We start from the raw sequence: 144,179 nt of genomic DNA, 5'->3' as shown, positions 1-144,179 counted from the left end.
GGATGTCAATTGGCATCTTTATCCAGACATTTCTCAATGGACTCATCCATCAAGTAAAAATAATGGCAGGAATGGAAGTTAAGCACTGATATGATGGTGCCTAGTTTCATCTGGCAAATACCGTTGATGGTTGTCCAAACTTTCAACCACAGAAACCAGCTGCTAACATCACACCTCTGAGAGAGAAGCCAGCCACCTGGTAGAGTGGAGGAACTAGACATTTATCCTGGGTATGGATCTGCCTTCCCTGGTAGCTAGCCATGCTTATGCCAATATCACCACTCTCGTGCTCTCCATTAAATTAGATCACAAATTTTTGCTTCTGACAAATGAATTCAATTTTTTAGCAAAAGAGCTAAAGCAATGGATAGCACTTCCAGGAATCACTGATCTTATGATGTTCCCCTTCATTCAAAAGCAATTGGCTTTATTGAATAGTGAAGTTGCCAACTAAAGAGTCATAACAGTAACTGGGAGTTTGGGTTGCTCTTCTACAATTTGTTCCGAACAAGTAAATAATATATGGTGCTCTTTTTCCCATATCCAAAATATGTGTCTAAGATTGTGTTTGCTTGTTTGTTTGTTTGGGCTATCATTGTAAAGTACCACAGACCAAGTGGCCTAAAACCCAGAAATTTTCCCACAGGTTTGGAGGCTAGAAGTCTCACCTCAAAGTGTCAGCAGGGTTGGTTCCTTCTGAGGCCCATGAGGACAGGATCTGCTCCAGATCTCTCTCACTGGCTTGTAGATAGCCATCTTCTCCCTGTGTCTTCACATCATCTTTTTTCCAAATTTCCTCTTCTTATAAGGACACCAGTTATAGTGGACTAGAAAACACCTTAATGACTTTCTTTCAACTTAATTTCCTCTATAAAGATCCAATTTCCAAATATGGTCACATTCTGAGGTACTAGGTTTAAGACTTCAACATACAAACCTTTGAGGGGGATGTAAATTGGCCCATAACAAGGACCAAAGGGGTAGAAGGTGGAGTGGTATTCCTCAGTGTTTCCTCTAACAAAATTTCTACAAAATTTTTGTTTTCCATTTTTGCATTTTTGTACTCAACATTTTTATAGATGTTAGTGTAAGGCAGGAAGACATTTTCATAATGGATCCATTGATCTAGAAAGTAAGAATGCCATCTGATCATTTTGAGCTCTTCGACCCCTGAATGTGTTGGTGAAAGTACTGGGGGAATAATACTTTGTTGGTTGAGATGACAAATCCTAATAATCAAAAGGAAAGACGGTTGCTGCTCCACAAAGTAAGCAGAGAAGCACACGTCAAGAAGCTCCTCTGGATCCTCTCCTAGTATTGTCATGTTCAATGGTAATAGTCAATGAGCAACAAATAGCAACCACACAAAGACAGGACAACTGAGGCTCAGACCCATAGAAATAAAAGTATAGGCTATTCCGCCACAGGTATTATATCTTCACTGAGGGTAAAAGAAATATAGAATGGAGAGTGAGGAAAAGACATTGTTAATGTGTTATGGCAATGATGATCATAGTATATACTCATATTTCCTTCATTGCTTGAATATATTGACTAATCTTTTCCCTTAAAATTTTTCTCTTTTCCCTTTTATATATATATATATATATATATATATATATATATATATATATAATATATTTATGGTCATTAACAACTTAGAGGATATCAAGACAGAATTACAACTAGCTAGAATAAGGGTCGGCAAACTTTTTCTGTAAAAAATCTAATAATGAATATTTTAGGCTTAGCGAGTCATACTGTATCTGCAGATATTACTCAACTCTGTGCCATTGGGGCCCAAAAGCAGCCATAGACAACATGTACACAAATGAGCATCGCTGCGTTCCAATAAAAATTTATTTATAAAAAAAAAAAAAATGACTGGTGGACTGGATTTAACCTAGAAGCTATAGTTTGCAAAAACTGAACTAAAGGATAAACATGCCATCAAGATATTAGCAGTAACTAGTGAGACTTTGATTCTCCCTTTCCAGAAGAGTAGGTAAGGAATAGTTGCACTTTGTTATCATTGTTGTTTTGATGTTTAATTACAGGTCTTTGCAGATGTAGCTAAAGAGGTAGACTGTGGAAGGTATTATAAACTTGCTTACACAATTTCTAATCCCAACCCCTTTTACCATGCTTTTCTGTACAGTAAAGGGGGATAGGCTAACAGTTTATTTCTAAGAATCCCTTTTAGCAGGGTCTTTACATGTGACCTAAGTTTCACCAATAAAAGACATTCATTCAAGACCTGAGAGCAGAAATAAAGAGAAGTACAATAACATTCAAGGAGATTAGATATTTAGACAAGCACAGTGGCAGGAATGCCTGGTTCTCTTAGGGCTAAAGTGATGAAGATTTTGCTGTGTGGTCCCTAAAATCACTGGACAGAAAGTAGCGTTGGAGGGAAATTGCACTAGAACAGTTTTTGGCAAGGTTGGAGGTTTCTTCAGGCTGCATTGTATCCAACTGTTAGCATCCAAGTTTGGTTTACTGCCTTCCAAAAAAGTAGAACACTAAAAAAAAATGCCAGTTATTATATGACTCTCTCTTCTGAATAAAGTACTCCTTTTTAATAATTTTTTATTACCCAACAGCTAGTATAATGGCTAACACAGAGCTGGCATACATTCAATAGCAGAGAACTGAAATTAGTGCCTCATTAGTGTCTTAAATGGAAGAGCTCGCCTGAAGTGTGTGAGGGTGAAGAACACTGTGGTGGTTGTGCCAGTTTTCTCTTTCCGTATCAGCCAACTGCAGGGACTTTGGCCAGGGAAACTATTCACATACAAAGTTTTGAAATAAGGCTCAAAAATGAAAGGCACAAATTTCACTGGGTTAAAACTTCACCTTTCACAAACAAACCAGATCTCCAGAGGTAGCACTGTGTGTTGTGTGCATAAAATAATTTGAATTTATAACTAATAGATAATTAATTTACATTAAACATCTCAGTGGCCCAGCCTAGATATTGGAGAGGAAAACAGTTATATATCTATTATGGTATATATATTATGTATTACATCTATTATGTATTATATATTACTATATAGCTTTAAATACATTTTCTTATATAATCAATACAACACTACACTACAAAGTGAATATTTTATCTTCTCAGACCCATAAAATAGGTATCATTAGAAAAGTCGAAGTGGTTAAGTAACTAGTAATAGACATTTATTGAAATGCCATCCCTGGAACGGATCATTGCTCCCAATGCCTCAAGCTTTACACACGATTTCCCTCTGCCTAGAATGTTCTGCATGCTTGGTTTCAACTAATTATTATTTATTCATCCTTCATATCTCAGTCTCACCATTGCTTACTCAGAAAAATGTTCCCTGACTCACCACGTAACATAATGTCATTCCTCCCTATATCTTTTTTTCTCAGCATGTATCACAGTTTTCAACTACTCATTGTGTGGCCATTAGATTTGTCTGTTTCCTCCACTAACAAGGAGGCTCTTTGAAGCTACTTAGATCTATCTCTTCGCATTCCCATTGCCCAACACAGAGCATGGCACATGGTGGGCACTCAGTAAATATTTCTTGGATGGATGGATGGATGGGTAAATATCGATGCCAGGAATATCGCTAAACACTTTACCATAATTATCGCATTAAATCCTCACAACAAACCTATGAGTTATGTCCTATTTTTATCCCCATTTTGTAAATGAAGAAGCTGATAAGCAGAAGTATAATAACTTGCCAAGGCTCACTGCATAGTGAGTGGCACAGCTGAGGTTTAAAACTAGTATCTTTCTACTACATCGTATTGTTATTATATGTTTCAGTTTGCATCTTTAGATAGACTTTTATTGCTCTTCACATGAAAAGTGAAGAAAAAGTCACTACAAGACAAGCGAAAAACTACAAGCTTAGTTTGATCACATGTGAAGGCTGCTACAAATGGAAGAAAACTATATATCAGGGTCAGACTTGAGATTCTTTTTACATTTTTCTGGTAGGAAGTAAAAGCTGGTGATCTCAGAAAAATTTGTCCTGTACGAACTTTAGAAATAGCTCAACAGTTATGATACACTGAATTTTTATAACACTATAATTGAAGAGTGGCCATTTTAGGTTTTAAAAAAAGTCAGAAAATAAAAAATTAGAAGTAGATGAATAAACTATCTTTCATATACTTTGCTTTTCTGGGAAACTTTTTCATAAATTTATCATCTGGATTTTTCACTTGTAAATGAACTTTTATTTATGTACATATATATTCAGATATAATTTCATATAAATGCATAAATGTAGAGCTTTTTGTTTGTGTGCTTGCTTGTTTGGCTTTTGCAAACTGTTATCTTCCCTTTACATACATCATCTCTTACCCTTGCCTCTAGGGAATCCATTTTTACAACCTAGTCTGTATCTTTTTATGTGGTATTTATGCTCACATAATTCTATTTAATCATACACACACATCTATACATTATAGAGACAATTTTTTGGTCATTGCTTTACAAGAGAGGGTTCACATTATTTATGATTTTCTGTATCCTGCTTTTCTCCCTCAATCCCTCATGGAAATTCTTCCAAATTGAGTGGGATTGCTCTAATTTATCATTTTTAAATGGCTGCATAGTATTCCATGATCTGCATATGTTGTGTAATTTATTCAGTCCTGCTCCTATTGATAGAAAATATTCTTTTCCTATGGACCACTAGAGAGCACCATTGGAGCAGAGTCAGGTTCAGCAAAGTCTGATTTGGGGTAAAGATTTAGAGACATATTTGTTATTTAGAGACATACTTAGAGACTGTCCTGATCAGGGTTATTGTTGAGTCTCGGCTCAGGGAAAATCCAGAATTCTCTAACTTTCTCACACAATAACTTACCATTCCTGATGATAACAGACTTGCCACAGTTGTTCACATGCCCAGAAGGAGAAGACTCTACAGAAATATTATAATTGGCATAACCAACAAGAATAGCCACTATCACTGCTGTCATTGTGATTACTATAATTTATGGACAATGAAAAATTATCCGTAATCAGGCTTGACACATGTTATCCTACTTTATATTTACCACAATCTTGTAAAGTAAGCATAACTGTTATCACATTTACAGATGAAGTGCAGGGTATAGAGATCACACACGCACACACAGATTCAGGCCCTTCAGAGATCCTAGGAATTTTGGTCATGCCTGTGTATTAAGTCAGTCACTGTGTGGCCCATCTTGGATCTCTGTCTTCAACTCCTAGCACCACCCACCTCAGATTCAATACAATCCAAACTCCAAAGACTAGAGTTGCTTTGCCTTTGCATTTTCTATTGGTGCTGTCCCCATTGCCTTCCACAGCTTCCCAGGAGCAACCCCTCCCCCACGACCCCAATCAGTCTGTGAGACGACTAACTCCTCCTCCTTCGAGGGGTCAGATTACTTTTAGCCCTGTCCGTAGAGCTTCCCCAGGTAGACTTAAATACTCCTTCTATCTCAAGACAACAGAAAAAGCTGCTTAATTATCTAATCTTCCTGTTAGAAAGAAAGTTCTAAAACCAAGTCTTACTGTTCTTAGTCTCCCTCTGTCTGCAACAGTGGTTGGTGCATAGCAGATGTTCAATATATGTTTATAAATGAATAAATGACTGAGTAGAGGAGCTGTTAAGGGCTCTCTCAAAAAATTAGTCAACTCTAATTGTTAGGATGAGATAGATAGATAGATAGATAGATAGATAGATAGATAGATAGATAATAAGTAAAAGCCAGCTGACTTGGGTCACTTCTTTTCAGAGAGAATTTTTGTGACAAAGCTATTTACCAAGCCAATCAGTAGCAAATAAAGAGCCATTGGCTTTTGTTCAACATCTGAGCCTGCAAATGTTAACTTTGCCTATGGATTTAGACAATTAAAACTGAAGAAAAAGAGAGTGTGTCTAGCTATTCACATATATCTAGGGTCTGCTAGTTGCTGCTGAGAGATAAGGTGCAATTTTTGATTAGAGCAAAAGTACTTCAGGCTCCAGAAGTGCACAGCAACTGGTGAAACAGAAAGAAAATTCACCTTTCATTAGAAAAATTTATGGTAAAAGTGGATATAATTTTTCTCTGTAAAAATGCATGTAGAAGCTGTTTGGCTTGCTTGGTCTTATTATTTCCTCTTGCAAAAGGCTTATCAGTCCTACTGGGAAAAGAAATGAAGACTTCGCTATGTGAAAGGCACTGGTGCCACAATTTGAAATGTTCTCTTTCACGTGGTGTTGTATTTTCTGTAAATCCTAGATGCCACTAATGAGAATGATCAATTAATACATCTATGGACCAGGAGAAGTGCTCTTTGCTGCCCAATAATACATTTCCTAGCAGTTAATTCTAATAAGAAACTGTGCTATTGTGGGATTCTTCACCCAGGAATACCATGGAGAAGTTATAGTCTAAGCCGATGAATGTGCAGAGCCACAAATGCACATATTCAGAGCCATTGTGAGGAGAGCTTTCTGTTTCTCTGACAGTTGACTTTCTACTTTTTTGTATTTTCAAGTTTCAAGTCAAATAGAAATACATAGAAAGAATTTTTCATCTTCATGCCCCCGAAGTTTAGATGCATTTTTAATATCACAAAATCAGAGATTTGGATGGGATCTAAACATTACCTGCCCCAGACAGGCACGACTCTGCCTAACTAACCCTGAAAACAAAACACCCACCTTTTTCTCAGAAATATCTCAAAGGAACATCATACACTGGTGCATCCTGCTATCTCTTGGCACAATTTGCTTCCTTGAGGCTTGAATATCATTGTCTTCATTTCCTGTACTGCTCAAGTAGGAGTTTAGCTTTTCCATTGCTTTTATTTCCTCTGCTACCCACGTAGCAGCTTACTTTTTTCCATTGTCTCTAGAGTCACTGTGGGATTTTAGACTGGAGAGAAGAAATCTGTCTATAGACAGCTCCCTGTATGTTTTGTGCTGTTTTGTGCCTCTGTGTCTTGGCATATCCTGTGCCATCTGCTTTAACCTATGATTCACCCTCTCCTACATTAAGAATTCCTATTGAATCTCTAACACCCAGGTCCTTTGTGAAAAGCCTTATCCCCACATTCTGTCACCCCCCAAGCTAAGATATTAATTACTAGTTCCTGCACGCTACCAATAGCTCTTCTGAAACTGTGCCACTCAGAACTAGTCTTAGAGCAGCAGCAGCATCATTTGGGAGATTATTAAAACTGAGCATTTATATACCTGGGGGTGGGGCCTGGGAATTTGGGTGTTAACAAGCTTGCTTAAATTTAAGAAGTACTATTCTACAATAGCTTAATTTCAGATAACTTTTGGCAATTGTGGTTTTAATACTCTCGATAGACCACAAGGCTTATGACATGGAGTTATCATTTCACTGGACAAAATTGGAACAGAATCCTGTGGAGGTCATTTAGTAAAAAAGAGTCTATAATAGCCCAGACTCTACATCTCACTGAAACTGTTGCTCTTCATCCTTGATTACAGATATATTTGGGGGAAGGAATTAATTGCAAATGTGGAAAGCTTCAAATACCACCCTTGAGAATGCCAAGGGTCAACAGGTTGCCCTCTTAACATTACACTGGAATTTTTTCTTTGCACATTTGTCTCATGTTTGTCATTAAGTAGAGATTCATTCATTTCAGAAAGGATGATGAGCACATGCCCTGACACACAGCGAGCATTAAAGATGTTAACTGAAATAATGAATCAATGAATTGTCCATACAGAGATTTTCTTTCTGAAAGCTCACTGCCTATTTTAGATTACACACTAACCAAATTTAGTTTTGGTTTGGTCTCTGCAAATAGTTTTGGCTTATGCTACTATTTTTCAAACTGAGGTTTCTGGAACGACCAGCTGTATCAGCATTATCTGGGATGTATATCCTGTGCAGATTCTTAGATCCACCATATGATATTGTATCTAAATCTCCAGTTTGTAGGATGCAAAATCCCAGGTGATACTTATGTAAACAAAGTTAGAGAACTACTGGATTATGTAGTTACTCCCATTTGCAGCACTTTAAAATTGGTCATTAACCATAGAATAAGGGGGGCAAAAAAATCCCTAACCAGAAGGCTCATTATTTAAATTCAGTATAGGAGAAGTCCTAATGAGATAGGGAGAAAAGAAAGATTTCCTTGGAGAAATTTCATTATGCAAAGATCCAAACAGTCTCATGAGTTCCACTGTGTTTTTGGAATGAAATCTATACCTTGTCAATAGTTGCTTTGGGAAGTGGAGAGAGAGTTTAAGAAGTTTCTTTTGCTAAGCCACCCCTTACATAAGAAACCAGCAAAATATACTCCCAGGAATTCAAATCAACCAAAGGAAAACAAGTAGAGGAAGTAGGGGCTTTCAAAAAAAAAAGAAAGAAAAAGAAAAAGAACCAAACATAATCATATATTCCTTTCATGCCCCCTCTGTCAAAAAAAAGATGCAAGACCCAGCAGACACTGGTTGACCATGGTATGATTCAAAGTGGTTGAAAACTCCCTCTCTATTTCCTGAAAGCTCTTTAAGAAGATGTGTTCTCCTGCTCTACAATTTTAGGTAACACCTAAAACGTAAATTTCCTGAGGGGAAAAAAAATGCATTGGTGTAATTACAAAAATGCAATATTGGAAGATAGTGCTGATGGTGTGTAGTGTTTTAATCTCTTTAAATCACCCCATAAAAAGAGACAGGGTCAAACCAAAAGCCATAGATAATATCTATAACATTAATAAGTAATTCTCATGAACCCAGAATAGGAGCAAGTGGAGACAAATAACTAAGACCCAAGTAGCATCAGCATCTATATAGAAAGAAGCCAAAGGAAGTAAGAAGTCATCCAACAGATCTGAGAACAAGGTAACTCCAAAATTGCCAACATACATTGGCTGGAAAGCGTGGAAAGCCTATATGAGGACTGCGACTGAATTGGAAGAGCTATTTGCAAGGGAGCGCAAACGGACTGACACTAAGGTTTTAAGAGGCTGGCTTAATCTGGGATTTGCATACTGTGGAAACTAATTTACCAAAGTGCTTTTCCAGGGCAAAGGTCCACACCCAGGAAAAACTGCTGGGACTAGAACCCAAATTGACCAAGAGAGGTGGGGGAAAAAGAAAGTCCAAAGAAAGTGGGGATGAAGACCACCACCAGGAGATCTCCAAAAGAATAAAACCGCATTTTTGAATAGGAAGACAAAACTCTATTGAAATGGAGTTACAGCGAGCCTGACCCACCCTTCCTCCTATAAGTTGACAAAAATTAATCTCATGTAAAAATGAGCAATGGAAAAGAATCATCGTTGAATTCTATACAACATTTTTATTTAAATAGAAAACGAGGCACAGGAAAACATTTCTATAGTTAATAAAAGCACTCCAGAAAAATATCCAAAGAACAGATGTAAACTGTAACCAAATATTTTTCAAATGAACTAATGGAAAGAATAACATAAATAAGAATTAGAAAAACTCAGAAATGAGGTGAAAGACTATGGACAAAATAAGTTTTTTTTTCACTTATTTCAATATGTAACCTGATTCACATCACAAAAGAAGATATCCATATGACCAATAATAATGTGAAAAAGATGCTAAATATCACAAGTCATCAGAAATGCACATTTAACTCACAACAAGATATCACTACACACCCATTAGAATGGCTAACATTGAAAAGACTGAAAATACCAAGAACTTGCAAGGATGTGGAACAACCAGAACTCTTACTGCTATGGGAATGTAAAATTGTATAACTGCTTTAGAAACTATTTGGCAGTTTCTAATACAAGTAAAAATGCATCTACCCTATTATCCAACAACTTGGCTATATTTTTCAAGATAAATGAATGCATATACTCACGAAGATTTACACAAGAACTTCAGCACAGCTAAAATTCATAATAGCCAAAACTGGAAATGACACAAATGTCCATCAACAGAAGAAAGAAAAATTATGATATATACATGAACTGTGAATATATACTACAAAAGATAGTATATTGGATATTTTGGATATACTGGATATTGCATTAGGTATTCTGTATGAATCTTAAAAAATGTTACCTTGAGCGAAAGAAATCATATATGAGAGTACAAACTGTAATGACTGCACTGATTTGAAATTCAAGAACAGGCAAAAACAGTCTATGACAATAGAAGTCAGAATAATGATTATCCTTTTTGGAAATAAAGGTTTTTACTGAAAAGAAGTATGAGGGAAATTTCCGAAATGATGGCAAGTGGTCAGCATAAACCGTCCTGTTTGCATGTGACCTGTTCTTATCAGGAAAATAACACAAATCCTCCTGAAATTCAAGTTCCTAGATGTCAGCTGAGGGTCAGTCTTATAAGCAGGCCTTTTTCAAGATAGTAGTTAGGCCTGCTATATTAACTCTTTTCTACACAATATGTTAAAAAAAAAAAAGAAAGAAAGAAAAAGAAAGAAAAAAAGAAAAAAAAAAGAAATACTTCGCCAAGCTGTACATTTAATCTGCTTGATGTTTACATAGGTGTATACACATACGAGTCAGGGGACCACGAGACCACTTCCAAGTTCAATGAGTTATATTAAAGGGTAGAATTTATTACATTAAAAAAAAAAAGATGCAAAGTAAAATCAGCAAAGAAAAAAGGCACATGGGTCAAAGTTTAGGGTATACCAGGAACAAGCTTTCAAGTCCTCTCCCTGTGAAGTCACACAGGAAGTTGTTAATTCCTGCAGCAATGAATCGTGATATGTGTGAAGTACTGTCTCCCAGGGAACCCCTTTGGAGACCCAGTGCCAGAATTTTCATCGAGAGCTAGTCACACAGGGAGCTTCTACTTGGCATGTACCAAAATTTCAGACTCCCAGGAAAGCAAGTGGTCAGCATAAACCGTCCTGTTTGCATGTGACCTGTTCTTATCAGGAAAATAACACAAATCCTCCTGAAATTCAAGTTCCTAAATGTCAGCTGAGGGTCAGTCTTATAAGCAGGCCTTTTTCAAGACAGTAGTTAGGCCTGCTATATTAACTCTTTTCTATACAATATGTTAAAAAAAAAAAGAAAGAAAGAAAAAGAAAGAAAAAAAGAAAAAAAAAAGAAATACTTCGCCAAGTTGTACATTTAAGATTTTGTTGTTTTATTGCATGTGAATTATATATCCATTTTTAAAATTTAATAATGTAAATAATATGAATAACAGGTCCACAGATTCTCTTCTGCAAGCAGGTTGTCATTAGCTGTCAAATAAGGAAACCATAACCATTTTGAAGGCCTATAAACAGGGCAAAGGTAAAGGGCTCTACCTCTCCCAACTTGCTAAGGTGTAACCCTCTCGGGAGCATAATGGCCCCTGTTCGTAGGCAGCATAATCTAATATAAAGAACATGTACTTTAGCATTAGACCAAACTAGTTTTTAAATCTGGTTCCATCATTTGCTGGCCCAGCAATAACAATCAAGATATTTCACTTATCTGAGTTCTAGTCTTTTTATCGGGAAGATAAGGATATAATATCTACCACTGAAATGTATGAATTAAATAAAATAACACATGCAGCCAGCACTTAAAAATTGTAAAGTTCATTGTTATACATACTAAAACTCTAGAAGAAAAGACAACATATAAAACGTTATAAGATAAGAGAGAACCTGATAAGTTCTATGATGGTCGTTCAAAGGTTTAACTTCTAGGAGGCCAGACAGAAGGCTTCCTGGGGGCCTGGAATAGATGTTTCTAAAAGAGATGGCATTTAAGCTGGCGAATGAGTGTTTAGTTGGATTCTTAAAATCAGAGGTGAAGATGGTGGCACTTTAGGACCAGGGAAAGGTACAGGGAAATTAGCGAGATAAATTTGTCTTGGGCTTTTGCTAAGAGTACTAGTACTTATTTACTTACATGATTTACCATGACTGGGCCATTATGGACACCAAGCATAAGGTCATGTGCAATCTTCTTTTTGCTTGTTAGTCTGGTCAGATTCTGTCTTTTTTTTTCATTTATTAAATAGATAATTATTAAGTATGTAGTCTGTGTAAGGCATTGTGCTATACCCTAAGGATAAAATATATGTGTCCTAGCCCTTAAGGAGATGACAGACTCATCAGAAAGGCTACCTATAAATGTATAGATTACATTAAAGAACAGTAGGGCTTTAGGAGAGATGAACAAAGGACTTCAGGATCACACGAGATAGGACTGAGTTCTGTTTTAATACCTCTGGTTTCTACTTTGATGATACTCACTGAAGGCTATTAAACTGAAGGATATAATAAGCTAGCTACTTTCCAAAACTGGTCAAAAAAAAAAACAAAAAAAAAAACACTGGGCTCTAGGTAAGGTCAGAGTGCCCTCTGCTGAAATAGGAAGTTAAAATTAGAAGAAAACTATTCTAAATTTGTGTATATAAAAACATTCTACATGCTTTTATCTGTAGACATGAATAACTATCATCTCCTAACAATAATTCATACTGAGCCTTGTTGGAGTCTTATGTTCATTGGATTAGAAAGCAATAAAGGAGGACTGAAGAACGTCAAACAGATGTAAGTGCCCCAGGGGCAAAAATAGACTTAGGCTAACTAGCATATAAAAAACCTTCCAGGTTGATTGGTGGGCTACCAAAATCTAAGGTGTGTTCGCATAGCAAGCTATCATGTGTGTTTAGTCTCCCCACCACAATGCAGATAAAAAGAAATTTTTACATGGATCATTAGAAATTCAGCCATGAAAAACATAGGGAAAACTTAACTGCATATTACTAAGTAAAAGAAGCCAATCTGAAGAAGCTACATATGGTATGACACAGAGAGAGTAAAAAGATCAGTGGTTGCCAGGGGTTAGGAGGTGGGTAGGGAAGACAGGCAAAGCACTGAGGATTCTTAGGGCAGTGAAACGACTCTGCATGATGCTGTAATAGTGGATACATGTCATTAAACATTTGTCCAAACCCACAGAATGTACAATACCACGATCCAATCCTAATGTACACTACAAACTTTGTGTGCCAAGAGTATACTATACAAATGTAGGTTCATCAACCATAACAAATGTATCAGGGAATGTTTGCAGTCAGGGAGGCAGTTGCATGGTTGAGGGACAGGGGCTGTATATGGGAACTCTGTACTCAATTTTGTTGTGAAGTTATTATTGCTATAAAAAATAAAGCCTATTTAATAAAAAAATAATAATAATTCTGGCTAAATTTATCATAAAGACCAGTCTCAGAAGGCAAAAGATTGTAAAAAGGTAATTTGTCTTGCCATCTAAATGGGGTTGTAGATAGGAAGGGAAGGGAAGTGCATGAGATGGACCACGTAGTTAGTGTGAACTAGTGGGCCAGCTCAGTTCTTTCCTCTTGTCCAACCTCCCTACCAATGACCCAGAGACAATGACCATCATCATTACATGTGACTAAATTCCCATTGGTTTAATAGAAATGAAAACATTCACTCCAAAGTAGTAATGATTGTGATCTTAACTCTTTATTTTCAACATACTTCTCAAACTGTAGAACTCAAACTGACATTCGCACTGAAGTATAAGCACCAAAAGAAGAAGTGACCTGCCGTTGGAGGACCCGCCTCCAACAGCCTGGGAGTGCCTGGCCCTGATGATTAGCGATGTGCTGAGGACATAATGTCCATAAACTCTATGCAATAAAAAAGACAGAGACAATCCTGTGGCTTGTAAAAGTGGAAGTTCTAAAATAAGTTATTCTTTAGCAAATATCAATAGCTTTCTTTCAGGTTGAATTATGTGATCTGAAGTCCTTTTTTTCACTCTGAATTAGCTTCCCAAAATGGATCTCCCATTTTGAAACAGTGAGATTAATAAATCTTCAAAAGATGTCCCAGGAGAAACACTGTAGTCGTTTACTTTACTGGCATTTAGAGAAACATAACTGACAGTTTTAGAAAATTTTCTAGCCTCTTTAATTACAGAATGAGGCTAAATGTTTCATCACTCCTACATGATTAACATGCTAGTATACATGAAAAGGTAAGGGAGAAGTCTCCTTGGACAGGTGTTGAATGCCTTACTTGTAACAAACGTCTCCAGACACCACCAGCTGGGACATCTGGTAGAGATTCTGTAGCAATGAGCATCTGGAATTTAATTTGGTATATGTAGTAGAAACTGCTTCCATTAAAAAATAAAATCTCTTCTTTACTCAAACTAACTTACAGTCTCTTATAATGCATTCACACCCCTAACCCAGCTCCTAGTGGGGGGAAAAAAATCTCCACAATACCTATTATGGAGACCCTCAGAATTCTTGGCTTTGCAAAATGGCAACTTAATGAATTCGAGCAAGTCTGTTTCAGTTTCTTTGTCCTCATTTCAATCCACTGATGAGCTCTAGCTTTATAATTAAAGTGACCTCTTAAGATACTTCAGCTTAATTAGTCAATGCTGTCATCTATTCCATGGCCTGTGGATTTAACAGTACATATGAAGGCATGGTACAAGGTGAAGGGAGGAGAGGCAGCACTCTGCGTACAGTGCTCTTTTCCTGTGTACAGTGCTCTTTTCCTGTGAAAATGGGCTTTCGTGACTGCTCTTTTCAGAGTTCAATAGATTGCTTGCTCTACTCCAAATGGCTACTATCAATAAACACCTTACTCCCCATTTGTGAGATCCAACCACCATTTCCTAGAGATAAAGATGGCTTAGATTTCTGCACAATGTAAAACATATTCCAAGACATTTCTTTAATGGAGTCAGAATATTTACAGAAATCTCAACAGACGTTAGATAAGATGGCTCTTGCTCTTTTATTTCTTGCCATCCTCAAATGTGGGGTTCAATGACCTCTAGAAAGCAAGAAGGAGCCATTAGATAATATCAGTCCCCTTTTCATTCTCAAGGGTGGCAGGTGCCCCACACAATAAAAGGCTAGAAGCTGACATTTAGATTCTGAGTGTGTCTTTCCCAATCCTTTTAAAATCTGGCCTATGGGCAGATTCATGTGCAATATGAGCCAATAAGTACTTCTCGGAATGATTTCCTCCTCCACTGAAATAGATCCCAAAAGGAAACGTTGACTCTGTCTGACTCTTCCCTCGATTACTCATATTCAGCATTTCCTACCATCACTAACACCCATCTCGTTAAATTAAAACTGTCTTCAGACAGTTATGAGCATTACAAAAATTTTGTAATTTTTCATCCACCCATTTCTCTTTACAACAAATTTTCACTTTGGATCAAATACATCAGAGTCAGTCTGCTAGAGTATTTATTTTTTTTCTAATAACTGAAATGTGAATTGATTGTCTGTGGAAAACATATTCAGTCTAGAAAACCGTCTCTTTTGAATAGGAAGTTTACATTTGGGAAATACATAATATGGGAACAGTTTAAGTGGGGTTCTCTAAGTTACAATCTTCCCATAGTCTTTAGCTTTAAGACAAAATGAAACCTAAAGTTGATTCAGTAAAGGAGAGCTTGTGGTGGTCGATTTTGTGTATCTATATTAGATTGGAAACATTTTTTTTTTTTTTTTTTTAAGGAAAGGAAGCTTGACACAGTTAAACTTTTGACATGACAAAGGAAGGAAATTGATCTGAGTGTCTGTCCATAATGTGCCCTTTTCTGTGATCAGTCTCTTATTCAACCCTGATCTCTGGTGTCCCTATTTGTATTGGAGCCATTTCCTGCATGATAGTACGTTCCTGTTTGACACACCATGCCTGGGAAAAGGCAGTATCATTCACCCCCACCCGGGCAGACACAGCTGTCAGACGTCATCGGAACCCTCTCTGTTTCCGTTGCTGGGTGTTGGCCATTCTGCAATGTTTGCATCTTTCTCTATTTACTTCCTGATCGGTTCAGGGAAAACTATAGAAGTGTCCAAAGACTTGGTTTCAAGATGAATTGGCAAAGCTCAGAAAAGATAAAAAGGAGGTGAAAATATATTTCAAGGTCTAAGATTTTATAATCAGAATTTTGAAGCCAAAGAATTTATCTGTTCCCTATTATTAAAAGTGTGATCCATGGACCAGCAGCACTGAAATCACATGGCTGCTTATTTCAAACACAAAACCTCAGATCCAACCCAAGACCTATTAAATCAGAATCTGCATTTTAACAAGATATTGAAGGAATCTAGAGTTTGAAGATACGTTGATCTAGTACAACTCTTTTATTTACAAATAAAGAAACTGAGTTTCAAAGAGCTTGTGCCAAACCGCAAAGCTATATACATCAGAGTGGCTAGGCCTGGAACTTTAATATGAATGCTCTGGCTAATCCACTTTCACTGTGTATGAAAAGAAGACATACTGCTCAAATGCCCAAGAAACATTTCTTCAAACTCAGCATCATCTTTCAACCCACAGATCAAACCAGTTTCTCCTTACCAATGAGAGCCTTCTCATTTCTCTCTTCATCCATCTTGGATCATTACAATCTTCCTCCTGCAAAATCCTTGGATGCTTTTTTCAAAGCACCCATCTTTACTGATCTCAACCACCCACTTTCTCCATACCTGTACCCAAACAGATGAGCAAAGCTGGAGAAATATCACTCGACTGAAATAGATTGCTATCACTTTACATTTATAATCATCCACCTCAAGTGAGGCCTTGACCATGACCATTAATCTTACTATTTTTCTCTAGTATTAGCTTTTCCATCTTATACCTTTTTCAATTTCTTCGAACTTCCCACCCTCATTCCCAAGTAATGACTCGTCTCCAACTTCACTGAGCTAATAAAAGAAATTAGCTATCAAACCCCTCGACTTCTCACCACTGATTCTAAACCATACCTTCCTGTACCTCCCTGTAACTCTCCCTTTCCCCTTCCACAATAGATGAATTGCCCACCTCCCAACAAAGGATAGTTCAGAATGGGCCCTGTGAAATTCATTCACTCTCCTCTTCTCGGGAAGGGACCTTACTGCATAGATTATCTCTCTCCTTAATATGCCACATGCACACATCCTTACTTCTGAACAATTTCATCTATATTCAGATACATTCTAGTATCTCCCTTAAACAAGAAGTAAGATAGAAAAGGTTTAGAGAAAACCTGTCTAGTTTGATACCTATTTCAATCCTATCCTTTACAGCTGGCTTCTTGAAAGAGTGTGTTCTCTACACACATAATCTTTTCATGTCTTATTCACTATTTTTCAGAATGACTTCATTGATGCATATTTTTTTTAATTTAAGTAATAGGGGGAAAAAAACATAAGAAGAAAACAAAAAGAAAAAATCACCAGAACTCTCACAACCCAAAAATAATTATCTCTTTTTCTTTGTAGTATTTCTTTTCTATTAATTTATACATACAAGAGTATGGATAGTTGGGGGTTATGTTAAATGGAATGTTATTCTATGTGCTATCTTTTTAATGTAAAAGTTCATTGTTCTTGAATTTAACAGAAGAAACGTTTAGAATATTAAAAAACTAATTCCTTACTTTAAACAAGAAAATTAGTCTTTTATAATTTCCTCACATTTTTAGTTTTATAAATTATGTGGTTATTTTAACTTTTCAAGCATTTTAATACTTAAAATCTGTTTTATAATTATAGTCCTCCAAGTATTCAGTCCTAGTTCTCTATTTAATGTATCTAATCTTGAACACTGATAATTTCTACCATAGGCATTCCATTCCTGAGTATACTCAATAAATATATTTGGGGCATTTAGACACTGGGAAGATGAGAGTAGAAAATGGGTAAGATCCATATTTTCATCTTTATTAGATGATCAAGGATATCTAACTGATGGGAATTTGCGAAGGTTGAATAAGATAATGATTAGTCCATAAAATCTTCTGAGTTCATTGAGAACATACATTGGGGGGCTATTGTGAGTTGAGCTCTGAACTAAAGATTTTGAGGGCCCTCAAAATAAAATAATTGAAGATAGGTCTCTGTATAACTGTTGTAAGGTTGTATTTCCTTCCTGTAGGGTCTTTCTCACACTCCTACCCATCCAGTTTAAGACACCTGAATGTCCCCTGATGACAGCTCTGCCTGCTGCTTTGGTCCCAACTTCCGTAGAGACTTCTGACAAGTTATTCTGGATCTTGGCCCTACCAGCTCCTCATCTGGAAGAGAAAGTTTGTGATCGGCACTCACACCCACAGACCTCACAGGGAGACTTTCCGTGGTGGGTAGAATTAAGTAAAAATGTTCACCTTCCTCCATAGCCTTGAGACCATTATTATATGTGACTGTGAATCTCTCTCTTCAAAGATTCCCAAACAGGGATGTTTGCAAAAGGCAATGACAAGGACAAGATTGGCTGGCCTCGTGGAGGATACAGTCCTACTTGTGCATTACCTGGAGAGCCAAGCTTTGTCTCTCAAGAAAGATCCTTCTTATTGGAAGGCAGAAAGCACTAGGTTTCAATTCAGCTAACATGACATACAAAAGCTTTGATTTTCTCATCAGTAGCCTGACCATAATAATGATACATACTTCTAGTGAGCATACAAACGTCTTAATTATACATGCTTTTTAATTGAGATCTTGTGTGTAAAATACTCAGTATAGTGCCTAACACAGATAATATACTCATAAATGTAAGGTAAAATTGTTATTAAGCATATCTGATTATTATTAAAGACATTTTTCCAGTCTTTGAGAAGTTTCACCTAAGAATTTCTTAAAACAGGTACCCTTATGCAAACTCCAAACTCACATTTCAGGATTTATTTCAGTGTGTTGCTACTTTTTAATTTATCCAAAAGATCTTCATGATCTTTTTTGCTGTTTTGCCTGACAGGCATTTTTGTGGGTAGTTTTGCTTTATATGTCAAGTTTTTTTTTTATTTGTTTGTTTTAGTTTGGTTTGGTTTGTTTAGTTGTCTTTTAGAGAATTTTTATAAGAGTTTATTTGAGCCAAACTGATGACATATGCTGGGAGCAAGATCTCAAATGTTCTGAAGAATAACAGTTTTGCAGTTTCTTTTATGCATTTGAAGTTAAGGAGAGTATGTAAGGAAAATTGGAGAGAGCAAGACAGGGATTGTTACATGTAAGTTATAACTTTTAAAAAGCTTATTCGAGATTCATTTGTCAATATTTATTTCTAGCTTTTGTAAGAAATCTTTTATTTCTATTAATTCCTTTTTTTCTTTATTTTTATAATGTGGACTGAGTATAAACTAGTGCCAGGTTAATGGCCCTGGGGAAAGATCTTAGGAAAGGCTGGATCCATTTATTCATTCCACGCGCATCTGTTGAATACATGGCTTATGCCTATGTGCCAGGCACTGCTCTAGAAGCTGAGATCACAGAGAACAAAAATATAGTTCCTGGCCTCAAAGGCCCTAAAGAGTAAGAAGATAGAGATGGATCGACTGGTAATAAATGTGTGGCATGACAAATGTTAGATATAAAAATTTCTATGATGTTATGGAGACTGTGTGTCAGAATAAACTAAATTGGGAAAGGAGGGTGTGGAAGAATGTCGTTTAGAAGTGATAGCTGACTGAGGTATAGTCAGTTAATAAAGAAGACAAGGAGGTTCCTGGCACAGGCAATAGCATATGCCTAAGCACAAAAACATGAGGGAGACTGGTCCACTCAGGGAACCATATGTAGTTTGAGTTGTTGGAAATTAGTAATGAAGTGGGGAACTTCCAGAGATAAGGCCTCACAAGGCAAGTCAACCAGTTTACATTACTTCCTGATGTCAATGAGGAGTGATCAAAGGGCCTTATTCAGGGGAGCAAAGAGACCAGATCTGTGCTTCAAGAGCTCATTGTGGTAGTAATATGGAAAAGACTTAAAGGGAAGAAAGCCTGAAGATGGAGAGACCACTTTGTAGCTCAATGTAACAGAGAATGAGGAGGGTCTAAGCTAAGGCAATAGCAGTGGAATTCACAGAAGTAGATATCTATGAGAGATATGAAGTAGCAAAATCAATAACTCTTGGTGACCAAATAGACATGACAGATAAAGGGGAAAGAAGGGCCAAGGATGACTCTTAAATGCTTGGCTCAGTCATATAGACAGATTTTGGTGGCATTCACTGATAGGAAAGATAGGATCTAAGGGGTTAAATAATTATCCAGTTTAGGTGTCTTCAGTTGAATTGCCTATAAAATGTCCAGACCAGACAGAAATAAGTGTTTGAGTGGTACGGTAAACATTTTGCAATATGTACATGTATCAAGTCATCACATAGCACACCTTAAATTTATACAATGTCATATACAGTCAATAACATCTCAGTAAAGCTGGGGGTGAAAAATGCTGCTATTGAGTTTAAGAGACAGATCTAGGCAGGGTACAAACATACATAGAGAGTAGAATGAGAAAAGAACAAAGAGATAAGGAGAGAAGACTGGGAATATGCATACTGAAAAAGAGGATAGGTGAAAAGAAAAAGCTAAAGAGATAGAAAGAAAATAAGAAAAGTTGAAAGCCGCATTAACACTCAAGTTTTAAGTCTCAGTTCAGGTACTACCTTCTCCAGAAAAGCCTGCTCTCCCGACCTCACCACACTAACTGCTTTTCCTTTTGCTCTTAGGCTGAGTTAGAGCCCAGCACTCATGACACTGATGCGGCATTTAGCCACCTTCTCCCCACCCCCAACCTCCAGACTCCAAAGCTCTCAAGCACAAGGTCCAACTCTCTCAGAGCAAGGTCCACATCTTACTCATCTCCACATCTCTAGTATCTAGGATGGTCTCTGGCACGTTGCATCTGGCACACCGATAAATGTTTATTCAATGAAATTGAAATCAAGAGGAAAAAAAGACATTCAAATACAAAGAGATAATCCACTCTAAGAACTACTTCCAAGAAGCCAAGTCAAAGCACTGTACTTACAAACAAGATGGTGAATTGGCAAAGTTATTGGCAAAAGAACTTAGTGAAGTAAGAGAGGCAGAAATCAAACAACCATGCAAGGGAACTGCGACAGAGGGAAAAGTAAAAGTAGATTTCTCTTTCAAAAAGTTTGACTGTGAAGGGCTATGTTACCTCATATAATAGCTGGTTAGGAAAGAGCTAATGGCTCTTTCATTTAGCAACAAAGTTTTCAGAAATGGGTTAACATTGCTAAGGGAAAAATAAACAGGCATAGTGGAAATGGGAAAGTGATAGAGAATCAGCAGGGATTTCTTTTTAAGTTGGAATATACTTAAGCACAGTTTTGTACCAAAGGGAAATGAAAACATGGAGAGAATTAAGACACAGGAGTCAGAGGTATCACTGATAAAGTGATATTCTGAGAAAGTAAATTGAAAGGAGATCCAGAACACAGAGGGATAAATTAATGTAAAATAAAGGCCACTGTTCTCACAAAAAAAATGAGGGGACTGGAGGAGACAAAGGCTTTAGATTCAGATCTACGAGTCAGAAAGAAGGGGAGAAGCTTAGGGAAGAATGCCAGCTGACCTCTATTTCCCTGATTAAATCCTGGATGGCATCACCTTCTGAGAGTTCGCGGGCTTCCAAGGAAGCATTAAAAGGTTGGTGAAGGTTTGTGCTGTTGTTGTGGACAAACAAGAGGTTTCTACCTAGAAGTGTGTGGAAACATTACTGGAGCAATCTTAAAAATACTGCTGGCTTGAAGCTGCTAACAGTTGAATTACTATCTCTGAGGCTCCTGTTGCTAGAGTTATATGTTTGTATAACATCTATATGAATAAAAGACCTGATGGGAAGTGGGGATGGAGAAGGGTCTGCTGTGTGTAACTGGTTTAAAAAAATTATATATGTGAGGGAAAAAACACATATCTCACATATTTTTAATCCATGTTCTATAATCTAAATAAAAATACATGATGGCTTATCCTTTTAAAATCCAAATATCCAAATATTCACATATCCACCACCTATATTCAACAAAATTTATTTTTTTCATGTTTTCATCATTTGTTTTAAGAAATATGACAGTGGTGGTTACCAGGGGCTGAAGGAGTAGGGGAATAAGAAGATATTGGTCAAAGAGTAATTGTGTTATAAGATTTAACAAATTCTAGAGATCCGATGTACAACAAAGTGATTATAGCTAATAATACTGTATTATATATTTGAAAGTTTCTAGAAGAGCAGATCTTCAATGTTCTCACCACACCAAAAAAAAAAAAAAAAAAAAAAAAAGGTAATTAAGTGATTGGATGAAGGTGTTACCTAATGTTACAGTGGTAATCATTTTGCAATATAACTGTTATCAAATCAACATATATATATATATATACCTTAAACTTGCACAATGTTATGTAGGTTATATGTCAATAAAGCTAGAAAAAAAAAAAGAAAAAAAGTAACAGATATTGCTGACGCCTCTTAGTACTTTTCCCTTCCTCACTCCCTGGAAATCACCAGATTCATTAACTACAATCTATATTTCCATAATTTATTACCAAAATATATTATCTATAAGCAATTATGATATTTACCTCACACTGCAGCATATGGCAAAAGAATATTACATGTAGTACATATTTTTTTTAATATCTTACTTAAATAGGTGTCATCTTACTGTATATATTCCAGGATTTGTTTTTTTACTCAACTTTTGGATTTCGAGATTTACATGTAAGTAGAAACTTAGATCTGACATTACATTTTAAAGTTAATGTTAGAAGCACTAATTTATTTTACTTGAAAAAAAATATTTTTTCAGCAAGAAAGGAAGGTTTTAATTACACTCTCCTAGTTTAAATGAACAGTTTTTATATACTGGTGGTATTAATTACAACAAGAACAGAACTATGACTACCATAGTTTACTTAAGTAAAAAAACTACAACTGCAAGTCTTTATTATAACTATTTTAACAAATGTAGTTTCTTAAAACAGACACTGTCTCAAGTTCACAAGTCAACAGTCTTTGGACAATAACTGTTAAATTTCATGTTATGAAAAAGTTTTTTGCTTTTTTAAATAAAGAAGCTTACACAAGAACAATTTTATGATAACAAAATACAAAAGAGGCATAGATTAATTTAACAATTATGGTTACTGGAATGTAAATATTCTCCAAACTTCTGTGTTATCTTTCTAATCTAAACAAAGAATAATGGCTAACCCAATGTTTTGGATTCTCAAAAGCACTTATGCCAATAAGAAACTTCATTATCACTGAAAATGAGTTTGTATTTTCAACTATAATTTTAAATGAGGTTGACTCAAAGTATTTGGGATTAATAATGTCACACAATATGGAACATTAAAGAATCCATAGTAGGATCTAAATCCACATAGCATCAATTTATTTTCATTCTTTGAAGTATACCATTTTATGAAGATTCTACATTTTTATTCACTCTCTAGTGAATTATTTTCAGTTTGTCATTATCCCAAGTAATGCTGCAAGAATATTCATACACACACCTTTGTGCATACATGCAACAGCTTCTCCAGGTTCCTCATAAGCAGAATTGTTGAGTCACAGAGAACGTGCATCTTTACTTTTACGTGATATAAGGATCCTTACTAAATATTGTCAATTTGTCGTCGAAGAATTGTATCAGTGCATCCTCTCACCATCTGTGTATGAGATATCTGTCGTTTTTCCACGTCCCCACCGACAAGTAGAATTATCAGACTTTCAAGTTTTTACTGATCTATTTGGTATGAAACCATGTCTTAATTGGCATTTCCCTGGTTAGTGATGAAACTAAACACTTTTCATATGCTTATTGGTCATTCTGGTCTCCTTTTTTGTTAATTACATGATCACATCCTTTGCAAATTTTCTCAAGGTTTTGTCTTTACCTCAAAGGTTTGAAAGAATTCTTATTAAATTCTTTTCCAATTTTATGTGTTGCAAAAACTTTCAGTCTGTAGATTTAGTTCTAACACCTTAATTTCTGTTTACCATTCATTCTCCTTTAACTCCTCATTCTCTTATGTTTTCTTCTTTGTTGCTTCCTGTTGTACTTATTGTTATATAAATTCTTTTTTTCCTTCTGTGGTTTCAAAGCTATACAGTTTCTATTCTTTTAATGGTCAAACTTAATTTTTGAGAGTTAGCTCCATTTTTCTAATAAAGTCTGGAGGAGTGGTTCTCAAAGTGTGGATCCAGCTCTAGCAGCATCAGTATCACTTGATAATTGTGAGAAATGCAAAATTTCAGGCCCCATCACAGACCTAATGAATCAGAAATTCAGGGGCTGTGGCCCACAACCTGTGTGTTCCAAATTCCTCTGATGTATGCCAAAGTTTGAGAAAAATACTAGCCTAGAATTACTTAACCTCTCTATCTACCTCCTAAACAACCAGGCTTTTCTCACCCAATGAAAAGACCCTGATTCCCACTTCTGTCTCTACCCTCTTGCCATTCCTACCTAGAATTGTGAGTGAGTGAGTGAGTGAGTAAGAGAGAGAGAGAGAGAGAGAGAGTGTGTGGGTGTGTGTGTGTGGGTGTGTGTGTATGGGTGTGGGTGTGGGTGAATAGTGTCAATGGTTAATAAAAAATAACAGCATTTCCAGAATGTTAATTTCTCTTGTCTTTTCTATCTTAATCCTTGGATATCTGTTAATGATTCTTTCCTTGAAGATCTTAAGAGAATCTGAATGCATGTTTGAAACTGCCTTCATATGGTCCTTTTTGGGGGTATTCATTAGCAGGAATTCTCCTTCTCTCACGACTTTTATGACTTTTGTCTTTAAGCTAGTAGTTCTGCAATGCAATTGACCCTTGAATAACACAGGCCTGAACTCTGTGCATTCACTTACATGAAGATTTTTTTCAATAAATACCTGTATTTTTTTTCAATCTGCAGTTGGGAGTCTGCATATATGGAGAGTCAACTGTATGTACTGATCTACATCATTATGTATAGAGAACATGGATTAGGGTATCCACAGAGGGTCCTGGAACCAATCTCATGAGGATACCAAGGAACAACTAAAGTTTTTGAGGAGTCAAAGTTATAGGTGGATTTTCCACTGCATGGAGGGGGTGTGGGGGTCAACTGTATTACCACCTTGTGTCCACATGTGAGGATTTGTGAGTTTCTTTAACTCTGAAAAGTCCTCAGTCACTGTTTGGATATCAGTTTTCACTATACTTTTTCTTCTGAAATACCTGTTGGATATATGCTAAAGCCTCTCGATCTATGTCTGTTTCCTGCTTTTCCATATTTTTTCCCTCTGTTGCAGTCTTAGTGAATTTCTAATACATTTGTCCAGAGCACTGTTTTTTTCTTCAACTGTGTCAGCCTAGAGTTGATCCAATATGTTGTATATCTAATCCTACTGTCTACATTTTTTATGTACAACAGATCTACATAGTTCTATTTCATACATATCTTTTTAATTTCATTTCTTCCTCTATTTGTTTGGTTAATTCTTATTGTTCTTATGAAAGTTTTCCTTTCATTTACCACTTTGAGGATTCTGAACACATGTATTTAAAGTCTTGCCATATTATTCTTTAATTATACCTAAAGTAAATTTGTCTCAAATTGTTGGCTGTCCCTATTAGATTTCTTCATATGTTTTGGAATTTGTATTTCAAGCTCATCTGCAGTGAAATCTCTTTTTGTTCCTTCCTTTCCAGCCAGTTTCCCACTTTCAGTGATGACCTACAACTGTTTCTCTTGCCCCATGCTCTTGATGGTATTGCAGATAATGAAGCTCTGCCTCTCTGTGGGGCTTGCCTCATTTTGGGGTTATAAACTTGCATATTATCTTTCTTTCCTGAGTATAAGGTTTTATATAAGCAACAACCCTAAGGAGCTTTCCACCCTTCTTTCTTAATCAAGGGAGACTTATTTAAGGCCCTAGTTTCAAGAAGCCCCTGCCCGCTTTCAGACACACAGCATAGCTCCTATTATTATGAGACCAACAATTTAAAACAACTATGATTAATATGCTAAGTACTCTTATTTAAAAAAATTAAAATATGCAGAAATAGATGGGTGAAATAAGCAGAGAGATGGAAATTCTAAGAAGGAATCAAAAAGAAATGCTAGTAATCAAAAACACTGTGACAGAAATGAAGAATGCCTGCTATGAGCTCATAGAACCTGAGCTTGAGCATATGTCAATTGGAGCTTTAAAATCTAAAAGCAAAGAGAACAAATTGAAAAAAAAGAAAAGAATTCAAGGACTGTGGAACAACTACAGAAGGTGTAATGTAAGTGTAATGGCAATATCAGAAGAACAATATATAATAAAGTTTGTATCGACATGACTAAGTTTAATCTTCCACGAGTCCTTTTGGAAGATAAAACAAGTACTCTCACTGTCATTCTTTCTGAAGTTTCTATGTAACTAAGTTATAAGCCACACAAGAAAGGCATCTTTGGAGTTACATCTCATATGCATCAGGGACCAATGTAAAGACCATATAGATCATCACTATAAAGTCGTTTGAGTAAGTTCTAACCAGCATTGACAAATGCTCAGCACACATACCACAGTTGATCTAGGTAACATTTCCTAAGGTACCTCTGTGGCAACTTCCTTCTTTAAAACGTTAATTGGGGGTGGGGTGTAGCGAACAAGGTCAAATAGATTTGTAAATACTGAATCAAAATTATACAGGTTTTTCTTAATGCTCAGACTTGACAATATACATTATAAATTTCTATTTTGAGTGTTCCTTGAAACCTACTTCGGGAAATATGATTCTAGATACATGGATATACTATTTAGGGGAAGGTAGAGAAGTTTGGGGATACAGCAGGAGTTGGCAAATTTTCTCTAAAAGGCTAGATAGTAAATATTGGGGGGTTTGCAAATCAGATGGTCTCTGTAATGACTCTCATCTCTGCTGCGGTAGCAAGAAAAAGCAGCTATGTTCAACACTGGGTGTAGCTGTGTTCCACTTAAATTTTACTTAGGAAGCCTATGGGGTATAGTTTGCCAACCTCTATTGTGCAGAATAATGATGATGCTTTGCCACGAAACATTCTTTCATTCAACAAATACTAACTGAGTGCCTACTACATGTGTTCTGGCTCCATAAATATTGTTGGATGCATGAATAGATTACTTAATGGAGGGAGGGGGCAGATGGTAGTGTATAGGGAGCAAACACTCTACAGTCCTGGAACGTTCACGGTTTATATTTACATACAGCTTTTCACTCGATTTTTCTTTTAATTGGTAGTTTTAATACTATCATTGCACAGAGGAGGACATAGACTTGAGCTTCCTTTGGTGGCCTTGCCAGAGATGGCAGCCAGGGAGGTGCATAGGCCCACTGTCAGTATGCATGTCTAAGTCGCTGATACTTCCTGTGTCAACTTGACATTGCCCATAACTTATACTGTGAGTCCTCCAAATATTGAACCACAATAAAAACATCAGAAAAAATTAACTAATTAGCTTTTGCCTTAGGCAAGGGAAATGAATCCAATACTGCAGTGGTTATTATATAACCATTTCTCTGAGTAGAAATAAAACAAAAGGCAAAGCTAGCCATGTGCTCGCTCTGTGACCCATGTCACAGGACACAGAAACCGCATTCTCACCTCATCTTCCATTTCCGGACCCCCCAAAAAAGCCACCCAGGCAGGTGCCTGAGTACCTTCAGGGAGTGGTTGTTATATGTTCAGAATAGGATAGATTCTTGAGTTGTTCAAAGAAACTACATCTTCTCCCACATCCAATTCACTAGTCCTCTCACTGAACTCAAAACCAGGCAAGTAGCAAGGAAAGATAGAGGCACCTTCTGGTTTTTTTCCATGTTTTGTTTTGAAATCCTGATTGAAAAGCTTTATTTAGGTCTGGCTAGCCTGAAAAGCTTTCCAAACAAAGGCTTCACAGCTTGATTCTTTTCCAGGTTCTGTTGATTGCTGTAAATCAAGTTAAGGGCAGGCAGGTTTGGGCTTTGTTCAAACCACCTCCAGCCCCTGCTTCCATGTCTGTTTCTTATGCCAGCTGTTTATGTTAATTACAGCATTCAGATATCTGCTGCCCCCGGCTATACTGTGTCCTTCCCTAGGAAAAGAGAACCCCAAGAAGACTCAAGCATTTAGCATCTGACAGCTACCAAAGCAGGGAAGAGGAAGAGATTTACAATGAAAGGGGAGATTTATGCCCGTGATTACTTTCTCACGCTCTGTTCTACTATCCTTTCTAATTGTAACCTTTTTGAATAAGCACTTGGAGTTCGCCTGTTTTCGACAAAAAACTAATGAAGTCGCCTTAGCACTGTATACCAAGTTGTTGTTGTGAAACAATTAGCATTGTGGCCAGACACAGGGCTCTCATTTTCAAAAATGCTGTGTTCCTTGAAATTCCTTAGGCTTGGCTACCCTGCTGGCCACAGACCAGACGCTGGAATGTTTAAGAGAGCAAATGTTGTTCTCTGCCTAAGCCATTTTTTCTCTTCCTAGAATTTCTGTGGAAATTTCCCTATGAAGCAGATTCAAAAGTCAGGATGAACAAAGAACTTCTTTTGAATAATTGTCTTCCACTCCCCCCACCCCCACACTCAACCACACCAGATGAAAGCAATGTTCTCAGATTGCACAAGCAAATTTTGGGCCTATTAAGGACTTTAAGTGCTTGAAAAGTGGGGATGATTCTTCAATGGGTTCAAATGTCTGATCTGGATGAAAGCAAATTCCTGGGATTTCCCTTCAGCTGGCATCATTCAGTATAGCCAGTTCCCCAACAAAAGCATTGCTACTTACAACCGCCAACAGGGATTGTCACCACTCATAAACAACTGCAGATTTAACTCACCCCAGAGTTTTAAAGAGTGGGAAATCAGACATTTGTTATTTCCACTGAACAAACTGACCTTTTGACCTAACAAGGGACAAAAACGAAGCAAAGCAAAATGAAATGACAAGCGATAGATGTGACTGATAAAGGGCAGAATACAGAAACAAGGAGATAGTTTGTTCTTGAGAATGTGTAATAGACAGCGAAGAACACCTGACCAGCATTTAGAACCATTTCTTCTTAACAAGGAGGCCATTAGACTGATGTAGCTCTCAGGCTGTGGCGGCTTATCTAAGCAAACCAAAACCTAAGCTTACGTGGTACACGCCTCAAAGTTACAAAGATTAAACACTAAGAACAACCAATCATAAACAGCCAACTAGGCTTTAAGCTATAGCCAGCTCATAATTTCCTGACTTTGTTTCTACCTTTTCTCTCTCTATAAAAACCTCTCCCCAGCTTCTGGTGGTGGAGCATTTCTAAGTACTTCCAGTTTGGCGCTGCCCGATTTGAATCCATTTTTGCTCAAATAAACAAAATTTTTACTATGCCTCAGTTTATCTTTCCACAGTTCTGATGTCAGAAAAAACCAAAGGAGACCCCCTCCTCTACTCTCCCCACTGTGCCCCCCTCCCCCCGCCAAGAGCAACCAACAAGGCTTTGGTACCTGTTGAGCACCTTCAGCTCGCTGCTTTCTCGCTGTCTTTGGAGGTGGTGGCAATGCCTTCTCTGATCCTAGCTCCGCGGTTTCTGCATTAATGACTTTTAGACTCAACTTGAACATTTCTTGTTACAGGCTAGGTCTGAAGCCTCCCAGAATAGGACTGGGTCTGGTGTTGGACCGGGTCGACTGAGAAACCGGACTGGATCTGAGATGGGACTGGGTCCGACTTACTTAACAAGGTCCTGTGTGAGAACTCAGGTGAATACAATTTTAAGATTAAACAAGATGGCTAACTTTACCAAAGATAATCTTAAATTATGTTGGCCAAAGTGGAGAAGTTTTAAACTAGACGGGATTATCCATTTACGAGGTGCCTAAATAAATATAATAGATAGATGGATAGATAGGCAGATAGATAGACAGACAGGCAGGCACGGACAGACAAAGGCGTCTCGGCCAAACATTCACTGTCAAGGAGGAAAATTACTTCTCTTCCTCCTCAGTTTCTAATGATTAGCATGGCACCTTCTGCAGACAGGATCCTGGGAAAACTGAAAGAAGCTACAGTCGTTTCTTTACTTTCTTTGTTAGTAGTACCTAGCCTAATGGTGAGTCTTGCAATCAATGGAATCTTAAAGCTGATGAACTATATCTACTTTATCATGCTGAGTATCAAGCAAACCTTGATAAGAGTTTGAAGTAGCATGTGGTAATGTACTTATGACTCCCCTGTAGAAATTCTTCGTTCATATCTCACACACATATACAGTCTTATAATCCATGTAAAAGAACAGTCTGCAAAGCATATATACACCCAGCCAGCTAGCTACATAGGGGTTTGAGTGTTGCCGCAAGCCTAGGGTGCTTACAGAAAACAGACTCAGGTTCACCAACCAGTTTTGCTTTCTTAACAGAAGAGATGAGTAGGAGAACCTATCCACTCCCCACAGGTGCTCTAAAAGATAGCCCAGAAGAGCATCAGCTGCTACGAGTGAATTCTCCGTTCTCACAAATCAGACAAATCACTTATTCCCATGCAGAAGGTGGAGGATAAGATAGAAGACAATGTAACTGAAAATATTACTCTGATACTGTTCCCTCTTGAGAAGAGCTCAAGTCTTGTAATAATTTCCCAGGGCTCCTCTGAAAAACTGCCGCTGACTCAGTGGCTTAAAACAGTAATTCATTCTCTCACAGTTTTAGAGTCCAAAATCAAGGTGTCAGCAGTGTTGGTAACTTCTGGAGACTCAGAGGGAGAATCCATCCTATTTCTTGATGGTTGCTGGCGATCCTCGGCATTCCTTGGCTTGTAATTACATAACTGTAGTCTCTGTCTCCATCTTCACATGGCCTCTCCCTACATCTCCATGCCAACTCTCCCTACCCTTTCTCTTAGAAAGATACTGGTCATTGGATTTAGGGCCCACCCTAAATCCAGTGTAATCTCATCCTGAGATTCTTAATTACATCTGCAAATACCTGTTTCCAAATAAGCTCACATTCACAAGTACCGGGTATTAAGATTCAGGCAGATCTGTTGAGGGAATACTAAGCAATCTTTACGGAAGCATGAGAACAAAGATTCTCCCCATACCTGTCTTTTATTCCAGAAACTGTACCAGGCACCAGAAATCCACAAGTGAGTAAAATCAATGCAGTCCCTGTCCTCATGCTCACAGTCCATTCTTTATCTTTGCTACTGCCAATGCCCTTTTGGAATGGTCTCCTAACTTTCCTCCCAGCCTCAAGTATAACTAGTGTCAGATATGAAAAACAAACAAACAAACAAAAACCTATAATAACTAAAACAGGCAAGGTTATACTACAATAACAAATAACCACTGTATTGCAGTGTCTTAAACAACAAAGGTTTAATTCTTATTCATGTCCATAACAAAATAGCTGAGGATCCCCTCTATGTCATTCTCGCGCATGGACCAGGGCTCATGCTTCTATAATAGCTAAGGTAGGAAAATGGTCAATGGCAAATCAGATAGTGTCCCTTAAAATTTCTGCCCAGAATTGGCACCTATCACTTTTACCTATTAGCATTAGTCGAAGTTATGTGGTCCTGTTTCACTTTAAAGATAGGCAAGTACAATCCTAACATAAGCTTAGAAGTGGGAAGAACTGGAAATAGTCAATGAATAGCTCTAATAACTACCACAGTCATTCTACTTTTTAAATATCTTTAATGGGTATGTCTTGTCTGCAGATTAAAGTTTACGCTTCTTAGTATGGCATTCCAGGCTCCGTATAGTGATCCCGCTGTGCAGATTTTCACTTTGATTTTCACTTTCATTTCTCCTTCCTTCGTTGCCACATAGGCTCCAGCTACACTAAATTTAACTATTCAAAATTGCCTGCCATGCCATGCTCTCTCTCACTGGCCTCACTGTTCCTTCTACCTGGAACAATCATTGCCTTTATTCGTTCTCCAAGTTTTTATCACTTTTTCTTTGAAGCTATCTCCCTAGGTAAAATTAATCCTTCTGTCGATAACCTTATTTAATTTTACACACCTCATTCTTTCATTAATTTATTTACTCAAGAAGCAAATCACGTACCAGGCACTGTGCTACAGTAGAGAAAAGAGGATAGCCCCAGTCCTAGAACGCTTATCCTGTGTGTGTGGCGGAGGGGGGGCGGGGTGAGAAAGAAGTAACAAGCAATTACAGTACTGAATTATATGTGCCACAATGGGAGAAGTATGAGGTGCTGTGAGAGCCCCTGAAACAGCGATAATTTCCCAGAGGATATGACAGTTAAACTAAGGGAGGGTAAAAAAGAGCATACATTAGCCAAGAAAAAGACTGGCGAGGAGAAAGATCCACGTAGAGAGGAAAGCACGTGAGGTGAGTTTGGAGAACTGAAAATATGTTCTTAAGAAATACAGGAGGAAAATGTGACATACATTGTAAAGCAAATGGAAGACCGAAACCTAGATCTTGAGTTGGAGAACTAGAGGGCGACTATTTTCTAATTTTGTAAATCATCAGGGTAACTGGTTCCTTAATCTGGCCTCCTTGATCTATCAGTTTCTGAGAAGGATATTCCTCTTTGTCTCTTAATGCTACCTCTTATCACTATGTGTTGTCCTTTTTTTCCCTGATGCATTTTTTTACTTAATATTCTATTAGTATTCTGTGGATAATATTCTATCAGTAGTCAATATTAATATTGTTATAGCAGCCTTTTTTTGGTTGGTATATAATTTTCTCTCCTTTCCATATCATTTAAATTATTTCATATCATTTTATTTAAGGTGTGTCTATAAATAGCTTATAATTATGACTTTTATTGATATAATTGACATGGAATATATTAGTTTCAGGTGTATAACATAATGATTTGACATATGTATTCCAAAATGATCACAATAAGTCTAGTTAATATCTGTCACCATACATAGTAACAAAAAATGTTTTCTTGTGATGAGAACTTTTAAGATTGACTTTCATATTTTATTTTTTAATTCTAACTGAGAGATTTTTGTATCCAATATTAAAGTGTGTATAACCTGTATCTATTTATTATGATATTGATTTACTTGTATTGATTTCTACCATCTTCGTATTTTATTTTTTTGATATTCATTCTTATAAACTTTCTTTAAATAGATCGATTTTTTTACTTTTACTTTTATTAGAATTTACCGATGCTAAATTTACTCCCAGTCCATAATTTTTGTTTCTTCAGTTTCTCAGTTTCTTCTGGGATATCTTTTCCTCCTGTGGAACCCCGTCCTCTGGTTTAGGAACAAGCTGCTCTTTTTCATCAGGGAGTCATCTCAGTGTGGCAGAGGGAATTCACGTGTGGGTCACTCCGCCCATGAGCTCTGTAAGTTCTGTGCCGCATCTTGGTGGCTTTGTTCACCTGGATGTGCTCACTGACCAGAGAATCTACATCGAAATCCTTATGTTCAGCATTACTCTGCATTTTTAAGCATGTGCAGCAAAAATTGAGCACACACCTACCTACTCCACCGTTGTGATCATGAAATGACACACATTGCTTCTGTAAAGTGACTCAGATACTTGGTGGCTTTTCAGATATAGGTACCCCTTGATGGCCTGGGCAGTTTCTTGAGTGTTCTTAAAATGAACATGAAGATTTGAACCTCTTGATTCGCTTGACATTATGGGGCTTTCTGAATCAATTGAATAGCAAGTCATTTTCAGAGGTCACCAAGCTGCTTACAGGAAAAACAAATAGATGGATTCTTAAGTGTCTTTCTTTTCACCTGCCAGTTTGGAAGTTATGCTTTTTTTTTTCTTTTTTTCTTTTTTTTTTAGCACACAATCTTACATTGGCAAAGTCAAAGCTAATCAGTATCTCTTTTCTCTACCGAAAAAGACAAATAACTATCTCTACTTCATGACTTCCAAGTTATTATGGAGTATTTTATTTCCAATTTGTTTTCAACCTCAAACACAAATACTGTTATACTTGTTATTTTATGGAAAGTACTGTTTTAAAATTTCATTCTTTGTTTTACTGCTAATCTTCTGTTCATCAATACTTTTGATACCCCATAGCTTTACAATCATTTTTTCTTCTTTCTGAAGAACAGTCCCCATGGCTGTTTAGGGTACACCCTCAGATCTCAGGATCTGAGGCCCCGATGTGTATTTTAGAGGGTTCCTCTGCACCTCCATCCACAGTGCACAACTTTAATTGGCAAGGAATCCAGGATCCCAAACAGAAACACTCATCTTGTCCTCTTCTGGACCATGTTCCAGAGATTTCAGATCCTGTAATTTCCTGCTCAGGTGGCAGATGTTAGGGGTGGGCTTTCAGCATATGGCTCTGGTCCCCGTGGAACTTCAGCTCCTGCTCTTTGAACTTTTTTCCTTACAAGTTTCCAACAACTATAAATTTTCCTTTATTCATTTTGAACTGAGTTCTGTGTGTTAATATGAAAAAAATTTATCTAATAATTCTGTTTTGAGTAAAAGGGTTGTTGAGGAGGGGAAGTAGATTTTGTATGTGCTGAAGCAACTGCTTTAATGTAATTTTACATGTAAATTAAATATAAAATTTAAGTGAAATAAAATTTATTGAACCACATTGCTTAATTTTCAAATAAAATTAAATTACTATACATTAAGTAATCTTCTCACTGTGGCCCAAATCACAGTTTGGACTAGGTATGATTAACTCCATGACCTAGGGCAAACTACCTTATCATTCTAAGCTACAATTTCTTTTATTAGTGTGGACTTCACTTAGTGATATCCTTCCAAAGAGTACTACATGGAAAGAGAGGAAAAAATAGTAACTTCACAGGTGAGAAACCTGACAAACATTGCCTCTACCAGGTGATCAAGGTTATTAATATGTACTCTTGATATGATGTGATGAGAATGGTACTTTACTTCTATGGTTTTCTCTCCAAGTCCAGTCTAATCATGATAGAAATATCAGACAGACTCCAATAAAGGAGATTCTACAAAATATCTGACCAATACAACTCGAAACTGTCAGTCATCAAAAAAAAAAAAAAAAAAAAAGGAAAGTCTGGGACATTGCTACAACTTAGAGGAGCCTGAAGAGACTAATAAATGACTAATAAATTTACATAGTATCCTAGTTGGGATTCTAGAACAGATAAAGGACATCAGTTAGAAACTAAGATAATATGGAAAAAATATAAATATTCAACATACAAATATTAGTTCATTAATTGTAACAAAGGTATCGACTAATTTAAGATGTTAATAATAGGAGAAACTAGGTGTGGGGTATATAGGAACTATCTTTACTATCTTCACAATTTTTCTATAAATCTAAAATGAATCTAAAAAGTTTATTTGAAAAAAATTTAAAACAAAATAAAGGAAAAGGTTGAACAACATGATATTTTGGAGAGTTTTTAGCCTTAACATTCAGATGTCTTAACATAAAATAATGATTCTCCAAGGTTAGCAGGATTAGAAAGAAAATCCCTTGTTAGAGATAGAAAATTGGATCATACAACTTTAACAATGTGTTTATATCCATAGATATCATGTTATTTCATGTGTATCCATTGTACTTTGTCTACCCACCATTACCTTTTCTAGATGTATCTATACTGATACACTTAGATAATACTCATTCATTTTAAGTAGTACAGTAGTCCAATGTATGAGGATACTATAATGTATTTATAATGTAGTCCCTCAAAGCTGAACATTCACGTTTCTTCCAATTTTTCACCCATATAAACACAGCAACAAATAAATATCTCTGCACGTTTTCTTGCACACATGAGCAAGAAATTCATAGGAATATATATAATAAGGGTTGCTTATATACAAAGCTATTAGATACTGCCAGGTTGATCTATGAAGTGTTTGTACCCCTTTACTTTCTAGCCAACAATGTACCCAAAAGTTTCATTTCCTCTACATAATCACAAACCCTTTGAATAATATCTAACTTTTAAATTACTTTTCTGCTAAATACTCATATAGTTAAACATCTTTACATATGTATATTTGCCTCTCAGATTTTCTATTCTATGAGTTGGATATGATTTAACTTTTGCCCATTTTTCCCTTGGTTTGCTTTTATTTTCCTTAATGATGTAAAGATCTTTACATATTTTTTATATTCTTTGTTGGCTCTACTTGTTACAAATATCCAAGTTGGTAGTGTGTCTCTTGATTTTGCTTTTGATATCTTTTGTCATACAAAATTATTAAATTGCAATCTAGTAGAAATTTTCTGTTTTTTATGATCTGTTTTTTATGTATTTAAGATATTGCTCTTAATTCAAATGCCAAAATTGTATTCTATATTTTGTCTAAAAGTTTTATAATTCTACTTTTCGCATTTAAGTATTTAACCAAAATGGATTTTTTTTTTTTCATGGTATGAGGTAGGCATCTAACTGCATTTTTTTTCATGTGGAAAACCAATTACTCTTAATTTATTCATTGAATATTTTATCTTTTACCCACTAACTGTAATGCCATCTTTGTAACAGATCTAGTTCTGGGTGCTTTGATTCATTTCACTGTTTTGGTTGCTTTTTTAAATGCAGATTTCTGGGCTTCACCCAGAGATTATAATACAATCCATCTAGAATGGAGCCCACGGATCTGCAGTTTTAACAATAAACCCATGGTTCTGATGGAAATGGCCCATAACCCACATTTTAAGAAGATAATATTGGGTTTGAAAAACAAGAGAATGGCAGAGCCCAGAAGATTATATTCCATAACAGATTCCTCCTTCTTTATTACCTGTTCTTTTCTATGTGGCACCTGAAATCTTAACATCCATTATTAACAGCTCATTTCAATTTAACTCACAGAAGGCTAATCAGAGTAAAAGGCTAAACCCTCTTTGTTTTTAAACTTAGAAATTCATACCAAGCAAGTCAGTACATCTAAATGGTGAACTTCTCCATGGCAATTAACAGTAACTTAACTTCACCCTTGAAGCAAGAAAGACTCTACTTACCACTAACAAAGACTCTCTCCTTGATCAAACAAGAGTCATGCTTCTGAGGGTCCTCTTTTAGAGTAGGCCCCTGACCTTGGGCTCTGTGCCTGGCCCATTAAGTCCAGTTTTATCAAGAATATCATTGGGTTGGTCAGTTTAGGGAAAATCCCCCACCCTTGATGTCTGATCAGATTCCTCCTCCCCACCTTCAGGATTTTATCACCCTGGGCTGCTCTCAGTCATAAATTTTGTCAAGCCAAATCCCCCTACCCCTGATCTTTCCTCTCAGTAATTTGCTATCCACTAATCCTCTTGCTCCTTGGCTATAAATTTCCCTTTTTGTCCTTGTTCTCAGAGTTGAGCTTGATCTCTCTCTCCTAATACAAAACTCCATTGCAATAGCCCCCTTGAATAAAATCTGCCTTACTGTCTTTAACAAATGTCCTAATATTTTAACACCACACACACCAATACAAAATTCTCTATGTAGCCCCCATCAAGATACTTCTTTTTATAGAATTGGAAACAAAATTTGTTTTTAAAATGTGAATTTTTGACATGGGAATTTCATTTAGATAATGAAACTCAATTAAATAATTACCCAAAATACCTATATTTCAGGGAAACATACTTATTCTTAACAAAATTTACACCACTTATCATATAGTCACATTTCTCCAATGTGAAAAAGAGAAACAAAACAGAAGCAGTATTTACAAATTTAGACTAGATGAGACATTATAAAAAATCTTTTGTTAATAAGCAACCCAATATATACTTTTATATACTACATTTCAAAAATGATGCCTTTGTGAACAGTATGATAAAAGTCATAGAGTTGAAGACTGAATTCAAGGTCACCATGTTAAAGACTTTAATTTTAAGGTTGGTAGTGCTGAAGACTAAATTCAAGGTCAAGATCATAGTAAATAAAGACTTTAAATTCAAGGTGGTAGAGATGTAATTGGTTCAACAAATTGGTTATCTTTATGCTTCATATTAATCATCTGTCTTCTATAAGCAGATAAAATAAAGGACAAATAAAATTAAAATAACCTCTCATGTTATTTAAATCAAATATGTAGCAGCAATATAGGGATTTAAGTTTATAATGTAAAAGTCAACTATCCAAACTATCCAACAATTATACTAGTTTTTAAATCAAATTCCTTTAGATATTAAACATTTATAACTGAAATCAACAAATTAATTCAAGGAATTGGAAAAAAGCCAAAAAATATAAATAACCAATATAATAAAATCTCCCCCTTCACCCCCACCCCCCAGAAAAAGCTTGCAATCAACCTTTTTCCTCTGGATAAAATTGCACAGGAAGCCCCTAATCCTTGTGATTCCTAATCTTGTTTATATATCCACTTGGATCCTCACTTAGCCTGGCGGGCATATGTTTTCAATATAAAATTGCAACAAAAGAAAGCTGTAATTACCAAATCCCTTCCTTTCGGCCATTAAAAAAGGTGAGTTACAGAAATTCAAGACACTAAAACAAAAGGGATTTTCCAGGGCTTGCAGAGCACAGCTTCCAGGAAGATGTTGGGATAAAAATGCTTTCTTGTGGCCAAGACCCTGGGCCTGGAATCCAAATGGATTATATGTTTCTGAGTCAGGTAGTGTTGCTTATCCAGTCTTCATGTTCAGGAATAAAATCACAAATTTATAACCTTCCTGAAGATGATTAGGAAGGACTCCATTCAAATACAAGTACTCATACACAGTAGATGTTACTGACTCCATTATCCAGTGAATGCTTATCCATTCTGTGTTCTCCAGATTTGTAACTTCCTCGAGACAGATGGCATCAGCTTTGCACGTAGGTGAAATATGCAGAAGGACAAAATTGCTTTAAAAACCAACCACCCAAATCAAATAAGTAAAACTTCCAGCAAGACATTTACTCTTAATATTATGGACATTGTGAGCAGATATTTAAAAAGCATTGTTGCATGAGAGGGAATTTGTTTCAAACATGAGGACCAATCTGATTTTGAATTAATTTAGCAAGGACTAAGATTTCTGAGGGTTGAACACAGAATATGAGAGCACTGATGGGTAGCGAAAGGTGTAAAGAGATCTGGGAATGTGGTCTTGTCCAGTATAACAAGGCTGCAGCAGTGGACCCTGGGCAGTAAGGTGGAGGTGGAGACGTGACTAGGAAGAAACCGGTACAGGTACATGGGAAGGTTTGTTGCCAAAGGCACTCATCTTCCAAGCCCTCTAGCTCAACTTCAGCTTGTCATACAAACTAGCTTTGAACCATTTCACTGCATATTAGCATGTTTCCTACTTGATAAGAAAAAGTGAGAATGTGGGTGGTTACGGTACTCAGGGATAATTAGAAATGAGTAGTTTTTATTCTGAGTTAGTTTATGGTAAAAGGATTGGAAGAGACGAACTATCTGCTCGTTTTCCCTCACAAGAATGAAGAGTAGAAAACAGCACACGCCAGCTGCAGAACAGGGTGCAGCCACGTTTTCATTTCATAGCTGTCCTTCCACATTTCATAGCTCTAGTCTGTACACAGCTGACTTATTGAGGACATAAATGCAAACCTCAAACCAATGCACTAAGCTGGTATTGCCTGGCCTGAGGTCCCGTTTTCTACATACAAAAAACGGAATATGGAGAGTGTATTAAAAGTAGGGCAAGGACTTTCGTAGGGCATCCGTGGTGGTTCCCAAATCTGGCATTATCTCGGAAATTCATTTTGAAAAATATGAATTCTCTAATTCTTAGCACTTGAAAAACTACTAAATTAGAATTCACAGATGTCTGAAAATCTGAATTTTTTTTTTTTTTTTTTTTGGTAGACAAACCACTCATGTATTGTTGATGACCAGCCATGTCTAGGAACCATGGCTATTCTAATTTCCTTTGTAGTTTACAAAAGTATTAATAGTCCTATTTTATATATAAAGAAAGCTGAGGACCAGAAATAGTAAACTGCTCCAAGTAACACTGCTGGTATAGAACCTTAACTGGCATCAAACCTAGATTCATGACCAACACATCTACCATACCTATAGCAATGAATTTTATCAGGCACTTATTTCACTCTGTCTCACAGCCACTAACTTCTCATTAGATAGCTATTTTCCTTAGAAGATTGTTCACTTACATGCACATTTTAGAAGCAGGAAACAAGTTCTGGGGTGGTCTTTCTTTCCTCTGTCAAAACTCCTCCTCTCGTCCACATTAAGAGCTAATGATGCTCCCAGCCTCCTGAGATTTGTAGTTCCCACATTCTCCCACAACGGAAACCTATCTGACCTAAGCTTTCATCCCTCAGGAACTGGGTGTTTATGATCAAGAGAAGCTAGTGAGAAAAGGTGGAAGAAGATAAACCTGCCAGGGCCTCCTCTTTCCTGGCAAGGACCAATTTCATTGTCCCCTCAAGGTCACCCAACCACCTCCCATCTTTACCCTAAAGTTCATCTTTTAAAAAGGCTTTCATTTACCAAGCAAACTGCTTGTGTGAATAAGTCACTCCACCATAAAAAAAAAAAAAAAAAATCTGCAATTACTACAGTGGATAGAGTTCCATCCAAAAGCAAACAAAAAAAGCCCCCCCAAAACAAAAACAAAACAAAACAAAACAAAACAAAAAACAAAAAACCCATTTTCGTTAGTCCCTAAGAAACACCTAGGGAGCTTGTTATAAAATAATATTCCCAACTTCAACTCTCAGAGATGCAAATTCTCCATTCTGAGCTGAGGCTTGGGATTCTGCATTTTCATGAACCGTGTTGGGTGATTCCAATGCAAGTTTTTCCCTTAACTTTCTATTTTAAAATTTTCTCAAACCTTAGGAAAGTTCCAAGAATGGTACAATAAACATTACTCTACCCTTGATTGAGATTAAGGGTCAGCAAACTTTTTCAGTAAAGGAACACAGTAAATATTTTTGACTTTGCAGGCCACGTAGTTTCTGTGGCAACGATTCAAATCTGCCATTGCAATATGTAAGCCAGTCAACATGTGAGCAAATGAGTGTGGCTCTCTTCCAATGAGACTTTATTTATGGACATAATTTCACATCATAAATTACTCTTCTTTTGACTTTTTTCTGATGTGTCAAAGATATCAAAACCATTCTCAGCTCAAAATTGGTACAAAACCAGTCAGGAGAGGTCTGGCCTATAGTCAATTTGCAACCCCTCATGAATCAATGGTGATTGTAAAGTCTAACCTTTTCTGAGGAAGAGCTTCAAAATTATCACTTTTCATATCCAGACTAGTCATATTGTCCATCGCAGGAAATTTTAAAAAGCAAATCTATGAAGTTTTGACTCACTCTTTGCTGTATTTTCAGATATGCATTTTCACAGCTTGCTGCAGCTGATATTTTGGGATGACCTTTGGGGCACAGTTCTTCATTTAGAAATCTTCAGTTTGGTCATTCTCTAATTTTATCACATAAAAAAGTGTGAGTGTCCTTCTGCACAACCCCAGGGCCTAATTAGCATCCTTCATCCCCTCCCCTGCCCACTTCTCTCTCATATTAAAGTTGGGGCAAAACATTTCTTCCACCGCAATGACTCTAATGATCCAGCAAGATATGAAAAATGTTTTGTTATTTATGAGTGAAGGACTGGGTTTGCCTTTAATTTTCTCCTACCTCCCTTTTGCTGAAAATTAGCTCCAGCCCAGACTGTCTGCTCACATTTTTAGGAGACTGGGTTATTACCAAGTAAGACTAACAGCAATGACACAAATCTGTTACCCAATTACTCCCATCCAGTCCTCACCTCTAGGGGAATTTCTCTTATTAAACAAGGTTTCATAAGTATCTAAAAGCTAAACAAAAATTCTGGAGGATAAACTCTAACTCTGTATCATGAAATCAACAAACACTGTCACAATGGAATCTAAGTACTTAACTACTAGGACCAACTGGAAAAATAGCTCTTTAATTAACTAAGTGCATTCCTGGTTCTTGAAATGCCTTTCGACTAGACTTACCCACACATTACTTCATCACTTAAGGAATGAACACCTAGTTATCTGAAGCATTCAAGCCTCTGCCCATCACCTCCTTGCCCCCCCTTCCTCCAAACAAGGCAATCCATTTAATGGCCTGAGGGTGTTTGCTCTCTTCTGATGAAGCTAGAGAACAGAGGAGTCATAAATACTCTTTCCCCTCTGTGTCTAAACATCAGCTTAGCGGCTGCTTTGGAGTCATCTTCTATGAGACTGCATCTGCCTTTCATCTTCTCACAAGCACTCTCTTCCAACCTCTGAAGATAATATATGGCCTGCTGGCTCAGGTGGAGGGGCAGAAATCTCGCAGCAAAGACTTAAGACTCAAAACTCGAGTCGCTGACACATGAAAAGGCCCTATGTTTATCATCAGCTGACCAATTTGTGGATGGCCACATTTCTGGAGTTCAACCAACTGCCTCACCTGATGGAAAATGCTTACAAACATAGAAATACCCTTTGAATATATTTTCTCAGTAAATAAAACAGATTGCTAGCTCCCAATTGCCTAAATTGTGTGTTAGCTTAGATGATCAATTTAACAATGAGGCAATTAAAGACTAAAAAATGTATTAAAAAGTTCTGTTAAGACAATAGTGAAATGCATTGTTTAGGGCTGGGAGTTCTGTAAATAAATAATAATTTTGTGTTTGTCACAAAAAAATTATAGACTGAAGTTAAACAGTGAGCCTATTTATTATATTAGTGCAGTGGGTTCCTAAACCTGGCTATATGCTAGAATCATCTGGAAAGCTTTAAAAAAATTTCAGTGCCTAGGCTGCACCCACCAACAATTAAACTCAAATGCAGGGGATGAGGGTGGGGCCAAGGCCTCCCTATTTTTTGAAGTACCCAAGTGATCCCAATGTGCAGCCAAGGTTGAGAACCTCTGAGAATAGGATCCCTACCCTTCCAAAGCTTAGTCTCAAAAAACCCACTTTGTGGACAGTTTCCCTTTCTCATTTCTGCCAATAACTTCTTTATAGCTGGAGTGTGGAAATTAAAAATGATAGACTGATTGACTGATTGCTAGATACATAGTCACACACATTTATAAAAACACGGGCACACATATTTTTATTTATTTAACTTAGGCCCTGATAATTAGCATATAAATCAGAAAAACTGAGTGCTTAGAAATGATTACACATCCTCTCCAAATCTTTAAAGAGCCAAACTCTAATAAACACACATAAAAAAATATTTAAGTCATAAACACACACGCAGACTTTAATCACCTTCAGGAACCATGATCCAATAATATATTTAATAGGTAAGATCTCATTCATCAATATACAAAAAATAACAAACAACATCATCATCAACAAAAAACCCTAAACTTTGATTAAGATGTGTGCCCTTAGGAAGAGCACTTACAGTTAGAAAAGTTTATCGGTAGTACTTTTGAGGTAGCATATTTTGTAAAGGAACAGAAGTCACAGAGCTGCTCTGCAGTTTCTCCGGGACACAAGAGATAGGCCATCAGCTGTAGCTCCTGGCAGAGGAAAGTGAATTTGTATTCACTGCCAAAGTCAGCCTGAATGCACTTCCTACTATCTCGCTGTGGCCATCCCTCCACTACACTTCATGAATTGTGGGTTTACGAAAAGGTAAAGAAAGGCATTTGGATGCTTCTTTATTCTTGCTGTGGTGATAACCTGGGCCAGGAGCCAATCTCCTTTTGCCATATGCAGTCCTCACCAGCAGGAGACGCGTGGACCCAGTGAAAGGGAATAGGGTGTCATGGCATCATTTTTTAATTGTCTCTAACAATTTAATTAAGAACGACTCTTCTAAGGCTATAAAGACATTCATTTCTGAATGTTCCTTCTATTATTTGGCCCTTAAAAGACTCCCTTTTTTCTCCCCCTGAATTACATACAATATTTTGGGGTATCATTAAGCTTTCTGCAATTTTCTTGGCAGGACGTTGAGCAGAAAAGGTTTTCTAAAAAATCTATACACAAAAACTCGGGTGCAGGAGCAACTCTAAGAACAGACTTCTTTTGTGCAAGTTGAAATGACTTGAGTTTACAGTTCAGGAAAACGGCCTGCTTCTTTTTCAAAAAAAAAAAGAAAGAAAGAAAAAAAAAAGGTAAATATTCAGCTCAGCTCTGCATGTTAAACACCAATATACAGGTACAGTCACAACAGGTTAAGGATTAAAGCTGCAAAAATGGTCCCAACAACTTCAGACCTTGGTGTAGGTCAAATTTTTGCCCAATGGTTACAGATTAAAGGGATGTCTAATCCCTAAAGCCCTTTTGTCCCAATGTACTTCCTGTTGGAAAGCTGAACCCTTAGAAGAAATCAATATACAAACGAATAAAAATAGCACATGTCCAGGCAAAAAAAAAGGGCATGAGCTGGGCCTGAGTTGCCACTTAAAACCCTATCATTCGGTAGCATTAAAAAACCCTCAAAGGCTGCCCAGAACCAGGGCTCAAGGCATCAATGAACATGTCAGCCACCCAAGGTACTGCTGACCCCAAGTCGGTGACACAAATGAGTATTAGACTTCAAGTATCCAAGATGCTCCAAGAGCTGGTCCTCTCAAGGACTCGGGCTGACTCTCAGAAGCCCCCACCTGACCCCACTGCATGACATCCCATAATATAAAAGGTGAAGCACTGTTTATGGTCACTACAAAACACTGAGGTGGATGGTGAGGAATAAGAGAACTGCTCTCTAAATATACCAGCCTAATACAAATACAAATAAATTCTTTAACATTTTGTACAACTAGAAGGTGCATGAGCTGGTATTCAAGCTATCACTTTAAACTCTTTTCTCCTCTTTCTGTATCAAACAGGAAAATGGTTCCGTTGGGTTAACAGTGTCATTTAAAAATGCCATAAATTAAATAAGTTAGTTCACATTTTTTCCCCCCAGCACTTAAGTTATAGTTAGTCTCTAATGTGCTTTTGAAGTTTGCTTTAACAGCTCTAGGTCTCTTCTACGGACAGTGCCGGCTCTACTATGACAAGCATATTCCTCCAGCTGCAAAGGTATAAACTGTTCCAGCAGCCCAAGGCCCTGTCCAGCAGGACTGGTCAATAGCTTAGTCCATGATGGTTTCGAGTTTCCACTGAATCCCAAAAATATGGTACTCCCTAAAAACAAAACAAAACAAAAAGAAACCAGAAAAGTTCAATTTGTACATCTACCAGTTCCAGGCAAGGTAATGTCAGAGATAAGCGAAACAAAGACAGCAATAAAACAAACAAACAAAAAAAACACAAAAAACTACACTTCCTTACGTTAGCAAATAAACTCTTTACCACCCACCTTGTTCCCTAAATAACAAACCACATCCCAACACACTTCCTCTAACACTGTCTCCTTATTTAGAATTTATCTTCATGATACCTACTCTAGAAAAACAAGCTTATGAAAATGGTCTGGTAGCTACATTCTACCATAAAAATGTGTTGCTGGCCTCATAAGAACTTCATAGAAGAATACAAATACAAACCTTTGTTATAAAGATGAGCTGGTTTGGCTAATCCCAGAGGTACTAATGAATCTGAAATATTCAAATGCTTTATTTCTCCTCTTGTGCTCAACAAAACGACAGATCTGTATGTAAAAATTAGAAAATAAGAGTAAATTTCAATAATTTAGCATGTATTTTTTGGTTTCCTTTCTGAACTGAATACAGTATAGAAATACTCAATAAGAGCAGACCTCAAATAAAACCAAAGAACCCAACCAAGTGCTTTCTAATCCTTGCTGTTAAAAGTTTTCATTTCCCTTCCCCACTTCAAACTTATGTTGCTATTATTACAAGGGGGTCTCTGTAAGTAGGGAAAACAAAAGTCATTTAGGCCAGCTGACCTAGTAGTTGGCTTTGGGACACAGCTCTTTCATGGAATGAACTATTATAACAGGGGAGGTTGGTTTTGTATGTTTCAGATGTTCTATGTTTCTATTTATTAAATAAATAAACATCAATTCTAAAAAGAAAATAAAATCCGTTTCCCCATGGTTTGGTTTAAATTTTCATCTTTATTATGTGGCATGTCAACATATATACTCAGATCTGTTTGTGGATTTTTTCTTCTGCCAGTACTATGCTGGCTTAATAAGTATGACTTCATGGTTTATTTTACTATCTGACAAAATTGGTCCCTTGTATTATTGTGATTTATTTAAAAATTGTATTGTAATATTCTCCCACATTTATTCTTCCAGATGAACTTCAGTGTCATCAGTGAAGTACAAGAGAAAAGTAACCTATTAGGACACTGATGAAAATGTATTAAATTTCTGTTTTAATTTAGGTGAAGTGACATCTTTCCAACATTAATTTTTCCATCCAGAAATAGGAAGAGTCTCTCATTTTATTCAACTCTTCCATATATCCTTTCGTGTTTATTTTCTTAATATAGGTTTTGACATTTCTTATTAAAATTCTTAAGTTTTAGTTGGTCGTGTGTGAATTTTTGTTGAATTCTTTCTAAAGCAGTGATGACTCAATTCAGACCAGAGGTCTGACCATAGCAACCCTGTAGGCCTGACCTTCCTCAGTGGGTCACAACAACACAGGCTCATCCCATAAAATCACTTACAGGTCTCCTTCACCCCCAACATCCTCACACGGCCAGTGTCCCTAGAAATCATCAGCTGCCCCATAACTCCCTAACACTTCATTAAGATATACCATATACAGAATAGTATTCCTAAGTGTACACCACATTAGATTTTTGCAAATTAAACATATTTGTGTAATCAGCACCCATACCAAGAAACAGCACTACAAGTATCTCAAAAGCCTTTTATTACAGCCTCTTCCTAGAAACAACCTAGTGACTTTTTAATGCATTGGTTTTAACTTATAAATCTATAGGGTATCTTGCAGGACTGCCGTGTTGCCCTAAATATTTATGGTGAGCTTTATGCCCTGGACTGTTTTAGGTGGAGTAAGTGTATGTCTTTTCAACACTAGGAAAAATCCTTTAAAAAGACTGAGGCTTTGGAAAGAAATTCCCTACAAGTGTCTAAAACCAGAAAATAGAGCTATCCGTATATTCTGAATATGACATTCAAATAATCCAGTGACTTTATGGGACTTATTGAGATCTGGGTCTGTAATATGTAAAGAACAAAAGTGATCAGATCAACTGATTATGGTTCAAAAGGTATATGGGTCTTTAATCCCTGGGAACCATATGTCCTTCCCTTAGCGACCTCGTTCAATGATGTCTGAAGTCAAAGGAGCAGAAAAGAGTCTGAATTCATCTCCTTGCCTCTAGGCAGGGTCTGACCGACACACAAAAAAGAGATTTCTCTCCCGTGCACCTTTCTTCAGAGAATAACAAAGAAAAACTAATTAGCCTAGGGCTCTTAAAAGAGAGACTACACACTCATCCACTTAAAAAAATCAATTTACTCCTTCCTAGTCACTTCCAAGTGATCCAGGTGATGACTTCATATACCATAGTCATAGCATAAAACTGCCTAAGGGTCGAGCAGTGGGACAGATGGCTACAAAGGTAAAAAAAGTCTGTAAAATTGCTTTAAAATGGTAATGAGCTTTCTGAGAGAGTGAAGTACAATGTAGATCAACTTAATACTAAAAAGTAGGATAGTAATGTTCCAAAATATGGAGCTTTTCTCCTTCTTAGAGCCTTCCCACTATTTGCAAATTCTTCTAGCTTCCAAGTGCTTGCTGTTGGCAAGCAGAGGTTTACAGTGATATGCAGCTTAGAGCACGCAGGCATCAATCTGAGATAGGGAAGAAATGAAAACCATTCAAGAGTCCTAAATGTCCACAGAGTACAAGGGCCAGTAAGCAAACCAAGCTTAGAGTGAATCAGGTGTAACTTTTAATGTGGCTTGTCCCTCTACAGAGCAAGTTTCACCTACCTTGGTGGGATGCCTGTTCTTAAATACTCCTTCATGAGACTGACTTCAGCAAGAGGAAAAAACCTTTTTTCGGTCAACTGGAAGGGAACACTGCAGGCATCCACAACGAGGAGAAGGACTCCTGCACTTCGGAAGGTAAAGACGGTGCCGTTGACCTGAACACATGAAAATGTCTTCAGCTGTCACCGTTTCACTATCTCCAGGATGACTCACCTTTCTAGCCCCTCTCCTCTGCCTTCTAAGCCCACGAATCACATTATACCTAGGATTAAAATTGTATATCCCATTTACTTTCTCTGCCAATATTTGAAACTGTGCTGTGCTCTCACAGACTTTGCTTTGAGTGCACTTTACTGACTGGCTAAGATGCTCTGAGCATGGCATGGCAGCCTGCACTTGGCTGAGTACCGGTGATTCTCTCTGCACCTTCGTTCTTGCACACACTCTCCCATCAGGGTCAAAGCTTTGTAACTTAGCAATCAGGTGGCGGCCTCTTCTCTATATTGCAGCTCAGCGAACTTATTGTCACAATGCTCAAGAAAAAAAATATACTTTAAATACACATTAGAATTTAGGTTTGGAACATCAGAAGAGCCAGATTGCTTCATCTCCTTTGTTCCATGTATAGCTGTTCTTTAAAAGCAAAATGGAAAAGTGGCAATTTTACTAGGATGTAAGCCACACAGTATTACTACCATATTAAGGCACAAGTATGCTACTCTACCATACCTCCCAGTCGGCCTCTTTAAATTAATGGTTTGAGACCTTTTCAAGAAAAAGGAATGCCAGACTAGACGTATCCAAATATCATTAATTCCTCAGCCAAAAAGAAAGAAAGAAAAAAAACTTATTAGACTGACAAATGATTCAACACTAATGTAAGCCACAGGCATTGTTTCTGGTTAAAATGTGTAAAATTATAAACTACACTAAAAGCTAACAAAGGAGAAATACTGTCATGACTATACTGGCCCTCGCTAGAGGAAATTATATTTAAATTTTATTTCTAATCACTACTGATCTCCTAGGAATCAAAATGGCCTTTTAGCTGTGTTTAAATTGCTCTAATCCAGAGGATGATTCTGGAAATGCTTGGAGTACAGTGCCATTTTATATTTGGAAATATTGGACGTAATTCTCTTATTATTAAAAATCCAAATACTTAATATTGAGAAAAAATATAAAATGATCCTCCACACACTCAAACTGTCCTGTTGAAAAGCACCCCTCCCAAAAACCTATGGCTTAAAGGGAACACAAAACTTCTCTTAAAAATGAATAGAATAATGCCATGTCCTAACAAAGACTCTTCAGGTAATGCATGTGAAAAGTGTTGAAGGTAAATATGACAAAACACTGTGTTCCATGACATTTCTAGGATCCCAGGCACTGGTACAGCAATATGGTTAAACAATGTCTTCTGACCCTGGAGCGCAGCCTGCCTGAGATGTTTTGGACAAAACAATGTCTTCCTTAATTATCTAGTGAGCACATAGCACAGGAAATATAGTCAAAAATATCGTAATAACATTGAACAGTGACAGATAGTTATTAGATACGCCATGGTGATCACATTATAAGGTGTATCACTATGTAGAATCATTATTTTGTATACATGAAACAATATAATACTATATGTCAATTATATTTCAATTAAATTTTCTTTTTTACCCAGTGTATGGATTTTAGCAGTGAACAGCCAGCACTTGCTTCTCTTATACAAGTGACTGCCACCAGATACCCAGCTAGCAGGCTGGGGTCAGCTTCTTCATGCAGCTGACTGCCTTAAGATGCTGAGCTAATAAATCTCATACCAATAAAATTACCACATAAACATACTACGAAATGAATGATTGCTAATATAGGGCAACAGGTATAAATATATACTTGAGAAATCTTTGAGTTACATTTAAGTAGGAATAGTCCATTTATTCTTAAGGTTTTTTTTTTTTTTTAAAAAAAATTTGCCAAGAACACTTAATATGAAACATCCTTTTAACAAATTTTGAGTGCACAATAATACATTACTACTGACTACAGGGACCATGTTGTGCAGCGGATATTGAGAGCTTATGCATCTTACTCAACTGACCTTCATGCCTGTTGATTAATAACTCTCCATTTCACAATCCCATCCTTAAGTGGGGATATTCATAATTCAGAGTTGCTAAAAAGTCAGATTTATGTCTTGGAGATGGAGGGTGATGACGGCTGTACAACATGAATGTACTGCATACCACTGAACTGTACACTTAAAAATAGTTGAGATGGTGAATTTTATAACACAAAAAATTGGGAAAGAAAAAATGGGTAAGATTTCATTTTTTTCACATTTATGTGGATTTGTGATTGTGCTGCCCACCACTTTAAAAACCAAAACAAAACAAACCCTGAGCTCCTGGGTCCAGGCCCTAGCTGGAAATAGTTGGGTGGCTAGATACCTGTTACCCAAACAGCTCTTTATAGGGTGACACTCAGTTCAACCTGATTTTGGACAGGCCACATGCTAAGAGCTGGTTACCACTGGCTAGCTTGGCTCTTAGCCTAAATTCTAGGATTGACACTGAGGCTCAGGCTTATATTTCCATTAACCCGCCTAAACTAGCACTTTGCATCTTTTTCTTCATCTGAAAAAATGAGAGCCAGACAATTCCAAAATAAAAAGCCAAGGAAAAATTTTAAACCTTGAATGTTTAAACAAATGACTTGGTGGCTCTTTTAAGTTTCAAAAACCAAAATTAAGCACAGTTTTCTACATTTTGACTACATATGACAATTATTTTTTTAACCAAAGATGCCTTTTATCGAAATAAAATCTGAGTTATCTGGAACACTATTAATAAAGTAAAAGTAATGTGAATACATTTTAACATCTGCAAGTAATCAACAAAGTCTACTGAGGAAAAAAATGTTTTAGTATATTATCTAATTTATATAAATATGCCAATGTTTAGGAGGTATTTATACCTCTATTGCTTGATACCAATAACCAAAATGTGATTACAAACAAGTGACTATTGCCAGAGATGATTCATGTCACCAGAATGAAATGCAAAAGCGAGCAGCTGAGGCAGTACACATGCCAGATGGTACTTACAGAGATGACAGACAGGTCTCCACGCTTAGTCTCTGCTTTATTGGGTGACTGGAATTGCACAGGGAGGTAGCTTTTATGAGGATCACTAGTAAACACCACCTAAAAAGGGAAGAAGTGACATATTTATGTCAACTGCATCTTCCTCCAAAAGGGTGCCTCAAAATAAACTCAATTATATCTAACCCAGTAGGTGTTTTTTTCCTGAATATTTTGCACATTTTTCATGACCTGGAATTCCATTTTTGATATAGGATTAACACAAGAAGTGTATGTTTCTCATTTCTCATGTTCTAGAACAATCCCACTTTCGAATAATTGCAATCTTGTTAAAATTAATTCTACAAAAGACTAAATGGTTAGTCTTTAGATCTTTGTAAATATTTTATGCAAAAACAGTCACAAGTCTTTTTAAAGGTTTTATAGACCAGTTATTGAGTCAGTATTCAGTCACTCCAAGACTGAGAAAACAAATGTAGATGACAAGGAGTACCCTTTTAAAATCTTTTTAGTAGGCTTGTGTTCACCAAGTCTAAATTCCTCTACCTGACCTACCAAGTGTCCCATAAGTCAAGCCATTCTTGATATATAGGCCCCTTTGTCCCATAACATTCAACAGATAGGCCAGCTCCCTCACTTTCCCACAAGTGCTTTACCTCCTTCCTTAACATTCTACCTTTGCAGATGCTGTTCCCTTTCCAAAATGCCCTTCCCTGTTTCCTTCTACTCCTCCGAATCACTCCCAGTCTCCTTATCCCCTCTCCTACCTCCTCCCTACAGGCTCTCTTCTCATTCACAAGAATTTTTCACTCTCAGACAATGTAGCACTTCAAGTGTATGTCCTTACAAATGGATGTCGACAATTTCATTGCAAGAGCAAGTAAATCATGATGTTAAACATTTCAAAGCTGGGTTTTCCTTTTAAGTCTCAGGTTTGGAGTGGGAAAGTCATGTGAATTTTTCTACTAAAATATATGTGTTGGTTTTTGATATTCAAAACTGAATTTCCCCACAAATTTCTAAGTATAAAAGTGATGGTCCCAGATTCTTCAAATTCTTTGCAACTGCACAAAGTAATCAATACAGCTTTAAAAAATAAATTCAAATCAGTGCTTCAAGTGCAAAGAATAAGGAATGCTAAACTTTAATGAACGGACCCATTTAACAAGATAGCCCTACAATATGTCCAGTGATGATTAAATTATTTTTATAAAGTATAATATCTACTCTAATTTTTATTATAAATTATATAAAGTCTTTCTAGTAATAAAGGACTTTCTTAAATTTGGCTTGAGAATTATGCTGGAGTATTTAGTTCCCTACAAAGATTATTTTTAAATGTTGCTTTTAACTGTTAAAACTACATTGAACAGTTAAGGACACATACATACAAACTTCATGTAAATGGTTTTTTGTTTGTTTTTTTGTTTTAGTTGAATTGGAGAATAGAGGTGACACGGGTATATGAGACTGAAACTGTGATAGTGAGTTGCATGATGATGCTTATCATAGATAGATCATATTAGTAAATATAAATCCATCTTCTTCTCCCTGTTCTACTGCCACCAATGGGCAGAAACAAATGAGAAAAGTTAGGAACAAAAAACTTATATAATGGGAGAATTTTTGTTTTCCAAAATCACTTAGAATGAATGATAAGATTTAGAGGTTTCCTCCATATTAATAGGCAGTATGCATTTCTGTGGCTTCTCTTCAAAAAAAATCCCTCTAGCCCAGTGAAACTCAAATGTGGATATTTATCAGAGTCACCTGAAGGGCTTATTAAAGCACAGACCGCTGGGCCTACCCCTAGTATTTGATTCAGTAGGACTGGGGTGGGGCCAAGAACTCCAATTTCTCACAACAGCATCTAGATGATGCTGTTGCTGCTGATCTGGAGACCACATTTCGATAACAGTTTCCCTTAACCCATATTTGTTTGTGTAAAGATTAACTATTAATCAGGGCTGTATAAATTAGCTCTACACTTCTTTTTCACTTAGAATTGATATGACCTCCTTTGGAAACCCAGGCCTAATTTTAGCCCATATTTTGGATTTACTTTCCTTGCCATGTTTTTTCAAGATCTAGAAGACCATCTAATTAAGAGTATGTCAGGAGAATCATTTCGCTTCTAGCCAAAGTCAGTTTGTAGTTTTAATTACAGGTAAATGTAACAGTTCATGCTTTAAAATTAAGAGTGGCTTTCTGACTTAAAAAAAAAAAAGAAACAATTTCCATATAAGTTGCATTTTCAGAAGAGAAATTTCACACTGCCAATAAAACAAAGCATTTTTCTACAGCACTGACATGTAAATTCAGTAGCAATATTGCAACAGAATCACATCTTGAGAAAAAAAAGATGACAATCAATTAATCCAGCCATCCAGGGTAAACTAATGTATCACAGGGAGAAGGTATTTTTATTACACTTTGGACTAGTTTGCTTCTTATAAACATCACATTCTAGAATGGGCCAAAATTCAGGAGAAACTTTGCAATATTTATAAATTGGCAACACAGATATTTCAAAGAAAAACGCATCTACTGCAAAGAAACCTTTTGACTTTTTCTCAGATCACAGCCTACTTTTTCTTTCCCATTTACCTGACGGGTTCCACAGCCTTGACAGTGTCCGGTGAGCATGGCTGGCATACGCTTGAGGGTTGATGGCTTTTTGTAATACTGGGGATATGCTTTGGCCATGCAGTTACTGATGCCTTTAGGGTCTGTTGTTGTCTGAATTTTGACTCGTTCGCATCCCTGAGATGAACAGTAACTGTGGCCATCCCTGTGGCCTTGGGCTTTGAGATACAAAAACAGCAACCTGCACAAAACAGAAACCAATCTATTGGGTGTTTGACTCTCAAAAACTTACGAAAATTCCTCAAACAACTCATGGCCAAAAGGGATAATGCTCCAATCAAGTAACTTTTCCTTAAAATAAAAATAAATTACAAAGCTAATAAAGCTGTTTCCTTTCTATCCTCCTCAGGGTCTTAAGACAAATGCAATACTCCTCTAGAAAATATTTTGATAATCTGATTCAGTCATTCTAGAAGATAACAAAGTTGATTTCTGGTTTGAATTAGTTCAGTAGGTGATTTGGAAGGACAGAATTTGGCTTAGCTCAAATATTCCTTGGAAAACTTTATACTTGTGTTCAGTTTAGTATTTGGTAAATAAATGTGGTTTATTCTTCTTTTTTTTTTTTTTTGGCTTATAAATCATTTTGGTTTAATGCTCAAAAAATAATAACAGCAACTGTGATTTGTTTGGCTAAGACCAAAATATGGTCTCGAATCAATTCCTATGATGTTTACTATGAGCAAATGAGCCTGGGGTCCTTCTGTCTATACTTTGGCCAAAAAATCAAATGAACTGATTAGTCTCACTGATTCTGAATTATCCTCCTACTGCCAAGATGAATGAAAAAAGTAGCTTCCAGGCAGCAGTCCAACGTCTGTCAGCAGACCTAGTCTCTCTAAACCCAAAGAAGTCAAGATTCTAAAGGACTTGATCAAATGTGGTTGATTATTGAAGATGAAGAATTCTCATGTTAACATGAGGTCAATGAACAATACAAAGTAGCAATTACGAGGTAAAAATCAGCCCCTGTCCCAGCACCCAGTAATTTTAACAATACATAAATAAGGACCTGATTAGGCATGGGACTTTGATATAGAATTAAAATCATCAAAGTTAATAGAATTAAAAAGAACTAGAGCCTCGAAGGCCAAGGATTCTAGAAATATCCAAATGATGAAACATTTCCCATCTTTTTACACATTTAATCGTTAATTTGTGAGCACTAGACCGTCCTTACAAATTTGGGTGTTTCATTCATTTTTGTGAAAAATCAACTGGAAATGTGGAATTTTGTCATCTATAGCAGGGATCCCCACCCCTAGGGCCATGGACCTATAGCCTGTTAGGAACTGGGCTGGGCCGCACACCAGGTGAGTGAGCGAAGCTTCATCTGTATTCGCAGCCACTCCCCAGCACTAGCATCACCGCCTCAGCTCCACCTCAGATCATCAGGCATTAGATTATCATAGGAGCAACAGCTCCCAGTGGGAAAAAGTTTGGGGGCTGCTGATCTACAAAGTAAAAATCCAAGGAGGTTGTTTTAAGTCTAATCAGAAATTGAAAATCAAAGAAAACTATAATAAGAAAAGATTTTGGGTGATTAATTATACTAGCTGCTGGAGGGCAAATACATTGCATCTTATTCAAAAGCTAACAAGGCGCTTGACTGAACTCCAATCTTATTTCCCTAATCAAACTTGCCACCCTCTCCCCATTCTGAACATTTGTCTTTCCCCAAACATGCCATGCCATGTTCTTCCATGCCTCCATGCATTTATCCACACTATTCTCGGGACACCTTACCCATCTCTATTTCCATCTTCTCCTACTCATTCCTCAGTGTCACCCTCTTGGGATGTTACTGGTTTCCCTAGGCTGAAATTCTCAGTTACCTAAAAGGCATACTGCATATCTCACTACGGGACTTCAAGCATTTAAACCTTTCACTCTCTAATTACCTGCTTCCCAAGCTCGCATCTTTCAATAGACAGTGAAGTCACAGGAAAAACACATCTTATTTACATTAGTGTCTTACGGTACCTAGAAACTGGCATATGGTAGGAGGATCGGTTTAAGGGATGGCCACTGAGGAAGCATGCTACTCGATGGAAGAGTACAGGAGATCGAGCCTACCATAACACAAGGGCTGAGAGACTGTAACTGGATAAGAGCAGACAAAGCCAACAGGACCCCAGCTGAACAGGATTAGAATTAAAAAGTGGAAAGACGCAGCCTAGAGAAAGTCGAAATCAAATATGTCACGGTTATACAGTGATTTTTAAAAACTCGAGGTCAACTTGAAAAATAGCATTCAAGAGAAAAAAAAGCTTTCCTTGAAATATGGACTATATCATATGTAAATAAGCATCTTATGTGTTGTTATGGGAAAAAAATCAATTTTAATTTTCAATTGGGCCTACTGGTTCTTTATTGACAAGGATAATTTCTCTCTTTAAATTGCCTTAATAGGCATACGGGAAACATCTTCACTCAATTCCTACTGCCAACCATAATTATGAGTCATTCTAGTTCTTCTCTAAGCCTCTAATAGTGATGAGCAGAGAATTACCCACATCAGCTACTTTTCTAAAGGGCTTTCACATCTTAGTCTATGTTAGCCTCAAGAACTAGTAATTTCATCATTAAAGAAAAACAGCAATAATTCTCATTCATTGGTTGCACTGAATTACCCTGTGCCAGAGTCAAAATAGAATTTCCTTTCAGACTGCTTCCTCTGCAACTCTTCCAGTGAATTCACAGGCTCATACTCTTCCATTTTGGATAACGAACCATTATGCCGTTGTAAAAAGCTAAAGGCAATCTGAAAATTTGTGTTTGGTGGATAGCAGAGGCCAACTCGAATCCAGTCATTCCTATAAAGGAGAGAAAATTTAAAAATGAATTCATATTTGAGCCAATATATTTTGAGCATTACAACACATGAAAATTTTAGCCATGACTTTCTCCTCAGATGTCTGCTGTATACTGAACTACCCACCAGTGAAGTCCCGAGCCCTAACATACTAATGAATCACCTACCTTTAAGTGTTATCCACATTTCTCCTATCATATTTTTCACAATAATGTGGCTTACAACAACTTCTTGGTTTCAATCAAATTTCCAGGAATGTGAATAGAGTTGGAAAAAACGCACTTAGACACTACGAGTGGAAGAAACACGAATAGACTGATGGTGAAAGACACTGGTACAGTCTTTCCAAATGATGTTTTTTGTTCATAAACATATTGTTATCTTTTATACTTACCTGAAGTCTTTAGATATAAATTTAATATTTATTTAAAACCATTAAAAATGTTTCCCCTTTTTTTTAATTTGCTTTTGGGGGGCATTTTTTTTTATTGTGGTAAAATATACATAATATAAAATTTATCATTTGAGCTATTTTAACTCTTCATGGGTATTAAGTACATTCACAAGATTATGCAAGCAGCACCACTAATCCATTTCCAGAACTTTTTAATCATTCTAAGGATTTTTTAAAACAATATATAACAAGGCCTTAAAATTATTCACACAGGTTCCACTCAGTAATCCCACTAAAGAATTATTAGAAATACAGGCCAAATATGTTCTGTGCAGTATCATTTACAATAGCAAGGGAAAGTGGGGGAGAAAACCTAAACGCTCATGCGGGAAAGGAATAGTTACATAAATTCTGATGCTTCTCTTTCCTCGGAAAAAGCTTGAGGGTGGAAAGAGAGAACACTAAAATGTTTGTAACGCCTTGCTCTGATTAGGAGAATTATTATTGGTTATTTCAATTTTATGTTTTTCTGTATTTTTCTTATTTTGTTTAATGAATAAGTACAGCTTTGAAAACTTCTAAAGTGTTATTTTTAGAAGTGGCACTATGACCAAATCTATGACCTTTCTGTAATTATATTAAATTTGGAAAATAAGACTGTCCATCTCTTCCTTTTGCCTCCACCCATGATGTAATTGATTTTTACAAACTTTTAGCTAATTAAACAAGGAAAGTTGGAGTGAACTTCAAGTCTATGTAGATTTTTGAAACTTCTGAATTCAGCCCCTTTTCACTTTAAAATGTTTTTACTTGCTCAGTATTTGTCAAAAGTTATGGGTGAAACTTACAGAACTCTACATACCATTTGGTTGCAATACCTCGCCTCAAATCCATAACCTGCCTGATATAAGTTTTTGGATTACTGATCACTCTTTGATATTTCTCCACAGTCCTTTCTGATTATCGTTTGTTTCACTGATTTCTCTGCAGCTGACTGATGTGAGTAATTATAACAGATTGGCTTTTAGAAAGCTCACGCTGGCTACAACACAAACTAAGGATTGGAAGTGGAAAGACTAATAGGACCCACCCAGATAAATGATAATGGCCTGAACCCTGCCACAAACAATGAGAATGGAAAGTGGAGAGAGATGAACAATATTAAAGAGACAGAATCAACAAGGTTTGGTCATTCATGGGATAGGGAGATGAGGGAGGAAGAAGAGTTAAGGATGAGTCCTGGAATGTTTGGCTTGTTTGATCAGTAGGCAGAGGTGTGATTCTCTAGCAAGCACAGAGAAGCAGCAGCAAGTATTAGGAAAATAGTAATGGTTCCACTTAGAGCATGTGCCAGAGACCTCACATCTTAGAATATGTGCATCCACCATGATGTTCATGATTCCTGGAAGTGACCTACTCAGAACTGGCTTTCTGCATGCTCTACGTCCACCTGTGTTAATTTCAATTTTGTGTTTTACAAAAGTTCTGACAAGTCAGAGCTTTATGACCAGTCTGGTGACTAGGCTATTTCAATTTTGCAGGTACATGTCTTGAGTAGTTTCATGGGGTCCCATGGGTTAACCATCACACATATACAGATTTAACTTTGCCTTTCAAGAGTCCCATCCCTCCCTTCTAGTTTCATCTCCTGTCACTTCCCCTAACACACCTTATGCTCCCATCACACACATCCATCAATCCCTTCCTAACTCCATTGCTTTTAGAAATTGAGAGATCACTTAGTGTCCCTTTCTCAGCTCTGCCTGGACCAACTCTCTTAGACAGAAATTAATTGTACTGGTTTATTGATTTATTTGAGGTTTTTCTACTTGTAGACTGTGAGCTCCTGAGGGCAAGTACTTTTCTCACTCATCATTACATCCACTGGCACAAAGTAAACCCTTGAATAAATTAATGTAAAATAGAGCCTTTGATTGAAAGTACTATTAGGACAGACAACTGAGAAATCAAGGGTAGAAAGATGCTTTCAGGAAGGAGTGGCAAACACCTGATATTCATGCCACAACTCTTATACCTCTTGTTCATAGCAGACATTAGTAATCGATCACACCACTCTCTAATGTCAAGTCTAAACTTGTCCTCAAAAATCTTTTTATTTGCCAGGTAACCAAGTGTTCAGTTGGAACACCGGATAAAAATTCTTACCATTCCAGCTAAGGAGAATTAAAGTATTCAGCAGACTATATTAAAATTTATTGTTAAATGGCTCTCTGTATACAATACCTTGACCACAGAGAAACAGAAATTGGTTTTAAAAGGAAAAGATTCAATTTGTATAAATCTTAATTCCACCCACAAGAGGGGCAAAGTACATGAAATTGGCATTTTTTACTTGCTATGAAAGAGATGTGTCGTTATTTTTTCCCACTTAATTCCTACTTGCTTGACTATTTAAAATAAGAGCAATGGAAACATACTTGTTGAAGTTTATGAGGTACAGAAAAACAGACTTCGGTGCCGGCCCATTCCAGTGGATGGTGTAGCCCTTCTCCAGCATGATCACAGGCTGGTACTGCGAAAAGGTCGTCTTCTGATTAATGCCCCGAAGCACCATCGGGTGGAATGGGTACTCATCTCGTGCGATGGTCACGGTCAGGTTCTGACTGCCCCACGCCTGCACGTAAACCTACAAAAAAGAAATTAAGAATTCAAGGAAAGAGCATGAAACCTTAAAGAGCTAACCAAACCTTTCTAGCACAAAACCAAGTGTCTCTACTTTCAAAAGAGAGATTCTGTGACCTGTGCCAGACTGAGTAGTAGCCAACTTCATCCTAAGCCACACTTACAATGAAGCCTGGTTTAAACTGAAATAGTAAAAACAGACCGACCACACACTCTGCTAGCCAAGATCATCATCATTGCTTCCACCACAACAGGACAGCTTATTCATCAGAATATGTAGCCTGTCAAAGAAACCCCTCAATCTAAAGAATACACATACAAGAAATTAGAAAATTAATGTGAAAACTGATAGCCTCTACTCAAATCTGAGAGATTTTCCTTTAACACAAGAGATGGAAAATATCTTAAAGTTTTGGCTTTCAATTTTCCATAACCTACATCAGCCCAAGAAGTCATTTTTCACCAATTCAAAAAAAGGAGGGGTTATAAAGCACTCTGCAAAACTGGAAAAACATATTAAACTGAGACAAATTTAAAAGTCCTGAATTTATTCCAGTGGCACTTGAGCCCCCTGCTGTGCCAAAATAAAACCTCCCCAAATGCATCCTCCAAAGAACAAACCTCAAAAACAATTTCCTAAAACAAATGAGTATCCTATAGCAGATTTCCCAGAAGTATTCAAACATTTCCAGAATACTGCGTTGAATCCACATTTCTCTACTTTTCTCTTTTGGTCATTTCTACAGTTCTGTCTGTATTGATTCCCCAATTATATATCCTTTGAGCCAGAAAACCTTCTTAACACTCATTCACATCTTCAATATAATACTCTTCTCTACTGACACCACTTAAAGATTTAAAATAAAGACATAGAAAAAATATATTTTGAGACGATTATCTTCATTTAAATATATATGTAATAAATACTTTTACATATTTTACATATTTATAATTTATGTGTTTACATTTATGTAATTATAGTTTATATAAGCATAGGTTAAATACAACGTATAATAGAATATATATGTATGTATGTATGTATGTATGTATATTTGTATGTATGTGTGTATATATTTCTTACCTCCTCCCAAATCCAAGAAAGATTTGAGGTGGCACATGTAACCTTAATTCTCCTTATGTTATCACCTTTCTTTCTGAGCACCTTTATCCCTTGGGCCAGCAAACAGCAGATATTCCATTAAAATAAATTTACAAATAGCTAAATAATGTTTATTCTGTCTTGAGATCCAGCTGCTTCTACTTTTTGCTTAAAAACACATTGTATCATACATTACCCAAGTAACAACAAATGGCTGCAGATCTGGGCTTCTAGCCCAAATTCTAAATTCTCTGGAGAAAATTTCTGACCTGTGGTCCTACCATTCCCAGAGCCTCCTGGGAAGTATTAGATGACTTGTTTCTTTCTTCATCTTCAAATAAAAATAAAATTACCACCATCCTGGTTTGTAAGATAGAAGGATCAGGTTTCATAGTCTCAAATACAGTAGAAACCACAGAGTTTACACACTCCTTTATAATAATTCAAAAATATAAAGTTTCATTAGTGAGCTCATACAACTTTCAAGCTAGACACACAATTGTACCACCTTTGAATACATATGACTAGCAAGTAAGTTAGCTATAACTACAGCTACAAAAGGATTAAAGCTTTTTCTTTTTGTTTTAATTCTAGAATTTCTATAGCTTCCTAAGTATTGATGTATCAACTTAATTTTAGGGGGCGATTCTGATTAAAAATAAAATAAATAAAAAAAAAGAAATTGCTTTTTAAACCACATTCTTTTCCTTTTTTTACTATAGTTAATTCTCCATTCATTTCTTGTCCCTCCCAGAACTTAGGCAAGTATAGTTTCCCAGCACCCCCCATCATAAGAATGAGAAATCCCACAACGAAAAAGCTAATACTTCATTAAAACTAACCAGAAAAGCTCCTCAGTCCTTATCCCTCTTAAGCCCTTTGTCTTGCTTATAGATAAAATTCATTTTAAAATTTTATTTAATTTAAAAATATTGTTCTTTAGCATTCACGATTCAAAATTAGAAGAGCAATGAAGAATACTGCTCCAAGAAGCTTCTACTACAGAAGGCTTTGGTGGTATAAACCACGTACAACTCAGGAGGTTCAAGAAGTTGAAAAGCAAGAGCAGAGGAACATATCCTTGATGGGCAAAATAGCCAGAGTGCTAAAAAGGGGCTTCATCACAGACTGGTCCTTCCCCAGGAAGAAAACACCCAACAAATAAGAGCATTGAGCAGCAAGCCAACAAGGGAGGCTTCTTTCCTGAAAGCCTGTGGGCCTATCAGAGCCTAATAACCCTTGGAAGATTCTTTGTTCTTCCCTAATCCTCATCTCCATGCTCTAATTATCCTTTTCCTTTAATCTGTTATCTCCCTTGATGTCTATTATTAGAGCCTATGATTTAGTTGTCTAAAATATGGTAATAAAATTCTGCTCCCTTCAAAATTCTGGGCAACTGGTACCCCCACCAGCAATCTCTCCATCCACCCAAATAGCGCTATTAAAATCATTGTTGCAACTTAGAGCTCTGCCCCTCAAATAATACTAATTGCAGCAAGCACTTCACTATGTGGCCAAGCCATAGGCTAAATGCCTTACATGTAGTCATACATTCTATCTTCACACCCAGCCTTATTTGTAGGAGAGGATCTAGTATTATCCTCTTTGTGCAGAGCAAAGAGTAGTTAATTAACTTGCCCAACTCATGTTTAAAGAAATAACAAAGGCAAGATTCAAATCTAGACAGCCAGGCTCCAACGTCTGTGCCCTTAACATACTACCTCCCAAATGAGTCCATCCTCATACACTAGGCATCCAGTTAATAAATGCACACTAGCTTAATGCTTCCAAAAAGGTGTTTCCCAACCTACATCACCCCCTTCACATTTTCATAGATATGATATCAAAATATAATCTGAAGAATTTCCCTTAGATTCCTTCCTTGTCCACTCATTTACAGTTCCGAGCTCTGCCTCTGGGAACACCTATCTCACTTTCCATGTGACAGATATTCTGCCCCAAAAGTCAGACTTCCATATTTAGTAGAGATAATGACCCTGAAAGCAAAGAATAAAGCTCCCTCTCTGTAGGTGCAGCTGTAGTATGGCAAGAAAACTTGGCCTAAGACTAAAAAAATATGGGTTCTCAGCCAACCATATTCCAATCATATTTGACCAAGGGCGAATCATCTCGCCTCTCTTGTTCTTAAGTTTCCACTTGGTAAGTTGGTTTGGAATGGGGAAGCTTTAAATAAAAATCTCTGAGTCCAAGGTTCCTAATGAACATTTGTCCTTTTTTTTTTTTTTCTTCTAAAGAAACTCATACTTTGGAAAGTATCAATCTTCCTGAAGAGCTTTAAAGTGCTTCTCACAGAAGCAGTGCTGTCAGGAGCTGGTAAGGAATCAGGCCTCGTAATGCATTCTGGCCATAGTTACCTGGGCATAGTTCCCACTGCAAACCACCGCATTCCATCTCGTAACATTTACACAGCTTGGATGGCGGATCAGGTAATTGTCAATTCTTCCCACATAAGCATCCTTGTATCCTGTCACAGAGCCATCAATGTCATGGAATATGGAATTCTTATCACCATCCAGCTCACAATCTTCGAACCAGGGACCACGTTTTCCAAAGAAGACATTCAGAGAGACCTGACAGCAGTAAAAAACAAGGATACCACAAAATGAGGGCTCCTGCCATCTTAGCATTCTCTGTAAATACCCAACTGCGTATCCATTACAACTGCTTTATGGTTAAAGTACTTCTGCGTCACAGTTCATAGCTGTCAACCATGGCACCCAGTCACTCAAAGTTTTCAATTAATTATGACATGCTTGTGGGGAGAAAATCCTTGAAGCCTTGTTTCAAGAAACAAATGTTAAACTTTATCTTTGGTGTTTTCTCTTCTTTCTATTTAAAAACTATTACCTACTCTCCAGACAAAACTATCTGTAGTAAGAGAAATTAAAACAGCGTGGAAAGGGAAACTCAGCAGTCATACATATTTGTTAAAAATTATAAGCTTTACACTTAAGATCTGTGCATTTCCATGTATGCAGATTATACTTTAATTGAACAAAAACCTGTAAGTTCTAACTTCTGGGCTAGAAGTTTTACTTCGTTCCAAATGTATTAGTTACTTGTTCTTATGACTCCCCCAATCATAAAATAAGTACAGTTCCAAACTGAAACAGAGTCAAAGTGTTGCCTTGGTGTGGTTGGGTGACCACTGAATTTACTAGAATCTTCTAAAAAGTATATGCCACTTTCTCTCTCCTGAACACAAACCAAGCTCAGCTCAGTAATTTTCATGTTAGTTAAGAGTTCATCTGAAGCCTTTATTGAACACATAGCACACAGCGGCATAGCAGGCTACAGGTGACATGTTGTATAGTAGTCTTTAGCTGCTTCTTATTAGTGGTAAAGTAATAATGTTATTCTAACCATGCAGATACACCTCTAAAATGCTTTTAATGAACTCGTCACCCTGGGATGTTTTAAAATCAACCGAACATCTAAATGGTAAGCAACCCAATGGAAAATGTTTGGGACAAGTAGCTCTAGGTTCTTAGTTCTAGGCTTTCCCCCGCTTTATCCCTTGTACCTCCCATGGTTATATCTATGAGTAATTTAGGGCATATTTTCCACTTTAAAAGTAGAATAAATTTGGCAAATTGCTTCCTTTATGAACTATTCCCACAGCCTCACTACCAATGGGAACTCCAGGCTGATGAACCACTGGACATAAACTGCAGGTTCTCTTAAGGCTGTTGTAACTCTAGAATTCTACAACAAATGCCACATCTAACAAACTGATTTTCAGTATGACCATGTCAGTGGTCACTAAACTCTACACATAGAGAGGTCCACATGGGCAATAAGCAAACCTCCATACTAGAGAAATAATCCAAACCCTATTTATGTCAGAAGCTATCTTGTAATGCCTCTTCCCTTGGAGTCATGAAAAGAGAACCAGCCAACTAAATTAACATCCTAATCTGTACCTGTGTCTCTGTTCCAAGCCTCAGCTATTCTAGAAAACCAGATATTAAACTCTAGTAAAACATCACAAGTTCTATTTTAAATTGGGCAAACAGAGTTTGCCTTTGGACGTGAATGAGAGAACCATGAGCCACTTTCCAGCCATTGCTGCCTGTGAGAGGAGGGATAGAGACGGTCTGAGACTCAATCTCTCTATGTCACTGTCACCTTGGAAATGGCAAAATGGGGGGAGTATGCAATCAGACTGTCCTGTATATTAGAGGTAAAGGAGGTACTGATAAAACTATTATGAAAACTATTTCTGTGGGCTACTACATTGTAAACAATTATTTCTAAATCCTCTTTGTAACCTTCACAAGAACCTTCCAATAGTTTCTATCAAAAATAACCCCATTTGTTTCATACTACCCCAGTATTATTCTTCTTTTCCAACCTTTTATCCTCCAGTCCCCACCAGAATAGACCCCAGAGAAGTAAAATACCAGGCAGAACCCAAACCTCTTTATGAATTATTACAAAGAATTTCCCAAAATCATATGCCCTCTTGTTCCTACGAAACTCTACAATCCCCATCCCTGTGTCATCACTTTAAGTCATTTTCCCTTTCAAAATACCACTTGTAAGTTAAAAGGATTCAAGTCAAAGTGACTCAAGAAAGTTAAAGTGACGGGACAGACTGTAAGGAATTAGGAGTTGCTTTTGCATATACACACTTCTCCCAGTCATAAAGACTTAGTCATAAATCCTCTGTGTTTTTATCTTTAGAAATGTATTGTCCCTTCTCCTCCCACCGCAGTCACTATGTGTGAACCACAAGAACATACTTACATCTGGACCAAACTTCACAAGGGAGATGTTATTCCTGGGGGTTATCTGCCAGGAATTCTTCATGAGGAAGCCAATAGCACTGGTATACCTATCTGGAGTTGGCACATATTTTTTGAAAGTGCACCTGGTAAGATGAATGGGCCCATCATAAATTTGAAATCCTCTAATTGGGAATGTCCTGTTGAAATACAAGATTATTTTAATGCACATGGGCTCTTTCCTTTAACAGCTTATGTACTTGCATTATAAATACACTTTAATATCCTGTATGTGCTAAGCACAATTCTAGAATACAGTGGTAACCACAACGAGATCCCTGATCAAATAAAGCATACACTGTAGTGGGAAAGGCAAATAGAAAAACAAAGGGTAATTACAGATAAGTGCCATAGAGATAAGATATACAATAAAATAGATAGCATAGGAGAGAGATGCTTTTTTTGGATAGAATGGAGGTCTCTCTGAAGAGGTGACTTTTGCTTCCTTTAATCAGCTCAGTTAAGACCTTTTATTTGGTAACTCATATACTTTAGTTTTGGTTCCAAAATCCCTAGCATGAGAACAAAAGACAAATCTATGCTTAAACGGAGAGAACGTTCTTTCACACCTTGATAGTAGCGAGGTGAAATGATATATTTAAAAGTATAAAAGTATAATTCCTCAAGGCTAACTATGTCAAAGGCAAAGCTAAACCGAGAAATTAGTTTTATTCATTTTCCTCCTTTCTGTTCAAACATAAACTCCTTAATCATATAGTATTAATCACAATTAATGTATAAAACCCATAATATTCTGGATCCCTTAAGTTTCTCCCCTATTAAATTATTTGATGGCATTGCAGAGGATTTCTATAGCAACTAAGTTTACAACTTGGCAGTGTTTTACAATATAAACATATACGCTAGCAAGAAAATCAAATAGCCTGGTTAAAAATCTATGCATCTTTATGTATTTCTAAGGATATATCCCAAAATGGTTCTCTCCCATAAAAAAGGTTGGACAGATAAGGTAAAATAAAAACTGGAATCTTTGTTTTGGAAAATCCTCTTTAGCAAAGTAGCAATAGGCATTTCGAAATAATACTGGAGGCCAATGTAAAAATAAAAAGAATAAAATTGAGCTGACTGCCATCATACTGCAGCCTATACCCAACCAATACAGCTATTTTTCTTTAATCTGTACATTAGAAGAGGTAGATATAGCCTAATTATGAAGAATACAGCATTGAATCCACACTAACAAGGTTGATATCTCACCTCAGTTACCTTTACTAAGTTATTTATACAGCAAGATGATGACAGTACCTACCTCATTGGGCTTTGCAAGGATTAAGTGAATTATTTAGAACAGGGCTTGATATGTCATAGCATTTAATGAATGTTAGCTATTAAAATTCCCTAAAGTCCCTTTCACGGTGACTTCCATGGTCTAACAAGAGTTTTGCACAGAGCATAACACAGAACGGCATTCAATATTTATTAACAACAAGCACAAGGGTAGTGAAGCCAAGCCTAGGTCACCTTTTACCAGAACCTAGTAAAGCCTGTCTGCCTACCCTCAACCCCTGCCCCTGAAAGCTAACAGTCTGTTTGTCCCATCCCCTTGACCCATCCTAGCCCAATGTGCAGACAGAACGTAGAACTCTAAGAGAAATGATGCTTGAATTCATATGTTAGCTTTGAGGCATGGCCTAATTTAGAACACTGGTTTTTCTCTACCTAGTTTTCTCATAAGCAAAATGAGGACAACTCCAAATTGTTTCTCAGAACTGAAGTATGGATTAATTAGTCGACAGTGCCCTAAAAGCTCTGAAGAATCTTTCTAGTGCTAAAAGCTATTTTAATGACTCTGACTTTGACAAAAAGCATACCAAAAGTCTACCCCCATCTCCCCTTCAACATCTGAAACACTACTAATTATATAGCCGTGGTTAGGTTTTGAGTCAGCTTTGGCATCTATCAACTCTTATTTTCTAGGACTCTTTTCAATAGGTAATTTCCTTTTTCCAGTGGCTATTTCTGAAAACCAACATCACAAAATTGAGGGAAAACTGACCTAATGTCATAGTTTACGGTTTGGCCACTCTCTGTGGCTCAAGAAAAAATAAATAAAACCACCAGCTTATGTAAGACCTTATACAAAGAATAAGAAACAAGATAGGCTCCTTCATTATAAAACTGGTAACGAAATCCATAGTGTTTGTTTAGTAGTTGATGCTCCAGAACTCCAGAGGATAATACACAAATAGTAACAGTGATAATAACAATAATAATAGTTGTAATGATGATATCATTGGGAAAGTGTCACAGTAGAAACCAGTCCATCCAGGATGATTACAGAAACTTCCATAATGGTTAGGTTTTTCACTTATTGTTTAAATTTAACATTCCACTGTGAAAGCGATGCTTACCTGTTCCTGGGTAACGTCCGAGGCTTCTGGTCTATTCCTCCAGTGCCCATGTACTTATTCTGACCACCTTGAAAGCCATAATTCCTGCTCTCTCCAACAAAGAGAGATTCAGATACCTCCTGGCTAGAACCTTCATCACTTGGGAAGCTCCCATCACTGTTAAGATGAGAATAAGAATTAACTGCACATATCTAGGAAATTTAAATTGACCCTCAAATGAAAGCAAGCTATAACTTAAAAATAGCTAAAAATTTTCAAAGCAGCCAGTAGCTCCTCCTAATACACATTATTAAATCATCAAAAAGTACTTCTAAACTGTGAACATACCTCTCATAAATTAATAAAAATTAAGTATATTATAAATTAGTGGTTTTCAAATTAGATTTAAACAAATAAAATTTAATTAAGTAGCAACAATTGATGATTTTAGGCTCAAGCAACAATATTGCAAGAGGGGAAAATAAACTTGCTCTGAATACAACAGCTAGATGACAAGTATGTTTAAGATGGCAATGAGAATAACCATTACATAGAGAAAATAACAAAAAGTTCAGTCCTTAAAGACCATTGAGAAATTCAACCAGCTTCTAGGAAATATATTTAATCTGCTTCCAACTCTTATTCCCTTCCCCTTTATTCCATACTTTTTAAGTTCTTTAATCTAATGCTCATGTGTTTTCTTCTAAGCAAAAACATAGAATTGGCCTACCCTTCTGTGGAATTCCAGCTATATTATTAACCTATTACTTTGGTATGAATTCAATTAATGAATAAAAATGTATTTTTGGCCCTCTAGTGGTATCAGGCAGCATATGCTTTTTTTTTTTTTAATGTTAATAAATGATACGGTATTCCTGTATTATCCTTCAAAATAAAGTAATCAATAATCAAGACTTTAAATAATCAGAAATATTTTTAAAGTAATTAAAAACCTGGCAAAGGTCAGTCCTATTCCATTATCGGCAAATCTGTAAGAAAAAAGAGAATGAGGGAACATTTTAATTTACCAAATCACGTAAGACGTAATTCTCTCAATATTTGTCATTTAATCCAGGAGTTTCCAATGTTTATTCTCCAAGACCACAAGAGAAATTTCACTTCTTGATAACTAAAAGCTCAGATTTCCCAGTAAAGGCACCTGGTTCAAACCTCAGCTTTGCCAATTACTAGCTGTATGGGCAAATTACTCAACCTGTCTCTCCCTTAGTTTTCTCACCTATAAGTTGATATAATAATATAACCTTCCTCATAGGATACTTAAAAGCATTAAACTTACTAATTAATTTCTATCATTTTAGAACAATGCTTGGCACACAGTAAACAGTATATGTGTTATAATGATTTTTTTATAATTATTTTTAAAACAATTAGATTATGGTAGTCTCTTCAAAATTTTTCCACATTAGTGCCCAAGCTATTTCTACAGATTTAATGTCAATTTTTTTTCACATGGTAAAAGACAGAGAAGATGGTAAAATGCCAGGAAGCTAATGTCAGTGCCAGCCAGGAAAAAAAAAAAAAGGTTTTCTAGGCTCTCAAACACCAAATCTTAGCTCCATATATATCAGACTTCTCCTAAAACTGTACAAATAGAAAAAAAAAAAAATGAGATGCTCACTGCCTCAAGTCGTGTTAAGACATAAGTCAACAAATTTATTAAGGCAGACTTCACAACTTTTGTTTTGAATGGCAGTAAAAGAGCATCAAAAAAAAAAAATTTCGAGTTTCCAAGAGGAAGGAAAAAAATCCAGGTAGTTTCAAAATCTTTATTTAGCTCTCTGACATAGACCAGGTTTGTTATATAAAGTTAAATTCTCAGTTTCTGTTCAATCTCATCAAAAAACTCTCATGTCACCAGACAAGTTCAGTTCCAATAAAAGCAGCCAAATGAGACGATTCCAAACATTTGCAGTCTGTTAATGCTAGCCTACTTCCTCAGAGCTTGTCCTCTCTATTAGTAACAATAATATCATTCCAGAAACCACCACTGTACTTTCAGTCTACCAGGTTTTTCAAAATAGCCTAAAAAAATAAATACATCAGTGTCATCAGATAATAACTTTGTAGAGAATACCCACGCTGAATTCTTGACAACAATGTCTCCCCCTCTGACCCAAGCTCCATGGTCATTATTTTTAAAAGCGATGAGCCTGTCAATCAAAGCAGCAACACGTGGCTTTTCAGGGTCACCATCCTGATGAGGCCGAAACCTTTAAGTTGGGAGGGGGGAAAGGAAAGATTTTTAAAAATAGTAATAAAAAAAGCAATGGAAATCAGCTATTTATGATTATAAGCTTAAGTGTCAAAAAGCAGGATTTAAATTCGACCAAAAAGAAAGAAAAAAATCTTATAACACAACCTAATATTTGTTATTTCAAAGACTGGGGAAAAAATATTATACTTATTTATAGAAGTTTACAGAGGACTGCTTTCATATCTTCTTAGTTATTTTTTAAAATCAACTTATAGAATGAACCACTTTAAAAAATAACAAAAAACCTTAGACCAGAAAATCTGGCATGTTTTCACAAATTCTAAAGCCCCATGATACTAATATAAACATACTGAATAAATTAATTATATATTTTGACAAATATATATATACGTATATATTTAAACTGAAGTATTATTTGAGTTGTGGCTGGTGAAATATCAGAGATACAGAGATAAAATTGGGTTTGATATCTTTAAAAAGCCTAAATTTAAAATAGATTGCATTTAACTGATTTATAAAAACCAAATTTTATCTTTTCTCTCTCTTCCTTCTAAAGCATTTATAAGAACCTTAATGAAAAAGTCAAAAAAATTGTCATCAATTCACAATCACAACTCAAATAATTCCATAAGGCCACCTATTTAAAAATAAGATTATTTCTATATTAATCTTACAAAGGAAGGGTCGAGGGAGGAAAAAACTAGACTGCTTTCAGAAACCAATTCAGCAGGCTAAGCTTTTCAGTCATATAATCAAGAAATATCATTTGTACAAATGCTACTACTACCACGGTTATTGGCACACAGTAGGTGCTCACTAAATGTGTCCGATGGGAGAAGCAGCTATGCACAGAGAACAGCAAGTGCAAAGGTCATTAGGCATGAGTGGGTGTGGCACATCCACAGAACAAGCAATAAGACTGGAGAGTAAGAAGCAAGAGCTTAGAGAGACCAGGATGTGGTTTTTTATTCTACATGCAACAGGAAAACAGAGAGTAGAATGGCAGTTGCCAGGAACTGGGGAAGGAGGAAATGGGGAGGTGTCGGTCAAAGGGCACAAAGTTTTAGTTATGCGAGAAATTCTAGAGATCTACTATACAGCATAGTGCCTATAGCTAACAATGCTGTACTGTCGTCTACTCAAAATTTAAGAAGAGAAGTAGATTTTAGGGTAAGTGTTTTTACCAAAAAAAATAAATAATTTAAATTTAAAAAATAATAACAATAAAGAGGTGGAAGGAAACTTGGGAGGTGATGAATATGTCTACAGCCTTGATGGTGGCGATGGTTTCATGGGAATGTACTTATGCCCACATTCAGCGAGTTACATAGATTACGCACAACTTTTTACGTGTTAACTGCACCTCAATAAAGTAGACAGACAGACAGACAGACAGGCGTGACGGAAAGTCATCAGAAACACGGAATCAGGAAGTGATAACTAGATTTCGTTTGTTTTCAAAACTGGTCACTACCTGCTACTTGGTAAAACGATTGTAGTGTATGGACTAACGAAAGAGACCAGTCTGGAAAATGTTAGATCCCCCCTTGGATAGTGTATGTGACCCTTACACTAAATAGCTCTAACCTAAGGAGTAAAAAGTCTGACTGGGCCGTCACCCACTCTTTTGGCATCGTTGTTGCTGCCAAACAGCTTTGCAGTCATTATATAATATTAAGCAGATGGAAGGGTTCTGAAAAGGAAACTACACAATGTTTTAAAAGAAAGCCAAAAAAAAAAAAAAAAAAAAGTACCAATAAAGCAACATCTGATTCTCTGCTGTGACCATCTCATTTTTGCTGAAATTCCTACGCATATAAATCAATTGTTGACCACTTGCTTAGATACCCTTTATTTTCATCCTCTTCCCTACTTGGCATGAAAAAAAAAATAGTTAATTTTCCCAATTTCTCATCATCCTCATTAATGAACTTTCAGCATCCTTCCCAACCCTCCCTTAATTGTCCTCAGCTTTAAATGTACTAGCTTGTTTTCTTGCTTTTCACTCTTAGATGAAATTTTCTGATCTCAAACCAAGGACTTTATTGAGTTAAAATTTTTCATCTTTGGATTTCTGTAATTTCACATCTCGAAGACACAAGGAAGGGCTCATTTGATAAACTGTTGAGTCTACTTCACCGGTGATGAACAGACAGTATCTTCTGGATCCCATGGGCCTGACGTTTAATTCATTGGCTGGCTTATTACTCACTTGTGTGATAGTTTTATCATCTGAATCATGTCTGGATCGCATGAATGCATGTGGGCATATTCTATACATTAGTTTAAACAAAATTAAATGTATATACCAGATGCCAAATGTTTCATTCCTCTCTTCTATAATCGGTTCTTTTCAATAACAACTTCCAAATGGAGTCTAATTCCTTACAAATATGTATGCATTTATAAATTGGTCAGAGAAATAATAGAGAGCAGAGGAAAAATTACCACTGTCATAATTTCATATATATATACCTAGGAAAAAACTGGTTAGGCCATTATGGAGAGTTTTATTGTCAACTCTAAAATATCAATGGATTGTGAAATATATTTTCACCCATCCATTCATACACATACACATCGTTTAAAGCAGGGAAGAGAGTCAATTTTGTTGTTTAAAGATTTTTCTGTTAATACTAACTTCAAAGTATATATTACTAGTTCTACCAATTAATAGAACTCGTAATAAACTCTTTTTTAAAAAGTAGCAACAACCATCTAGCAAAGATTTCTTTGGTCAAATAACAACAGTCTCTTCTTGGTTCATAATATGTCATCATCTCTATGCTCATTTTTCATCTTATCTCCCCTAGTTTTTCATTTCATGTCTTGCTCAGCTATTAGGTGTCCAGTACCTTGTGTTTTATTTAATAATGCCCATAGTTTCGCAGCTTCTCAAATGCTGTCTGATCAGTGCTTTGAAATATTTTAGGCTCGCTTTGACCTTTAAAGAATCCCGATGAGTAATTTTACTAACTATACTTCCCGGTTTTTCCTGACCTCATGTCTTATTACTGTGCTGAAAGGATACTGTCTCACATCTAAATTGACTCTCTGACCTACAGTGTGGCTCCTGCTTTATTCCCTTGTGAATAATCAAGTCTGACACCCTTTTCTTAAATGTCTATCAACAGACCCTGTTAAATCTAGCACCCTTGCAACTCCATAAGTTGGCTGATCGACTTAAAGTATGAAAAAATAACATGTTCACAACTCCTACTGAATATAACTTTAAGTTACCATCTTTTCCAGAAATTTTTTATTTCCACTAAAGACATTTTATTTATTTTGGCTCATACATAGCATGTAAAAGCACTCAGTTGAAATGCTGATCCATATCCCTACCACATTCTGTGGTTATAAAGGAGAGTAACATAAAGCCTAACTATGATATAAATCTGAGACTACAAATGACTAAACCAGAACTGGCTTAATCATCAAATTTGAAATCTTTCCCTTTGAAACAGAATTAATGCAATGTTCCATTTTGACCACTAGCGATAAATTCTATATGCCTTGGTTTTCAAGGATTACACCAAAACATGTTAGCTTAACTTGTTTTTCAATGAATCATATTCTACTTTAGGCAAAATTTGGGCACTTTTTCAATGCATCTCTCTTTTTCTTTCTCCTTCTGCAACTCTAACAGTTTACAACTATGAAAAAAAGAAAGCATTAACTTCTTTGATATCTCAATAAGAAAGATTAAAAAGGCCAGCTACAGGACTAGAACAGCAGAATAAATGTTTTTCCAAAACCCTCCGACGAACTTTAAAAACTTCATTTTAATTACGTTACTGGAGAAAAGAGCACAATGGCTTAACTCAGACAGTTTTGCTTTGGTAAGATACGGTTTGAGTGTGATTTAAAATAACCAGATCTACCTTGCACTGTTATCCAAACAGAGGTATTCCCGTGGGTCAGCACCACTCGCTTTGGTTGTTTTGACGCCTTTGTCAATAAATAAGCCAGCCTGGAAAATATAATAATAAACTGAAATAAATATGAATCCCAAGTTACATCTATGCATGTAATAATTCATATAAATAAGTTTTCGCTTATCATGTCTACCAAAAAAAGAGGGGGAAGAAATATACAGCAAAGGTATCATAAAAACAGCGACTTTCCTGGATATTTTTACAATTTTACTCATTAGGTCATTTGCAAATATTTATGTAGTGCCTACCTCGTGGTAGGTACCAAGCATCATACATTAACAAGAAAACTACTGTCTTTGCTGTTACTGATATAAACTAGAAGACATGCAATTAAATAAACAATTACAAGGCAGTGTGATAGTGTATGATAAAGGAAGTATATGATGCTTTGGTAGCATGTAGCAAAGACCAAGATGAGACCTTTGGCGAAGGAGGGAGTGAGAGGATTCAGGGAATGAATGTTTCCTAGAGAACAGTGACATCCAAAAGCTTGAAGGATGGGGAGGAATGAACCACCCAAAAGAACAGGTTAAAGATCAAGGGCAGGGAGTAGGTGGGAAGCAGTTGCAGATCCCAGAGTAAAGTACTCAATGGAATCATTGTTAAGTCCAGAGATGAGAGAGGGCATGGAATATCTAAGAACAAAACATAATTTTAATGGACTGACAGGAAATGTATGGAGAGGGGAAAGGTAAGGAAGGAGAAGAAATATAAGCAAAGCTAAGCTGATAAGCTAAAGAGTAAAAACAACAGACTTTTAATAAAGGTAATGTAATCAACTGCATTTGAAGAAAGAATAGCTGTGAAATGGATAATGGTTTGGAAAGAGACAAAAAAAAGAGGTAAGGGATGAGGTAAGAGACAACTGCAATAACGCAGAGAAATGAAGACGACCTGACCCAGACTTGTGGCAGCAGTAACGGAAAAATGGATAGAGTAGTATTGACACCATTTAATAATTAATAAAACTCTAAGGGCAAGAGAGAGGGAGCAATAAAGGTTCACATATTTTTAGGCTTGGGCAATTAGGCGATTAGTAGTTTCATTCAGTGAAACAAATATGGGAATGTGTCTGGTGATAAAAATAAGGATTTCAGTTTTGAACGCATTTCATTTGTGTCCCTAAGACATACAGATGGTACTCACAGGCAGTTGGATAGATGTGATTGACCTGGACTAGATTTGGGAGGCAGGAGCAACCAAAGCCACAGAGGTTAGTGTTTGTTTATGACTGGTCTAAATATGACAGGTTCCTCTCTGAGCACACCAAAGGTTCAATTTCCTTTGGCTATAAAGTATCATTCTGGATAGTCAGTCCCAAATTTAATACATTAAAACCTAATCATCAACTAATGATTTATATCTAATATGCTTATAATTAATAGAGTAAATAATGACATGTGGTATATGACATTAAAACTTAATCGAAATGAGGTGTTTTTATACCACGTAAAATTAGAAAATACTGCAGATTTCCATTTTGAAATGCTACTTTCAATAATTATTATTCTTAACCAATCAGCTCACAAAATCCATAATTCTTTGTAAAGTATTTTCCTCTGTCAAGTCTTTGTCAAGTGAGTCTAAGCTCTTCAATTATAACAACTTAGGTTTTTAAAGGATCCTATGAATATCATAAATGGAAAGTTTAATTGAACTTTGATGTGAATCACATCAGGGTAAAGAATCTGCGAACTGTATCATATAATAAAAATATCAAAGTGCCTTGCGAGCACAAAATGAACCAGATGTATTTGTCACCAAGGGAGTGAGGGCCAAACACCATGGAAACTGGATCTCTTAAATGGCCTTTAGTTTCCTTGACCTATATCATTTTAAATCAGGTCAAACATTCGTAAACGATATTTCACTATTTACATAATCAGTACTAAATGCCCATAGGACACTTTATCAGTACTAAGAAATATCCTTTTTAACCCGCAGAAGGGTATGACCTAATGTGCACAACTTAGAAACGTAATATTAAAGGTTGGAAAAAAGATGAGAGGGAAGGAGAGGATGAGGATGCATGAATCAAGTCTATTGTGGCAATTACTCAGATTGCATGCCCATGGGTGTGTTAGTATATATACCTGTGTGTGTATAAAAAGAAAGCTCTGTAGACATCCTGAACATGGAAGGGTGAGCAGTCTGCTTTTTAATTACAAATTACTTTCTCTGATGACAAGGTTTACCTAAAATTTTCTCAGTTGTGATCACAGTAGTCCATCCTTTATCCCGGAAATCACATGTACTAATTGTTAAAACTTACGAACTTACCTTAAAACTTGAATGGACTCTGTTGTTATAAAATATACCCAATGGAGTAAGTTCTGGTTTTGTTAAAAGCTGCAATCCACTGGATTCCCCAGTAGGTTCCTTGTGGAATAAATACCATATTCCAGCATCCTATAATTAAAAGGGCAAGGTCATTAAAAGTCTCCTTTACTAAAGCCAGGCTACAAAACACCCTCATCAACTAAGCACTTCACAAGAAAGTTTAATCTTTTTAATACTGTTCGTTGTTTCAGGTTAGGAACTGACCGTAAAAAAGTTACAGCACTCGTCTTGCACCCTGAAAGCAATTACATCATGCTTTTTTTTTAAAAAAAGTAAATTTAATTTTGCTTGCAGGATTAGACAAAAGATAGAAATAACAGGCTGACAACAAAATAACTTTCCCATTATTATCTACTTTAAAAAGTTATGCAGAATTATAGCCGAACAAGCCTGCCTTCCTTCCATGTGGCCAGGACAGCACAGCCTTTTAGCAATATAGGGTTTTTTTTTTCTGTTTACCTCCAAACCTGATCAATAGATGAGTCATACCTATTAAACAACTATCCACTAACATGCAGAGCTCACTGACTTCTTTCAAACAAGTCCAATGCCCTTCCTGTCCTGAGGCAAATTTTTGCCAAGTAAAAAAATCACCGCACGCATGAATCAGGATGCTGTTTCAGGCTGGATCCTGTCTATTCAATTTCAGTATTACTGACCTTAACAGAAGCAGCAGAATAGTTTAAAATGTTTTGACACTCAAAATGATACATAAAAATCAAAATTAAATGTTCTTAATCCCTGTGACAATTTTTTTATTTTACAATTTTGTTAAAAACCAGACCAATGTAAAGGGCAACTTCACATGATGAGGCTTTGATTAAACAGGTTGTTAAAACTTAAACAGTCTAAAAGTATGCTATTGATTCAAACTTGGTAAACATTCATGGTATAAGGAGAAATACAGACAGAACTAAAATATAATATACATAATAAATGCCATATTAGCTGTAACCAAAAGTCTTTTGGGTGCATGGAGGAGAGATGAATTGTGAAAAGCATATATATCTACACATCAAAATTAATGCAACATTTAATATTTTTCCATGAGTGTATAGATGAGTCTCAATAAAACAAACTACTCTGAAAAATTTGTTTGCCACCCCTGCTTCTTTGGGGGCACAAAACAGGCCATGGAAAAAGACTTGGGTTATGGAGATGGCTCCATATCATAGCCCTACAAACTGAGGGAGGAGCAATGGAGTTTGGAGGTGGAGGTAGAGGGAGGATGAGGGGGTAGCAGCTGCTTCCTGCTGAATGAACACTTGTGGTGTCAAACAGTTAAAGAGAACTTTGTAAAAGGCAGTGGAAAGGTACAAGCAGAAAGGGTTTGATCGACTTTGGGAGGAAAACTCTTGCCAAAACATGAGCTTTACTGGAATAGTTTTTCTAGAGAAAAGAAAAAAAAAAATACCTCACAGAATGACAAGGAAGAGTAACATACGTGAGGACGTAAAAGAGAGAGACCTGCTTTCTTCTTTTCTCACATGAGCCCCAGTAAGGGTTTCTGACAACCTCACCTTACATTTTTTATAGACTATTTCCAATTTGCTTTGATCTTCCACCCATGACTTCTGAAAACAGCTGAAAGGAATCTCTGCTCTGGCTGTTCATTTGTAAGGTAACATAGATCATAAGATGATCCTGGCATAAGACTGCTTTCAACCTCTCCATCATCTTTATCCAAAACTCATCTTCCAATTAGAAACTTCAACACAAAACCCCATATGGTCTTGACAAATATTTGATGAAAAATGAATGAATGGAAACTGGAAATGATTAAATGTCCAGGTCTCTGCCCAGTCAAATAAGAATTTTATGTTTTTAAGGAAAATCACAAAATGTGAATTCCATCATCACCTAGTGGTGCCTGTATCCTGTTTCTCAAAGAAATACTCCCTTCAACTAATCTTTCACTTCATCCTAGAAAACAATGCTAGATTAAGATTTTAAAAAGAAAAGAAACACCTAATATCCATGATGTAGAAATATGAATATTTAGGTACTGTTGCAAAGCTCATTATTTGTATACTGGAGTTTTCAGCACATATATAATCATAATAGTATAATGTCTAAAAGATTCATTTCAATGTTACAAATGATCAGTTTTAAATCACACTCAATTATAAATTTAAATTCTCCAAGCTTATCCAGGGACATTTCTGTCGTGCAAGAATAGTTCATTTATTCTTTTTTAAGTTATTCATGTTTGTGAAATAATTCAAGGTACACAGTTAATTTAAGGTACACAGTTGAGTTTAGCTGCTTTACCAAGGAGATGAAATCCTCAAGCGTACATGATCCCTGCAGTTAACAAAGGAGGTACCCCTTGATCAGAGTGATAATTGTCATAATATTCTGCAGGATAATCCATTCTCATAAAGAAAAGCTAAAATTTTCTTTGCTCATCAACATTAAAAACTGAAATGATCAGTTACTTGGCCACATCTAACTTAAATAGGATAAGCCAGAAAGACTATACATCACACAATGAAATTAAACCCTGGAGATGACATAACCTTAAAGATTAGCCCATCTCTTTTCCTCTGTTTGGCATATATCTTGCTATACTCAGAGGCACTGCCATAAGTGATTTTTTATTTTTTTTTTTACATTGACAAGATCATTTTACTGGGACAGTTGCATAACTCTTTATTTAATTTTGGCCAGGTCTTTTTCTCATTTTTACCGTGAGGTATTTAATATCGACATAGAGTTTCTGTCTATTATTCATATTTGATGGGCACCAGGTGAACAAGATGAAAATCTAAAAATGGAAAGGTGAGCTAAATTTAAATTAGTTGACTCATAAAACTCATGATATAGAAATTATTGAACATTTCAAATGAACTTTTTTTATTAAAAATAGTCCAGTAAAACATAAAGATTACTTTAAATGATTACTTCACTGATAAAAAAAATAAAATAGAGCAATATAAAATTCATCTAATGCTATAAAAAGTTAAATATTTTATTACTATGAATATTTTTAATTATGGCTACTAGTTATTTTAGGAGAGGGACAAATTTTTCTCTACCCTCACATTTCTGACTGGTCTAATAACCAAATAGACATGAGACAGATTAGCAAGAGAAAAAAATCAAATTTAATACATACATATGTATGGGAACCCTGCATACATAAGAGAATCAGAGACCCCACATGCAGGAGAGGTTCAGAGGTAGAAAAGGAACATGAGTATCTAAGATATTCTGCGCTAGGGATGAGGTAAGGTGCCTTGGGGGACTCAAAGGGTCATTGCAGGACGATAAAGGAGGCTGACATAAAAGATTTAGAAGAAACAGAAGAACCATCTCAACCACATCCTGCTCTCAACTAAACAAGTAGTACCAGAAAACAATATGATGTTGGAGATAGATTGCTACACATTATGTTACATCCGTAATACAACAATCATACATGAGAATATTTATAAACATGAAAGCAAAACAAACGAACACAATAATAAAAAAAAAAAAAGCACTTGAATATTATTTACCTGTGAGCCTGCAGCTGCATTATTAATCAGATTATTGTTGGGATGAGCAATCCAGAAAGTTGAAACAGCCCTGCAAGGTATTTTTAAAAGGTGATTTAAATATTCATCATGAAAAATCCTGCCCACTAAAAACTACCCCCCAAACATCAAAGTCCTTGATCATCATACATGAGTTCTTCTCTCTGCCAACTACTCACATACAGTCAGTGGCAGGCACGGGGACGTAATTTCCAAACACTTTTTCCCGCATGGTGGTGCACATGGAGTTGTTCCTGTCAGTGGGGAGGAGGGTGCCGGGCTTGGTGAGGAGTCCCAGATTGTGGAACAAAGTATTTCTCTGTTCAACACCATCTTCCAAAAAGAAACAATGACCTAGTGTGTCAAATCCAATGGTGTCCTTTATCTGCAGAAATACAAGTGTAGGATGTCATTGGAAACAAGATTGATTGTGGTTTAAGTAACAAGCACTATTTAGTGCAGCATGCTCGGTACAAATGCAAAAAGAAGTTTTAATCTTATCTGAAGAGGCTTTTATTGATCTCTTAAGAAAATAATTTGGGTAGCTAAAAAAGTAAGCCTCCTTTCCACAGAAAAACGGCAGAATTCCCAGTAAAAGCAGGGTAGCATAAGATATGTCATGCAAAGCTTATATAAAATCGCGAAGTCATGAGAATTAAGGAGAGGAAACTACTTCAGTAATATCCATCAACATAATATGAGGCTACTTACCAGCAAGCCATCTGTCCCATGCACAGTGATACACCGAGAGAAGCTATGATGAATAGACAGTCCGTCTACAGATGTTGCATGTCTATACCCTCCTTTATAATCCACATCTCCACACAGATGAAAATGAACAGGATACCGTCCCAACTGCTGCTGCTGACCCATGTGTTTCAATTCCACATAAGAAAGATGGACTGAAGTAAAATTTTTCATTATCTATAAGTCAAGGTAACCAAAATTATGATACATTTCATTATAGGAAAGTAGCCAAATATAGTTATAACAGAAAGTGTCTGAAGGAGAATACATTTTAAAACATTTATTGTCTTTTGCATCCTATTTTTCAGATCCCCTGTTAATAACAGCAAGTGATTGCTTTAAAGAGCTGTAGAAACAGCATCTTATCAGGAATAAAAGAAAAGGTAACCAGGAAAGTTGCAGAAATAATTTCTGTATATATGTTTTGATTTGTTCAAATATTTTGGTCAGTTCCAGTCTCATCTTGTTCTTTTATTTCTATAATTTCTATTATAGTTCGATAGTTATTTCTAAATCATCTCTCAATATTTTTATTGGCACACAACATTGTTTACTTCAGTTCCTTTTAAAAATTCCTCTGTAATGTACAATTGGAGCACTCCCAATATTTTAAACACTAGATTTTCAAAACAGAGAAATAACACTGACCAACACTTCAGAAATCAGTGTAACAGAAATGTTGCTAACAAGCATAGCCCACTCAATGCACAAAAACTAATTTTAAAACACATGTAGCCAAAATGCAGCCCAGACAGCCAATAAATTAGTACATAGAGCAAAGCTTACCACATAGTACTCAATACTGTTACAGAATAGAATTCTGCATATAAATATTTTTACAGAAACATATTTTGTATATGTATATTGCCACTGCCTACCCTTTCAAAATGTCATATTTTAAAAAGAACCAATTGATTTTTTCATACCAAGATGATTTTCCTTTATATTTATATCATTGGTTCTTCCCACCATATTGATTTAATTCTTCATAAGAAAATTCTTAAATGATTTAACCATAGGTCCAGGTCAACTAAATAAAGATATAAACTCTCTCTTTTAATCATCTAAAATCTCTACTTTGCCATTTGGTAGAGAAATAAAATATTTCTTTTTAATATCCTTATAGACCTCAGTCCAAAACTTGAAAGTTTTTAAAAAATATATGTAGCAACGAAGGTTTCGAAGAACTCATCAAATTCTTCTGCCTACCATGACATGTCCCCCAAAGGTATCATAATCGAAGAACTGGCACTTGTTTTCAGCATAACATGAGTCTTCCATTTCTCCTCGGATTACAACGTTCCGGGTAAGAATTCCAACCTCAGCTCTCATGTCTACACCATCTATGATCTCACCCATATGCAGAAACTGAGGGGTTTCTGGTGGATGTGGGCAAGGAAAAAATAATATTAGAACAAAGAAAACATGGAACTTATGTCAACAAGACAGTCCTGTTCATTCTGTAACCTTAAGATGTTATCAAAATTTATTGTCTGCTTTCATTTTTTAATACCTCAGAATCACAGAATCCCAAGAAGCAGGGATTTTAAAGATTATTTTGTTAAATCACCCACGCGGTACCTAAACCCTCACTACCAACTGTCAAATCCACACATAGAGAGTTTGCTCTTCCCTGAAGTAGCTCAATCCTCTCTTGGACAGCAGCAATAATCTGGAATCTACTTAAGAATCTATGATCTCTCTCTGGTTTCTTGTCCATATGTTCTTGTTCCACTCCCCTGAGGACACACGAAGAACCAAATGCATGGTGAGTCCAGAAAAACTGATGGTTTTGTAGATGTTGATAACAGGGTGTCTGTTTTTGTTTCTATTTCAAAGCAAATGTAATCTGCATTTTCACATTAATGGAACAGAAATTACCATCTTTTTCCACTTATTTTAATATTATTGTGTAGCTTTTTGAATTCCCACCTTTATTAGAAGTTTAGAAACACTTTAATAATGAGCTTCTCTCTAATGGCTTTATTGTATAAGCTCAGGAAAAAATACAAATAAATCAAAGAGTTGAGATCATGAAGATTCATTATCATGTAGACTTGTTAACAAGAGTGGGAATTTCCAAACAAAATTAATGCCAGATGTATCATAGTTTTCTGGGGTTTTTTGTTTTCTGCTTATGCCCTGTATTATCAAGAAGGAAAGGTACAACCCTGAAGCGCAGAGAAAAGGTACCAAGTAAGCCAATCGTCCTATTTTTTTAAGCAAAATAATTTCCCTCAAATGTCTAAGCTCTAAATTACCCATTGAGTGAATACTTATCAAAGTTACTGTAAGCTCTTGTTTTGTACCATAAATGTATAATCTTGAGTACAGAAGCAAGGAAGGCAATACAGTGAGTGAAATGCACAATTAATTCCATAACTGAAACAATGCATGAAGAAGCTTTGACTATTATCAGCCTCAGAATAAGTGCCTAATAATTGTCACCCATTCTTTCTAAACACCGTTTACAGGAAAAATCTCATTGTGCTCTGCTCTCCCTCAAAAAAATATATTATTCAAGAGTATGATAAGAAATGTAGTCTTATAAAAAATACCTTTCTGGTTCCATTTTAATTATCAGTGAGATCTAGTTTTTGCTAAGGAAGTAAGCACTCAAAACCCATAGAATTATCTTTATTTTTAATTAAGAAGACAAATTACTATTAAAAAATTAGTCAAGTTGAATGGCTGAGTTTAGTATTACTTGTCAGTGAAAAATTAATAAGTTGGAAAAGACTTTGGAAAACAATTGATCCACCAAGCCCGTATCTCTATCTATCTATTTATCTATCTATCTATCTATCTATCTATCTATCTATCTATCTATCTATTTATTTATTTTAAAGCAAAGAAACAGGCATGAAACATGGTGGTGGTGATGGTGGATGCGGTGGTGGTGATTGAGGGAAAAATATAACTCCAAGAATAAATCTCAAGAAAAGAGCATTCGGAGCAGTCTGATACCTTTGACTTTGACCTGGAAACGGCTGCACTCAGGACAGGGGAGAAGCGTGAACTCCTCTGCTTGGTACATGGAATAGTCTGTGCTTGCAACCACAATCCGGTCTCCAGGTTTCCAGCTGCTAACATCATCCAGCAGATGAAGCTTCACTCCATCCACGACTTCTACCCGGAAACCTGAGAGAGAGACGCCTAAACCAAAAAGCAAGAAAGTGATGCATTAGCAGGAACTTTTTTTTCTAATATCAACTCCCTCCCTGATTAACAAATCAAAAGTTAAGATAAATACAACGCAGCAGACTTTTACTAATGATAACCATATGGAAGTCACTGTGAGGATATTAATGACTAAAAGATACAAATATAAACAGATTCCTACCAAGAGGAAAGAGCCCCATGTACCCCTAACTGGAACATAACTTATCTGGTGTTCTTTTAAGATAATGACTCTAAGGGTAATGACAAGAATGAAAAAAACATATTTACTTACGTTAGAGGAATCAAAAGAAGGAAAATTTAGGCATGGCACAAGGAATAATATAGATAATCTTACAGTCTTGAGCCAATTATCCTGATAAAACCTAAATTAAGTAAGTCTTGGATTCTGTTCCCTTGGACTGTGATCTACCCTGCATTTCTGTTTCTATATATATATATATATTTTTTTTTAAAAAAAAGGATATCTAATAAATGTAAAGTGTACTTTTTATGTTTATTGCATCCAGATACTAAAATTTATAATAGAATTTTATCTAAATAACAACAATAACAATAGCTAAGTTGTAAAAGTTGTTGGGACTTTGCACACATAATAACCTTTCATCAAAACAATTTTGAGAGATAGGAACTATACACTATGCATTAGAGATGAAGAAACCAAAGGTCAAGGAGTTTGAATAACAGCTAAAAAATGGGAGAGCCCATAATTGAATGCTAATCTAATTCCAGAGCCCAGTTTCTTAACCTCTATATTATTCTGCTTTCCTAAGAATCAGACAGGTTAAGAAAATAAAGGAAATAAAAACCTTTATTGTTGGTAGCAACAACAATCACTACCCCAAATTTCAGATTCTTGCCGAAAAAGTTTATCTAAAATAGGGCAACGAAGCCTTATTTTTTCATTAAAAAAAATCATATAATTTTCAATAATGCTTAAAAATAGGCAGAAGGATGATTTTTAAGCAAAAGTTTCTTTTAAAAACTAGATAAATAAGTTTTGACTTAAATGATCTTTAGAATTTCTGGTTTTTTGTTTGTTTGTTTGTTTGTTTAATCCAGGTTAGATGAGGAGATCTGTATTATTCAATAATTCCTCACTTTTTTCTGGCTTTAGAAGAAAATCTTACCTAAGAGTATCTCCTATTATCACTAGTGGAAGTTAAGAAAGGAAATAAGTTCATCCTCTCAGCTTCCAGGAGAGAATTTCCACCTCTTCCAGAAAGTAAAAGTCATCAAGAATATGGGACACAAACATCCTCCTCCGATGGATAGCTAGAATGTACCCTTCTCCAGGAATGTGTAGTCATCAAAATGTGGACGTGAAAACAAAACTTCCCAAAAAAGGAAATGCTGACTTGAAATTTGTCAGTAGGTGTCTTCTGCCTGGAATCTTGCAGGCAGTTGTACTAAACTTTTCATCAGATTCAAATTCCTGCTGAGAAATGCACACCCACCAATGCTTTCTGCCAGAGGCAGCCACATGTGGTAGAAAAAGCAGCAGTCTGGGAAGCTGAAAACCGAGACTTGGTCCCAGCTTCCTCTTCCATAAGAGATACCACCAATTATGCTGAGAAGTAACGTGTGAAAGTCCCTGATACATAACAGGAACTCTACTTATCTAGTTGTTTTAAAGCAAAAGACTCTTTAATTACAATGATACAAAATATACAACTCTGACCCAAATCTTGTTTGCATCATCAAAATACCTAATCCTTATTGAGTACTTACTATACATGGTGTTAAAAAACTTCATATTCTTCACACTTGATACTCACAGCAGCCCTATGTGGTAGTTTCCATTATTTTCCCCATTTTTCAGATGAAGAAACAGAGTTAGGAAGTTAAAGTCGAACGCCCACCATCATAGAGTAAGTGAAAAAGTTGAAATATGAACCCAGGCATTCTGTTTCCAAAAATTCTTTATAGTAAATTGTAATATAGTACACTACATTGCTGCTAAAAATAGACGTATGAGCCCAGTCTAAAGTAAGCCCTTCTGGATAATTACACCTCTTACTTACTCATTTCACATTCATTTGGGTATAATATTTAAGAAAGGTGGTGGACAAGCACAGACAGGAGGCTGCCGATCCATACCTGAAGGCAACAGTCTGGCAGCAAAATGGTAAGCAAAAAATTTCTACAGCGAACATCCTTAAGAGAAAAAAGTCAAAAGCACCCTATACACCCAGGGCCAGGTATTATTCAAACAAATTATAGCTCTTCTGAAAGCTGGATTATAATTAAAAGTAAGTTCAAGAAAATGTAAAGACATAAGATACCTTTACAGTATGTTGTTTAAAGAGAGGAAAACAGGTTACAACAAAATGAACACTAGCAGAAGAAATATAAGATAAAAAAAAAATAGATTATGTACACTGAAATAATATCTCTGAAGGAGGGGGGTAAAGATTAATTTTTTACTTTGTACATTCTGTGTTTTCAAATTTGTATTAGCTGGATCACCAGGGAAAATTTGCTAAGAAAATGAGATGTTTGTTTCTATAGCATGGGTTCAAAAGTAGTATTTGTTGACATATCTGCATGAAGATAAGACACAAAGTACAATCATGTTCACTGTCAAAGAGAGCTCACCCTATCATATCCAGATTGATTCAATAGGTACCAAGTCCCATTAAATCCATTTCCACTAGTTATATACTCAAGAAACATGAACGAAGTCAAGTTGGGCATGCCCAACCTAGAACAGATCATTATCTAGTCAAGAAAGAACTCCTGAGTCTAAAAGATCAAGTACAGTAAGGAAACTATAGGTTCTACCCTTACCCAGTTGAGAAATCTAGCTGGAATGTCATTTGAATATATCACTTCTAAAAAAATCTGTCACAATACTTACCAATGTTTTACAAGAGTACAAACTGTACTTGCCTACCTTCAATCCACTCACTGTAAGCTGTTACAGTGAACTTCTGACCATCCACAGTATCAAATTCTCTCTGGGCAAGAGCTTTTCCTCCACTACTATGATTTTCATAGTTTCTCACGGATTCATTACAAGAAGTACTTCCACCATCAATGACACCAACCAAAGCCCAAGCTTGCCTAAAAGGAAAAAGAGCATGTACGTGTGATTATTTGTCATGGTACTGACTCAAATCCTTGACACAATGTTAGTTCAGGTACCAGTAAATTCTCATATTTTCTTTTTGTCAATTCCTACACCTTTTTCTCCAGATGAGGTTGCAAAAGTCCTAACACTGACTGAACTAACATCATCATAGACGGAAATGCACCTGGACTTTAAATCCTTGTTTGTCCAGCTCTGTAACAGGTGAAACACTAATGACTGTGACTTCAATTAATCACTGACTTCCTTCGATACACACCCAATTTTATTCACTATCACTCTGGCCACAAACCTATCTAATTTTCCTTCTTTTAAAACCTGCTCTCTTTTCATTTCTCCAATGTTCCCCAATCTAGCTGCATAAAAGAATCACATAGGGAGCTTTCAGAATAAAACAATGGTCAGACCCAGCGCAGACTGAAGAACTAGTTTTTAATATTTCCCAGGAGACTTAAACGTGTAGCCACACTTGAAAACCACTGAGTTATAGCAGTGGTTCTCAAACTTCAACAGACATCAAAATCACCTGGAGCACTTGTTAAATCAGTTTGCTGGGCTGAACCCACTGTTTGAGGTGGGGCCAAAGAATCTGCCTGCATGTGTAACATGTTCCCATTAATGCTGATGTTGCTGGTCTAGTGACTATACTGAGAACCCATGAGTTAGGAGTTAGAGTAGTGGTTAGCAACCCTGACTGCACATCAATTGCCTGGGGCTCTAACCTTGTGAGATCCTAATGTAAATGATCTGAGGTAGGCCCTGGGCATCTGGATTTTTTTAAATCTCAGGTGCACAAGTAAGGCTGAGAACCACTGGGTTACCTGCTTCTTAACATTCTTAAATCAAAGCTATAGAATCACTGTCTGACAGATTTTACATGTTACATCTATTTGTTGAAAGCACTGTGTTTGAAAATGCCATTTTATTTCTATTTTATTTCTACAATAAACATCCCAGGGACTTGCTTAAGCTTGTGATGAAAATCAGTCAATCAATAACAAAGACAAAAGGCAAGAAAATTTGCCTTAAGACTCTTGGTTTAAAACATGAAAAGAAAAACGTCAACTTCCTTCTCTAGGAAAAAAATAAATGTAATCTATGCCAGACAGATGGCCGGATAGTCACAGATAAAAGTTAACCAAAGCATGCCTACATCCTTATACATTCCACACTCGCCCCTGTCTAGATTAGCTACTCTTCTGACAATGCTTTATAGCTCTATTTATATTCCTTGACACAGCAGAAAGAATCAAATGAAGAATGTTTCAATTTATTATCTCCTATGTGAGAGAGAAAGAGAGGAAAAATATTAGAGGCTTCCTTATTTACCAGGACTGCCTCAGCAACTATAAAACAATGTTCTATTCTATTGACATTATCTCCAAAATACTCCTACTTCCCTCCTCCACTTGAGGATAATTTCAATGCAGCAGGACATTATCTTCAAAGGGGTATGTTTATGTACACTGGAGATAATGTCAAAGCAATGGAACGTTGGCAAAGGATCACAACTCTAATTCCTTCACCAAATGAGATGCCGTATTTTAAAGGGAATTTAGAAACCAATAGGGAGAGTAACCAAAAAAAAATAAAAATAAATAAGTCACACAAAATATTCATAGCTCATGATCACACAAATCTGGAACAATAAGGGCATAAAGAAAAAATAGTTGCAATCCTTGGTACTACTGGATAATGAAATAAAGTAAGAGTCTAACTTTGTAAAGACCATGCCTCACTTCTAGGTCTATAAACTATATAGAAATATGTGCACATATGCATCAAAAGATGGTAAATGAACTCCCAGGCCCCTCGCAATGTTCCACTTCTTGAATTGGCCCATAGCTACCCACGTATGACATCGCGGTAAGTCATTTAACACACCATTCTCATTTTTAGCACTTTTCTGTTTTTGTATTATATTTAATAAAATTTTATTTTAAAAAGCCACTTCTGAGGTTTTGCACATGGTAGTCCCCCACTCTCTGGAAAAACCTCCTTCTCCACCGCCTCGATAGCAAACATCCTCCAGGCCTCTCGCCTTTGGAAAGAAGCTCCGCTGACTATCCCAGGCCAATCTGGGCGCTCTTTCTACTTACACTTCCATTACAGCCTGTAGATGCAGCAGTGCCCATTGTACAAACCTCATCTATTTGGGTCTCTGTTTATCCACTAGATTAAACAAGGGCTCTGAGACAGTGTCCTTTTATCTAAGCATCTACGGGTACTCAGCTCTTAGCACCTCCTAAATACTCCCTTGGGTGGATAAAATAGCAGTTTTAAAACATTACAGGCTTATTCTTCATCAACTTTCTTCTTAACTTTCTCCAAAATTTCTGCAGATAATATTCCATTCCAACAACCAAATTTCCAAAGGAAAAAATAATTATACCAACCAACCATCAAAAAATAATAATAATTAAATCATTTCAACATGTTAGTTTTGAAATTCTCTTTTTGCTTTCAGCTATGAATAACTGGCAGAATTGAAGCTTCTGTTTTTTCAATTAAATGTTGAGCCAGCCACTTCCCCAGACTTAGGGCTGCATTAGCAAATCACAGTTAACGAGAACACAGTTAACCGGAACAAGAACCATAAATAGTAGAAATGAATCCTACTATCCGGATGAACTTCCCAGTCCTTCGACTCGCTCCCCCCTCACATGTGCCAGGCCTCCATAGACCTGTGCCAATCAAACAAGTAGATCAAATTAATATGCAAAGGATTCCAAAAAAGAAAAAAAAAGAAAAAAGAAAACTGTATGTCCCACTCCCTCTGGCTTTTAAGACAATTTTTATTCCTCAGCATGGAATTGAATGCTAATCTTTCAACTCTTAAGTTGCTTCAATTAGCCTGAGTTTCATATAACATACTTCAAAAGACAGTGAAAGAGGAAGTAAATTGTCCTTAAACTGCCTGATCATTTTTTCAGTATCACATTTCTGTTCTTTTCAGAAGCCTGATGCTACAGTTCACAAAGTGCTTCATAAACCAAAGCCAAGGAAAGAGTTTCTGAAACCAGGTTCCTGTCTTCAGAACAAGAGGCAACCAGACCTATATTTGGGAGTGCCCATTATGGTCAAAGTCAACCTGTGTTGTGTTGTGTGTCTTCACCTTTGCTCTCCTCTCACACAGATGTAGACTCTAACATGTAGATAGGAAGGAAAGCACAAAGATATGCCCACCTGTAGCCCAGTCCTTGGATCAGCTTACTTCCCAGCCGGTCCTGGATCATTTGTATGGTTCCCTGTAAGAGACTTTTGGCTGCCGAATCTCCAACTGCTATAGCAACAATCCGTCCTGGATCTTGGACTCTCAGAAATTCCTCAAGTTCTCTGCTCTGGTTCTGGTATTCGTGGGTATCAAACCTCACGCTTTCCAAAATTGTGGCTGTGTCTTGGTCTATGACCCTCACATTGAGGCCCCTGGAAAAGTCCTTTTCAAAGGCATAGGAACCATTGATCAAGCCTGAGGAGTGCAGAGTTCTCGCCAATAATGTCCACGACGCCTTCTGAGCCCCGTGTAACTCCAGTGTCCCGCCGGCTTCCACACCAATAAATTTTTTGCCAAATGTTGGCATACTTTCACCTTCATCTGACTTGCCATACAAGGCAATTGTCGCTTTGGATTTATAGCGGCATCTTTCTGCTCCAATATGAAGCGCCCCACCATCCTTGATCAGGATGTAACGAGTCCTCAAAGTAATATTTCTGGATCCCTCTTTATCATCCCCAAACACAAGCAGTCCTGCAGAGAATAACACTAGTGTTAGCCAATTTCTGAAACAGCTTTCCGAGATACAAGGAAAAAGATTTCACCTTTGGCGGGGGGGGGGGGGGGGGGGGGGCGGTGGCGAGGTGGGGGGAATGATCCATAATTAAGTTGGAAAAAAGAATTTACCATTAGTCTGCTTAGAAAATTAAACCAATTTTCAAAACACAGTAAAGGAAGAAATGAAGAGCTCATATCTCAACACACTAAAAATGCCCATGCATATGAATTTTGATCCATTCACTTTAGAGGTAAATAATTTCTAGAAAGTATCTAAGAGCCTACAAATCTGAATCTGATTTTTATATATATTAACTCATCATTCTACATAACTGTAACAAAGATTCGATTATGAGAAATCACCTTCTGGAACTATTTCCTTTTCTATAGACTGAAGGTCTTGATGAGTGATTTCTAAGGCCCTTCTAGTTCTTGAATACTATGGTTCCACCTGAGGAACTTTTCACGTCTCTGTGGTTAGAGTGATACCACATCCTAAAGACTAAGGATAGTTTTCGACATAAAGAACATCACATGTTCATACCTAGTAAGGAGCGACCTTGCAGTTCCTACAGACAGGGACCATTACTTACCTCCATCCTGAATGACAATAGAATTCACTGTGGCATCTGAGGTCAGACGGAACATATCTCCCTCCTTAATGACAACTTGCTTTGCAGAATCTTGTCCTGGATCCCAGTTCCTGAGACGAGGGTTTTGATCTGGGCAATTCTCTATAAAGCAATGTAATAGCATTATCCAATCAACTCAACAAAATGCAAGGATATCTTTAGCCAAACCCAAACACTAGTATCATTTACTGTTATCTGCAAGTAATGGGGCTGACATATTTTAATTTCCTGCCATAAGGATGGAAATCCTATTCCATCTCATCCAGCGGAAATATGTCAAAACCTTTTACTTCCTTCACAAGTTAAAAAAAGTTTCACCACAAACCTAAGTTGCCATCACCTACTTTGGGTCAAGCTCCTCAAGGTAAAAATGGAGTTCCTCTGAATCATCTCCTCTGGAGAGAAACAGTAAGAGGCAAAACTGTGAACTGTCCTTGAACTCACACTAGACAGCTGTTTTAGAAAAGAAAATATGTTCACAAGATACTGGTAAACAAAAACTGGAAATCGTTAAGCAATATGTCTATCAGGTCTTCTCTAGTTCCTTCCTGTGCACTAGGCAGTGGCTGGTAAATAATTATCACTATCTTCAGACATGTACCCTTTTCCCAATAAAAAACTGCAAGAGGCAAATGGCCTAAGACATGACTTCTCATTTTCAGAGATGAGGAAACTACAGATTAGAGAAGCCAAACCCAAGATTACTCAGCAAGATGAGAGATAAGGGAAGTTTCCCTTTAAGAAATGAGGTTTACTCCTTTACTAGAATTAGAATTTGCCTCTTGAGTAGGCGATGATTAAAATATAAAAGTATTCTGCTTTGCAACAGCTATTTAATGCAAGGGACCTTTAGTTGCTGCTAAATTTGAAAGAAGAGGAGAGAAAAATCACAGAAATTTGGATCAAACAACAACCAAGTATTTATTGAGGATCGATTTGTCCACCCTGTACTAGACACTGTAAAATTCATTTTAAAATGTTATACACACACACACACACACACACACACACACACACGCACGCACACGAGTTCATAATCTAGCTTGGGGAAAAAGGCCACCATGTATGAAATAACACTGAATAATGTGATAGTTATTTGAGGTGCAAAAAAAGTTTAGAGAAAGGAGGGGAAGGGTTGAAGTGCCTGAGGTAGCCTCAGGGAAACAGGTGACATTAGACCAGATTCCAAAGGGCGGATACTATTTAAATAAGAAGAACACTGGTGATCCAAGTACACTCTGCTATCCAAATCCATTCAGTAGCTCAGTTGGAACAGCAAGCTGGAGCCCATAGTTAAACTAAGCGATGGTAGGAATAGGCAAGATATGCTTGGGAATCATGAAGGTGGAAGGTACACACTGGGAAATAATATGAAAAAAAGTAAAGAGACTGGGTACAGCAAAAAGATTATTTTTTATACAAAGAAAATTCCAATTCCTCATTTTGAACTAATTATCTTATTTCTAAGCAGTCATGTTGCCCTAGGCCTATGCTTTCTTTTTGAGGTAATAGTAACTACTACAGTTAAAATTAGTCTCACTAGTCAATTTTGAACTAATATATCTTATTTCTAAGCACTCATGTTACCCGAGGCTTATGCTTTCTGAGGTAACAGTAACCACTACAGTTAAAATTAGTCTCACCAGTCGAGTCCTTGGCAGTTATTTCATTAAATTTTTCTCATAGCAGTTTCATAATCATTGATAATTAATTCTGATAAATCAGTGATCATCACTATTATACCAAGAATAGTCCTTAAACTTTTTTTCCCTACCAAAGAAACAAGAAATCTCTTAAATTTGTTCAGACTTAATACTGAAGATTTCTTGAACTTTTCTTCTAACTCCCTCTCTTCTCATTAAACATCTAGCTGGAATTCTCCATCATGTTATATCAGAAGCAAACGCATGCCCCATGAAACAAGTACTGTACCCAGCTACAGAGAAAGAAATCCAGTCTTTTGAGATCTAGAGCCTACCACAATAGTTACATAATTCCTCTTAATTTTTATAATTATTCCCTGGGAGAGCATGTTTCATAGAACCAACACTACAAGCTCCAGGTTGCTTCCTTCCAGTAAAGTTCATTTAATGAGAATATGTGTTGTCTGCAGAAAGCACTGAAAAATAGCTCAGCCAGGCCCATCTGCCCGGCTACCCACTTGTTAAGCAGTGCGTGCATTGTCAAAGTTATGTAAGAGCAATAACCACAGTGAGACTCACCCTGAAATATTTCAGCATACCAGATCTTTCCACTGATATTCTGACTGCCAAAATATGAAACTAAAGAATGTTGATTCAAGGAACCAGATCAACAATTCAATGGCTTAGATGGAATATGAAAACGTCAATTAAAGCCACAGATTTCAGCTCTAATTTTCCACTAACCTAGCATCCCTTTACTGCAAATTATTTGGAAAGAATGAATCAACAGCAGTTAAGTTGGTTATTCTGATGGAGAAAAGAGAAAAGTCAGTGCTATGTGCAATGAAAAGCAATGTTACAAGTTATCTGCAACACTGTTATGCGGTCTACTACCCTGGTCAAAGATGTTGATATGAACATCCATCTCTGTTACTTCAGGTCTATTTAGAATCATTGACACTACCTCTCCCCAGGACTCTAAAGTCTATAAAACCCCTAAAGCAGCCAGGAACACTAAATAAAATAATATTTGTAAGTCTTATAAATGGTAAAATGTTTCTCAAATGTTCTATCTATTTAAGGAGGCATCCTATTTGACAAAAAAAAAAATCTGTTGTAGACTATAAGAAAATGCAGACAACTATGGTGCCCAATCCAAGCTCTTGTCTCCTTCACCTCTCACAGGCCTGAGCCCTCTGATTTTCACATGGATGGATGGGATTCTATTATAAGCCTATTCTTCGTTGGTACCACACTAAGGCTGACTGAAAACAAACTTCTTCAAAATTATCCAACATATTAATATTACCAACTTGAAAAGCAAAGGCCATCTAAAAAATTAAAACCTCACTACATGATGTTTAACTATGAAGTAATGAGAGATTTTTTAGACAAATGTATCAGAATTTATGCCTCCTAATGGATGTCTTCCTTTAATGATAGACATGGTACCTCAAAAATATTTCAAGGTTCTTTTTGGAACTGCTTCCCCAGCCAGTTGTAAACCTCAGAACACAAATATTATTATTTTCGCTTATTTTTTTAGAGCTCAAAAGTAGTTTATCACTACAGTCAGTGATTTTTATCACTAAAAACTTTTGGCAATCTGAAAATCATACCTCTGTGCACAAAGGATTAAATTGTGCTACCACAAGAATTCAGTAAAGACTTCATATTAGCATTCTGAAAAAGAAATGCTCTACGAACATCTCGAGCACTGGGACAAAGCAACAAAATGGAAAGGAAGAGCAATCCTTTAATTTTATCATTTCCAATGGATTCCTCTAACAACTGCTCTCATTCATAACAAGTTATACCTCACATCATCTGTTAGCTAGAGCTGTCTTAAGATAACAAGAGATTTTTCAAAGTTTCATTCTACTATGTCCTTCCCTTCTTTCTTCTCCTAGAATATGTTCGTATGCACACATTCATGCACGCACACGCACTTACCATCTGGAGCATATTTTGAAGCTATCCCTAAGATGATTGCGAGTGCAACAAAAAATGAGAAACTAGTAATAGCAAAGCAAATGAAAGTATTTTTGTGCCTCTTCTGGTTTCGGCTCTCTCCCTGGGCTTGTTGTTCTTCAGATGAGAAAACAAAGCTGGCCCGGGCTTCGTGTCTGATGGAGGGGTATTTGGTTGGAGCTTGGCTCTTTGGAGGAGGCGGCGGACGCAGTGGGACAACCTTCCCTGGAACGTAGCCAGACGAGCGATGGCCGTTTCCATTATGAGGTTGCAGAAAAGCAGGGGAGTATCCCCTGGAATCAGTGGCATGCATGATACACTGTCACTGTGAAAAGAAATAAAATAAGGCTCAGAAATGTGAGAACTGGAACAGTTTGTTTTTATTATGTTTTATGGTAGTAAAATATACACAACATAAAACTTTACCATTTTAACCATTTAATGTGTATAGTCTGCTGGTATCAAGTACATATGCAATAGTACACAACCATCACCTATTTCCAGAACTTTTTCATCATCTCAAACTCTGTAGCCATTCAGAAACAATTCCTCATTTCGATCCCCGACCCCACAACCCCTACCTCTGGTAATTGCTGTAATGACTTCTTGAAAATACCAAGTCAGCTCATATTCCTGTGTGGATGGAAACCACCAAAAATAACCTCACAGGGTGTTCTGATCATAAATTCCTAACTGGGAAGGTCATCATGGGTAGTCATACCCTGGGCATATAACTTCTTTAGTGAAAGGTTATCTTTGCCTTAATTAAGCAAGACTGCCCACTGCTTCTGTGCATCTAGACTAACACACTTTTGAAATGCCTCTTTTCAGACCCCTCACAGCACCCTCAAGAGAGCACATAATCTTGACTATCAAGTAACCCAATCCCCCTTTGCTTCCTCCCACCTTCTCATAATCTCCCTTACCTTCCTTCTTTAATTCAAAATGCATAAGAGCTGCTGCAAAGTGCTATCCTAGGGAACATTTTCCTGTCTGTGGAGCTCTTCCATGTGTATCATATTTGGTTCAAATGAAGTTTTCAAAACATTCTCTACAGGTTTGGCCATTCTTATATCGACGCCTGAAATAATAAACTACATGGACAATTACCTTCACTGGTCCTCTTCTAATAACCACTCTTTCTTAGTCCTGCCCAAGGCAACATTGCAAAAGATTCAGACAGTACCCAAGCTCCTGTATCTTTCTCATGTCTCCTTACGCCAAGTAATTCTAACGAGCACCTAGACTGAGGGCCACTGTTCTCTGGCAAATGTTCTCAATTTTCTCCGTGCATAAGAACCACGGAGGGAAGCTTGTTAAAAATGTAGATTCCTGGGCTCTTCACCCTAGGAATTCTGGTTCAGTTGGTGCAAAGATAGCCCTGGATTATACATTTCTAAAGCATATCACTGAAGCAGGTGGTCATACTTTGAGCATCATTATTCTAAGTCCTTTAAATTGAAGTTAGTTTACATGCCATATAAGAACCACAAGGAGGCCCTAACAAGTTGCAGCAGACAACTTGTTTAGTGTTTAATTTTCCTACTAGATTCTCCTTGTGGTGAAGAAACTTAAGTATTTCTACTTGTATTATCACTAACCATTGACTGAGAATTCATGTAGTGAGAAAGGCTAAAATCCACATTATCTCTTTAAATCCTCAGATTTTGTTTGAAAAATAGTACACATTCAAAAATTATAGTTAAGATGATAAAAAAAAATAGCTAACACTCACAAAGCACTTACTGCCAAGTACTGTTCCAAACAACTTACATGTATTAAGTCATCTAATACATTTAGTACAACAAACCTTTGGATAGGTGCTATTATCCTCATTTACACACAAGAAACCGAGGCCCAGAAAAGTTAAATAGATAGTATAGGAGAACCAAGACTGGAACCCAAGCATTTTGACTCTAGAGTTCAGTCTCTTAACGATTACACTAAAGAGTCTTTCAAAAACAATTGAGGCAATCATTAAAAAAAAAAAAAAAAAAATCAGTTTAATGGTGTAACCAGAATCCAGAATCGTGCTGAAAGGGCACAGTAATAGTCTCAGGAATTCTTCATGCAGAAGTTCTCTAGTCTATAGGTGACTCTTATCTAATAGAAGCTGACACACAGCTTCTACTTGTACAAGGGCTGTCTTTCTTATTTTTTTATATTCTTTATAGTAAGTACTTATAAGTTTTTGAATGAAAGAATAAGTTTTGAAAGACACTTTACTGTTTCTTTACCAAGTGGAAGGAAGGAAGGGAGGGAGAGAAAGACACGCTATCCCATAAGTTCTTATCGCAATGACTGTGGATACATAAGACATGCTCAATGGCTTCAGAAATGTGATGTTCCACCACTTCCATTATTTCCCTTCTTTAACAACTAGAGATTCTCAGAGTCCCTGACTTCATTCTATACCCTTATAATTAATCCCCCTCAACTTCTGTGAAAACAATGAATAAGATCCTAGTCACAGGGTATCTGCAAATTGCTCCCAACTACAACAAATCCATTAACACAAAATACTGTCATTAGAGAAGCCACAACTAAGCATGAGTGGGACTGAAACAACCTGGAAATTATTGGAGACAGAGAATCTAATCAGGAACTGATGCTGATTTTACATGGGGCAAAGAACATGCTCAGAGTCAGATTGTGTGTCAAAAACATGCAGTTTATGGGGTTTGATTTCTGAACAGAAGTAATTATTTAGATGAAGTTGAAGCTCCTGACAAAGGGAAAACAGAACAATTCAAGGTGCTATAGGAGAAAATGCGGCATGTGCCAAGGAGCAGAATGAAATACATCCTGCTGCAACCAATTGGAGAGTATAATAAAGACCCCTTTATGATCATCTATTAATGAAGAAAGGACTAAACTAGATATCCTTGAGTGCTCACCAGGGTGGGAAGGAATCGTCTATAATCTTGTCTGGAGGAAGCGGAAACCTCTTGTTTGAGGCTGCAATCATCTTGCACTTCATTGTTTCAGAGAATGAGAAAGGCTGTTACTTTAAAGAATGAAGGGCCCTTTTGTGGGAGATAATGTATCTCTCCAGACATAACCCCAATAAAATAAAAGGCAGTGAGAGGCTAAATGAACAACTCGGCATAATTTGAGTCTTCACGTTCATGAAATATTATCCTAACATGAAAATTCAGATGGTGTCTACCACCACCTAAAATGGTCAATAAATCAAAAATAATAATGGTGTGTATTCTCCATAACCCTTCTACAAAGCTACATTTTTTTCCACATATGTATTCTGAGCCCATTAGCTCTATTTTTCTGAAAAACATGTAAATGCACAAGCAGCAAATACAATCATTCTTTTCCTAACACACGGCTGCAACCTATAAGTTAGAATAAAATTATAACCAAAAATCACATTGTATGCAGATTTTTCTCTCAATTTATTACAGATTTTTAAAGATACAAGATGTAAATACATTGCTTTAGAATTTCACTTTACATTTATGAGTTTACTTTAGTAGTAATATTATGAATCAATTACTTTAAAATATATTGATTGCTAGTTATAGATTTAAATTATTCATGGAAAAATTGACATTTCACTCATTCAATAAGTAACAATGAGCTCATGCACTCATTAGAGGATTGTGGTAGGAACTAGAGAGGGACAAAAGATTTATAGCCGCACCCCCCTCCAGAAATGTAATTCCTAAATTCAATCTGAAATCACTGGCTTAATGGCAGAGTGAAACTGACCAAGGAAATACTTTGAAAATGGTGGTCAGGTTCCCAGGCTATCTCAACAGTGGCTGTTCAATCCATAAGGCTGTTAGTACTTGTACCATTAGTTTGTGTTGGGGTCCTGAGAACAAGGAGAAACCTAATAGAGAAAAGAGGATGAAGAGTTTCCTCTGGCTTTCAAAAGACTTCAAGGTGTGTACTACAGACCGATGTTTTTATTTAATACATTGTTAATTTATTTATATTACCTGTCACTTCTAGTGGAAAGCATGTACTGTATAGAAGGAACACATTAGTACTTTACAATATATTTTTAAAGCTATTCCGCCTGTGCCAAACCCTTAAACACAGTCCAAAATGGGGAATAACGCAAGTCATTCATATTGAATTTGGAAATTTACTCCACAAAGGTTCTGAAGCATAATTTTTGGCATTTGGTGTTCCCTGAGTTATCTTGTGAATATCTAGTTAGTGTGGATGATAAAAATTGGTAGCACAAAAGGCATAGTTATAATTAATTAATTTAAAAATAAAATAATGCAGTTAAAAATTTATACAGAGAATTTAGGCAACTATTTAAGTAGATAATGATAAATTACTAAGAATATGAAAACATAGGATGAACTTAAAATATATGAATGTAAATGCCGAAAAAGGGGGAAGACTTCAAAACCTAGTACTTTTGTCTAATTCTTAGTTGCCCTCACAAAAAGCACCTTAAAAACTTGCCGTTATTTTTAAATAAAACTCTTCTCTGGATAAAAAGAGTGTATAACCCTAAACAATAACTCAAGATGGAAGAAGCTGATACAATTAGTAAGAGCATTCAATTAACTTATTTGGTAATAAATTGCAATAAGTAATCACGGAGAAACGAATTTCTTTGAAATTTCAGTAACATTAAAGGAGACTGTGATTGTTGAAGTTTTTTGAACTATAAAAATAGAATAATTTTAAGAAAATTGAGAATTTTCTCATTAAAGTTTTCAAACACTACCCTCTCAGGATTCCACAGGAAGTTCTCTGCCTGTTCTTCAGTGGACTGTTTAAAATTCTTACTGATTTGTCTTATTTTCTACCTTCTGTTTCAGTTATATGTACTTGTATATACTTGTCCATCTCCTGCAGTTGACTATTAGCCTCTTGACAGCAGGCACAATGTCTCACTCATCTTAGAATTCTCATCAAAGATTTACCCAGTCCACCTGTCCGCCCGTCTGTCCATCCGCCTGACCAACCATCCGTGCGTGTCTCTTTCTCTCTCAAGTGCACACACACAGAAATTAAAATTTCCAATTTAATCCTTTTTTAACATCCTTGAAGCTCTGAGAAATTTGTCTAATCTGTATCAGTTACCCTGATTTGGGAAAAACTGGGAACATTTACTACTTCAAGCAAAAAAGTCTGCATTCATTTTTACAAAATGCAATCCTAGTATGCAATTGGTAGGTGACTAAAAGGTATTAACAACTACAAACAGGAATTCTAAAGACAAAGAGCAACAATCTAGACAAATTCAAACTTTCACAATATTTTGTAATAGTTTTAACAACGCCATGAAATACAGCAAGTACATAAGAAAAAGGAAAATGTTCCATTCCACTTTATATTGTTATGCTGATGCCAATAAATGCTGTGATCAAAAGGAAAGTCTTCTCAATACAGACATAGCATTAATGTAAGAGCTCTTTAAAAGAGCTGAGTTTTTCTGTCCCTTCCACTGTTGAGATGCTAACATAGAAGGCAAATTTCTTACCATACATGCTTAGCACTTACACACAGTGATTGAGGACACCTGCCCTATATGCCATGATCTGCTCAGTGTCCCAAATCAATCTAGCCTCTCCAATCCAACAGAGGGGGTCCCACGGTCTTGTGCTGTGCTGTGCATACTGACCCAATCATATTGAACATCTAATGAAAATGCAATACATTTGATTCAATTAGGCTCTTTTAAATTCTGCCTATACTTGAAAGAATGTATTTTTAAAGGAAAATCCGGGCTTCAGAACAGTCAAGTAGCTGGAATGATCTCATCAAGTTTTTTCTTCTCTGATCAAGGGCATAATTCTTAAAACAGTCCTAAAGGTCAATTCTACAAGTTACAGTCTTTGCTTTACAAGAGTTTCAGTACAACTGGCCAAAACCTCGCCGAGAAAACTTTTCCTTTTAAGATCTTGGTAAGTCTTTATAAAAAAAATTGACTGGTCATGCTCAGTCATAGCAAAAAGTAAAACATGCCAGGAAAGAGAGGTGTTCATTAAAACAAATAATAGGTGTTTATAATTATTAATAATTATGACCAAGTAAATTTTTAACCAGCTCCTACTGACCTTGAACTTTCATTTAATGGTTCTAACTTCCAATCTTCTATTTTTGGGATTTTCAGGTTTGGGATTTTTCGGTGGGGGATAGGGTGTTTCATTTAGTTTTGTTTTAGATTCAAATCGTTTCTATAGTTGTAAACAATGAGCTCAATACCTCAATCATATAAAACTGTCCAGTAAGAAATAAACCTAGCAAAGCTGACTTTTAGGCCCTTTAATTTCACAAATTGTCAAATAAACATTTACGTGCGATCAATATTTTCTTGAAGGTTGTATATTTAAATACAGAGTATAAGAATTTCCCAAAACCAAGACTGGAAAAGAAAAGAGTTTCGGGAAGGAATCCTTATAGTGTAGAAGAATATATTTTTATTGCATACATATTCTATTTCCAAAGCACACGGAATAAATACATTTTTCTACAACTACTGCAAAGGAATTCAGCATAAATGCTAGGTCTGTATCTATAGCTATTTGGGAGAAAATAAACAGATGGTAGGAAAAAATTAAGTTCATTTTCACTGTTTGGTTTTGTGTAACCATACTCCGAAAGAATCTAAGACACTGAGACCTCTAAATAGGACAATGCCTTTACACTGTTGCACAAGACACATTCTTCATTATTACTTTGCACTTGTACTTGTCAATCCCTTTTGTCTTTTTCTTTCAACTCTCAAAAACTAGATGAGTCACTATCAATTGCAATTGTCTGGCACATTCCCAAGAAATAATACACTGCACAGTTAACTCATTTATATTGATCCTGGTTCACTTTTACTAAGCTGATCGTACCCAGCCCAATGTTTAGAGGTAAAAGGAGAATACACAACCCTTAATTATAAACCTCTCCCTATAAACTGAAAGGATAAGGGTCTGAGAAACTTTAATTCCTCTACCTTTTTTTCTCCACTTAGTCAATTTAGACATATATGATGAATGATATTCCCCAAAATTAATCTATTATTATATATAAAAACCAATATGCACCAGACTTCTAGTTTGGTACCATGTATTGTTTATATTCTATCTTCTCCTTCAAAAGAAAATTAACTCTCCCAATATACACTAACTCTATTAAAATATAATATAGAGAAATTACAAGGAATATTTCAAATATAGTCCTAAAAAGACTAAAGTCTCTAAAAATTCTAAACATTTGAGTTGGAATAAGTATTATTTAAAGTTAGAAGATCCTTATTATTTCCTGCTTAGACATTCACTTTTCAGTTAAACTATGCTGTACTCTTTGCTAGAAACTATAGTCAAGAAATAGTAAATCCCTGGAAAACAAAAGTTAACTAAGAATCCCAAGAGTGTGCTTACGTTGAAAACAATGAAACAATGTTTATGGGTCTGTATTTAAGGACTTCAGATAATCAAATTAATTACAACTTCACAAAGGTGAATATATCTCAGCAAATTATATCGGAATCTCTTATTAAAATAGGACTCCTCAAAACAGTCTTTCTTTGTACCAAATGTCTAAAGTAAACCAAGTGAACACTTTTCTATTTTAAAAGTTAAATAAGTGACCTTTAAAAAACATTTTTAATTCATATATTTTTCTCATTTATGTAAGGTACATGAGGCAGATGTCTAGTTTTTCTGCTACCAAATAATTCATTAATCCTGTCTTTTTTCAACTCTGTTAAGCCTGTGCATGAAAAGCAAAGCTTGACCCTAAAGCCAAGATGGCTGATAGGGTAAAAAGGCTGGAGAATATTATCATGGGCAACAAAAGAGAGACAGAAGGGGAAAAAATAAAGATCTACAGATCAATGGGGTGACAATCTACAGAAAGGGCGACAATGAAGAATATCTAACATTCCTTGCCCAATCGAAAAGAAAATTTTTTTTTTTTTTTAAGTAAAGTACATAGGCCTCTGGGTAGAAGTGAAGAACTAAAGGATAAAGAAAACCGGAGGAAGACTGTCTTTTAAGTTGGAAAACTGAAGAAAGAAAAGGGTCATTTTACCTACCAGTCTTCTGCTTTTCACTTATTTCCTTTTTTCCGATTCTTATTCTTCAGATTCCTTTTTCTCCTTAATTCTTTCTAGTGAAAAGCTGTTCTCTTTTCTCTTCCCCCCTCCCAATGCTTTTTAGACCATCCCCCCTTCGCCCTTGTTCCCCACTGGCTGGGAGAACACAGCAGAAGGGCTCCCAACCTGCTGACAGTGACGGATGGCTGTGCAGAGGCACACAATGGCAGGCGCAGGCATGTCATCAGCCTTGCAGCTGGCCTTCGAAAGAAAGAACCAAAACCAAAGTCTGACCTGACGGAGGTTGATTTAATTAAAGTTACAGCAAAGGGCAGAGCTGCCTGTGGGTTGCATTTTCTGCCAAGCGCCAGGGACGAAACTTTAAAACACTTCTCAAGAAGGAAGATCCAAGAAAGTTATATTGGTAGAAGGTTGAAAGGTGGGGGAAGGGAGGGGAGAAACAACAGAGATGTGTTTGATAAATTAGCACAGACATCCCGAAAGTTCATGATCTAGTGATATATGAACATCAGAATGCAATGACAATAGGAAACATATAATGAGTATGTTTTGGCAGGCCTTTCAAACTAAGAAATATTCCAGATGAATAATGAGATGTGCAGACTGAAATGATCCAGGGCTGCTCAGTCCAGCAGCAAGGCAGAGTTTCTAATAATGGTAGGGCCAGGATCAGAACCTAAGTGTACTATTTCTTACATCTACGACACAGAGCCTATTTTAAATACATTAACCGCTGAGAGTAAAACCTTGCCAAGTGGGGAACATATTCAGGTTTGAGCAGCTCTTATGAGACAAGGACTCTGCTCAATGATGGGGATCCAGTGGTGCAAAAAAACTATATATTATCTCTCCCTTCAAGGACCTCAAATGCCTTGTTGAGGGGGTCAGGAGATGACACGAGTAAACACAGTTACGACGCACGCCGCGGCAAAGACACCAGGCTGGTGGGTCTAAAGAGGTGAGATCACCTGAGTTTATTAAATCATTACGAATGGAATAGAGAGTTTCCCTATTTAAGAATCCTAGCACTTACCAAAATGTATACTATCAGACTACTACTAATAACTTCCTTACTTTGTGTGTGTGAACTAAAAGCAACCACTGAACTCTGCAACTAAAATCACGACACACAGTCCAGCAATGACCAACATGGTGGGTTGGAGCGGGACAACAGACTCATGAAGTCTTTCTTATTCTCTGGAAGACTTGCAGGTAGGATTACCTGCAAATGATTTCCAGTCCAAAATACAAAAAAGTCATAGTCCCTTATCCTCCTAGGGCATGTGAAACCAAGGCCTACCAAAAGGACCATTTTATACCTCCTCCACAATCTCCTCGATGTTCATCAAAACTCAAGGGTGCCAGAACAAAAAGGCAAGTGCCTTATTCAAGGAGCAACTACTGAGCACTAAAGCAATGGCTGGACTTTGCATGGCTGAACAGGGAGAAGAATGTGGTCAGCAAGACAGGCAAACAGGAGCTGCACGATGAGCTCAAGTGCCTCAAGCACAAACAGGGAGCAAGAAGAAATAATTTAAGGGTAAAGCTGAGCTCAGAAGACATGGTAACCAGGCTGCTGAGGAAAGTTATCCATGCGCTGACCATACATTGTGAAGGGAGGCCATGTGGTAAGGACAGACAGTGTCTAAATCAGTGCAGGCCCTGGAAAAGCAGCAATTTATCATTAATCAAAAGGTGTCACTGACCATGCTGAAAAGACAGTTCATCTCCCATTTGACCTTTTCAGCTATGCCTCCATACACAGCCTACTTCTATTAAATTTCTGGCTCTTTAATATTACTAACGCTTCGTTTCTGACCGGGTATGCCACAGGAAGGCTGGGAAGTGGCTATCACCGAAGCGCCCATTGGACAATTAAAGCCACATCTTCTGCATTAATAAAGTATAATATTTTTTAAATCCTCATATAGTTTATTTTTTATAGCAGTGGCACTGATGGTATAAAAAAAAATGTTATGTTTTTTTTTCTTTTTACCACAATAAGAAAACCAAACAATTAACTCATTTCTCTCATTCCTTCTGAAACCAGGCATTTGATCCTTATGCTAAATCTATTCTTTCCCGTCTCTAAAATGTTACGTGAACAAATTAGTTTTCCAACCTCACTCTATGCAAAGAAACTTCATTCCTCAGAGAAGTGAGTCACTATTGCTGGAGACCATTATGACAACAGAAGGCTTGCAGTCTCCAAGTACAACCCAATAATTAGGCAAGAGCCCCCAAATCAATAACAATTTCACTCTTCAGAGAGAATTAGTAATCAAACATGACCAGGACATCTAGTTCATGGAGGATGTTCACGTTTTAAGATACCCCCATCAAACTCAGAGTCAATGAAGACTATTCTTTTCTCAGTGGCTCAATATGGATTGTCTTAAATTGCAACCCTTACAGGCAACAACAGTGTTCCAATCACACTTCTATGCAGCATTAAAGCCATTAAAATATATATATATATATATATATATACACGAAAGCTAAGACTGCCACAGCTCTGCTAAGCAAACTTTCCATAATATGAAATCCCATCAAATGTTGCCAAATTTTTACTTATTGTCCAAACTAAGATGGAGCCCTGACAAAATAAATGTAAGATGTTTATTACTTGTCACCATGTCATGAAAATAAATCTCGTTTACAAATCTGGTTACGAGGTTAGTCTAATAATACCAATTTCAAAGCAGATTTGCTCACCAGATCAAAGGACTGATTTGAGAGACAGCGATTCTGTGTTTTAATTCATACACAGCTTCCTAGTCTGTTTCCCTTTTTTAAGAGACATTGTTTTAAAAGGCCCTCCGCCTCAATCATCTTTGTATTGCTCACAGCAACCAGTCACTGCCTTGCACTTCTTAGGAATGCAATAAAGTATCTGCTAAACGTAGTTCCTGACAACCGGTAAAGGCTTTCCAAAACAAGTAGAGGAAAAACAAAAGAACATGCAAACATAGTACTAATATTTTTTATCTTATGATTCATAACACAAATCTGAATGTCTCCAGGAACTTAGTTTCTTCTTTAAAATGTGCACTTCTACAATATCTGAAATTTGTGTAGTATTTACAGAAAATGCAAATAAAGTTTACATTATTTTTACACTTAATTTCTTATTTGGCAGAAATTTATTAACAGTAACATCACCCCACTATGTATATCATATCGTGTGTAAATTCTCCCAAATTAAAAAAAAAGGTCACTGCCTTAAACTTGGGTACTATGGGTTTCTGAGCCCAAATGCAAATAATCTCACCATTAAAACATTAAAATAACTAAATAGCTAACAAACCCAAATAGGAACAAATTAAGAGTATATTAGAGAAAAAAAATGCTGACTAGAAATAGGAACAAAGAGGTTCTTGTCCCTGTTCAGTCATTAATTTACTGTATGACCTTACCTAATTAGTTACCCCCTCTGGGTCTCAACTTCCTCGTTTTAATATTTTTAAGGCCCTTTCAAACTACATGCTAAGAGTCAGCATGTGCAGTACTGTCCTGAAAACTGAGTTACATTCATGCACTCCTCCCCAAAAAGTCACAGTTAACATGATAATTTTAAATATCTGAGTATGGATTTCTATCAAAGGCAATTTATTAAAACGTCAGATCAGCTAAAAAGTCCATTTCAAGAGGAGAATTAAGGCAACTATATTAGAGCAAGTAGTGCTTACAGATTCAAAGTTAGCCTAGACAGCTTCCACTGCCACGGAGAACAGCCTTTCTTTAACAGTGTAGTTGAAAAGTACGCCTCTTTACAAACGGAGAAAACTAGGAAGGGTGAGTTTGTTTCACATTTTTCAGTTACAGTTGATATACAATGTTATATTAGTTTCAGGTGTATGACATAGTAATTAGACATTTATATACCTTACGAAGTGATCGCCCCAGTAAGTCTAGTACTCATCTCATCTAGTGAAGGTGATTTTTACGGTCTCAAAAATGCAGGTGCATAGTTTTCTTTTCCTTTTCTGCATCTTGTTAAGATAGAGGAAAGCAGAAGGGTTAGCTTCACTTGAGAGGAAGGGAAAAGAGTGCAAACCTCCACACAAGCATCTCTCAACTGATGAACTGTAATCGACAGCCCATCCTTCTAATTAGTGCTCAAGAGTCAAAAGCAGTGAAAAGACTTCCAGTGGCTGTGATGCCCAGACATGAGGAACACCATGTGAAAAGAACTAACCTAAAGTCTTAAGACTTGTACTCAAGATGGGATTCAGAACAAAATGGAAATCTGTGACTGAGACCAATTGGACTAAATTATGAATTCTAGCTATAGCTTTAAAAAGAACATGTTTTGAAAGTACTTTTTGATACCAAAAGGCACTAACTTGTATGGTACTTTATCATATACCATAAGCAACTCCTCAAAGAATTTCATAAAGTAGTTTTAAACTCATTTTGCAGATGAAGAAACAAAGTATGAAAAATTGGGAGACTTCACAATAGTAATCGGTTAGCAATTGTCAGAGCCTTGTTTTAAACCTAGCTCTGACTTCAGGTCCTCTAATCTTGACACTTCAAAATGGTGCCTCTGAGACCAGTTTTCAGTCCCTACTATTTCTTCTGATTCAGTAAATTTTGTTTTTCACTAAGTTGCTACCCTATCCCCCCAAATTTGGTCCTCTTCTGGGTTCTTAAAGCACTCTATGCATAAAATTCTCCCAAATTTACACACTTACTAAGCTTTCTAATTGCTCATTTTCTTTCCTCCTTCGCTAATCTCATTTCTTCAACAGCAGAGATTGTCCTATCTTTATAGATGGTAGCCACCACACTGATTATCTTGGCTCCCTGTGACCTCCCCCAAGCTTCAACCACTAGATCCAATTCCCCTTTCCCTAACAAAGCAGGAAGGGAGCTGCCATTCAGATTGCTTGCAAAGGGCCTGACACACAATAGGTGATTAATAATTGTTAGTTAAACGGGCGGTGGGTGGCAGGGTGAATGATGCAATAGCCATATTTTACAGCAATATATAACATACACATTTACATACATCATTTCATATGAGTCTGTGAATTTGATAGTGATCGCTTAATTTTTCTTTCTTAAGTGTAGTTCATCACATCGTAATTCTCACTTTCAGAAACTTGCCCAGAGATGCATAAGTAGTAAGTAGCAGCCTTTCAACTTCAGGAAATGGCCCACAACTACTTTACTCCCTTGCTTTGTCTTCTTTTCATTTTCAAGGTAGCTGTTTGAGAGCAGGCTTGACTAGGTCTATTAGAACATGAATGAGGTGTTGTCTCATTCTGGTTTCCTGTAGTGAAATCTGAGATTTCTGAAAATCTGTGGGTTACAGACTAGATCAAGAAAGACGTTACTCAAATAATTAGCTGTGACAAAGGAAGTCATGTAAGAATTTATAGATTTGGCTTCCCGGTTCATACACAACGACAGTCCTCAGCTTGCTTTCTTAGTCACAGGCTGTTGAAGCAGGACAGGCAATGACTCAGAATTCACCTGAATTTTCTGAGGCTGTAAACACACATTCAGGTAAAACAGAATGAGGTGGACTGAATTGAAAGACGACTTTCAGTTCCACCCCTACACACTCTGACCTTGTAGTGCAGGTACACAGAAAACTGAGGGGGGTGATTTTAATGCAAAGGATAAAGCACCAAAAGGTATTACCCAATGTTTACAAAGCAGAGGAAGTGCCTACCGCACTTTCTTCTTCTTTGCCCAGAAATACAAACGCAAAAGAGCCCTGTGAACAGCCAGTCAAAGGCACAAAACCAAAGTGTAATAATGCCCAGACCAATTCTGAAAACACCAAGCTTCCTTCAAGGGTCAAACCAACAGTAATAGCTCCATTCTAGCCAACCAAAGAACCATAACGCTAAATATTTTAAATGCATTTGTTTTAACACAAAGCCATTTCCAACAGGTATGCCAGGCTGCCCTGGGGTTCAGGCCTCACGCCGCAGCTCAGGTGAAACCTCCCTTGACTCCCACTTCCTCTAAATTCTTCTCACTTTGTAGTGGGAAAGAACTCAGGAAGACATCTGAGCAAGCTCAACATGTGCAATTATGCAACAACATATCTCATTGTCACACTGAAACAAGGAGAGGGAATACAGGTCAGTGAGTGGCTCCCGTGCAGAATGAAAAGTTCTTAAAATTATTAAGCACTCTGTTCTTAACCCCTACTGCTGATGAAAGGAGACATGTGTCAAAGTCTGTTGTCCTAACCTTACGTGGAGAATTTAAGTAAGCGGTTTCCGGTACACAGTGAGGTCTGGTGACACATATTAATCCGCAGCAGAGAGCATCCAGGGATGTCAAGACCTTGGTTTTATTGCAAAGGATCTAGCAACTAGCACTAACTACAGTATTTTGGGGTCCTTCACGGTTTCCCTTCCTTTGCCAAGACCTCCCGACTCTGCACTGGCAAGCTGGGAGTGTGGTCCTGGGCTAAGCTGCACACGATTTTAAAGCCTTCCTTGCCTTACTTTAACAGAAAGTGGAATGGGGGCGGGGGGCCCAACAACTCCAGGGAATAGTAAAGAGACAAAGATCACCCCAAAGGCATACGCGCGCGCGCGCGCGCGCGCACTGCAGCCGAAACTCTGCAACATACATTCCATCAACCTTTCACTGTACCCAGCTTCCTGTGGGGTTTATTCCCCTACTCCAGCCTACTCCAGAAAGTTTGAAGCTGTTCACACTGACTTTCAAAGGTCCATTGTTTCCCTCCCCGTAAACGTAACGAAAAGAAAGAGGGAGAGAAATCACAGACCAAAGATTCCCAAGACCCTTTCTTATGGTGAGGGTTTACTCTGGGGTAGTCTGGTTACTCCTAATCCAGAGTGGAAAGGCAGCGTGCGGGGGGAAAGGGGATGTTTTCCATTTCAGCAGAAATGCGTAAATTCCAGGCCGCCGGGAGCTGGGAAGGTGCGGGGGGATCGCAGTCCGCGTCCTCACCGTGGCCCCCAGCGGGCAGCAAGAGAGGCTCGGCGGGGAGCGGGTGACCGGGTGCTTCTTACCTGTCCCTCCCCGGCTTAGCGTCGGCTAATTCAGGTACCTACTCAGCGGTCCAAAGAGACAGAGCCGAACTGTTGGCGTCCCCGAGTCCGGATCTCCTCTCCATGGCCAGGGAGCCCCTCTAGCCCCGGCGCCCCCCGCTGCCGCCGCTGCTGCTTTTACGCAACTGGCAACCGCAGTCGCAGCCTCAGCCTGGAGGTGAAACTCTCCTCCAGGGAGTGACGCGCACTTCCCTCCTCCTCCGCCTCCGCCTCCAGCCCCGAGCCTCGGGGACAAGGGCCTCGGCTCGCTCCCTCCAGGAGCAGCCGCTTGGCTTTCTCCGCTCCTTCCCCTCGGGGAGGAAGAGGAGGAGAATTGCGGCCCGGGCGGCGCGGCCGGAGCGTCCCCGCGACAATGGGGAGGAGGCGGCGGCACCGGGCAGAGCGGGGTCCCGGGAGTCCTGCTTGTCCCTGGTCGGCGGGCGCCGCGGCTCTCTCTAGGGTCGCGCTCAGCCTCCGCCGGCCAGACAAGCGACCCGGCTCTGCTGGGCCGAGGGCTGCGGATTGGGCCGGCAGACGGGCTAGACGCGGGAGGCGGAGGGAGAGGAGGAGTCTACGGCGGGAGGAGGCGGTGACTGCGCAGAGCTCCTCCCGTCACACCGGCTCAGCGAGAGTGGCGGACGCCTGAATTCAGTGCCTCTGGCTGCGGCGCCGGGTCGCACTGCCGCCGGGGCAGGCCCCCAATCAGCGCCCGGGGCCGTAGTCGCAAGCTCCTATCTGTGCCACGCCGCCCCGCGCTGCATGCACTTGACCTGGCTGAACCTGACTCTGCGCCCCCATGAACTCCGGACTGAGCTTGACACGACGCCCTCACTACCTCCGGCTGAGCTGGGCTCTGCATCCCCATCGACCCCAGCAGACCCTGATACTGAGCATCCATCGCCTCACGGCTGAGCTGGACACTGCACCTTCATTGAGCCTGACTCTACGCTACGCCCTATCATCTCCAAAGTGACTTCCACTGCTCCCGCAAATTTTCTGTTCGTCCGGCCACGCACCACGGCCGCCCCCACCTGGCCAACCATGGGCAGTGGGTTCTCAGCTCTTTCCGAAGAACCAGCCAGCTCTTGGATCAGGACAGCTCCTCTGGCAGCTCGGAGCGGCCCCAGCACCCTGCTCTCACGCCAGAATAAATATACTTACATCTCCCCACGCCCCCTGCCCGCGCCACTCTGGAGTGGCTGCCGCTTGCAGGAGTGGCCGTGAAAGCCACTCCCCGGACCACCCCAGTATCTAAGTAAGTACCTCTGAACCCACGTCCGCATCCGGGCTGGCGTAGCATCCTTCGCTGGAGCTGCTCTGATCGAGGAAAAGCCTTGGCTCCCGCTGAGGGCGCGGCCCAGGCTTGGTCAGTCAGACCCACGAGGTCTCGAGCTGGTGACAGCAGCAGGACTGCCAAATCCGGGCCGTCATCTATTATTCGGAATTGGAAGTGCTCCTGCTAGGAAACTCTTTCAGTGAATACTGTACAGATCGGATTATTCAGTTTTCGGAACTGCTTCCCTCCCCTCCCCACCCCTCGCCCCTCCTTTTAATAAAAACTCAGTCATGTAACCATGACACACACCCAGCAGGCAGGAAAGGGAATTCACTATCTGAAGAATGTTGGTTCAAGACTATATAGGAAATGATGTTTCCAACTCTTGACTGCTCGTAAGATTCTCCTGCGGCATTTTGAAATGTTTGGATTCCCGGAACTCGCAAACCCACTGAATCAGAGGGGCTTAAATATTTAAGTTTGAGAAACAGTGCTAGAGAAAATCTTTGAATTAATTAAAGCTTCGGAAAGGTGCATACAAAATAAAAACACGGTTTAGTGTTGAGACATAATCCGACTTGGAGAGCCACTGTCTCTTCTGGAAGGAAAATTCTTAAAACAAGGTCGATGGTTTTGAACGAGAAATGGGCGGGGACAAAGGAGGAGTTTAGTGGTTTGAAGGTGAAATGTTTAGGGCCATGTCTTATAAAGACAGGACAGGAACCATGTCGCCCTGTATGATAGGCTGAAAAGTAGCCGCCCAAAGATATCAGAAGCTAATCAGTGGAATCTAAAAATATTCCCTTATATGGAAACAGGGTCTTTGCAGATATGATTAAATTAAGGATTTTGAGTTGGGGAGATTATCCTGGGTTGTCAGGGTGGGCCCTAGCTGCAATCACATGTATCTTTATAAAAGAAAGGGAGAGAGCAGATTTGACAGAGATAAGGAGGAGGTAATGCAACCATGGAGGCAGAGATTGGAGTGATGCTGCCACAAGTCAAGGAATGCCAGGAAGCCGAAGAAAGGCAAGGAAGCTTCTCCCCTAGAGCCTCCAGGAGAGAGGAAGGCCCTGATGACAACTTGATTTCAGCTTAGTGAAAGCGATTTTGGACTTCTAGCATGAGAGAATAAATATGTGTTGTTTTAAGCCACCAAGTTTTCGGTAATGTGTTACAATAGCCACAGGAAACAAATACACTCTGTTGCCTGTGCAGTGCCAACCTCACATTAAAAATGTCCATTTTATAAATCTTTATTAAAGTGCCGGTCACTTTGCTTAGAGTTGGAATAGATTATCTAATCATCCCAATAATTATTATTCCAACTTTAGAGGTATGGACACTGAGACTCAAAAAGTTTCAGGAGCCTGCCTGAGGTCACACAATGAGGGCCTACTAGAATCAAATCTGTCAGCCCCTCAAACGTTAAAAATAACAATTAAAAATTTATATACATTATTTTAATGAAAGTTTTGGTTTTAAAGAGCTCTCACTTCTATAACCTATATCTATTGCTAAACCAATGGAAATGGATGTTGATGGGGGGAGGCTGTGCAGGGAGGATGAGAATCAAGAGATTTAGGGGAAATCTCTGTACCTTCTGTTCAATTTTGTTGTGAACCTAAAACTCCTCTAATTAAAGTCTACTAACCAAAAGGGGGAAGGGGGTGTGAATCTTAGTGTAGCCTACTTTTAGGAATTTTATAAACTCTTGTTCTTCAATATGTTTATCAGGAACATGAAAAATAAAGAAAACTGATGTGGAAGGAAGTTACAAAGGACACAGAACAAAGTGAGAGGACTTTTCTGATACCGTCACCAGTTGCATTCCCAGGGAAGGAGACTCTGAGACCAAATGGCAGGATGTTCATTAAGGAATACCCAAAGGTAGAGACCTGTGATGGGAGGGACAAGAAGCAGGATGGGGCAGAGGGAGAAGGTGAGCTGCAGAGTGGACTCAACACCAGCTCAGCCAACCCCCAGAGGCCGTGGAGCTAGCATGGCCCTTCAGAATTATTGGGCCTACGTGGCTGAACATTCATACACCCGCCTGAATCAGTCACTGGGAAGCAGCATGACCTTGTGCAAAGGGACTCAGTAGGTGAAGCAATCCCTGAGAAGGTCGGCTGTTGACAGCACTCAGAGCTGGGCACCATGTCCTCCCTTGAAGGGAGATCTGGTTGGCACATCTCTTTGCTGCCCACTCGCACGGTATGTGACACCCTCACTGCTGTTCTATCCTCTCCATATGAGGAAAGAAGCCCCAGGAAGAGTGGGACGTTCATATGATACTTTTTTTCCTGGTGGGGGCAGTGCTCAGTCTTGAGGCAGGAGAGCACACTGGCTCAGACTTGAGGCCTTTTGGTCAGATTGCCTGGGCGAGAGCTAGGATCCATAGCTCACTGGCTATATAACTTCAGACAAGATGCCCAGGCTCTCTGTGCCTTAGTTTCTTCATTTTAAAATGGAAATAATGATAGTAACTAGCACATGGAGTCATTATGAGAAAATTAAATATAACAAGGCTTTAAGGAGCTTAGCTATACACCCCCATGAGTGCTCAGAAAATTGTGTGATGGGTGCCTCTAGTCACTCCTTATTTAGCCTTCCATGATTGGCTTAATCAGAATCTTTTATCAGGTTATACTCACAATGACTTTTTTTGGTGAAGCTAGGAAGCTGAGTTCTTTTGGAATTCAGATTGGAGATGAAGGCCACGAGAAACATACAGTGAGCATCACCTAAAGGAATTGGAACATATAATGGTGAGAAATGGCAGCCACATTCCAAACATGTCTTATTTTTTCAAACCTCTGGTTCTATATGTGCTTCTCTTTTTCCCCATCTCTCTGAAATGCTGGTTCTCCCATTTCATACCCTGGCCCCTGGCTGGCTGAACCCTGTACTACATTTGCCACTGTCCTTTTTATCTCCTGAGAACTATATCAAATAAATGTCACTTCTATGAACATTCTAGAGTCAGTCAGAGCTTCCCTTCAGCCTCAATGGCTCTGTACACACATCTGCTACAAACCTTCCACATTGTGCTGTGACTATTAAACAGGTCTTACCCCAGCCATTCTGATTCTGCCCATCCCCCACAGCTGGTAGGCTGGCACCTGAAGAATCAAAGATTCAGGATGGGACCTCCTTCATTTTTAAATCCTCAGGGCCTAGCACAGTGTTTGCAGAGTGACAATGTTAATTGAGAAGATGGCAAAAACAGTTTCCACAGTCGTCAGGAGAGGAGAGAAGACCAAATACCATGATTTGGAGAGAGTTTGTGCACCTCTACATTCACTACTTTTGAATTTCCTACCTTCAAGCTCTTTTAGGTCAGAATCTCTCTTGATTGTCACCCAGTCTTCCCCTCCCTGTTTTCCCTCGGGCTGTAGAAATTACTAATAGCTACAGTGTTTCATTCCACGAGGGTCTGAACAGATGGTTTTTGAATCCCTGCCACCCCTGGCGTATGGGTGTGGAAATGATTTTCCAAGTGACTGAGGCTTCACTAGAAAAGTGTCCATATGCTATTTGCCATCTTCACCTAATTAAAAGACTTAGAAAGTTTTCCACCATTGACCTGGTATGATAACATTATAGCAATTTAGTGTGACCTTTCTCTGCTGTGGTTCAGGTGACTATCTACAAGACCATCTCTTCTATCTTTATGTCCTTCCATTCCAACTAACCTCCTTCTCATGAATCATCAGCTTGTTAAGAAGACTGCAGATTTTCAGTTAAACTTTCTGGGTACTTGCTTTAGAGTATAATATAAACAATTCTGATATGGCTTAAACTCTGACACAGTTATTTTAGAGACAGGGGAAATTATTTATTTATTCTAAACTTTTAAATTCTGTTAGGTAAATAGAAATTAAACCTCTTTTCTTTTTCTCATTTAAAACACGACCTTTTACTCTAAAAAAAAAAAAAAAAGCAATAGCCCATCCTGATTCCCATCTGAAATCCTCAAAATTTGTACAAATCCATTCTAAGTTAAAAACTCTTAATATTTTTCTATCTTAAGGACCAAAACAAGCATCTTTATGTAAATGTTTTTGCTTTTCTTCTGGCACCCAGACCCAAGAACTAGAAGGGAGATTTCTCCAACTGTCTCGTCCTACAGGTAAGGACACCGTCCTTGAGAAGGGAAATGAGTAGCCTGAAGTCACTCTGCTAGAACAAAGTTGCTACTGTAACAGTTGCTGCAGCTATCTTAGATTAAGATTTCCTTAGATGATGCCTAAGATATGTGCAGAATTGCCACCACTATGTTATGCTCGCTGTATAAGGACTGAATGATATATGTAAACTGAAGAAATACACATGAGAAACGTAGCATCTTTTCATAATATTCATATGTAGGTATGTGTACTGAGAGATTTTAAATATAAATAAATGAACTTGTATCAAAATTATGAAAGCTGGTTATGTATATAGATTTTAATTTGAAATAATACCAATGTCCTGAAATCATGCATTATCTCCTAGGTTATATCTCTTCCTTCCTGTTCCTCTCTTCCAGGCAACCATCAAAGAAACATTAACACACCTTGTCTTGAAAGATTAAGAACTCTGTCTACTCTTCAAAGGAGCATAATTAGAAAGGAGAAGCAAGATTAGGAGTACCTTACCTGCATAAATTCAAAGCTGTCAAATTTCCCCAAAAATATATTGTATAAAAGCTCACTGCATTTTCCATAGTTATTTTTAAAAACTAAAGTACAAGGGAATGTGTGTATGTATGTGTGTGTGTGTGTGTGTGTGTGTGTGTGTGTGTATATATATCCCTGCAGTCTCAGGGCCATCTGGATGACAAAAAAAAAAAGGTCTCCAGGAAACTTGAGATCGACATTGATTTGAAAATCCATAGTTAACTTGTTAGAAGTTATTATCAGTCCAGCTCAGTTCCACAAATCTCTTGCTACATTCCTCTAAAGAAATGAACATGAAACTACTTTGAAAGATGATCAAGATTACTTGAAATATTATAAACCAACGAAAGTCATCAAATATTCACCAAGTTTCTAAGTGTATGATGAAAAGATGCCAAAAATGACAAAAGTATAAAAATCTGATTTTATGATCCATTTGGAATTTACCACACCTTTACACTAAGGCATTGTTTTTAGAAAACCGCAGTTAAAATATACAAGTGGCTTTGAACTGGAGGGAGGAATTTCAACCCTCCTCATGGTTATATCGACACAGGGTCTTTTGTAAATGAGCTGAACACAGCTTAGAAAACTCAGAGCTCAGTTCTTTATTCAACAACTTCAGCATGTGACCTGATTTAGCCAATGGAACAATTGCAGAGTGTTGTAAGGAGAGGCTTCAAAAGTGCTTGCACAAGTGGTTCTTGCCACCTGTTGGGACTGGGGTGGGGGAAGGGGTATTTGAGATAATGTTGTCAAGGGAATATATAGGAAGTGATATTTAAGCTAAGATCTAAAGGATATTAACCCCGTGAACAGAAATTTGAGCAGAAAGATAAGTTATAATGGTAAAAAGGAAAGACCAGGACAGATTAAGTTCTGAGAACCAGGGCATGCAGATTTGGAATACTGTGGACCCGGGAGAGCTCAACAGCAAACATTTTGCATAATTTCTGCTTGAACCGGTCTTATCCAGATATCAAATAAATCAAAAGAAGAAGTCATAAAGGTCCAAGAATATTCTGGACAGATTCCTTGCTTTATATTGAAATGTTAAAAAATTTGCTTAGTTGAAAATAAGCAACAGTTTTTAGGCCAGTCGGCTTTCACTTCTGTGTCCTTAGAAGCCCTGAATTACCATGTGCAAAATCCAGCTACCCTGCTGGAAAACCACATGGAGAGAATGTTGTACCTTTACTTTCTTCTTATACCAAGAAAACATGTATGGAGAAAGGGGACCTAAGACATCGTGGAGAGAGAGAAGACCCAGCCATTTCTGAGGTCAGCCCCACGTGCCTTACCAAATAAATGTAGCCATATGAGTGACCACTGGCAAGAATGGCAAAGGAACTGCCCAAGTGAGCCCAATCCAGATTTCAGAATCGTGAACAAATAAAATAGTTATTTTAAGCCACTGAGTTTGAGGTAGATGTTATGCAGCTATAAAATATCTCAACCAGTGTTTTTCGACTAGAGGTGATTTTGTCCCCAAGGGGACATTTGGCAGCACCTCGAAGCCACTTCGGTCGCCAAGCAGTGAGTATGAGTACTACAAGCAGCAAATGGGTAGATGTCAAGCATGCTGCTAGACATCCTGCGATGCAAGGGACAAAGAATTATCTGGCACAAAACATCGGTGGTGCCCAGGTTGAGCAACTTTGACTTATACAAAGGCTATCTGCATTTATGATTTTGATAGGTAATTGTCAAACAGTCTTTCATAAAGTCTATGCCAACGTATTTTACCAAGAACAACCTATGAGAATACCTATTTTCCTATTGCCTCACCAGCAGCACTTAGGACCATAGATATAAATACAGACAGAAATATAAATGTGTACCTATCTTTGCCATAAGAAAAAATATGGTCACCTTAATATATATTTCTCTAATAACAATCAGGATGAGTGTCTTTTCACATAAACAAGAGCCATTTGTAGTTGCTTTTCTGCTACTTGTCTGTTCATATCCTTTGCTCATTTTTCTACAGGGGTGTTCTTGCTCTCATTGATTTGTAAAAGTTCTATATGTATTTTAAAAATTACACCCTTGTTTGAGATTTGAGTTGGGCCTATGAATCCCAGGCTAGCAGACTGATTTAGAGTACTAAATAACTAAGAAACAAACCTATACCAAAAAAGCTGTACTTAAGTGAAAAAATATGTTTGTAAGCTGCAAGTTGAATCAGCGTAAGAAACTAACAAATGATGTGTTGAGGAAAGAAAACTAATATTTGCTGCCAAGAACCACACAATGAGGTATACAGAGAACCAGCACATGTGAGCAGGGGGCTGAACGGACTGGGTGCTGCAACCAGGGAAGAAGGAAGCCCCCTTTGAGGAAAGACTCCGAACCTGACAGACTGAGCTTCAAACTGTAGACAATGAGTTAAAACAGTAGATGATACCACAGATCAACTCAGGCTCTAAATTCAGTCTCAAAACTGCTCTTTACCTTCTGAACAAGCTGGCTCTTGTCACTCTCTCAGCCCTCTCAATATAAAAATAGCTATCAACTGGAGACACATAAGCAAGGATTCTGGAGCCACACTGTGTCAGATCAAGTCTTAGCTCTACCACTTACTAGTTGTGTGATTTGGGACAAGTTATTTAAGCTCTCTATGCCTCCATTTTCTTATCTGTAAAATGGGAATCATCAAAACACCCCACAGAACTATTATGACAGTAAATGAGGAGCATTTAGAAGAGTACCCAGAACATATATGCGTACAGTTAAAGATATTTATTCTATGTCAGACAAGTACCATAATAACTCGAATTTTCAGTCACCTGTTGGATATAATTATCCTTATTTCACTGAAAGGGAAACTGAGACTCAGGAGATAGTTAAGACCCACTTTTTGCATCACCTTTAGGTCATCTGACAATATTAAATAAGATACTAAAGTACTATCTTTACAAGGAAAGCCTGAAGAAAAAAATCTTAGTCACACAAGCAACTGAGAAACCATCTTCAAGTGAGGAACAGAAATTAACCATTTTTCTGTTGCTCCAGAGGGCAGAAGTGATAGCAAAAGATAGAAAATCAAGGGATGCAGAATTTGGTCCAGTCTGATGAAGAACTTGCTGTTTTTACTTCCTATTGTATCACCTAGCTCAGTGGTTGGCTGCGGCTCTCAGCTCTCAATAAATATTTGTTGAATAATTGAATGACTAAATAAAATGAATAATAAGAGCTTTCCAAAATATAACAGGCTGCTTCAGAAGCCTGCCATCTTAGCCATATGTAAGAAGAAACTATAGTTAAGAATCTGATGGAGGGTTTAAATAAATGACTATTGACATTTAATTATCCTATTCGATCCTAGCAGAAGTACAATAAGAGAAGTTTCTCTCAGAACAACCACGGTACTGAGTTTTGACTTTGAAAGTTCCTGTGTTTTAAAAGAAAATAATTTCAAACAGGATTTTTGTCAAATGATTCGCCACCTGTGAATCATTTTTTCTGTGGGATGCAAGACTACTCTACTGATATTTTGTACAAGTAAAATTAAGTAAAGGAGAATGTTGCAAGCAGCCTACCTCAGCAAGAAAAGAAAAGAAAAAAAAGGAACGGATGGCTTGAAAGGGCGCTGGCAACATATAGAGTATTAATACAAATTAACAATATAATTCCTATCATTTGAGAGATTATTATGTGCCAACCACTGCGAGAAACCAAAGTCTTAATGGGAAATGATAGTTATCATCCACTATTTGAAAATATTGGAGCCCAAAAGGACGAAGGTCAAATTCTGAATAGACCATTTAATTTCTGTTTAACCCTGGGCAAGTTTCTCAAATCTTCTATGCTTTAGTTTGTCACATGTAAATCAATAAAATGAGATAAATAATCCCACAGAGTTACAAAACAATACATGCAAAAAATCTCCCACAGGACCCAGTACAATTTTAGCACTACCTTTACCTTCCTCCCCCCACCCCAAGTCAATACAAGACCAGAGACTAAATGGCTTACTTCATGAGCTAAGGAGTTCTCCATCCCTGGAGGTGTTTGTTCAGAGGATGGACAGTTACATGCAAATAGCAAAACTTACATAAAGTTTACTATGAGCTAGGAATGGCGGTGTGTTTTACAGATATGGATATAGATGTGGTGATGAAGACAAAGATGAAGATAGAGAGAGAGATGAGTTAGAGATAAAGATAAATTCTGCTGATCCTCACGACAATCCTATGAAGCTGATAAAATTATTACCCACATTTTACAGGTGAGGGAACCAAGACAGTGCAGCAGTTCCTGTATAATTGATTTGTGTGAGATTATACAGCTGGTAGGTGCAATCCGAACCCAGTGAGCCTTGCTCTTGAGCCACTGCACTAACTGTACATAAGCAATAGTGCGAAGGGCCTATGTGACTGTTATTGAGTGGGTGCTGGTGTCAATGATGATGTTCCTTCCAGCACAGAGATCACAGGGGCCCACAATCTCAGTATGGTGTGAAGACCTGAGATGATTCAACTTGACAGACAGAGAGCTAACGTTTAAAATGGGAAGCAGTAGATGCCCACTCCTGGTACAGCCAAAGGCACAGCAGCATCTCCCAAGCTCCGGGAAAGCAACACCCAGAAAAAAAAAACTGACACTGCAAGACTGGGAACCAGAGACGTTTCCTAAAGCCAGACCCTAGGTGTCACCAGTGTGACAGGATGACCAGTCATTCATCCATCCTTTTGCACTTTTATTCACACAGGAAATAACACTGTCAGCAGCACTGTGGCTCCGGAGTGTGCTGCAGGGTGCTGACGCACGGAGGGCGGAAAGGAAGTGGGTGGGAGAGCAGGGCTGTTTGCACCAACAGGTTACAGCTGGTCATGCAGGTCTGCCTGCTGCATCTCTCTTCCTCACCCTGGCCACATCTGGCAGCTGCTTATACAAGGCTCGGGGGGTTTGTGGTGGGGGGAACCCCACATTATATATTTTGAAACTTTGGTTTTAAAAGTTACTACAGTGGATATAGGTTCGGGGTTTAGATTTAAGGGGAAAGGGGAGGAAGCAGATCAATAGATCATAACAGGACTTTTCTTCCTTCGTTTCCCTCTGCTGTTAGCAGCATTAAGATTTAATATCTTATACTAACTCTCAAGTTAAAAGTCATTCTACTGGAGAAAATAATAAAAATAATGCTGACTTACATGTGCATAACTGTGGACAGAATGCTTTCACAAACTCTGTCTTGTTTGATCCTCTTAATACACCTATGGAATAAACAGGAAAAGGATTAAAATCTCCATTATGTAGATGAAAAAAGTGAGGTTGAAGAACATGGTAAATACTATTCAAAACAGTATTCAGTTTGTGTCTAAGACATAAAAAATACCTAGTTTTTAATTAAATACTTTGTATGATTAGTAGTCCATGTTATACATAAAGACTCAGCCTTATCCACACACAGACACACAGTTTATATTTGGTGGTCTCAAGAAGATAAATGTTACAGCCCAGTACAAAGAGGAAGACAGTTCTGGATAAAAGAGGCTTAAAATACACAATAACCAAATTTACTATGTGGTCTCTGACTGGATTCAAATTTGAATGAATCATTGAAAGATGCATTTGAGATCAAATGGGAAAGTTTGAATATGGATAGGAATTAGGTGATATTAAAGAATTATTGTTAATCTTGTTAGGGGTAATAACGGTGTAGTTATAAAGAAAAATGTTTTTTATTTTTAAAGCTTCCCACTGAAGGATTAGGGGTGAAATGTCATTATGTCTTTACGTTAGCAAAAACAATAATGAAGCGTATGTGACAATATATTAAGTCATTAAGTCCAGGTTATGGATATATAGCTGTTTATTTTACTATCTATTCTTCTATAGGTTTAAATTTTTCATAACAAGTTAAAGAAAAGTTGTTAAGGAAAAAAGTGATTCATTCTTCCCTTTACATTAAATATCATTGTCTTTAAAAAAATTTTTTATGTTTTTACCTTTTGCTGGACTCCCTTATGATGTATAGAAAACTGGGTGTGAGACATAAATGGAGGAAAAGGCCTGATCTGACATTGGACTAGAGTTTAACAGCTATAACTGATGTCGATCACACCCACACCACTCCAGATTACAAATGAGGGCCCGATACATAGAATGTGAAAGCTTCTTCAAAAAAGAAAATAGTGCTCTAAAGGTTAGATTAGTTCTTTTTCCCTTTTTGCTTGTCATTTGAAAATCATTTCACTTACCGGAGCTGCGAGAATAGTATGAGAACTTCTGTGTAGCCTTCACCCAGATTCGTAGATTGTTAACACTTTGCCACATTCGCTTATCTCTATTTGTATATATATATTTTTCTGAACCATTTGAAAATAAACAGCAGATGTCATTCCTTTTTACCTTTAAATACTTCAGTGTATATCATGGGAACAAAGACTATTTTTTACATGACAATGATATAGTTATTAAATTCAGAAATTTTAGCATATATTGTCTATATTCAAACTTTGTCAATTGGCCCAAAAATGTTCCCAATCCAGAATTCAAGATCCAATCTAGGATCATCCAATGCATTTGGTTGTCATGTGTCTTTAGTTCCTCTTAATCTGAAATAGTCTTTCAGTCTTTCTCTGACTTTCACGATATGACAGTGAAAAATACAGACCACTTATTTTGTATAATCGCCCTTAATTGAGGTAGAAAAACTAAAAATTCTCTTTAACTGTAATTACAAAAATTTTATAAATTGAACCTCTCTCTTCTCCAAGAAGAGCTAAAATTACATTTATAGGAAAAGAACATTTTGACTGTTAAAATTTGAAAGTATATATAAAGAGCATTATTCCCAGAGAGAAAGTTCAGAGAGGTTTCACTAATTAAATGAGCTATTGACTGAAATTAGCTAAATAAATTGACATGACAATATCGACTTTAAGGTAACCTATAACTATAATAATTTATCACTAAAACATATTACTAAGGGCCTCTCTAGTGAGCTCTAACAGTTTGGGTTTCTTTTCTTTTAATTACTTTTATTTATTTATTTTACTTTTCAAAATAACTTCAAGATTTCTTTATCTAGGATGTATAAGATATGTTTACAAAAAGCAAGAAAATCAAATTATAACTTAAGATATCTTCTATAATTTGGATTCTTAGACAGAAGGAACCTTAGAGAACATCCAGTTCAAGTCTTTATTTTACAGAAAAAGAGATCAAGACCCAGACTATATTCGGTGGAAATAATTGGACAGGTGCACACAGGTGTTTGTACAAAGATGTTCACCCAGCACCATTTATAATAATGGTGGAAAGGGAAATGATCTCAATCTGATCGATGGGAGGTTATTTTTAAAAATTGTTTTGTCAATACATTCGATTCTCTGTAGCCATTAAATAATAATGCAAATGTATATTTAATGAAAGACACTAAATGGAAAAAGAAACTCTAAAATATCATGTATAGTAAAAGTAAGTGCATATAGGTGTGTGTGCGAGTTAAAGAAAGTATGAAAATAAATACACCAAAATATTACTAGTGTTGGCCTCTAGGAAAGACTAAACTTGATTTCAACTTTTTTATCCTTAGTAAAGTGTGAATTTTTATATAAGTGATTACTTCCTTAAATAAGAAAATAAAGTTATTTTTATTGAAAAAAAAGCAAGTATTTTCTTTTCATTTTTGCTTTCACTGATGAATATTAACCTCCACCAAAAATGTGTTGAACAATGTTATGAAGTTGTTACTGAAGGCATTATTCTTAACATCCAAGTTCAGAATTGCATAGAAGATAGCGAGAAAGAAAGCCATACCGATGGTGTATTCGAAAATGGAATTACGTCACTGGGGTTACACTGGGTTTGAAGAGAGAAAAGAATGTATCTCACTTATTTGAGAATAATATGCTGTAGAACATTTTTGGGATGTATAGATAGAAGGATGGATGGATGGAAGGATGGATGGACAGACGGACAGACTTAAATATGTACAAATGTGCACAGAATATTATTCCATAAAGAAATGGAGGTGAGTGGGAAACGAGATGGATTGCTACACTAATCCTAGGTTTTCATCCTTTAATATTTTACAGCTAACTTTCACAGTAACCATACTTTTTTTCCCCACATTATTACACCCTCTTAAAGAAAAGAAGGGAGAACTTAAGATCTCTGCTACTTTTGAAACCTCCGTGCAATCAACAGTCCTATATTGACAACGGAGTAAATGAAGGCATGGTGAATGGTGATATTCACCACTATTTGAGGGGTTTTTAACCTCTGCAGGAGGTGTTGGGTTTCATTTAAAATTCAGAAAAATGCACACACAATTTTGGCTCAAGTTCAGTAGATTCTTGAGTTTCCAGAACCCCACCCGTTATTTTCAGTGAGGTTCACAAACTCTGTGTTAAGAACTCCTGCTCTAAGTTGTGGCCTGGAGCAGGAGTTCTGGACCTCATAATAGCAGGTGGAATTGATCATAAAAGCTTTGGAGGTCAAGCCCACGTATTTCTATCTGACACAGGGGATCTTGGCTACCTTGAATGTAGCTGAAGCAACCATGCCCTTAAATTTATGAAGAGAATGAAAGTAATATAGTTTGAGTTAAAACAATGCCTTTCAGAATAAATGGTGAATGAAGGACAAGAGTCCCCGATTCCTTACAAATAAAAAGAAAGAAAGAAAACTGAGGATGCATTCATTTATTCAACAAATCTATATTGAGTTCTCACTATACACCAGGCCTTGTTCCAGAAGCTGGAGACATAACAAAGAACAAAACAGATAGTGCCTGCCACGTAGAACTTGTTTTCTTCTTGAGGTGGCAGAGAGAAACAATAAACAAGTAAACAAACAATGATAAGATATAACTCACATTGTAATAAGCACCAGAAAGAAAAATACAGTAAGAATGAGAGAGAGAACAGTGGGTGAGGTTATATGACAGAGGGCAGTTAAGCAAAGCCTGGCTAAGAAAGAGACCCTTGAACAGAGGCAGCATGGAGTAAAGGAGCAAGTTGCACAAGCATCTGGGGAAAGAGTTTCCCAGGAAAACAGCCCAGGAAATGCAAGGCCTAGAAGAGGGAATGAACTCCATGGGTTTGATAGACAGCTAGGAAGCCACTGCGGTTGGAGGGAGGTAAACAGGGAGAGAGAGGTGGAAAGTCCAGGGGGTATTCTGGAGTCAAACTGCATAAAGGCTTGGAGGCTTTAAGAGGGACTTTGAATTGTCTTCTAAGAGTGGTGGGAAGCCACTGGGAGATTTTCAAGAGGGTGGTACCATGATCTGACATGTTTTATGATGGGTTACTAGCTGCTACGTGGAAAAGAACCAGTAGGATAATGAGCACAAAAACAGAGAAGAGGAAAGAGAATGACCATTTTCCATTTCCACGTGGTAACCATGTGGTCCCAGAAGAATATAGATACAAAGATTATCAGAATCAAAATACATCCTTTAGACCAGTGTATTCTGCTCAGATTGTCACCAATATCCAACTGGTGGATCCTGGAGACAAGACAGCAATCACCCACCTAATGTCAGCTGAGATATTGTGATTTATAATAAGAAATATATATTTGGTCTTTGTCCCCATTTCTGGCAGTGTTCCTAAAACTCTTGGAATTTCCTAAGCGATGAGAGTGGCAACACTGTCTTTTGTTATATTAGTGAAGTGACTTTGGGGCTGTACCTAAGGAGGGGAGCTGGTGGCCAGGAGAACCAACTGTGGGATTGGAGGGTTGGAACTCTCAGTCCCATCCACCTTGACCTCCGAGGAGAAGAAAGGTCCTAGAAGTTGACTCAATCACCAGAGGCCAATGATTTAATCAATCATGCCTGTGTAATGAAGCCTCTATGAAAACCCAAACAGATGGGGCTTGGAAAGCTTCTATGTTGGTGAATACATGGCGACTCAGTGAGTGCAAGCTCTGGGGAGAACATGGGAGCTCCACACCCTTTTCCCACACCTTGCCCTATGCATCCACTCTATCCGGCTGTTCCTGAGTTAACCGACAATCTAGTAAGCAAAATGTTTCTCTGAGTTCTGTGAGCCCCTGTTACAAATTAATTGAACCTAAGGAGGGTGTCATGGGCATCTACAACCTATAGCTGCTCTGTCAGAAGCATGGGTGACAAACTGGACTTACGACAGGTGTCCGAAGTGAGGGTGGGGGGCAGTCTTACAGAACTGAGTCCTTAACCTGTGGAATATGACACTATCTCCAGGTAAATGGCATCAGAATTGAGCTGAATTGTAGGACACCCAGATGGTGTCTGAAAAATGCTCGGTGATGTGTGGAAACCTGTCCCCTACTATCGGTTTCCAGAATTGGTACACACAGAATATTATTAGCTCTTATCTCCTTTATGTAAATACTGCTTTTCTATTTCTCAATCTTCCCATTACAAAGTAGGCACAGTAGCTAAGACACAGCTGCCTTGGACTTAGGATCAGCAGACCTGAGTCAAGTCCTGGGACACTTTACAGGACCTGTAAAAATCAGGAAAGCAGGTAACCTTGCTAGAGGTCAGATTCTTCATCCATAAGACGAAAAATAATGTTAGCTTCTTCACAGAGCAGTAATGCGAAGTAAAATTCAAAAATGTATTTGCATGGGCTTTGTGAGCCCTATGCAAATATAAGAAATTATTATTAAAGACTTTCTCCCCTCCAGCACAATCTTAACCCAGCTCCGACCTCACAGTCACTAAAAAAAGGGAGATAACAGAACATAGAAATGGCTCTCTATTATTGCCTTGTACTCAGCCAAGGAGATGGCTGGTTGGAGGGCACACTAGCGTTTTGCAGAGTAGAGATAAACAGAAGAGAAAAGAGAAAAAATGAATGATAAAGAGAGAGAGTGCAGGAGCCTGAATACTTGAGGGGTTTGGGAGCAGTGCATAAAGAAAGTGGTGTCTGTGTAGCAGACAGAGATATACTGCCCAGAGCCTCCTTCCAGGCTTGCAATCAGCAGACAGCCTTCAGCCATCAGTCCCTTCAGAGTCTGCCTTAGCTGTCGAGAGCCACCTCATCCAAGGTGGCTCCCAGGCAGCTTGCATCTGGTGACTGAGAGAAGAGAGATATAAAAGTCTAACCATGTTGGCCCGATAACAGACAACTATGACAGGCAAATTCACTGCAGTCCTGCCAGCTGAGTTGCTGGAAACTTTGTCAGGCCTGCATCACACATCTTGCCCTGCTTCCTTTTCCTTACGAAAGTGTCACCTCCCAACAAATACCTTGCAACCCAAACTCTGTCTCAGCATCTGCTTCTGGAGAACTTGGACTGTACCAGGAGTAGTCTAAAAGAGCAGGTGATAAGATGGGGTTTGGAGCCGGATCATTCATTGCCCAGACTGATAATAAGGGCTTCATTATTGAAGCACAGACAATTCTGTCATAAACTTTCACTGGTGGCGAATTGAGAAAGTGGACCTATGAAAGGGAATGCACTAGCAGGCATAATGAATCAGACATTTGAGACATATGGAGGAAATGGTAGTTTAAGGTAACAATAATGAAGAGTTGCTAAGCATCCTCGATGTGCTACAGAAAGAGAATAGCCGAGAGTAAGAAATAGGAAGTTGAAAGCCAGTTGTGAAAGGTGGAAGGCCTCTTTGGCTGCATACAAAGAAGTTCTCATCTCCTATATTTGGAGGGTGGAGAAAGTCAAGGTCCAAGTCCAGATGTTAATAGAATAGCTGAACTTCGAAATGATTAAAAGCCTAGTCCAAGAAGTTCTGTTATGCTAAGGTCAGGCCCTGCTTGGGGAACTAGGTATATGACACATGAGATGGGACATCTAGGCAGATACTCCCAAAGATTCTGATTTTCTAGATTTCTTTAAACCTTCTGAACCTGCAGGTGTGGCCCATACCTCCTTATTAAGAAACAAACAATATTGCGTCTTGGAATCTAAAAGATTTAGGAATTGCTGTCCCCCAACATATCTCCATTAATTCACCAGCCTGGCACCTGCAGAATGGATCTGGTAGAGTGAGATCGTAGACTACTGAAAACTCAGCCAAGTAGCAGCCTAATCATAGCTTCCAGGCCAGATGTGATACCTTTGACAGAGGAGATTAATATGGCCTTTGGTACACAGACCGAAGAGGATCTGTTAATAGACGTTAGCAGACACAGTGCTTCTACTGAACACATGTACTCAGCAATATAAGTTGTAAGCACAGATGATGACCTAGCTCAACTTCTAAGAAAATTCTCCACTTTTGAGTCTAAACCAATAATACTTCACTTGGAATGGCAACCAATCCAGAAGCGGAAGTCTTTTTCTTCCTCCATTCTGGAAGATATTTGTGTGGGTTAAGCTTGTGTACTTGACCGTTTTTAATATTAGTTTCTAAATATTCTTATCTACATTCTACTTCAGCTTTAGAGGTGGTTACCAAGTGTCTGTAACCCTTGAACTTCTAGGCAGTATTGCCACATCTGGCCAAATACACACTTTCTCTAGAAAGCCATATTCCAGCAATTAAACTTGTGTACACCTGCACCTGTACACATGTTGTGCAGGCCATCTGTAAGTATCCCAGTGAACAATCACTATTCTTATGCACCTTAAAAATATTTCTATGTAAATTATTGTAAACTTTTTCAACAGTTGGGACAATAGCAATTCAGAAATTGATTTTGATTTAGTAAATGTGTTCTTTTCTATCCCAATCAGCAAAGGACCAGAAATTCACATGTCACAGATGATACACATTTGCAGTTTTCCCCCAGGGTTGTATCAGCTCTCCCTCCTTCCATCACAATATAGTCCTAAGAGATCTGGACTGTCTGGACACCCCACAGAACATCACATTGATCCATAACACTGACGACATTGTGTTGATTGGACTGGAAGAACAAGAAATGGCTAGTATGTCAGAGGCCTCAGTGAGATACATGTGCTCCAGAGGGTGAGAGAGAAACTCTATGAAGATTTAAGCCTTGCCATATCTATAAAATTTCAAGGGGTCTGATAGTGAGAGGTATACCAGGCTCTGATAGTAAGACGTATATCTCCAAAGTAAAAGATTAATTATTGTATCTTGTATTTTCTACCATGAAGAAGGAAGCACAGTGCTTGCTGGGCCTCTCTGGGCTCTGGAGACAACACACTCCACACCTAGAGGTATGGCTTTTGCCCATATACTGGATAACCTAAAAGGCTGCCAGCCTCAAGTGAGGTCCATAGCAGAAAAAAGTTTTGCATGAAACCCAAGTTGTGCTAGCAGCCCTGCCATCAGACCATATGATCTGTCAGACCCTACGGCATCAGAGACACAGTGTGGTGTTGACAGCAAGTCCCAGTGGAGAATCCCAGCACAATCTCTCCCTCAGAATTGCCCTCTGAGCTGGTCCTCAAACTGTGCCTTTGGCAGGCTGTTCCAACACTCCCTCAGCATGGCAGCTTCTGGGTGACATGGTATGTGATAGGTCGATGGTCATGGACCCACTCCCACATCTTTGTTGTAGAGTGAGTCCCTGGTCCGATACAGAGTTACATGAGATCCAATAACAGTGAATTAAACATTTTGTAAGCCCTCAGAGAGGGGTTCTTGTTGAGGCCCAAGATATAGGAAAAGACAAGTCCATACCCAGAATATGTATCTATTCCTGAGAAAGAATTGCTGGCCCTTCCAGGATAAAAGAGACCCAATAGAGTCGACTTCTTCCCCAGTTTCTGTTGCTGGAAGTTGGACATTTGTCAGTGATAGTTTGGGTAAGTGACACTCAATAATGCTCGTTCCCTGCACGGTCTCCATCCCCACTACCATATCCACTTGACACATGTATCTATCATGCCAACACTTGGGTAGCTGACGACTGGCTGGCTGTCAGTCAACTGGCCAGGTCATTTTGTTTACCTAATTGTTTAGTGCTTTTTCAGTAGACAGCCTCTAGCAGATGTTAACATTTACGCACTTCATGCCCACTTCTGCATGTCTATCCATATGGCCCTACGCCAGATATCGTTGTCTTCCATCTTCCAGTCTTTTTTTCCTTCCAAGCCCCTGGCTGAGTGGCCAGGCCATTTGCCACTGCCCGCGAGTTTGTATGTATTCTAATCTTGGACTACTTCTCTTTTTATACAATATGCATGAACAACGACACCACTCAAAGCTCTATCCACTGGGAGCACTTTTCCTTGCCATTGTCTTTCAAGGCCGCCAATAAGGGTGGCTGTAGAGAAGCTACCGTTCATTTTCAGCTTGCATTTACACACAGGTGAACCCATCTGCAAAGCAAACTTGGCCTCTTTTCTCTTCCTTCAGTTGGTCATGCAGAATCCCTCATACAGCCACAGGTGTGAGCTGAGGAGAAGCCCTGGGGTACCATGGGGGCTCTGGGCTACTGCTCATGTAGCTTCCTTCTGTCTTCTGGTCCTGCTTATGCTCAACCCTGGATTTTCATTTTATGATGGATTGCTACTAGGACCCTCTTGTCCTATGACTTGCTTGATCCGCCCTAGCTCATGATGAGAAGTGTCACTGCATGGTCACTTAGTCACCATTGACAGGCTTTCTTTTTCTATCAGAGCCCTGTAGCATGGCAGGAGCAGTTTTTAAAAGGCATATGATTCTCTACTGCAGATAGCATGGTCTTGCTCCTAATTCCTAAGGCCCTAAATTATGATTCTCTCATCATGCCACAAAATCCATACAGCAACTTTTCCCACCACCGATACCCCCATCATGGAGTCTGCAGGATCATGTGGCCCAAAATGACAGGGCTACTCATACCTCAGTCTGGTTTGATGTGAAGTGCTTTTCTGCACAAGGCCCCACACAAATTTGACAACTTTCATGTCACTGATTATATAAGCTGGAACAGCAACCAAAACATACATATATGGCTTCAAGTTTTCATCTATTTTTGATAAACATGACGATGAAGATAGATGAAAGCTGGTGGGCCCAGCATAAGTACATCGATTTGCATGTACGGACCCAGACAGGTAAATAAAAACTAGAGAATACAACTCCCTAAGCCACCTAGGACCTTTTCTTCTTGAAGCATGTAAAAATCAAACTTTCTAGTTGATCAACCAGGCATGAGACTTCTCCCTTAACAAGAAAAAAGTACATCCTGTTGTTCTCCTGTCTTGATCTCAAATAGGCTCCTGCCAGATATTAATACATTACAATTCTTTAAACACAGGAAGTGGCTAGGGCAAATTATTTTCTCAAAGGGTCAGAATGGTACAGTGTTTCCCTAACACACACACACACACACACGCGCGCGCGCGCGCGCGCGCGATATCTGAGACTATATCTGGCTGGTATGTGTAATGTTTTCATTGACTCAAACCTAGCAGAAGGGGCCAAGTAGTAATACAGTATCTTAATTGTTCTACTATAAATAAAAGCCTAGTACTTATTCATGATTATTTTAAGAGAATCCACTTTGGAAAGTGTTCAGATAAGTTCAGGTTTGGCTAGTGCCATTTTTCTGTTCCATGTCCTTTAGCAAAAGGCTCAAATTTACCAGGTTATCGCAAGATAAATAATACTTCTGACTATCGTTTATTAGTGTTTATTATTACTTATTGCTATAATATTATGCTGTGTGATCACATTTAATACTTACAAAATTCCAGGAAAGGAGGTTGTGCAAGAGGTCTACAAGGCCACTCCCAGGTTTAATGATTTACCAGGAGGACTCAAAAGACTCAGTATGTAGTCATACTCACGGCTCAGTATATAGTCATACTCATGGCTATGATTTATTATAATCATAGATACAAACAAAAATCAATAGGGAAAAGGTGCACGGGATGAAGTCTGGAGAAAACCATGAGATTTCAAGAGTCCTCTCCTAACAGAGTCACAAAGGACGTGTTAATACCTCCAGCAATGAGTTGTGACAACACATGTAAGATGGTATCAGGGAAACTCTTTAGAGACTCACTGCCCAGGATTTTTATCAGGGATTACTCAAAGAGGCACTCTCTGCTTAGCATGTACCAAAACTCCAGACTCGCAGAAGGAAAACAGGTGTTCAGCAAAAACCATAATGTTTGCACAAAAAGTTTAAGCACAGTGAGCCGCTCTTACAAGAGAATGGTAGGAATGCTCCTGAAACCCAGCAACCCAGGTGCCAACCAATGGCCAGCTTTGCAAGCAGGCCTTTCAAAGAATAGAGATTTCAGGACTGCTATGTCTTTCTATGCTGTCTTTTAACTCTTTTCCACATATAGGCATAATTATCTTTTTCAAAAATATATTTTATATTTTCAAATTTTATATTTTATATTATATTCTACTTGTACATGTTTATTTAAAAGACTTACATTATATTTTTATATTTCTATATTATCCATTTTTTAAAAGATGTAAAACTGAAACTCAAATAGGTTAAATATCTTACTCAAGACCATACAGATCATATATGGCAAGCCACTATTCAAACTGCAATGTGAAAAAAATAAAAAATAAAAAATGTAGGTTAAATAAAGATGACTCTATCACAAAAATAATAATAAAAATAAAAATAAACTGTAATATGTCTGCCTCCAAAGACCATTCATTTCACTACTGTTGTAATGTCACAAATTATCTAACATATTTAAGATATTTCTTTTCATATCATGATTACATACATACAGATTCTTTTATGAATACATTCTTTCACTGATAATTATGGCTGCTATGAATCTACAGAGAGAAAGAAGAAAAGAAACAGGTTTTCATCTCAACATTTCTCATTTCTAAAGGATGTATGGGGACTTCTGGTTTCTGGTCCTGCATATCAGAAACTTGGAAGTTTGTACTTCCTCCTAACAACAAGGAAAAGGCTGAACACCCTGAAAAATCAACAACTCTTTTTCGATGTATTAGAGAAGGAAGTCACAAGGCAAACCACTGCTGTCAAAACTGAAGAAACCAACAGTAGGTTCAGAGAATCACAATCTACCAGAACAGACACCTGCTTGGGAACCAGGGCCAGGGTAGGGATACCTGAGCTGTAATTGACAAATTACTGGAGTCTCACTATAGACAAATCTTAGAGATAGAAATGCCAAGGGACCTAGTTATTAGGAGGACCCCATACTTTTATAAGTTTAATCTCCTTGATATCTACCAGTTTCTCCCATGGCAGGGAGAGAAGAAAAGGAACCATTTTGAAATATGTAAGATAATTATGTTCTCTTTAATAAGGTTTGTCCTTGGGAAAAATTCTTTGACCAAAGGCTAACCAGCTGGAGTTTTATCAGAGCCCAAGTGACCTGGGGGAGGGGATGTGTACAACTCCAGCCAGCTCTAGCCTTCCTTGCAGGAGGGAAAAATAATACCTAGCTCCAGTCCAATCTAGCCACCTAAGAAGGGGTGGGGGGCAGCACTTGTAAAGTTCACGGTTCAGAGGCCCAGGCTCACAAAGACCTAATCAGAGGACTGCAAAACACGTCCCTTTCCCCACATCTCATCATTAAAAGTAATGGATGGAGAAAGCCATACCATGCCAACATTATCAAAAGAAAGCAGGAGTAGCTGTATTAATTTCAGATTGAGCAGACTTCAGAATGAAGTGAGCTTAGACAAGTGACTAACTTTCTGGGTCTCAGTTTCCTCATTTGTAAAATGGGAAAAAGAATAATACTTATCTCATGAACTAGTTATAAGAATTAAGTGATATAATGCACTTAAAGCTCTCAGCACACTGGCTGGCATATGAAAAATGCTCTATAACTTTTATTATTATTATTATAAGGGCCATTCAGTGACAATTGGAAATCTTTTTTTAAATCTGTGCACTCTATTACAAGAAAAATCCTTTTCTTTTCCTTTTTTTTTAAAAATTTTACCAGTAGCATTTATGTAATGTTAGCATTGTTCATATCTATGGGGGCTGGATACTGGGAAGGTCATGGGGAAATCCAAGTGGGGCAGTCTTGGGGAAATCCAAGTGGGACCTTTGGTGCCAAATGTTGGGAGTATTGGGATCCATCTGGGACTTTTCCAGTGCTCATGGACAAGAGTTGAATGTCTCATGATGTCAGGAAAAAAGGAGACTGAGCACCAGCCAAGAACCTGGACACAACTTTGGAACTAGAAATGGAGGCTGTACTTGCTAGCGCTTTCTTGCCATTTTCCCTGATAAACTTCTGCTGATTTGGCAGTCGGTTGCTATGGTGATGGACAATGGGAAGGAATGGTGGAAAAGATGGTCCTAATCTATTTAAACTTCACTAAAGTTTACTCCTTTGAGGTCAAACTGTGACACCAGATACCTAGCTGCCAAGAGAACAGTGAGCATCATGAGCTTAGATTGGCCTCTGTCTTCCCTACTTTTCCTTGTGACTCTGGAAGGCCACGACTTGAGCCCAGTAGCAGGGTTTGATGAGCGATAAGGAGTACTGGTGGCAGTAAGAGTTTGCATATGAAAGGATCTAGCTTTTTACTGTGATCATTTTGCGATGTAGACAAATATTGAATCGTAATGTTGTACACCTAAAACTAACATATGTGTCAATTATACTTCAATTTAAAAAAAGATCTAGAACATTTTACTCTAAGGTTATAAAAAAAGCTTGAGATTTGGAGTCATAAAAGTTTGGAGTTCAAAGCTTACCTTAACAGTTCTGTGTCCTTGGATATGTTAGTTTACTTCTGGAACTTTACAAAACAGGACAGTAATGTCTGCTTTCACTACTTGGGAGTTGTTATGAGAATCAAATAGAATAAAAAATGTGAAAATGTTTTATAAACTTTCACACATCATAATTACATTATGGCACTATCTAAATGGCAAGTTTAGAGTGAAGTTCTATGTGACATTTTCAGAGAAAGGTGTTTCCCGCCTGCCAAAATGAGTTGAATAAACTGAATTAGAAGTTGACACTAATTCAACATAGCTTCTTTTAAATTTGTTAATTACCAGCTCTCATAAGTTTCTCAATAGGAAGCACGACACACTAAACACAATTAAAACTGTAGAATTAAAAATTCACCTGATTTTTAAAACAATTCACAGTTTGATTGTTTTTTTAAAAAAAAATAATATAAAATAGAGATTGAAATTCATACAGGTCTCTTCAGATCTAACCTAACCAGAAAGAACCAAGATGTAAAACTCAGTGACAGTTTGCGAATATGATCCATAGAAATAATGATATGATCCGTAAGCTACTTAAGCTACTGTCTCTGAAAGATGTCAGTAATAAGTCTAGGTGAGGTTGCTCAATATTTTTTTCAAGCTTATTTTTTAACCTCAGTTTCCTTACAGTAGGTATTCTGCAATTGTTGTTACCAGCGAAAACTCAAGACTTCTGTACGTGGGGTTACAACTTTTAATCTGCCTTGTGTGTATTTCATACAATGAGACTACGAGTTTCACAAATGAAATATTTTCCCCATCCGCTAGCTTTGAGGAGACTGTCTCAAATGAGGAAATTAGGACAGAGAGCCTCTTATTTTTCTTCTTCTTATTAATTTTTTTTGTCTTTGAATATTTTTTCTACATGCGTGGGATGTATAAATGTTGTGAGAGCTTAAATTTGTCTGAGCCCTTTAGCAAGGACAGAGCAGGCCAAATTTTAGCATATGTGATAGCAGTCATTGCCTAAGATTTTTTTTTAAATATGCTTTCATTTTCTATCAGTTCTATCTTCGAAGATGTCACATCCTTTGTAAAGAACATGAATAAAATATGAAGTGTGGCATACTTTTATCTCTGGAGAATATTTTTCACTTCATCAAAAACTAATACATACATTACACATAGAATACTAGTTCTAAAATTATTAGAATGTCTATCTTAAGATTTAATTGATTTAAAATTTTTTTTTTCATGAAAAAGAAGGCTGTTGTTTTCCCATGGGTTGTATTTTACAAGGTTTGCAACAACATTTCAAGAGAATTTTCCTCTAAGCACAAATAGTCTTTTTTCTTTTTAATTACGCAATAAATAGAACTATGCAAACGAAGCCATTGGTTTTAAAATACATGGCAATATAAAAGGCTTTTGTTTTCCCTTGCTTTGAGGAAATTCAATATAGTGTTTTAGCAAGGTTGGCAGAGGTGCCAATGGAGAGAAAAGGAGGCCCCCTTGCCCCAGTTTCCAGCCCTTGAAACTGAACTAGTATTCTAGGCCATCTACAATGTGTGGAAGTTACTCCTTTGACTTAGAATACTTCACATGGATAAAGAGAGCTTTTTTTTTTTTTAAAAAAAATAATATTCCTTTAATGTATTTAAAGGAAGTGTTTTCACAATATGTGAATACGTATGGGAAATAGAAATATGATGGAAGCAATTCATACCGCACTATGACTTCAGGCTGCTTGTGCCAAATTCTCCATGTCCCAAAACACAGTAGTTCCCAGCAGTTGGCTGTAAGATGATAATTCCAGACCTCAATGACACCATGAAAGGAAACTACAAAGTGAGTGTCATTATTTTGTTGCACTCTCTGTTAAAAAACGACATGCAGATTGCCTCTCAAATCTGGTTCATTGTCAAATGACTCATCATCCTTAGCTATTATGCTAACACATGTCTACACAAGCATGAAAGAGCTAGGAAATCATGATGATAAAAAAGAGCAAAATAGTTTAATTTTAAAAAAATAGATAGTGACATTTATTTCTTTGTATAGAACTAAGTTTAGGTCATTGTATCTAAAATTGTAACATCATCCAAGGTACTCTGTAAATAACTGCAAGTTCAGAAGCTAGTACTGTGTAAGTGGTCGTTCACAACTCTCCATACAAAGAAGGATGAAAACATCATAGGCTAGTATTTAATAACATTAGATAAAACACGTGACTTTTCTCTCTGAAAATACTGGAACAGCAGGAACGAGGAGTCCCAACACACAGCATTAGTATCTTATTAAAACCTACTAGAACATCACAGGAATGGAGAACTTTCTTCTAGATATGCAAAGACATTTAACATGGGTGAATGAATATGTAGGATTTCCCAGCAATCATTCTATGTGTGGAATAACTTTTTTAAGCATATTGATATAGATTCTAAGAATGCTCATATTTTTTATGGGAATGATACAGATTTACAAGCAGAATGCAATGCATTTGAAAAAAATAAAAGCTGAAGGAATAGATCTATTTGTTGGAGGTAATGATCCTCGTAATAGGTACGCATGAGGCGTTCACCCTGTACAAAGCCATGGAGGAAGGAGTCAGTTACTTATGAACTGTTTCACCCTTCCAGCAGCATAATGAAGATACTACTCTAGATCTAAGACTTAAAACTGTGAACTGCTTAAAGATTTAATACATTGCATAATAAACTTGTATATACACTACATACTATGATAGAAGGAAATTAAAAGAGATTGCAGCAAAATTCTGTTTGAATGAACAGAACACTGTTTATAAGTAAATGAATTTCGGCTATGCAATAGGATAAAACATGAGGAGTTTTTAAGATTGTCATTTTTCAAAGTCCAATATGTTACACATTCCATATTTAGAATGTGTCTATTTTACAGTAGGGCTTAGGAGAAGTAGTTGGCTCTCACGACCGATCAGCTATTTATGATAAATACACATCTTATTTACAAATAAACTTTGTTATACATAGCCATACTATAAAACAGCACCGTGATAAAATATCTGCCAGTGTAGAAACATTTTTAAATTATTTTAAAGATGGAGATTCTTCACATCAGATACTTTTCAAGGCCTGGCTCCAGCAGCATAATATACAGAGATCTATATATTTTAATTATATGAAGATACTCGAAGCCTTTCAGGTATTACTCAACTATCATTGTGAACCATAATTTTGAAATGATATCTTATCTTTTTTCTGCATTATGCACAAGTTTTTATACACTAAATTGCCTTAGTTATTTTCCTGCTGTAGCATTCTACATGATCTGTATCATTAGAAATTTGAAGAGAAGACAGTACCAAAAAGTACAGTGTGTGTATGTGTGTATATAGATAGATAGATATAGTGCATATTTATATATATATAGTGGATATATATATAGTATGCGTATATATATAGTGCATATTTTGGTACTTCCTTTTTTAGTACCTTTTTAAGAAATATGCTTTTATATACATTTAATGACTTGGGTTCATGCCTTGTGTGTGTGTGTGTGTGTGTGTGTGTGTGTGTAGGCTACTATGAGCTTTATACTAATTGCACATTTAGAAAATTCTTTTAAAGAAAATTTTCTAATTATTGTTAAATCATTAATAAATGATTTGTCTAATTTCTTATATTTAAAAACATCTAAAAGGATAAGATGAAGTAGATATAAAAGTAATTACTATAAACTATGTTAGATTGCTATAGCAACTTACACGCTAAATTGCAAATAAAAATATATTGTTTTCTACCTCTAACTCAAATAAAGCGCATAATAAACGAATTGCTGGCTGGAAGACCTTAGTGTATGCTGTGGAATGATTTAGTCAAGTACCCAAAGCCGTCCGCCATCTCCATCCCCTTGCTGGCAATGTTCCGCTCTGCCCCTAGAGGGCATCATGTGAATACTGGGCAGAGAGAGCCAAGGGCTCTATTAGTAAGCACATCTGTCTCTTGCTCTAGGTTGCTTTCTCTTGGTAGAAAGAGCATGAGTGGAGATCAGAGCCAGGGGTTGGTTGCTGCAGCACTTTTACGGAAATTCAAGTTTTTTAATGATGCCCCTGATTGTTTAGCTCCCAGATGAGTCTGAGTTTAACATTGGCCTAGTTGGGAACAGAGGGTAATTATAATGGAATGATTGTTTTTAGGGGTTGCTGACAAAATGGACAAAAACAGAATTAAGGAGAGTCTTTTGTGTTTGAGGCAGTCCATGCAACCAAAATCATACTAAGCCTGGGGTCAGGAGACCTGGCTCTATTCTTAGCTGTACAATAACTGAGCTATGAGTAACTTTGTACAAACTAAGAGGGACAACAAGTTCCATATACATGTAGAAGCTTTGCTTTGGCTTTTATTATACACGTTCAATTTAAGAATGACTCATATTTCTTTAACTTTGCTGTTATAATTATGAAAAGTTATATATCATTTAAATATTCATTAGATATTTGGTTCGAAAAAATATATTCATACTTTTTATGCATTGTATGTTTAAAGATTTAACTCCAGTCAGTATTTAACAATATAATGTTAATATAATTCAGATTTACCTAATTTTTAGTCTAGCAAAGAAGAAATAGCAATGGCTGAGGTTATTGTAGAAATTTGTAAAATTTGGCATATTTGATTCAATATTTCTTAGAGTTTCTCCTAAAAGCAGGCATGCAATGCCTCAAGATAAAAATGCCCACATTTCCAGAGGTAGAATTTCATGTGGGAAAAACCTATATTGTTGAATTGTTCAAAATATAAGGGAAAATATATGTAAAGCAGCTGACAGATAATAAATGGCCTTTTTAAAAAATTACATTCTTTTACGAGTGATGGCTGCAGTTGAAGTAGCTGTCTCTAGCTCATAAGTCTAACCTAAAAACAACAGGACTATCTCATGTTAAGATCCATCACATCGTCATGTCTCTAAGGAAGATAAATTCTGATCCAAAGAACAACAAAGAGTTATATAGATCCTAACTCTGGGTCTCTTGACGAGGCTACAAAAGAAGCATTCAATTGCATGACACAGAACAAAGCTTCGTAAATATCTTCCTTAGTTAACACCTACCTTTCCTATTCCTTTCTGCAATGTCAGTTGCTCTACCTTCTTTAATCATTCTCCTTAAAACATTCATCCTTCTAGCCTTCCTTTTCAATTCTCTTGCTCCTCACTTTCTTTCCTTAGGTAGTTCCATGAGGACATTGTGAAATCTGTTCTCTAGTACCCCACTGGTGGGAAAGTAAATTGGCATAATCTTGCTTAAAGGCAATTTGGCAGTGGCTTTCAAAGCTTAGAAACTAGAAATAAGCCATAACTTTGACTCAACAATTGTGCTTTTAAGAGCTTGCTTATGAAAACAATTAACGTTAGACAAAAAGGAGGTTTATCATCACATTATTTAAAATAACAAAAATCGGAAGAGCACTTTATTACCCAACATAAGGGTATAAACAGAACATGCTATAAGCATAGGATGAAATAGTATGCAGCTGCTAAAAATATTGTTAAATAAGATTTAATAGTATACAAAATTGTTTACGATGTATTTTTTTTTAAAAGAACACATACGAATGTAGAATCCATATATATATGTTTTAAACCTGAAAAGAATATATAACAAAAACTCAGTAATTCTCCCTGAATGGCAATCTAATCGATGGTATTTATTTTCTACTCTGTATTTTTCTGTACATTCTAAATTTTCCATAATAAACATGTAGTACTTTTGTAATTAAGAAAAAATATATTTCTTTTTTTTTTAAGCAAGGCCTTTCTCAGTTGACTGTCTAAATGTGATAATGACTCATATTTAAGAGAAAGTTTGTGACATGCTGCAATTGTGTTCAGATCACACTTGCTGTTGCAGATGTATGTGAGCCACTTGTAACCCTTGGCTCTGGAGCTCTGCACAGCTTCCTCTCCTTAAGCAGCATGCAGTCCAAGGAGGAGCGCCTCAGTGGGCTGGCCCTGAGCCACCAAGCCTTCTAAAACCCTGTTAGAGGAGCAGAAAGGGCAATTCCCCACTAACAGGCAGATGGCGAAATATCCTTTTGGCTCTTGTAAATCAAACTGTATTGGTGCAGACACAACTGAAAAAAAGGCAAGCAAGTTCTCCCAAGCCAGGCAAAATTAGCCCTCTTTCAAGAGAGCGTTGTGCCATGCCAGCTGGCATTTCCTGCAATGCCCTCGGCCTGTTTCAAGGGTAGACAATGGGCCAAAAAGTAGAGGTCATAAACTGGAGATCTGACCATCTCGACTCCTGGGATGGGCTTTGAGCCTTGGAAATACACTGTCAGGAAGGAAAGAATACAAACGCACAGCGGAAAGAACTCTGGGCTGTGAATTAGGAGCCCTCCGTGCTAGTTACGTCTCTCATTCTCCTTTCTTTGAATTTCAGTTCCTTCTTCTATAAAATAGTGGGATGTGGGGTAGATAGATTAAATGAGCTATAAAGTTGCTTCTAGCCTTCAAAACCTTTATAACGATTTATAATAAAGTTATACAATACACATTTCATTCGATAAAAATTTACTCAATGCCCATTGTACCTGGCAAGCAGCAGCCAAGGCAAAAAAAAAAAAAAAAATGCCTACTAATAGGATGCACAGTCAAAAGCACTGACAAATTCCACACTTCTGATATGTATACTTATTTATTATTCCATTTATTTAAGATAATGTTTCTCACCAAGATTGAATTTTCTGTTGCCAATAAAGCTTCTTATCCCATTGTCAGTAATCGATGTGTTTACTATATACTAGGAGGCATGTAAGGTTGGGTTAAAAGCACGAGATAAAATCAGGGAGTTTCAGTAAAATCTGAGCGTCCCCATTTACTAACTGAATGACCTTGAAAAAATGACTTAAATTATCTCAGCTTCAGTCTCCTCGTCTATAAACTGGGACTAATAAGGGTATCTACTTACTTCCTAGGGTAATTCTAGGGAATAAGTGACCCGAAGCATACCAAGTCGGTTCTCAGTAAATCATTATCATGTGTTGTCATTATAGGAAACATAAACATAATTTTAATATCAGTTTAAACAAAGCACGAAATCTTAGAATTTTAGATTAAAAGGGACCTTTGAAATAATCAATTTAATTTTGGTCCTCTCATTTAACATAAGGAAACCATGACTGAAAGAGGTTGAGTAGGACCCTGGTACCCCTAAGAGCTATTTTATTCTCTTTATACACTCTCTTTATACATTGCAGGAGTTGCTTAAAATATGTAATGTGCTTTCCTGAGAAACTTTTTTTTTTTTTAAAAAAAAAAAACCTCCTAAATGATGTAGAAATTATTTCTATGATTTCTATTATTTCGAATCTTCTATTTGCTGCTTACTGAATTTGACTGCTATTTCAGAAAGCCTTTCCAAAAAGAATCTGGCATTTGACTAAATAGCCCAGCTGACCCTTGACCCAGCTCCTCCACAAAATCTACTGTGATTGCTCCAAGGAGACTTAGAATCACCCCCTCTCTGTATATGCCACGTAGCCTGCTTTCTCTCTTGGTTTATCAAGCCACTTCTGGTGAGTTAGAAAAGATACTTTCAAATGTAGACAAGCCAAGTGCGTCTCATCGACTCCAATCAGACAAAATACCTTCTTTGAAAATAAAGACTCTAGATATGCAACATTGTCTGTAGGGCTATAAGATAGAAGGGAAGACAACTCATAGAGAATAAAGAGAAATCTAGGAAACTCAATATTTATCTTGTGCTTCCTATGTGCCCAGGGAGTCATTTAATCCATACAATAACCCCATGAATTAGACATGGCTATCCTCATTACAGGTGATAAATCTGAGGGTCAGGAGCAACTTGCCTGAAGTCACACAGCCAGGAAATGATGGAGTTGAATTTGAACCCAGACCAGTCTGTTTCCAAGTTCTTCCCTATAAATCAGACACGCTCTCTCCCACCCATAGTCTTCATGACATTCAATTGATAGAGCACCTCTTGATTCAAAAATGAAGAAGTAAAAATGAGTGATTCTGACAAGATGGTGTAGTCACACATTTGGAGAAAAGAGATCCATTATGCAGTTCACTAAAAGTGTGTTAAATGTCTGGGCGTTGTCAGGGTATTGGGTTTCAATCATTAAGACTCATCCCAAGTACAGTAAGTGATGTTTTAGTTGTTTCTAAGATTTTCTTGTATTGTGTATTATGATTCTTATATCATAAGAGGAGAGAAACTTAATGAATGAAGATGAAGAAAGAATTGTATACATTTTATTTCTATAAAAGCTTCTCTAAATCTGTTCTCCTTATAATTAATCAAGTCATTTTTCGTGGCCTTTTTGAAGGTTCTTGTTCTTCACTTCCCTCCTCTGGCTTTTTTTTCAAAGTGTTTTTCCAGTCCACTTACAGTTTAGAACAGATGTGGATGCTGGCCTGCTCCCAGAATCTCACTGCTAAATCATGACTCCTCTGTTCCCCATGGACTGAGTAATGCCAAAGTAGAAAATGACTTCAACCCACAGCAGAATCTGTGTTGCTGCCCATCTAATTTAAGCCCAAAGGAATTAATTCTACTTGCAGTATTTATTTTTTCATTTTCAGTTTATGCTGAAGATGTACAGTATATCACATTTTGATGATTAATAGAGTACATCTTAAGGCTTCTCTCTCACCCACTGTCTCAGTGTTGTCATTTGTCAGTTCTTCAGACTAGAAGAATAGCAAAAAGAGCAAAGTCTTCCGAAAATCTGGAATAAGTGGATTAACAGGAACTCAAAGAGAAAATAAAATGGCTCTTTAAGACCATAACTGTAAATCATTTAAAGTGTGAATAAAGTTAGAGTATATAACCAGAAGATTTATATAACATAGCTTTGGGTTATTCACATGTACTAATGTCATCTGTTTCATTTTCTCATCACTGATGGATACAGGAAACTGTTTTGTGTTGATAAAGAACAGATGAGCAAGAGAACAGCTATCAGTAACGCAGCCCTATATTGCAGCAAAACTATTCTAGAAAAGCCCCTGCTCGAAAATCTGCAGCATGCAACAAACAGGAACACAAAGGAACCAAAAGATATGATTACAACCCTCAGTTCCAGGAATATCTGGAGAATATCCACCATGGAAAGGCCTTGCCTAAGTGCAGCTGGGCATCGTTAGAGATGAAGCAGAAGCACCAAGTGGTACCCTGGTGGCAAACTTGGGGCATCGAAGAACCTGTCTCTTCAGGGTTCTCTTTTTCACTTGCTTCAATATTTTTAGGCTCTTAGAGCTCTGGTGTTCTCCCAAAAGAGCTGTTGACCTCATCCACTTAATCATTCACCAAATATTTGTGGATCTCCTACGAGGGTCAGGCACTGTCCTAGGCACTGGAATAGTGTAGAATAAGAAAGACAAGGTCCCTGCTATTATAAAGCACTCATCTCATTGTCATACTTATGCTCCCAACAGGTAAATTATAAGCATGCAATTTATTTCATCAGCATAGAAAATACTCAGTCCCTCATAAGTGGTATTTCAAAGTGAATGTGTTTTGCTGCCAATATCAAGATTTTTCTTCTCCAAAGAATGCCATCTTTTTTGTTTGTTTGTTTTTGAGCCACAAAGCATATTGTTTTGAATGGTAGCAAAAGCAAGCAAGAAAACTTGGAACTTTTAGAAGTGTCATTTATTGCTCCAAACTGTGCTAAGCTACCAGCAAATCTCCATAGAATGAACGTATAAGAATCCAAAGGGGACTCATATTCACCAGTTGGGGCCACTTACATAACTTTCAAAACATAACTTGCTAGGTTCAATTAACACTTGATGAACTTTGACAAATGAGCATGAAGGATTAAACGAAATGAACTGTCTTAACAGGAAGCCTAAGCAAATGGAACAGAAAATAAAATGTAACTAAAGGGGAGTAAGATTTAACACCCCGAAATATGCCTCTCTGGCATAAGGGTTATCTTGGGTTGATTATTTTTTGAGAAGCAGCAGATGCAGGAGAGTCTCTGAAAACAGAGTAGAAGTTGCTCTTTTGTGAGCGAAATCTCCATTTGTATGGGTGACCCCCTCTCTCCAGCAGGAAAAAAAGGGTGAGACTCTAAATCTCCAAGAACTCTTTAATGGTGAGAAGGTCCAACTTAAATCTGCATCACAATCTAACCCTTGTTTATTGTGCTTTTCCTGGTAACTTCCCATAACTGGCCCCCAACACCCTCCCCCCTCCCCCCCCGCCCCCCC

General features: G+C 37.4%; 1 protein-coding gene across 5 annotated transcripts; it reads right to left on the bottom strand.

Moving 5' to 3' along the window:
• Positions 1-42,729: 42,729 nt before the first annotated feature.
• On the bottom strand, positions 42,730-110,659 carry CEMIP2 (cell migration inducing hyaluronidase 2). 5 transcript variants are annotated; one of them, XM_036238525.1, is made up of 25 exons: positions 109,501-109,928; positions 106,379-106,485; positions 94,438-94,780; positions 90,803-90,943; positions 89,624-90,185; positions 86,243-86,412; positions 83,134-83,322; positions 81,376-81,545; positions 80,131-80,343; positions 79,599-79,804; positions 79,402-79,471; positions 75,842-75,970; positions 73,508-73,596; positions 69,487-69,618; positions 68,341-68,376; positions 67,409-67,564; positions 64,999-65,176; positions 62,604-62,819; positions 58,925-59,133; positions 55,911-56,093; positions 53,239-53,458; positions 50,635-50,733; positions 47,538-47,692; positions 45,145-45,248; positions 42,736-44,782 (listed from the first exon to the last, which is right to left on the bottom strand). In XM_036238525.1, the coding sequence occupies exons 3-25, from the start codon at positions 94,766-94,768 to the stop codon at positions 44,583-44,585; spliced, it is 4,158 nt and encodes a 1,385-aa protein (XP_036094418.1). In that variant the 5' UTR covers positions 94,769-94,780; positions 106,379-106,485; positions 109,501-109,928; the 3' UTR covers positions 42,736-44,582. The 5 variants fall into 5 exon arrangements, with proteins under 5 accessions (XP_036094419.1, XP_036094421.1, XP_036094418.1 ...); XM_036238526.1 differs by lacking the exons at positions 106,379-106,485; positions 109,501-109,928 and adding an exon at positions 110,550-110,659 and having other exon boundaries at positions 42,730-44,782; XM_036238528.1 differs by lacking the exons at positions 106,379-106,485; positions 109,501-109,928 and adding an exon at positions 110,535-110,556 and having other exon boundaries at positions 42,730-44,782.
• Positions 110,660-144,179: the final 33,520 nt, after the last annotated feature.

Source organism: Rousettus aegyptiacus, unplaced genomic scaffold (genome assembly GCF_014176215.1).
Source record: "Rousettus aegyptiacus isolate mRouAeg1 unplaced genomic scaffold, mRouAeg1.p scaffold_m13_p_3, whole genome shotgun sequence".
Taxonomy (NCBI): Eukaryota; Metazoa; Chordata; class Mammalia; order Chiroptera; family Pteropodidae; genus Rousettus; species Rousettus aegyptiacus.
This window is presented reverse-complemented; position numbering and strand designations above follow the sequence as displayed.

What these genes read in the sequence shown, in the direction of transcription:
- CEMIP2 (XM_036238526.1), bottom strand. Translation starts at nt 94,768, where the DNA reads ATGCATGCCACTGATTCCAGGGGATACTCCCCTGCTTTTCTGCAACCT. An exon ending in TTTCCAGGTCAAAGTCAAAG is followed by an intron (nt 81,546 to 83,133) that starts GTATCAGACTGC and finishes CACATCCACCAG; the next exon opens with AAACCCCTCAGTTTCTGCAT. An exon ending in CCTTTGGGGGACATGTCATG is followed by an intron (nt 80,344 to 81,375) that starts GTAGGCAGAAGA and finishes CTTGACTTATAG; the next exon opens with ATAATGAAAAATTTTACTTC.